Source organism: Eucyclogobius newberryi, unplaced genomic scaffold (genome assembly GCF_026437365.1).
Source record: "Eucyclogobius newberryi isolate DKJ021-1_F unplaced genomic scaffold, fEucNew1.0.hap1 SCAF_14, whole genome shotgun sequence".
NCBI lineage: Eukaryota > Metazoa > Chordata > Actinopteri > Gobiiformes > Gobiidae > Eucyclogobius > Eucyclogobius newberryi.
The window spans coordinates 37994809-38138987 of NW_027315768.1; the positions used below are offsets into that span (position 1 = coordinate 37994809).

The 144179-nt window shown below is 50.7% G+C and overlaps 3 protein-coding genes across 3 annotated transcripts; 1 reads left to right on the plus strand and 2 right to left on the minus strand.

The window, feature by feature from the left end:
• Nucleotides 1-10383: 10383 nt before the first annotated feature.
• On the minus strand, nucleotides 10384-70426 carry LOC140359127 (kinesin heavy chain-like). The gene is made up of 26 exons (XM_072443995.1): nucleotides 70294-70426; nucleotides 60922-61009; nucleotides 44095-44168; nucleotides 40110-40214; nucleotides 39098-39146; nucleotides 38583-38638; nucleotides 30788-30875; nucleotides 30238-30362; nucleotides 30005-30109; nucleotides 25857-26005; nucleotides 25626-25774; nucleotides 25236-25399; nucleotides 24700-24768; nucleotides 23662-23868; nucleotides 22622-22747; nucleotides 22298-22504; nucleotides 22111-22228; nucleotides 20742-20806; nucleotides 15418-15527; nucleotides 13982-14065; nucleotides 13547-13607; nucleotides 12492-12563; nucleotides 11885-11989; nucleotides 10751-10973; nucleotides 10471-10576; nucleotides 10384-10402 (listed from the first exon to the last, which is right to left on the minus strand). The coding sequence occupies exons 1-26, from the start codon at nucleotides 70420-70422 to the stop codon at nucleotides 10384-10386; spliced, it is 2853 nt and encodes a 950-aa protein (XP_072300096.1). The 5' UTR covers nucleotides 70423-70426.
• Nucleotides 70427-90742: 20316 nt separating this feature from the next.
• Nucleotides 90743-110795, plus strand: gtdc1 (glycosyltransferase-like domain containing 1). Its single transcript, XM_072445380.1, has 12 exons — nucleotides 90743-90796; nucleotides 93225-93409; nucleotides 93479-93646; nucleotides 95733-95906; nucleotides 95982-96326; nucleotides 96391-96501; nucleotides 103871-103980; nucleotides 104848-104992; nucleotides 107917-107987; nucleotides 108200-108291; nucleotides 108442-108495; nucleotides 108566-110795. The coding sequence occupies exons 1-12, from the start codon at nucleotides 90785-90787 to the stop codon at nucleotides 108662-108664; spliced, it is 1566 nt and encodes a 521-aa protein (XP_072301481.1). The 5' UTR covers nucleotides 90743-90784; the 3' UTR covers nucleotides 108665-110795.
• A 4070-nt stretch (nucleotides 110796-114865) lies between these two features.
• On the minus strand, nucleotides 114866-133881 carry LOC140359128 (uncharacterized). The gene is made up of 10 exons (XM_072443996.1): nucleotides 133755-133881; nucleotides 131630-131949; nucleotides 130995-131127; nucleotides 130483-130808; nucleotides 129213-129977; nucleotides 127783-127860; nucleotides 127617-127709; nucleotides 125623-125773; nucleotides 117498-117763; nucleotides 114866-114880 (listed from the first exon to the last, which is right to left on the minus strand). The coding sequence occupies exons 1-10, from the start codon at nucleotides 133879-133881 to the stop codon at nucleotides 114866-114868; spliced, it is 2274 nt and encodes a 757-aa protein (XP_072300097.1).
• Nucleotides 133882-144179: the final 10298 nt, after the last annotated feature.

Here is a 144179-nt window from a genome sequence, read left to right on the forward strand (position 1 = left end):
ATACACCCAGTATGTTATAGAACATTGGACTTGTTTTTTGCCAACACCAAAGAGGCTTATTCCTCTTCCCCCCTCCCTCCCCTGGGCAGCTCGGACCACAACCTTGTACATCTGAGGCCTGTGTATGAACCCATCGTGCGCAGGCAGCCTGTGGTGCCCCGTGAGGTGAGGATGTGGTCTGCTGAGAGCGAGGAGGCTCTGAGGGACTGCTTCAGCACCACTGTCTGGACTGAGCTTTATGACCCACATGGGGAGGACATCAACACCATCACAGAGTGCATCACGGACTACATCAACTTCTGTTTTGAGAACATTGTTCCCTCCCGGACGGTGCGGTGTTTTCCAAACAACAAGCCATGGATTAACCGTGAACTGAAGGCTCTGCTGAAGGAGAAGAAGAGAGCCTTCAGGTCAGGGAACAAGGAGGAGCTGAGGACTGTGCAGAAGGAGCTGAGGAGGAAGATCAGGCAGGCTGAAGCCGGCTACAAGAGGAGGATGGAGGAGCAGCTGCAGCAAAAGAACATTCAGGGAGTGTGGAGGAGCCTGAAAACCATCTCGGGCTTCAAAATCCCCCCTGCCCAGACAGAGGGGGATCTACAGTGGGTGAATGATTTAAATGCTCACTTCTTGAGATTTGATCGGTCACCTGCCCCTCCCCCTGCACAGCTGCATGCTCCCTCTTCCACAGCTGGACAATGCCCTGCATCTGTTCCTCTTCGCTTCTCTGCCCCGGACCATCAGCTCCCCACTTCGCCTGGACTCACCCATCCCCCCAGCACACAGTCCCCCTGGACTCACCCATCCCCCCAGCACACAGTCCCCCTGGACTCACCCGTCCCCCCCAGCACACAGTCCCCCTGCCAACCACTGACTGTCACAGCAGCACAGGTGAGGAGTGAGCTGAAGAGGATTAAAGTGAGGAAGGCAGCAGGACCTGACGGCATCAGCCCCAGGCTCCTTAAGTCCTGCGCAGATGAACTGTGTGGAGTTATGGAGCAAGTCTTCAACATGAGCCTGAAGCTGAGGGTGGTACCACAGGTCTGAAGACCTCCTGTCTGGTACCTGTGCCTAAGACACCACGCCCCAAAGACCTCGACAGCTTCAGGCCGGTGGCTCTCACGTCCCACCTGATGAAGACACTGGAGCTGGTCCTGGACCACCTCCGCTCCACCGTGAGCTCAGCCATGGACCCGCTGCAGTTTGCATATCGGTCTGGCATCGGAGTGGAGGACGCCGTCATCTCCTGCTGCACCGCTCTCTCTCTCACCTGGAGAAGCCTGGCAGCTCTGTTAGGATCCTGTTCTTCGATCTTTCCAGCGCCTTCAACACCATCCAGCCGCTGCTCCTGAGGGACAAGCTGGAGGCGGCTGGTGTGGACTATGACCTGGCAGAGTGGATCCTGGACTACCTCACGGACCGACCCCAGTTTGTGAGAGCCCGGAACTGTGTGTTTGACACTCGGACCTGCAGTGTGGGGGCGCCCCAGGGCACTGTCCTCGCGCCCTTTCTCTTCACCCTTTACACTGCAGACTTCAGACACGGGGCTTCAGACAAGAAGCCTGCGTGACCCTCCTGCGTCTCACGCCGTTTTTTCTCATGCAGCTTGGTTTTATTAGATATTCTGGAATAGGCGGGTCACATTCTCATTGTTCAGCTTCACATCAAGGCACTTATCTTTTACAACAGTTGGTCTTTCTTCCTTAGAGATAAAGCCTTGGGTAATGTTTACCCAACCCCCCCTGGGCTGTTGCACCCCCCCTGGGGCAACATTCTTTGCTCCATCTTTACGACCCCTTCACAAACAAATGCTGTCACACACCCGTTCTTCTCTTAGACTAATGATGCAGATAATATATCACTATTATGCAGATAAAATACATCACAGAAATATAATCATATATTCACATTTTATCACAGAACTGTAGGATCAAATCATAATTAGTAGCTCAAACACAGATGTAACTCGGACACAGATGTAACTCGGACACAGATGTAACTCGGACACAGATGTAACTCGGACACAGATGTAACTCGGACACAGATGTAACTCGGACACAGATGTAACTCGGACACAGATGTAGCTCGGACACAGATGTAGCTCGGACACAGATGTAACTCGGACACAGATGTAACTCGGACACAGATGTAGCTCGGACACAGATGTAACTCGGACACAGATGTAACTCGGACACAGATGTAACTCGGACACAGATGTAACTCGGACACAGATGTAGCTCGGACACAGATGTAGCTCGGACACAGATGTAACTCGGACACAGATGTAACTCGGACACAGATGTAACTCGGACACAGATGTAACTCGGACACAGATGTAACTCGGACACAGATGTAACACAGGGACTAAAGACACATGCTGCATGATGGACCTCCAGGAGTTTGGAAATACATTAGGGAATAATCGGATTTCACTCATTTGCTGCGTGTGATTCAACCAGTGCTTTCTCCAGAAAAGGAAAAGAGAGAGCAGTCAAATTGGTGACCAGCCAAGAGGATTTCTTACTTTCTCAAATGTTGAAGACTTCATGATCGGAGCCAATACATTTGTGACTCTGGAGAAGTTTGTCTGTGACTGTGTTAGTGATGTAAACAAAGCCCGATACAACAGGTTTCGCCTCAAACATCGTCCGAGCAGGATTTACCACCAACTCCAGATCCTCTCATGGAGCAGGCTAAAGGTTCTGCAGCCAATCACCAGCTCCAGTGCTGCAGCCAATCACCAGCTCCAGTGCTGCAGCCAATCACCAGCTCCGCCCCGATGGAACTGATCGGAAGGTAAAAGACAGTGAGCTAGAAATAATGTGGATGACGAAGGACTCTGGCCATAAATCTGTTCTCGAATGTCTTCACTGCTCTCGAATGTCTTCACTGCTCTCGAATGTCTTCACTGCTCTCGAATGTCTTCACTGCTCTCGAATGTCTTCACTGCTCTCGAATGTCTTCACTGCTCTCGAATGTCTTCACTGCTCTCGAATGTCTTCACTGCTCTCGAATGTCTTCACTGCTCTCGAATGTCTTCACTGCTCTCGAATGTCTTCACTGCTCTCGAATGTCTTCACTGCTCTTGTAAATCCAGTGTTGCACCAGTGGCCGGTGCAACACTGACACCTCAAAGGAAGAAGTGGTCATGATGAAGACAATGATGCAGAGGACAGTGACTTTGACCTGTCATGTGTTTGTCTCACTTCAACACTGAATGGTTTTAAATGTAGAATATTGTATTAGGCTCTTGTACATTTGAGTGTGAAACATGAATAAAACATTGATATGAAGAAACAGATGGACTGATGAGTTGTAAAAACATTGATTTAAAAGAAAAGTGATGAGTCTAAATCTAAGTGACTGAGCACGAGCAGATGGTCAATAAAGTTGTGCCAGAACTAGAATTTCAGAATTTTGAGCAAAAAGTGAAGATTAAGATGAATAAGTGAAACTTAGTGAATGTGAAGTGGGAGTGGGACTGATGTCTCCAGCAAAGAGGATTGTCCTCGCCTCAATGAATATGGAATGACGGGTTTGTAAAGAGTGATGAGTGTTTTTACTCCGTGTGTATTTGTAAGTCAATGAAGAGACTGGACTGGGACTTCAGGAATGTGGACAAAGTAGTAATGCAGACGACTTGGGGACAGGTCATTGTGGCATGTCTAATGGAGACAAGATGACGGGGCCAAAAAGTGCTATACACCTCAATATGTCCAAATTTAGAGGAAACTGTCAACTTTCAGATCCATTTCAAATACTTCAATGTTGTTCACGGAGAACTTTTTGTCAAAGATTCTTCATATATTTTGGCCCCAGAAAAACATTTCAAAAAGTCGTGCCAGAGGGAACGGAAGTGAAAGATACAGCTCTCTGACTGTGACGAAGCAGACCGCAGAGCACGCGGCGCGCAAACAAAGTATATATCTATTTATACATAAATATATGGATATATATTATTATTTTACACATTTACACTAATAAGAATATAAGATATTTCTGAATAAATTATGTTGTTTTTAGACACAAAAAAATGGACGTAGTTGGCAGGTTGACAGGGGGGCGGGGCCCCCGCGCCCTTAATGGACCAGCCTCTGCTGCTGCTTAGTCGATTTGACAATTTTACAAATGTTACAAAAACGAACAAAACGCACAAAAACAAGAACAACATAAAATCGAAACAAAAGAAAAGGTAAAAACACTTGGGGTGAAGTGAGGGCCCCCCGATGATCTCCTGCTCCTGGCACCAAAGAACTGGATACTCCGCCCCTAATCTAATCCAAATGAGACACGCCCACACCAGTGACCTTTGACCCAACAACAGGTTAAATCTTTATTCAGACGTTTTGCTGTTTAACATTTCATTTCAAACACAAACAAAGACAAACTCAGAGGAAATCTTCTTTGTGCTTTTCAAATCTGAGATTCTCAAAATCACTTTCACAAACGTCACAAAAAGAGACGATTTTCACAACATCACAATTTAAAGCAGTTCCACACATGTTAGAGCGCCCCCTAGAGCTGCCCCTAGAGCGCCCCCTAGAGCTGCCCCTAGAGCGCCCCCTAGAGCTGCCCCTAGAGCGCCCCCTAGAGCTGCCCCTAGAGCGCCCCCTAGAGCTGCCCCTAGAGCGCCCCCTAGAGCTGCCCCTAGAGCTGCCCCTAGAGCGCCCCCTAGAGCTGCCCCTAGAGCGCCCCCTAGAGCGCCCCCTAGAGCTGCCCCTAGAGCTGCCCCTAGAGCTGCCCCTAGAGCGCCCCCTAGAGCGCCCCCTAGAGCTGCCCCTAGAGCGCCCCCTAGAGCGCCCCCTAGAGCTGCCCCTAGAGCTGCCCCTAGAGCTGCCCCTAGAGCGCCCCCTAGAGCTGCCCCTAGAGCGCCCCCTAGAGCGCCCCCTAGAGCTGCCCCTAGAGCTGCCCCTAGAGCTGCCCCTAGAGCGCCCCCTAGAGCGCCCCCTAGAGCGCCCCCTAGAGCGCCCCCTAGAGCTGCCCCTAGAGCGCCCCCTAGAGCTGCCCCTAGAGCTGCCCCTAGAGCTGCCCCTAGAGCGCCCCCTTTACCACGTTTTATTCACCCAAACGTGATCGGTGTGAGAGAATCAGACGACCAGAGAACTTACCTTTATTTAAAGCGCTCTATGATATGATCCCCTTTAAAGCGCTCTATGATCCCCTTTAATGTGGCCCCTGAGGGCCCGGTTCACACTGACTCAGGCACCGCTCTAACGAGTGTGAAAACCACATTAAAGAAAGTCAAATACATTCAGTTTGTCAACACTGAAGGTTTAAGGTGGACTGTTTAAGGTGGACTGGAGGTTTAAGGTGGACTGTTTAAGGTGGACTGGAGGTTTAAGGTGGACTGTTTAAGGTGGACTGTTTAAGGTGGACTGGAGGTTTAAGGTGGACTGTTTAAGGTGGACTGTTTAAGGTGGACTGTTTAAGGTGGACTGCAGGTTTAAGGTGGACTGTTTAAGGTGGACTGGAGGTTTAAGGTGGACTGTTTAAGGTGGACTGTTTAAGGTGGACTGTTTAAGGTGGACTGTTTAAGGTGGACTGGAGGTTTAAGGTGGACTGGAGGTTTAAGGTGGACTGCAGGTTTAAGGTGGACTGTTTAAGGTGGACTGGAGGTTTAAGGTGGACTGGAGGTTTAAGGTGGACTGCAGGTTTAAGGTGGACTGTTTAAGGTGGACTGGAGGTTTAAGGTGGACTGTTTAAGGTGGACTGTTTAAGGTGGACTGTTTAAGGTGGACTGGAGGTTTAAGGTGGACTGGTAGTTTAACCTGTTTCCATCCGCCTCTTTGGTCCTGTGCACAAAGGTTGTCCCCACATGTCATTGCTTATTAAAAGAGGATGTTACGTTCCACATGTGAGTGTGATGCATCATGGGAAAGCTTAGGCCTTCTAGTTTCTGCACATGTGCACATGTCACACTGTCAGGGCTTCAGAACTTACACTACAGAGGCACAAAAATACAAAATACATCCTTTTTTTAGTCTCGCCTGAATATTGTCCATGTGTAAAGGTCCTGAGCAGGACAGACTTCATTGTGTTTATGCTGTTGTCATGACAACACCTGTGTAAATTTTCAGATCTCTAGGAACAGGCATTTTGGTGCTTTGACCTTTTTGTATCAAAAAGTATATTCAAGTGATCCAAATATGTGCCAAACTGTTTTATTACAGTTTTAGCTCCTCTATGACCATAAAACATACACTTTGATGTTTTGTAGAACCACTAATACTATTATAACTGCTAAAAACAATGCATGTGAAAATGTGTAAATATGAGTTTACCATGAATTTCCCCTGTAGAGGTGACATTTTGTATTTATTTTTATTGGTATAATAATATATATATCTAACAAAATGCGTGTCCAAAAGGCAAAAAAAATCTGAAAATGTGATGCGTAAAATCTAGTCGCCTCCTGCCCAAAAATCTAGGCTCTGACTCGTGCTAATGCACGAGAATACAGAGGATTCTGTGTGAATAAACCCTAAGTCCCGCCCACCATTCTAAAGCTATTCTTATTGGCTAGAATAATATGTAAATCAAAGTCTGCTACGTGACCGCATGTTAGCGTTATGTGGCTAAAAACAACATGGATGCTCGCGTCGGAAGCAGCACTTTTTTTCCCTCCGGAGGCTGTAGAGGACAAACCCGAGGACAGTGGATGGTCTCATTCTGTAGGAAACAGTCTGAAGAAAAGATCGATGCCAAACACCATCTTATAAGTCAAACAGGTCATTTGTTCTGGACGAGCCTTAATCCTGACCATCATCAGAGAAGAAAACTTTGTTTACTTGACAATATCTGGAAATGTGAAAACTTCAGTAAAAATACAAGTGTATATTGTTGTTCTTTATGGACAAACTGAGACAAGAATGAACAGAATTAAAGCCGTTTCCTCCGTCATAAACACAAACAGGACATGCGTTTGGTGGACTGTTTAAGGTGGACTGGAGGTTTAAGGTGGACTGGAGGTTTAAGGTGGTCTGTTTAAGGTGGTCTGTTTAAGGTGGTCTGTTTAAGGTGGTCTGTTTAAGGTGGACTGTTTAAGGTGGACTGGAGGTTTAAGGTGGACTGGAGGTTTAAGGTGGTCTGTTTAAGGTGGTCTGTTTAAGGTGGACTGTTTAAGGTGGACTGTTTAAGGTGGTCTGTTTAAGGTGGTCTGTTTAAGGTGGACTGTTTAAGGTGGACTGGAGGTTTAAGGTGGACTGGAGGTTTAAGGTGGTCTGTTTAAGGTGGTCTGTTTAAGGTGGACTGTTTAAGGTGGACTGTTTAAGGTGGTCTGTTTAAGGTGGACTGTTTAAGGTGGACTGTTTAAGGTGGACTGTTTAAGGTGGACTGTTTAAGGTGGTCTGTTTAAGGTGGTCTGTTTAAGGTGGTCTGTTTAAGGTGGACTGTTTAAGGTGGACTGGAGGTTTAAGGTGGACTGGAGGTTTAAGGTGGTCTGTTTAAGGTGGTCTGTTTAAGGTGGTCTGTTTAAGGTGGTCTGTTTAAGGTGGACTGTTTAAGGTGGACTGGAGGTTTAAGGTGGACTGGAGGTTTAAGGTGGTCTGTTTAAGGTGGTCTGTTTAAGGTGGACTGTTTAAGGTGGACTGTTTAAGGTGGTCTGTTTAAGGTGGTCTGTTTAAGGTGGACTGTTTAAGGTGGACTGGAGGTTTAAGGTGGACTGGAGGTTTAAGGTGGTCTGTTTAAGGTGGTCTGTTTAAGGTGGACTGTTTAAGGTGGACTGTTTAAGGTGGTCTGTTTAAGGTGGACTGTTTAAGGTGGACTGTTTAAGGTGGACTGTTTAAGGTGGACTGTTTAAGGTGGTCTGTTTAAGGTGGTCTGTTTAAGGTGGTCTGTTTAAGGTGGACTGTTTAAGGTGGACTGGAGGTTTAAGGTGGACTGGAGGTTTAAGGTGGTCTGTTTAAGGTGGTCTGTTTAAGGTGGACTGTTTAAGGTGGACTGTTTAAGGTGGACTGGAGGTTTAAGGTGGACTGGAGGTTTAAGGTGGACTGGAGGTTTAGGGTGGTCTGTTTAAGGTGGACTGGAAGTTTAAGGTGGTCTGTTTAAGGTGGTCTGTTTAAGGTGGACTGTTTAAGGTGGACTGTTTAAGGTGGACTGGAGGTTTAAGGTGGACTGGAGGTTTAAGGTGGACTGGAGGTTTAAGGTGGACTGGAGGTTTAAGGTGGACTGGAGGTTTAAGGTGGACTGGAGGTTTAGGGTGGACTGGAGGTTTAAGGTGGACTGTTTAAGGTGGACTGTTTAAGGTGGACTGTTTAAGGTGGACTGGAGGTTTAAGGTGGACTGTTTAAGGTGGTCTGGTGGTTTAAGGTGGACTGTTTAAGGTGGACTGTTTAAGGTGGACTGGAGGTTTAAGGTGGTCTGTTTAAGGTGGACTGGAGGTTTAAGGTGGTCTGTTTAAGGTGGTCTGTTTAAGGTGGACTGTTTAAGGTGGACTGTTTAAGGTGGTCTGTTTAAGGTGGACTGTTTAAGGTGGTCTGTTTAAGGTGGACTGGAGGTTTAAGGTGGACTGTTTAAGGTGGACTGTTTAAGGTGGACTGTTTAAGGTGGACTGTTTAAGGTGGACTGGAGGTTTAAGGTGGTCTGTTTAAGGTGGGCTGTTTAAGGTGGACTGTTTAAGGTGGACTGGAGGTTTAAGGTGGTCTGTTTAAGGTGGTCTGTTTAAGGTGGACTGGAGGTTTAAGGTGGTCTGTTTAAGGTGGTCTGTTTAAGGTGGACTGTTTAAGGTGGACTGTTTAAGGTGGACTGTTTAAGGTGGACTGGAGGTTTAAGGTGGTCTGTTTAAGGTGGACTGGAGGTTTAAGGTGGACTGTTTAAGGTGGACTGGAGGTTTAAGGTAGTCTGTTTAAGGTGGTCTGTTTAAGGTGGGCTGTTTAAGGTGGACTGTTTAAGGTGGACTGGAGGTTTAAGGTGGTCTGTTTAAGGTGGTCTGTTTAAGGTGGACTGTTTAAGGTGGACTGGAGGTTTAAGGTGGTCTGTTTAAGGTGGTCTGTTTAAGGTGGACTGTTTAAGGTGGACTGTTTAAGGTGGACTGTTTAAGGTGGACTGTTTAAGGTGGACTGTTTAAGGTGGACTGGAGGTTTAAGGTGGTCTGTTTAAGGTGGTCTGTTTAAGGTGGACTGGAGGTTTAAGGTGGACTGTTTAAGGTGGACTGGAGGTTTAAGGTGGTCTGTTTAAGGTGGACTGTTTAAGGTGGACTGTTTAAGGTGGACTGGAGGTTTAAGGTGGCCTGTTTAAGGTGGACTGGTGGTTTAAGGTGGACTGTTTAAGGTGGCCTGTTTAAGGTGGACTGTTTAAGGTGGACTGTTTAAGGTGGACTGTTTAAGGTGGACTGTTTAAGGTGGACTGTTTAAGGTGGACTGTTTAAGGTGGACTGGAGGTTTAAGGTGGACTGCAGGTTTAAGGTGGCCTGTTTAAGGTGGCCTGTTTAAGGTGGACTGTTTAAGGTGGACTGTTTAAGGTGGACTGGTGGTTTAAGGTGGACTGCAGGTTTAAGGTGGCCTGTTTAAGGTGGACTGTTTAAGGTGGACTGTTTAAGGTGGACTGTTTAAGGTGGACTGGTGGTTTAAGGTGGACTGCAGGTTTAAGGTGGACTGTTTAAGGTGGACTGTTTAAGGTGGACTGTTTAAGGTGGACTGGTGGTTTAAGGTGGACTGCAGGTTTAAGGTGGCCTGTTTAAGGTGGCCTGTTTAAGGTGGACTGTTTAAGGTGGACTGTTTAAGGTGGCCTGTTTAAGGTGGACTGTTTAAGGTGGACTGGTGGTTTAAGGTGGACTGCAGGTCTAAGGTGGCCTGTTTAAGGTGGCCTGTTTAAGGTGGACTGGTGGTTTAAGGTGGACTGCAGGTTTAAGGTGGACTGCAGGTTTAAGGTGGCCTGTTTAAGGTGGCCTGTTTAAGGTGGACTGTTTAAGGTGGACTGTTTAAGGTGGACTGTTTAAGGTGGCCTGTTTAAGGTGGACTGGTGGTTTAAGGTGGACTGCAGGTTTAAGGTGGACTGCAGGTTTAAGGTGGCCTGTTTAAGGTGGACTGTTTAAGGTGGCCTGTTTAAGGTGGACTGGTGGTTTAAGGTGGACTGCAGGTTTAAGGTGGACTGCAGGTTTAAGGTGGCCTGTTTAAGGTGGCCTGTTTAAGGTGGACTGTTTAAGGTGGACTGTTTAAGGTGGCCTGTTTAAGGTGGACTGTTTAAGGTGGACTGGTGGTTTAAGGTGGACTGCAGGTCTAAGGTGGCCTGTTTAAGGTGGCCTGTTTAAGGTGGCCTGTTTAAGGTGGACTGGTGGTTTAAGGTGGACTGGTGGTTTAAGGTGGACTGTTTAAGGTGGACTGTTTAAGGTGGACTGTTTAAGGTGGACTGTTTAAGGTGGACTGGTGGTTTAAGGTGGACTGATGAGTTTCAGAGAACGGCGTCAGTTCTGTGGAAACACAAATTTTGTAAATCAACACGTGACAGAACCACATCTACAGAGGAGGCGGGACCGACCGTACCGGGTGGGGTTTTCTGTAACGAGCACTGGCTCCGCCCCCTGACACACTGGCCACACCCCCTCTCACAGAAGTCTGCTGACGGCCCGCTCTGATTGGCTTAGCTTTAGGACATAATCAATAAGACATTAGGGTTAGATATGACGCATGCTAATCCGTCACTGATAAAAGGGTTAAGGGTTAAAGGTCAGAGGTTAAAGGTCAAAGGTCAGAGAGGCAGGTAAATGCAGATAAACCCTGGTGTAGGTTTATGACATTATTAAGGTTAAGTTTTGTACCGATCTGAGCGTAGTGGCATCTCTGCCTCATGACGTCTTTGATGCGCTCCACTTCCTGTCTGCAGCGCTCCACTTCCTGTCTGTAGCTCTTCTTGTCGCGGGCGGCGTTCATCTTGGCCTGGCTCAGCGCCTTCTGCAGCAGCTGCACGCGCTCAGAGGCCGCGCGCAGACGCTTCTCCAGCTTGGGCAGCTCACACCTCAGGTCTGCGTTGTCCCGGACCAACTGTCCACAACAAAGAGACATCATGAGCCCCGCCCACAACTCATCAGACACGCCCCTTCACTAATCAAGATGAGAGATGTGGTGGGACCTCAGTGAGCGGGTGGGACCTCAGTGAGCGGGTGGGACCTCGGTGAGCGGGTGGGACCTCAGTGAGCGGGTGGGACCTCGGTGAGCGGGTGGGACCTCAGTGAGCGGGTGGGACCTCGGTGAGCGGGTGGGACCTCGGTGAGCGGGTGGGACCTCGGTGAGCGGGTGGGACCTCGGTGAGCGGGTGGGACCTCGGTGAGCGGGTGGGACCTCGGTGAGCGGGTGGGACCTCAGTGAGCGGGTGGGACCTCGGTGAGCGGGTGGGACCTCGGTGAGCGGGTGGGACCTCAGTGAGCGGGTGGGACCTCAGTGAGCGGGTGGGACCTCAGTGAGCGGGTGGGACCTCGGTGAGCGGGTGGGACCTCGGTGAGCGGGCGGGACCTCGGTGAGCGGGTGGGACCTCGGTGAGCGGGCGGGACCTCGGTGAGCGGGCGGGACCTCGGTGAGCGGGCGGGACCTCGGTGAGCGGGCGGGACCTCGGTGAGCGGGCGGGACCTCGGTGAACGGGCGGGACCTCTGTGAGCGGGCGGGACCTCGGTGAGCGGGCGGGACCTCAGTGAGCGGGCGGGACCTCGGTGAGCGGGTGGGACCTCGGTGAGCGGGTGGGACCTCAGTGAGCGGGTGGGACCTCAGTGAGCGGGTGGGACCTCGGTGAGCGGGCGGGACCTCGGTGAGCGGGTGGGACCTCAGTGAGCGGGTGGGACCTCAGTGAGCGGGTGGGACCTCAGTGAGCGGGTGGGACCTCAGTGAGCGGGTGGGACCTCAGTGAGCGGGTGGGACCTCGGTGAACGGGCGGGACCTCGGTGAGTGGGCAGGACTTTTACCTGTTTGTGGACTTTGCTGAGCTGATCCAAGTTGTTCTCTAAAAATATGATTCTTTGTTTTTGAGCCAAACTTCCACCAGCTTCATCTGCGTCATTCTCCTGGACCTGAAACACAAATATCACCAGGTTTAGACCTGGTTTAGTCCAGGTTTAGTCCAGGTTTAGTCCAGGTTTAGTCCTGGTTTAGTCCTGGTTTAGTCCTGGTTTAGTCCAGGTTTAGTCCTGGTTTAGTCCAGGTTTAGTCCAGGTTTAGTCCTGGTTTAGTCCTGGTTTAGTCCTGGTTTAGTCCAGGTTTAGTCCTGGTTTAGTCCAGGTTTAGTCCTGGTTTAGACCTGGTTTAGACCTGGTTTAGACCTGGTTTAGACCCGGTTTAGTCCCGGTTTAGTCCCGGTTTAGTCCCGGTTTAGTCCCGGTTTAGTCCCGGTTTAGTCCAGGTTTAGTCCAGGTTTAGTCCTGGTTTAGACCTGGTTTAGACCTGGTTTAGACCCGGTTTAGTCCCGGTTTAGTCCCGGTTTAGTCCCGGTTTAGTCCCGGTTTAGTCCTGGTTTAGTCCTGGTTTAGTCCTGGTTTAGTCCTGGTTTAGTCCTGCTTTAGTCCTGGTTCTTACACTGTGGATCCTGGAGCTGAAATCGCTCACAAACTGTTTGCGGAGATTCATCAGAGTCTGAAGCTCTTTGGCCTGAAAAAGAAAGTGACAGGTTCAGAGCCGACTACAGCAGGGTTCAGGGTGCAGGAGGTCATTGTGCTGGAGGTCATTGTGCTGGAGGTCATTGTGCTGGAGGTCATTGTGCTGGAGGTCATTGTGCTGGAGGTCATTGTGCTGGAGGTCATTGTGCTGGAGGTCATTGTGCTGGAGGTCATTGTGCTGGAGGTCATTGTGCTGGAGGTCATTGTGCTGGAGGTCATTGTGCTGGAGGTCATTGTGCTGGAGGTCATTGTGCTGGAGCTCATTGTGCTGGAGGTCATTGTGCTGGAGGTCATTGTGCTGGAGGTCATTGTGCTGGAGGTCATTGTGCTGGAGGTCATTGTGCTGGAGCTCATTGTGCTGAAGGTCATTGTGCTGGAGGTCATTGTGCTGGAGGTCATTGTGCTGAAGGTCATTGTGCTGGAGGTCATTGTGCTGGAGGTCATTGTGCTGGTCCTAAACATGTACGAGACGCTTTATCTGAGCAGATAGTCTCAGTGAAGCCTCCAGTTCTACTGTAAGAAACCTCAGAGTCTGATTGGACCAGGAGCTCTCATTTAAAGCTCAGATAAATCAAGTCTGTAAAACAGACTCTTTTCATTTGCGCAACAAGAGCCAAAATCAGAAGAATCCGGCCTAAAAGTGAAGCTGAAACGTCTCCTGCATTTGTAACGTCTCAATTCTCCTGTAACTCCTGCTCACAGCAGGTCCTAAAAGATCCATAAAAAGCTTTAACTGGTTCAAAATGCAGCAGCAAGATTACTAACAGCAACTAAAAGAAGAGAGCACATTACACCGGTGCTGGAGTCTCTTCACTGCTGCTGTTATTTTGGGCGTTTCCGTGTTTACAGACATTTAAGAAATGTTTTTTTCTGGAGCACATGTAAACAGAGTGTCCCAGTGCGGCCTGAGGGGGGTGTGGCCTGAGGGGGGTGTGGCCTGAGGGGGGTGTGGCCTGAGGGGGGCAAGGTGCTCACCACAGTGTCCTCCAGCCCCTTTAGGTCCTCTTTGGCCTGGTCCGTCTTCTCCCTCTCCGTCCTGGAAGAGACCACATCTTAGTCCTGGTTTAGTAGTTACAGAGCAGGGGGTGTGGCCAGAGAGCAGGGGGCGGGGCTAGTGTCTTCCTACCAATCAGAACAATGGAGGAGGAACGAGCAGAGATGGATGAGGAAATAAATTATATAAAAGCCACAGGAATCTCAGGCGCCGCGTTCACCTGGAATTGACACTAAGCCACGCCCACTCAAGTTACGCCTCATTTGAATGGTTCAAGGATAAAACAGACTAAAGCTCTCTCTCTCTCTCTCTCCTCTCCTCTCCTCCTTCTCCCCCTCTCTCTCTCCCCCTCTCTCTCTCTAACGGAGCTACAGCGAAGCAGGGCCTGTTGCCATGGAGACCTCTGGGATACTCACTGCAGGTCGCGGAGCCTTTGGTCCTTGATCTGGTCCAGGTCTGAAGTGAGTCTATGGATCTCCACCTGCTGCTGCTCCGTGACACTGTCACACACACATCGTCATGACACCGTCACACTGTCACACACACATCGTCATGACACCCTCACACTGTCACACACACGTCGTCATGACACCCTCACACTGTCACACACACGTCGTCATGACACCGTCACACTGTCACACACACGTCGTCATGACACCCTCACACTGTCACACACACGTCGTCATGACACCCTCACACTGTCACACACACATCGTCATGACACCGTCACACTGTCACACACACATCGTCATGACACCGTCACACTGTCACACACACATCGTCATGACACCGTCACACTGTCACACACACATCGTCATGACACCCTCACACTGTCACACACACGTCGTCATGACACCCTCACACTGTCACACACACATCGTCATGACACCCTCACACTGTCACACACACATCGTCATGACACCTTCACACGTCGTCATGACACCCTCACACTGTCACACACACATCGTCATGACACCCTCACACTGTCACACACACATCGTCATGACACCCTCACACTGTCACACACACGTCGTCATGACACCCTCACACTGTCACACACACGTCGTCATGACACCCTCACACTGTCACACACACGTCGTCATGACACCCTCACACTGTCACACACACGTCGTCATGACACCGTCACACTGTCACACACACATCGTCATGACACCCTCACACTGTCACACACACATCGTCATGACACCGTCACACTGTCACACACACGTCGTCATGACACCCTCACACTGTCACACACACGTCGTCATGACACCGTCACACTGTCACACACACGTCGTCATGACACCCTCACACTGTCACACACACGTCGTCATGACACCCTCACACTGTCACACACACGTCGTCATGACACCCTCACACTGTCACACACACGTCGTCATGACACCGTCACACTGTCACACACACGTCGTCATGACACCCTCACACTGTCACACACACGTCGTCATGACACCCTCACACTGTCACACACACATCGTCATGACACCCTCACACTGTCACACACACATCGTCATGACACCCTCACACTGTCACACACACATCGTCATGACACCCTCACACTGTCACACACACATCGTCATGACACCTTCACACGTCGTCATGACACCCTCACACTGTCACACACACATCGTCATGACACCCTCACACTGTTTCCATCAGCAGAACGTAAAAAAACACTCAAACTGAAAGATTCAAAACTAAATCAAAAACATAAATGATAAATAAAATTGAAGAACGTACATTCAAACAGAACCAAGTCCATCTGAAACAAGACACAACAAATGGAGTCAAAAAGAACAGGAATAACACTCATAAAGCAGAGAAAAGAACTCACTCTCGGAGCAGGTCCAAGTCCCGGTTCTGGGCCTGGATCTGGTCTCTGAGTCTGGAGACCTGTCTCTGATGGACCTCTCTGTGGTTCTCCATCTGTTCCTCTAGGGTGCGCTACAGACCCCAAAGAGACCCCACAGAGACCCCACAGAGACCCCACAGAGACAAGGTTTAGACCTGGAGCCTGGGTTTAAGGGAGACGACTTTCAAAGAGTTAGAAAACGTAGAGATGATGACGGGGCTAACATGGCTAACAGAACCGAGGCTAACAGGCCCGAAGCTAACATGGCTAACAGGCCCAAGGCTAACAGGCCCGAGGCTAACATGGCTAACAGGCCCGAGGCTAACATGGCTAACAGGCCCGAGGCTAACATGGCTAACAGGCCCGAGGCTAACATGGCTAACAAGCCCGAGGCTAACATGGCTAACAGGCCCGAGGCTAACATGGCTAACAAGCCCGAGGCTAACATGGCTAACAAGCCCGAGGCTAACATGGCTAACAGTCCCGAGGCTAACATGGCTAACAGTCCCGAGGCTAACATGGCTAACAAACCCGTGGCTAACATGGCTAACAGGCCCGAGGCTAACATGGCTAACAGGCCCGAGGCTAACATGGCTAACAGGCCCAAAGCTAACATGGCTAACAGGCCCGAGGCTAACATGGCTAACAGGCCCAAAGCTAACATGGCTAACAGGCCCGAGGCTAACATGGCTAACAGGCCCAATGCTAACATGGCTAACAGGCCCGTGGCTAACATGGCTCACAGGCCCAAAGCTAACATGGCTAACAGGCCCAAGGCTAACATGGCTAACAGGCCCGATGCTAACATGGCTAACAAGCCCGTGGCTAACATGGCTCACAGGCCCAAAGCTAACATGGCTAACAGGCCCAAAGCTAACATGGCTAACAGGCCCAAAGCTAACATGGCTAACAGGCCTGAGGCTAACATGGCTAACAAGCCCGAGGCTAACATGGCTAACAGGCCCGAGGCTAACATGGCTAACAGGCCCGAGGCTAACATGGCTAACAGGCCCGAGGCTAACATGGCTAACAGGCCCGAGGCTAACATGGCTAACAGGCCCGAGGCTAACATGGCTAACAGGCCCGAGGCTAACATGGCTAACAGGCCCGAGGCTAACATGGCTAACAGGCCCGAGGCTAACATGGCTAACAAGCCCGAGGCTAACATGGCTAACAGGCCCGAGGCTAACATGGCTAACAAGCCCGAGGCTAACATGGCTAACAAGCCCGAGGCTAACATGGCTAACAGTCCCGAGGCTAACATGGCTAACAGTCCCGAGGCTAACATGGCTAACAAACCCGTGGCTAACATGGCTAACAGGCCCGAGGCTAACATGGCTAACAGGCCCGAGGCTAACATGGCTAACAGGCCCAAAGCTAACATGGCTAACAGGCCCGAGGCTAACATGGCTAACAGGCCCAAAGCTAACATGGCTAACAGGCCCGAGGCTAACATGGCTAACAGGCCCAATGCTAACATGGCTAACAGGCCCGTGGCTAACATGGCTCACAGGCCCAAAGCTAACATGGCTAACAGGCCCAAGGCTAACATGGCTAACAGGCCCGATGCTAACATGGCTAACAAGCCCGTGGCTAACAGGCCCAAAGCTAACATGGCTAACAGGCCCAAAGCTAACATGGCTAACAGGCCCAAAGCTAACATGGCTAACAGGCCCAAAGCTAACATGGCTAACAGGCCTGAGGCTAACATGGCTAACAAGCCCGAGGCTAACATGGCTAACAGGCCCGAGGCTAACATGGCTAACAAGCCCGAGGCTAACATGGCTAACAAGCCCGAGGCTAACATGGCTAACAGTCCCGAGGCTAACATGGCTAACAGTCCCGAGGCTAACATGGCTAACAAACCCGTGGCTAACATGGCTAACAGGCCCGAGGCTAACATGGCTAACAGGCCCGAGGCTAACATGGCTAACAGGCCCAAAGCTAACATGGCTAACAGGCCCAATGCTAACATGGCTAACAGGCCCGTGGCTAACATGGCTCACAGGCCCAAAGCTAACATGGCTAACAGGCCCAAGGCTAACATGGCTAACAGGCCCGATGCTAACATGGCTAACAAGCCCGTGGCTAACATGGCTCACAGGCCCAAAGCTAACATGGCTAACAGGCCCAAAGCTAACATGGCTAACAGGCCCAAAGCTAACATGGCTAACAGGCCCAAAGCTAACATGGCTAACAGGCCCAAAGCTAACATGGCTAACAGTCCCGAGGCTAACATGGCTAACAAACCCGTGGCTAACATGGCTAACAGGCCCGATGCTAACATGGCTAACAAGCCCGTGGCTAACATGGCTCACAGGCCCAAAGCTAACATGGCTAACAGGCCCAAAGCTAACATGGCTAACAGGCCCAAAGCTAACATGGCTAACAGGCCCAAAGCTAACATGGCTAACAGGCCCAAAGCTAACATGGCTAACAGGCCCAAAGCTAACATGGCTAACAGGCCCGAGGCTAACATGGCTAACAAGCCCGAGGCTAACATGGCTAACAGGCCCGAGGCTAACATGGCTAACAAGCCCGAGGCTAACATGGCTAACAAGCCCGAGGCTAACATGGCTAACAGTCCCGAGGCTAACATGGCTAACAGTCCCGAGGCTAACATGGCTAACAAACCCGTGGCTAACATGGCTAACAGGCCCGAGGCTAACATGGCTAACAGGCCCGAGGCTAACATGGCTAACAGGCCCAAAGCTAACATGGCTAACAGGCCCGAGGCTAACATGGCTAACAGGCCCAAAGCTAACATGGCTAACAGGCCCGAGGCTAACATGGCTAACAGGCCCAATGCTAACATGGCTAACAGGCCCGTGGCTAACATGGCTCACAGGCCCAAAGCTAACATGGCTAACAGGCCCAAGGCTAACATGGCTAACAGGCCCGATGCTAACATGGCTAACAAGCCCGTGGCTAACATGGCTCACAGGCCCAAAGCTAACATGGCTAACAGGCCCAAAGCTAACATGGCTAACAGGCCCAAAGCTAACATGGCTAACAGGCCCAAAGCTAACATGGCTAACAGGCCCAAAGCTAACATGGCTAACAGGCCTGAGGCTAACATGGCTAACAAGCCCGAGGCTAACATGGCTAACAGGCCCGAGGCTAACATGGCTAACAAGCCCGAGGCTAACATGGCTAACAAGCCCGAGGCTAACATGGCTAACAGTCCCGAGGCTAACATGGCTAACAGTCCCGAGGCTAACATGGCTAACAAACCCGTGGCTAACATGGCTAACAGGCCCGAGGCTAACATGGCTAACAGGCCCGAGGCTAACATGGCTAACAGGCCCAAAGCTAACATGGCTAACAGGCCCGAGGCTAACATGGCTAACAGGCCCAAAGCTAACATGGCTAACAGGCCCGAGGCTAACATGGCTAACAGGCCCAATGCTAACATGGCTAACAGGCCCGTGGCTAACATGGCTCACAGGCCCAAAGCTAACATGGCTAACAGGCCCAAGGCTAACATGGCTAACAGGCCCGATGCTAACATGGCTAACAAGCCCGTGGCTAACATGGCTCACAGGCCCAAAGCTAACATGGCTAACAGGCCCAAAGCTAACATGGCTAACAGGCCCAAAGCTAACATGGCTAACAGGCCCAAAGCTAACATGGCTAACAGTCCCGAGGCTAACATGGCTAACAAACCCGTGGCTAACATGGCTAACAGGCCCGATGCTAACATGGCTAACAAGCCCGTGGCTAACATGGCTCACAGGCCCAAAGCTAACATGGCTAACAGGCCCAAAGCTAACATGGCTAACAGGCCCAAAGCTAACATGGCTAACAGGCCCAAAGCTAACATGGCTAACAGGCCCAAAGCTAACATGGCTAACAGGCCCAAAGCTAACATGGCTAACAGGCCCAAAGCTAACATGGCTAACAGGCCCGAGGCTAACATGGCTAACAAGCCCGAGGCTAACATGGCTAACAGGCCCGAGGCTAACATGGCTAACAAGCCCGAGGCTAACATGGCTAACAAACCCGAGGCTAACATGGCTAACAGTCCCGAGGCTAACATGGCTAACAGTCCCGAGGCTAACATGGCTAACAAACCCGTGGCTAACATGGCTAACAGGCCCGAGGCTAACATGGCTAACAGGCCCGAGGCTAACATGGCTAACAGGCCCAAAGCTAACATGGCTAACAGGCCCGAGGCTAACATGGCTAACAGGCCCAAAGCTAACATGGCTAACAGGCCCGAGGCTAACATGGCTAACAGGCCCAATGCTAACATGGCTAACAGGCCCGTGGCTAACATGGCTCACAGGCCCAAAGCTAACATGGCTAACAGGCCCAAGGCTAACATGGCTAACAGGCCCGATGCTAACATGGCTAACAAGCCCGTGGCTAACATGGCTCACAGGCCCAAAGCTAACATGGCTAACAGGCCCAAAGCTAACATGGCTAACAAGCCCGTTTTTTGTTTTTCTTAAAAGTATTTATTTCAGAAGGAAACAGCGTTTACACTAGACAAACCAGATGCAAAGTTTGAAGTGTTAGAGCAAAATATGCTAATTTTCATAATCTGTCCACACGAGGACCACACAGTCCCCACTGGTGTTTGGAACCACAGTCCCCTCTGGTGTTTGGAACCACACAGTCCCCACTCACAGAGGCTCTGGTGTTTGGAACCACACAGTCCCCGCTCACAGAGGCTCTGGTGTTTGGAACCACACAGTCCCCGCTCACAGAGGCTCTGGTGTTTAGAACCACACAGTCCCCACTCACAGAGGCTCTGGTGTTTAGAACCACACAGTCCCCTCTCACAGAGGCTCTGGTGTTTAGAACCACACAGTCCCCTCTCACAGAGGCTCTGGTGTTTAGAACCACACAGTCCCCTCTCACAGAGGCTCTGGTGTTTAGAACCACACAGTCCCCTCTCACAGAGGCTCTGGTGTTTGGAACCACACAGTCCCCTCTCACAGAGGCTCTGGTGTTTAGAACCACACAGTCCCCTCTCACAGAGGCTCTGGTGTTTAGAACCACACAGTCCCCTCTCACAGAGGCTCTGGTGTTTGGAACCACACAGAGATGCATGTAAATACATGTACTTACATACAGGTGTGTGGAGCGGGTGTGGAGCGAGTGTGGAGCAGGTCAAGGTCATGACTCTGCAGACTATGAGGGCCCAGATGGAGGCGCCGCATGTCAAGGTCAAAACCCGGAGTTTCCCGATTTCAAGGTTATTAAAAACAGGGCCCAGGTTTAGACTAGAATGCTGAAACAGCCACACGTGGCAAAGTGGTTAGCCTTTCTCCTCTCAGTGAACAGGGTGTGGTTTGTACCTTCATGTCCACAGTGTCCTTCAGAACCTTCTCTTTGTCCATTGCCGAAAGCTCCACCAGGCGACCTTCAAACAGAGTTAGGCCCCATTTAGTTTTAACTTTAGTTCAGGCCTGGTTTAGGCCTGGTTTAGTCCTGGTTTAGTCCTGGTTTAGTCCTGGTTCAGGCCTGGTTTAGTCCTGGTTCAGGCCTGGTTTAGGCCTGGTTTAGGCCTGGTTTAGACCTGGTTTAGTCCTGGTTTAGACCTGGTTTAGTCCTGGTTTAGGCCTGGTTTAGGCCTGGTTTAGGCCTGGTTTAAACCTGGTTTAGTCCTGGTTTAGACTTGGTATAGTCCTGGTTTAGTCCTGGTTTAGTCCTGGTTTAGTCCTGGTTCAGGCCTGGTTTAGGCCTGGTTTAGGCCTGGTTTAGTCCTGGTTTAGTCCTGGTTTAGGCCTTGTTTAGTCCTGGTTTAGGCCTGGTTTAGGCCTGGTTTAGTCCTGGTTTAGTCCTGGTTTAGTCCTGGTTTAGGCCTGGTTTAGGCCTGGTTTAGACTTGGTTTAGACCTGGTTTAGGCCTGGTTTAGGCCTGGTTCAGGCCTGGTTTAGACCTGGTTTAGGCCTGGTTTAGTCCTGGTTCAGGCCTGGTTTAGGCCTGGTTTAGTCCTGGTTTAGTCCTGGTTTAGTCCTGGTTTAGGCCTTGTTTAGTCCTGGTTTAGGCCTGGTTTAGGCCTGGTTCAGGCCTGGTTTAGTCCTGGTTTAGGCCTGGTTTAGACTTGGTTTAGGCCTGGTTCAGGCCTGGTTTAGTCCTGGTTTAGACTTGGTATAGTCCTGGTTTAGTCCTGGTTTAGTCCTGGTTTAGTCCTGGTTTAGTCCTGGTTCAGGCCTGGTTTAGGCCTGGTTTAGGCCTGGTTTAGACTTGGTTTAGACCTGGTTTAGTTTAGTCCTGGTTTAGACCTGGTTTACTCCTGGTTTAGGCCTGGTTTAGACTTGGTTTAGACCTGGTTTAGGCCTGGTTTAGGCCTGGTTTAGGCCTGGTTTAGACTTGGTTTAGACCTGGTTTAGGCCTGGTTTAGTCCTGGTTCAGGCCTGGTTTAGGCCTGGTTTAGTCCTGGTTTAGTCCTGGTTTAGTCCTGGTTCAGGCCTGGTTTAGTCCTGGTTTAGACTTGGTATAGTCCTGGTTTAGTCCTGGTTTAGGCCTGGTTTAGACTTGGTTTAGACCTGGTTTAGGCCTGGTTTAGTCCTGGTTTAGACCTGGTTTAGGCCTGGTTTAGACCTGGTTTAGACCTGGTTTAGACCTGGTTTAGACTTGGTTTAGACTTGGTTTAGTCCTGGTTTAGTCCTGGTTTAGTCCTGGTTCAGGCCTGGTTCAGGCCTGGTTTAGTACCGGTCTCACCTTGAGCCTGGGCTCGGTGCAGTTCTTCTGTCAGAGAGTCCTGGTTTTCCTCCAGGGTTCGGTTCCTCTGGTCCAGTCTCTGAAGATCCTCCCCCTGGTTCCGGGTCTTGGTCTGGAGCTGGATCAGGATCAGAGTTAGACCAGGTTTAGTTTCGGACCTGACACAAGTTAAAAGGACAAGTTTTACCTGTTGGACCTGGGCCTGGCTCAGGACCAGGTCTCGCTCCAGGGTCTGGGTTTTGTTCTGCTGCTCCTGGAGGTTCTGGTCCAGGGTTTTGGTCCGGTTCAGGACGGACTTGACCTCAGACCTCATTTTACTGATGAAGAGTCGAGCCAACGTGAAGTCCTCCTCCAGACCAGAACCTGGACAACTAAGACCAGGTCCAGAGCAGGTCTAAGGCAAAAGACCAGAGTTAAAAAGCTAAAGTGTCTGGGGAGAGGGAGGACGTTTCTGAGGAGAGGGAGGAAGTGTCTGGGGAGAGGGAGGAAGTGTCTGGGGAGAGGGAAGTACCAGCACTGAGCCCATCTCTGTGAGGTCTCGGAGAAGCAGGTTCAGGACTTCGTTGGATCTTTTCTTCTGATGAGAACTCAAGTCCTGGACTGAAGACAGTTCCTTCTGTAGAGACTCGAGCAGAACCTGCAGAGATTCAGAGTTTAGACCTGTTTTAGTCCTGCTTTAGTCCTGCTTTAGTCCTGCTTTTGTCCTGTTTTAGTCCTGCTTTAGTCCTGCTTTAGACCTGCTTTAGTCCTGCTTTAGTCCTGCTTTAGACCTGCTTTAGACCTGCTTTAGTCCTGCTTTAGACCTGCTTTAGTCCTGCTTTTGTCCTGTTTTAGTCCTGCTTTAGTCCTGCTTTAGACCTGCTTTAGACCTGCTTTAGTCCTGCTTTAGTCCTGCTTTAGTCCTGCTTTAGTCCTGCTTTAGTCCTGCTTTAGACCTGCTTTAGACCTGCTTTAGTCCTGCTTTAGTCCTGCTTTAGTCCTGCTTTAGTCCTGCTTTAGTCCTGCTTTAGTCCTGCTTTAGACCTGCTTTAGTCCTGCTTTAGTCCTGCTTTAGACCTGCTTTAGTCCTGCTTTAGACCTGCTTTAGTCCTGCTTTAGTCCTGCTTTAGACCTGCTTTAGTCCTGCTTTAGTCCTGCTTTAGTCCTGCTTTAGTCCTGCTTTAGTCCTGCTTTAGACCTGCTTTAGTCCTGCTTTAGACCTGCTTTAGTCCTGTTTTAGTCCTGCTTTAGTCCTGCTTTAGTCCTGCTTTAGTCCTGCTTTAGTCCTGCTTTAGTCCTGCTTTAGTCCTGCTTTAGTCCTGCTTTAGTCCTGCTTTAGACCTGCTTTAGACCTGCTTTAGTCCTGCTTTAGTCCTGCTTTAGTCCTGCTTTAGTCCTGCTTTAGTCCTGCTTTAGTCCTGCTTTAGTCCTGCTTTAGACCTGCTTTAGTCCTGTTTTAGTCCTGCTTTAGTCCTGCTTTAGTCCTGCTTTAGACCTGCTTTAGACCTGCTTTAGTCCTGCTTTAGTCCTGCTTTAGTCCTGTTTTAGTCCTGGTTCAGTTCCTGTACTCACGCTCTTCTGCTGCAGTTCCTGGTGGACCTGGTGTAGTTCTCGGTTCTGGTTCTGGTTCTCTGTGGACTTCTGGTCGTAGTTCAGGGCCAGTTCCTCCAGCGCCTGTAGAACCTCCTTCACTTCTTCTTTGGCCTCGTCACACTGAGTCTGAGAGCGCGACAGCTCCACCTGCAGGCGCTCCAGCTCAGTGCGCAGGGACAGCACCATCTGCAGAGGAGGAACACCACCAGAGGGAAGTGAGGCTCCGCCCTGAGGGAGGGGTACCGCCCTTCAGCCCCGCCCTTCAGCACCGCCCCTTCAGCACCGCCCCTCAGCACCGCCCCTTCAGCACCGCCCCTCAGCACCGCCCCTCAGCACCGCCCCTTCAGCACCGCCCCTTCAGCACCGCCCTTCAGCACCGCCCCTTCAGCACCGCCCCTCAGCACCGCCCCTTCAGCACCGCCCTTCAGCACCGCCCCTTCAGCACCGCCCCTCAGCACCGCCCCTTCAGCACCGCCCTTCAGCACCGCCCCTTCAGCACCGCCCCTCAGCACCGCCCCTCAGCACCGCCCCTCAGCACCGCCCCTTCAGCACCGCCCCTCAGCACCGCCCTTCAGCACCGCCCCTTCAGCACCGCCCCTTCAGCACCGCCCCTTCAGCACCGCCCCTTCAGCACCGCCCTTCAGCACCGCCCCTTCAGCACCGCCCCTTCAGCACCGCCCTTCAGCACCGCCCCTTCAGCACCGCCCTTCAGCACCGCCCTTCAGCACCGCCCCTTCAGCACCGCCCCTCAGCACCGCCCCTTCAGCACCGCCCCTTCAGCACCGCCCTTCAGCACCGCCCCTTCAGCACCGCCCTTCAGCACCGCCCTTCAGCACCGCCCTTCAGCACCGCCCCTTCAGCACCGCCCTTCAGCACCGCCCCTTCAGCACCGCCCTTCAGCACCGCCCTTCAGCACCGCCCCTTCAGCACCGCCCTTCAGCACCGCCCTTCAGTTGGGATGAAATACAACAGCTAAATGAAAGTGCCACCTTCAGGTCAGTTTGAGTCATGACTGACCTGGTCCTGGTCCAGAACCTGCTGCTTCAGCTCCTCCTGCACCTGACTCTGCAGGTTCAGGTCATCGTCCTGGAACAAACACACCTGGTTCAGACCCGGTTCTGACCTGGTTCAGACCCGGTTCTGACCTGGTTCAGACCCGGTTCTGACCCGGTTCAGACCAGGTTCTGACCCGGTTCAGACCCGGTTCTGACCCGGTTCTGACCAGGTTCAGACCAGGTTCAGACCAGGTTCAGACCCGGTTCAGACCCGGTTCAGACCTGGTTCTGACCCGGTTCTGACCAGGTTCAGACCAGGTTCAGACCAGGTTCAGACCCGGTTCAGACCAGGTTCTGACCCGGTTCAGACCAGGTTCAGACCAGGTTCAGACCAGGTTCAGACCCGGTTCTGACCCGGTTCTGACCAGGTTCAGACCAGGTTCAGACCCGGTTCAGACCCGGTTCAGACCCGGTTCAGACCAGGTTCAGACCAGGTTCAGACCTGGTTCAGACCCGGTTCAGACCAGGTTCTGACCCGGTTCAGACCTGGTTCAGTACCTTGTCGTCCAGCTGCTTGTACAGGTCTGTGATGAGGCTCTCGTACTGAGCTCGCTCTTCATTGGTCACAGGCAAAGGGGGCGGAGTCTCAGTCACAACTGTGGGCCAATCAGATGCCAGTTTCTTGTCTCTGTGAGTCTGCTGCTCCAAAGGTACCGCCTCCCCTGTGGCACAAGGGTTAGACTCAGCACTTTGAACCAATATGGCCGACTTCCTGTCCGTCGTAGGGCGACGACGTAATGTTTGACCAAAACAACGTCTCATTTCTCAGTTCGGGTTTGCAGCTCTTACTGGCTCAGGCCAATGGTGTTAACCATGTTTTAGTGAAATGAGTGGAGCCTGTCAGAAGCACCTGCAGGTTTAGGGGTTAGACAGAGAGCACATATGCACCTTTCCTCCAGCGCTGCAGCTCCCCCTCCAGGCGGTGGTTGGACACCGTTAAACTCCTCGTCTTTTCTTTTTCTTTCTCGTATTTCCGCTTCCACTCGTCCGCTGTCAGCTCCACGTTCACACTCACCGTGTTCTTTATTGTTTTGGCCCTGAAAAAGGACCCAGTTTAGACTTGGGTTAGTCCTGGTTTGGTTCTGGTCTAGACCTGGTTTAGTCCTGGTCTCGACCCACCTCTGTCCGAACATCAGCGTGGACCTGGTCTCGGGTTCATTGTAGGACGAAGGCGAGCAGCAGACGATGATGGTGGTTCGACAGTTTCCTCCAAGAGAGTCCTGCAGGATCCGCGTCATTTTGCTGTCTCTGTACGGGACGTGAGTTTTCTGTGGAGGAGAACACAGCCGCTAGCATACACACATCAGCTAGCATACACACACACAGGATCTGTGTCACTAGCATACACACAGCCGCTAGCATACACACACGCAGGATCTATGTCACTAGCATACACACAGCCGCTAGCATACACACAGCCGCTAGCATACACACACGCAGGATCTGTGTCACTAGCATACACACAGCCGCTAGCATACACACAGCCGCTAGCATACACACACACAGGATCTGTGTCACTAGCATACACACAGCCACTAGCATACACACACGCAGGATCTGTGTCACTAGCATACACACAGCCGCTAGCATACACACAGCTGCTAGCATACACACACGCAGGATCTGTGTCGCTAGCATACACACACACAGGATCTGTGTCGCTAGCATATACACACGCAGGATCTGTGTCGTGAGCTTTCTGCGGAGGAAACACAGCCGCTAGCATACACACACCCGCTAGCATACGCACAGATGCTGGCATACGCACAGCCGCTGGCATACGCACAGCCGCTAGCATACGCACAGCCGCTGGCATACGCACAGCCGCTGGCATACGCACAGCCGCTGGCATACGCACAGCCGCTGGCATACGCACAGCCGCTGGCATACGCACAGTCGCTGGCATACGCACAGCCGCTAGCATACGCACAGCCGCTAGCATACGCACAGCCGCTAGCATACGCACAGCCGCTAGCATACGCACAGTCGCTAGCATACGCACAGCCGCTAGCATACGCACAGTCGCTAGCATACGCACAGCCGCTAGCATACGCACAGTCGCTAGCATACGCACAGCCGCTAGCATACGCACAGCCGCTAGCATACGCACAGCCGCTGGCATACGCACAGTCGCTGGCATACGCACAGCAGCTGGCATACGCACAGCAGCTAGCATACGCACAGCCGCTAGCATACGCACAGTCACAGCCGCTGGCATACGCACAGCAGCTAGCATACGCACAGTCGCTAGCATACGCACAGCCGCTGGCATACGCACAGTCGCTAGCATACGCACACACAGGATCTGTGTCACTAGCATACACACAGCCACTAGCATACACACACGCAGGATCTGTGTCACTAGCATACACACAGCCGCTAGCATACACACAGCTGCTAGCATACACACACGCAGGATCTGTGTCGCTAGCATATACACACGCAGGATCTGTGTCGTGAGCTTTCTGCGGAGGAAACACAGCCGCTAGCATACACACACCCGCTAGCATACGCACAGATGCTGGCATACGCACAGCCGCTGGCATACGCACAGCCGCTGGCATACGCACAGCCGCTGGCATACGCACAGCCGCTGGCATACGCACAGCCGCTGGCATACGCACAGCCGCTGGCATACGCACAGCCGCTGGCATACGCACAGCCGCTGGCATACGCACAGCCGCTGGCATACGCACAGCCGCTGGCATACGCAGAGTCGCTGGCATACGCACAGCCGCTGGCATACGCACAGCCGCTGGCATACGCACAGCCGCTGGCATACGCACAGCCGCTGGCATACGCACAGCCGCTAGCATACGCACAGCCGCTTGCATACGCACAGACGCTGGCATACGCACAGCAGCTAGCATACGCACAGCCGCTAGCATACGCACAGCCGCTAGCATACGCACAGTCGCTGGCATACGCACAGCAGCTAGCATACGCACAGCCGCTAGCATACGCACAGTCACTAGCATACGCACAGCCGCTGGCATACGCACAGCCGCTGGCATACGCACAGCCGCTGGCATACGCACAGTCGCTAGCATACGCACACACAGGATCTGTGTCACTAGCATACACACAGCCACTAGCATACACACAGCTGCTAGCATACACACACGCAGGATCTGTGTCGCTAGCATACACACACACAGGATCTGTGTCGCTAGCATATACACACGCAGGATCTGTGTCGTGAGCTTTCTGCGGAGGAAACACAGCCGCTAGCATACACACACCCGCTAGCATACGCACAGATGCTGGCATACGCACAGTCGCTGGCATACGCACAGCCGCTGGCATACGCACAGCCGCTGGCATACGCACAGCCGCTGGCATACGCACAGCCGCTGGCATACGCACACCCGCTAGCATACGCACAGTCGCTGGCATACGCACAGTCGCTGGCATACGCACAGCCGCTGGCATACGCACAGCCGCTGGCATACGCACAGCCGCTGGCATACGCACAGCCGCTGGCATACGCACACCCGCTAGCATACGCACAGATGCTGGCATACGCACAGTCGCTGGCATACGCACAGTCGCTGGCATACGCACAGCCGCTAGCATACGCACAGCCGCTAGCATACGCACAGTCGCTGGCATACGCACAGCAGCTAGCATACGCACAGCCGCTAGCATACGCACAGTCACTAGCATACGCACAGCCGCTGGCATACGCACAGCCGCTGGCATACGCACAGCCGCTAGCATACGCACACACAGGATCTGTGTCACTAGCATACACACAGCCACTAGCATACACACAGCTGCTAGCATACACACACGCAGGATCTGTGTCGCTAGCATACACACACACAGGATCTGTGTCGCTAGCATATACACACGCAGGATCTGTGTCGTGAGCTTTCTGCGGAGGAAACACAGCCGCTAGCATACACACACCCGCTAGCATACGCACAGATGCTGGCATACGCACAGTCGCTGGCATACGCACAGCCGCTAGCATACGCACAGCCGCTGGCATACGCATAGCCGCTGGCATACGCACAGCCGCTGGCATACGCACACCCGCTAGCATACGCACAGATGCTGGCATACGCACAGTCGCTGGCATACGCACAGTCGCTGGCATACGCACAGCCGCTGGCATACGCACAGCCGCTGGCATACGCACAGCCGCTGGCATACGCACAGCCGCTGGCATACGCACAGCCGCTGGCATACGCACACCCGCTAGCATACGCACAGATGCTGGCATACGCACAGTCGCTGGCATACGCACAGTCGCTGGCATACGCACAGCCGCTAGCATACGCACAGCCGCTAGCATACGCACAGTCGCTGGCATACGCACAGCAGCTAGCATACGCACAGCCGCTAGCATACGCACAGTCACTAGCATACGCACAGCCGCTGGCATACGCACAGCCGCTGGCATACGCACAGTCGCTAGCATACGCACACACAGGATCTGTGTCACTAGCATACACACAGCCACTAGCATACACACAGCTGCTAGCATACACACACGCAGGATCTGTGTCGCTAGCATACACACACACAGGATCTGTGTCGCTAGCATATACACACGCAGGATCTGTGTCGTGAGCTTTCTGCGGAGGAAACACAGCCGCTAGCATACACACACCCGCTAGCATACGCACAGATGCTGGCATACGCACAGTCGCTGGCATACGCACAGCCGCTAGCATACGCACAGCCGCTGGCATACGCACAGCCGCTGGCATACGCACAGCCGCTGGCATACGCACACCCGCTAGCATACGCACAGATGCTGGCATACGCACAGTCGCTGGCATACGCACAGCCGCTGGCATACGCACAGCCGCTGGCATACGCACAGATGCTGGCATACGCACAGTCGCTGGCATACGCACAGCCGCTGGCATACGCACAGCCGCTGGCATACGCACAGCCGCTGGCATACGCACAGCCGCTGGCATACGCACAGCCGCTGGCATACGCACAGCCGCTGGCATACGCACAGCCGCTGGCATACGCACAGCCGCTAGCATACGCACAGTCGCTGGCATACGCACAGCCGCTGGCATACGCACAGCAGCTGGCATACGCACAGCCGCTCGCGCTGAGCTTCCTGTGGAGGGAAAGTGTCTGTGCTTTTCTCTGAACTGGATTCAACTAAAGTTTCTTAATCATATATAACGTGTCAAAACATATTTAAATCATATTAAAAAGTTGTTTACAGATAAACAGTTGTTTACAGATAAACAGTTGTTTACAGATAAACAGTTGTTTACAGATAAACAGTTGTTTACCTTGCCCTCGGACAGGGCGGAGATCACGTTGCCCAGCGCAGACAGAGACTTGTTGATGTTTTTGGCTTCGTCCAAAACGGATCCTTCAGCTCCGGTTTTACTGACCTACAACACAAAAGAAAACCTGAACCTGGACTAGACCTGGACTAGACCTGGACTAGACCTGGACTAGGACCTGGACTAGGACCTGGACTAGGTCAGACCCGGTTTGGACTCGGTTTGGACCCGGTTACCTTCTCGCTTCCAGCCAGATCCACCAGGTAGAGTTTTCCAGAGACTTTAGTTTCTGTTTCTACATTTTCTTGTTTGATGTTGATGAGAAAAATACTGTGACTCCTGGAACTGTGTTCGTTCATGTCTGCAACAGAACAAGACCTGGTTAGTCCTGGTTTAGTCTTGGTTTAGTCCTGGTTTAGACCTGGTTAGTCCTGGTTTAGTCCTGGTTTAGACCTGGTTAGTCCTGGTTTAGTCTTGGTTTAGTCCTGGTTTAGTCCTGGTTTAGTCCTGGTTTAGACCTGGTTTAGTCCTGGTTTAGACCTGGTTTAGACCTGGTTTAGTCCTGGTTTAGTCCTGGTTTAGTCCTGGTTTAGACCTGGTTTAGTCCTGGTTTAGTCCTGGTTTAGTCCTGGTTTAGTCCTGGTTTAGTCCTGGTTTAGACCTGGTTTAGACCTGGTTTAGTCCTGGTTTAGTCCTGGTTTAGTCCTGGTTTAGACCTGGTTTAGTCCTGGTTTAGTCCTGGTTTAGTCCTGGTTTAGTCCTGGTTTAGTCCTGGTTTAGACTCACTGGTCACTGCCACGTGGCGATTGCTTTTTCCTTCATCGATGACGTCCATCACTTCCTCTGGACTCGTCACAAAGCGCTCGGTGCAGCCCTGAGGTCAAAGGTCACAGGATCAGAGGTCACAGGGTCAAGAGTTATTAACATTAGACATTTACATGAGCCGATCATGAGACTTTAATGATGCCTCAGGATACGATTGGCGGCTGTCAAAAGCATCTCATGCGTCTCACTTACATAAGGACATATGAGTTTTACACATGAGGGCGGAGCTAGTGGGACTGTACAGGATGAGGGCGGAGCCAGTGGGACTCTACAGCATGAGGGCGGAGCTAGTGGGACTGTACAGGATGAGGGCGGAGCCAGTGGGACTCTACAGCATGAGGGCGGAGCTAGTGGGACTGTAGAGGATGAGGGCGGAGCCAGTGGGACTCTAGAGCATGAGGGCGGAGCTAGTGGGACTGTACAGGATGAGGGCGGAGCTAGTGGGACTGTAGAGGATGAGGACGGAGCCAGTGGGACTCTACAGCATGAGGGCGGAGCCAGTGGGACTGTATAGCATGAGGGCGGAGCCAGTGGGACTGTATAGCATGAGGGCGGAGCTAGTGGGACTGTAGAGGATGAGGACGGAGCCAGTGGGACTCTACAGCATGAGGGCGGAGCCAGTGGGACTGTATAGCATGAGGGCGGAGCCAGTGGGACTGTATAGCATGAGGGCGGAGCCAGTGGGACTGTACAGGATGAGGGCGGAGCCAGTGGGACTCTACACTATGAGGGCGGAGCCAGTGGGACTGTACAGGATAAGGGCGGAGTTAGTGGGACTGTACAGGATGAGGGCGGAGCTAGTGGGACAGTACAGCATGAGGGCGGAGCTAGTGGGACTGTACAGGATGAGGGCGGAGCTAGTGGGACTATATAGCATGAGGGCGGAGCTAGTGGGACTGCATAGCATGAGGGCGGAGCCAGTGGGACTGTACAGCATGAGGGCGGAGCTAGTGGGACTGTACAGCATGAGGGCGGAGCTAGTGGGACTGTATAGCATGAGGGCGGAGCTAGTGGGACTGCATAGCATGAGGGCGGAGCCAGTGGGACTGTACAGCATGAGGGCGGAGCTAGTGGGACTGTACAGGATGAGGGCGGAGCTAGTGGGACTGTATAGCATGAGGGCGGAGCCAGTGGGACTGTATAGCATGAGGGCGGAGCTAGTGGGACTGTACAGGATGAGCTAGTGGGACTGTACAGCATAAGGGCGGAGCTAGTGGGACTGTACAGGATTAGGGCGGAGCTAGTGGGACTGTACAGCATGAGGGCGGAGCTAGTGGGACTGTATAGCATGAGGGCGGAGCCAGTGGGACTGTACAGCATGAGGGCGGAGCTAGTGGGACTGTACAGGATGAGGGCGGAGCTAGTGGGACTGTATAGCATGAGGGCGGAGCTAGTGGGACTGTACAGGATGAGGGCGGAGCTAGTGAGACTGTACAGCATGAGGGCGGAGCCAGTGGGACTGTATAGCATGAGGGCGGAGCTAGTGGGACTGTAGAGGATGAGGACGGAGCCAGTGGGACTGTACAGCATGAGGGCGGAGCCAGTGGGACTGTATAGCATGAGGGCGGAGCTAGTGGGACTGTACAGGATGAGGGCGGAGCCAGTGGGACTGTACAGCATGAGGGCGGAGCTAGTGGGACTGTACAGGATAAGGGCGGAGCCAGTGGGACTCTACACTATGAGGGCGGAGCCAGTGGGACAGTACAGGATGAGGGCGGAGCTAGTGGGACAGTACAGCATGAGGGCGGAGCTAGTGGGACTGTACAGGATGAGGGCGGAGCTAGTGGGACTATATAGCATGAGGGCGGAGCTAGTGGGACTGCATAGCATGAGGGCGGAGCTAGTGGGACTGTACAGGATGAGGGCGGAGCTAGTGGGACTGTACAGCATGAGGGCGGAGCTAGTGGGACTGTATAGCATGAGGGCGGAGCTAGTGGGACTGCATAGCATGAGGGCGGAGCCAGTGGGACTGTACAGCATGAGGGCGGAGCTAGTGGGACTGTACAGGATGAGGGCGGAGCTAGTGGGACTGTATAGCATGAGGGCGGAGCTAGTGGGACTGTATAGCATGAGGGCGGAGCTAGTGGGACTGTACAGGATGAGCTAGTGGGACTGTACAGCATAAGGGCGGAGCTAGTGGGACTGTACAGGATTAGGGCGGAGCTAGTGGGACTGTACAGCATGAGGGCGGAGCTAGTGGGACTGTATAGCATGAGGGCGGAGCCAGTGGGACTGTACAGCATGAGGGCGGAGCTAGTGGGACTGTACAGCATGAGGGCGGAGCTAGTGGGACTGTATAGCATGAGGGCGGAGCTAGTGGGACTGTACAGGATGAGGGCGGAGCTAGTGAGACTATAGCATGAGGGCGGAGCTAGTGGGACTGTATAGCATGAGAGCGGAGCTAGTGGGACTGTATAGCATGAGGGCGGAGCTAGTGGGACTGTATAGCATGAGGGCGGAGCTAGTGGGACTGTATAGCATGAGGGCGGAGCCAGTGGGACTGTATAGCATGAGGGCGGAGCTAGTGGGACTGTAGAGGATGAGGACGGAGCCAGTGGGACTCTACAGCATGAGGGCGGAGCCAGTGGGACTGTATAGCATGAGGGCGGAGCTAGTGGGACTGTACAGGATGAGGGCGGAGCCAGTGGGACTGTACAGCATGAGGGCGGAGCTAGTGGGACTGTACAGGATGAGGGCGGAGCTAGTGGGACAGTACAGCATGAGGGCGGAGCTAGTGGGACTGTACAGGATGAGGGCGGAGCTAGTGGGACTATATAGCATGAGGGCGGAGCTAGTGGGACTGCATAGCATGAGGGCGGAGCCAGTGGGACTGTACAGCATGAGGGCGGAGCTAGTGGGACTGTACAGGATGAGGGCGGAGCTAGTGGGACTGTATAGCATGAGGGCGGAGCTAGTGGGACTGTACAGGATGAGCTAGTGGGACTGTACAGCATAAGGGCGGAGCTAGTGGGACTGTACAGGATTAGGGCGGAGCTAGTGGGACTGTACAGCATGAGGGCGGAGCTAGTGGGACTGTATAGCATGAGGGCGGAGCTAGTGGGACTGCATAGCATGAGGGCGGAGCTAGTGGGACTGTATAGCATGAGGGCGGAGCTAGTGGGACTGTACAGGATGAGCTAGTGGGACTGTACAGCATAAGGGCGGAGCTAGTGGGACTGTACAGCATGAGGGCGGAGCCAGTGGGACTGTATAGCATGAGGGCGGAGCTAGTGGGACTGTATAGCATGAGGGCGGAGCTAGTGGGACTGTATAGCATGAGGGCGGAGCTAGTGGGACTGTATAGCATGAGGGCGGAGCCAGTGGAACTGTACAGAATGAGGGCGGAGCCAGTGGGACTGTACAGGATGAGGGCGGAGCCAGTGGGACTGTACAGGGTGAGGGCGGAGCTAGTGGGACTGTACAGCATGAGGGCGGAGCCAGTGGGACTCTACAGCATGAGGGCGGAGCTAGTGGGACTGTACAGCATGAGGGCGGAGCCAGTGGGACTGTACAGGATGAGGGCGGAGCCAGTGGGACTGTACAGGATGAGGGCGGAGCCAGTGGGACTGTACAGGATGAGGGCGGAGTTAGTGGGACTGTAGAGGATGAGGACGGAGCCAGTGGGACTCTACAGCATGAGGGCGGAGCCAGTGGGACTGTATAGCATGAGGGCGGAGCCAGTGGGACTGTATAGCATGAGGGCGGAGCCAGTGGGACTGTAGAGGATGAGGACGGAGCCAGTGGGACTCTACAGCATGAGGGCGGAGCCAGTGGGACTGTATAGCATGAGGGCGGAGCCAGTGGGACTGTATAGCATGAGGGCGGAGCCAGTGGGACTGTACAGGATGAGGGCGGAGCCAGTGGGACTCTACACTATGAGGGCGGAGCCAGTGGGACTGTACAGGATAAGGGCGGAGTTAGTGGGACTGTACAGGATGAGGGCGGAGCTAGTGGGACAGTACAGCATGAGGGCGGAGCTAGTGGGACTGTACAGGATGAGGGCGGAGCTAGTGGGACTGCATAGCATGAGGGCGGAGCCAGTGGGACTGTACAGCATGAGGGCGGAGCTAGTGGGACTGTACAGGATTAGGGCGGAGCTAGTGGGACTGTACAGCATGAGGGCGGAGCTAGTGGGACTGTATAGCATGAGGGCGGAGCTAGTGGGACTGCATAGCATGAGGGCGGAGCCAGTGGGACTGTACAGCATGAGGGCGGAGCTAGTGGGACTGTACAGGATGAGGGCGGAGCTAGTGGGACTGTATAGCATGAGGGCGGAGCTAGTGGGACTGTACAGGATGAGCTAGTGGGACTGTACAGCATAAGGGCGGAGCTAGTGGGACTGTACAGGATTAGGGCGGAGCTAGTGGGACTGTACAGCATGAGGGCGGAGCTAGTGGGACTGTATAGCATGAGGGCGGAGCCAGTGGGACTGTACAGCATGAGGGCGGAGCTAGTGGGACTGTACAGGATGAGGGCGGAGCTAGTGGGACTGTATAGCATGAGGGCGGAGCTAGTGGGACTGTACAGGATGAGGGCGGAGCTAGTGAGACTGTACAGCATGAGGGCGGAGCCAGTGGGACTGTATAACATGAGGGCGGAGCTAGTGGGACTGTATAGCATGAGGGCGGAGCCAGTGGGACTGTATAGCATGAGGGCGGAGCTAGTGGGACTGTACAGGATGAGGGCGGAGCCAGTGGGACTGTACAGCATGAGGGCGGAGCTAGTGGGACTGTACAGGATGAGGGCGGAGCCAGTGGGACTCTACACTATGAGGGCGGAGCCAGTGGGACAGTACAGCATGAGGGCGGAGTTAGTGGGACTGTACAGGATGAGGGCGGAGCTAGTGGGACAGTACAGCATGAGGGCGGAGCTAGTGGGACTGTACAGGATGAGGGCGGAGCTAGTGGGACTATATAGCATGAGGGCGGAGCTAGTGGGACTGCATAGCATGAGGGCGGAGCCAGTGGGACTGTACAGCATGAGGGCGGAGCTAGTGGGACTGTACAGGATGAGGGCGGAGCTAGTGGGACTGTACAGGATGAGCTAGTGGGACTGTACAGCATAAGGGCGGAGCTAGTGGGACTGTACAGCATGAGGGCGGAGCTAGTGGGACTGTATAGCATGAGGGCGGAGCTAGTGGGACTGCATAGCATGAGGGCGGAGCCAGTGGGACTGTACAGCATGAGGGCGGAGCTAGTGGGACTGTACAGGATGAGGGCGGAGCTAGTGGGACTGTATAGCATGAGGGCGGAGCTAGTGGGACTGTACAGGATGAGCTAGTGGGACTGTACAGCATAAGGGCGGAGCTAGTGGGACTGTACAGGATTAGGGCGGAGCTAGTGGGACTGTACAGCATGAGGGCGGAGCTAGTGGGACTGTATAGCATGAGGGCGGAGCCAGTGGGACTGTACAGCATGAGGGCGGAGCTAGTGGGACTGTACAGGATGAGGGCGGAGCTAGTGGGACTGTATAGCATGAGGGCGGAGCTAGTGGGACTGTACAGGATGAGGGCGGAGCTAGTGAGACTGTACAGCATGAGGGCGGAGCCAGTGGGACTGTATAGCATGAGGGCGGAGCCAGTGGGACTGTATAGCATGAGAGCGGAGCTAGTGGGACTGTATAGCATGAGGGCGGAGCTAGTGGGACTGTAGAGGATGAGGACGGAGCCAGTGGGACTCTACAGCATGAGGGCGGAGCCAGTGGGACTGTATAGCATGAGGGCGGAGCTAGTGGGACTGTACAGGATGAGGGCGGAGCCAGTGGGACTGTACAGCATGAGGGCGGAGCTAGTGGGACTGTACAGGATAAGGGCGGAGTTAGTGGGACTGTACAGGATGAGGGCGGAGCTAGTGGGACAGTACAGCATGAGGGCGGAGCTAGTGGGACTGTACAGGATGAGGGCGGAGCTAGTGGGACTATATAGCATGAGGGCGGAGCTAGTGGGACTGCATAGCATGAGGGCGGAGCCAGTGGGACTGTACAGGATTAGGGCGGAGCTAGTGGGACTGTACAGCATGAGGGCGGAGCTAGTGGGACTGTATAGCATGAGGGCGGAGCTAGTGGGACTGCATAGCATGAGGGCGGAGCCAGTGGGACTGTACAGCATGAGGGCGGAGCTAGTGGGACTGTACAGGATGAGGGCGGAGCTAGTGGGACTGTATAGCATGAGGGCGGAGCTAGTGGGACTGTACAGGATGAGCTAGTGGGACTGTACAGCATAAGGGCGGAGCTAGTGGGACTGTACAGGATTAGGGCGGAGCTAGTGGGACTGTACAGCATGAGGGCGGAGCTAGTGGGACTGTATAGCATGAGGGCGGAGCCAGTGGGACTGTACAGCATGAGGGCGGAGCTAGTGGGACTGTACAGGATGAGGGCGGAGCTAGTGGGACTGTATAGCATGAGGGCGGAGCTAGTGGGACTGTACAGGATGAGGGCGGAGCTAGTGAGACTGTACAGCATGAGGGCGGAGCCAGTGGGACTGTATAGCATGAGGGCGGAGCTAGTGGGACTGTATAGCATGAGGGCGGAGCTAGTGGGACTGTTTGGCATGAGGGCGGAGCCAGTGGGACTGTACAGAATGAGGGCGGAGCCAGTGGGACTGTACAGGATGAGGGCGGAGCCAGTGGGACTGTACAGGGTGAGGGCGGAGCTAGTGGGACTCTACAGCATGAGGGCGGAGCTAGTGGGACTGTACAGCATGAGGGCGGAGCCAGTGGGACTGTACAGGATGAGGGCGGAGCCAGTGGGACTGTACAGGATGAGGGCGGAGTTAGTGGGACTGTACAGGATGAGGGCGGAGCTAGTGGGACTATATAGCATGAGGGCGGAGCCAGTGGGACTGTACAGCATGAGGGCGGAGCTAGTGGGACTGTACAGGATGAGGGCGGAGCTAGTGGGACTGTACAGGATTAGGGCGGAGCTAGTGGGACTGTACAGGATTAGGGCGGAGCTAGTGGTACTGTATAGCATGAGGGCGGAGCTAGTGGGACCTGGTCCAGACTGTTCCTCAGGACTCTAAGTTCCTCCAGTCACAATACGAGCCACATCTGTGGAGAGGAGGTCCTGATGAGTCAGAGACTTTTAAAACTGAAGGAGCGTCACATGGTTTTCATGGACGAGTAAAGATAAGACCATAAACTTTCATTTATTTTGGATTGAAGTAGAACCTTTTGACCTTAAACTAAATGTGTCACATGTGCACTTCAGACTGAGGTTTGTACCTTGATGAAGGGCACTCGGTTCTGTGATCAAATGTGAATATATGATTATATTTCTGTGATGTATTTTATCTGCATAATAGTGATATTTTATCTGCATCATTAGTCTAAGAGAAGAACGGGTGTGTGACAAACTGCATTTGTGAAGGGGTCGTAAAGATGGGCCAAAGGATGTTTACCCCAGGGGGGGTGACAGCCCAGAGGAGTCTGGGTAATGTTTACCCAAGGCTTGATCTCTACGGAAAAATACCAAGTGCCTTGATGTGAAGCTGACCAATGAGAAATGTGACCCGCCTATTCCAGAATATCTAATAAAACCAACCAGCATGGGACAAAACGGTGTGAGACACAGGAGGATCACGCAGGCTGCTTACAACAGCCTGCGTGATCAGTCCCGGCGTTTTCTCCCATGCATGCCACACAAACGTCTGATATTTCTGTGTCGTTTCATATTCTAAGTTGAATTGTGTTCTCGGTGTGTTAAGGAATAACATCGGTGTTTGTCTGATTCCATGACAGGTTCAGACTGAGGCTTGTACCTTGACGAAGGGAACTCGGTTCTTGTCTTCGTGCACAGACAGGTTTGTCTTGGTCACTGAGGAACAGAATCAAAGACTTTTACACATTTAAACATTTCTGAGGTCATGTGAGGTCACAGGTCATGTGAGGTCACAGGTCATGTGAGGTCATAGGTCATGTGAGGTCATGTGAGGTTACAGGTCATGTGAGGTCATGTGAGTTTGCAGGTCATGTAAGGTCATGTGAGGTCATGTGAGGTCACAGGTTATGTGAGGTCATAGGTCATGTGAGGTCATGTGAGGTTACAGGTCATGTGAGGTCATGTGAGTTTGCAGGTCATGTAAGGTCATGTGAGGTCACAGGTCATGTGAGGTTACAGGTCATGTGAGGTCATAGGTCATGTGAGGTCATGTGAGGTCAAAGGAGGTCACAGGTCATGTGAGGTCAAAGGAGGTCACAGGTTATGTGAGGTCAGAGGTCATGTGAGGTCACAGGTCATATGAGGTCATGTGAGGTCAGAGGTCATGGGACGTACCATCTAACAGGTCTCGGATCTTGTCCAGGTAAATCTCAAAGTACGACACCTGCAGCAGCAGCAAAGTCACATGTGAATGTGAGAAACTAAATCAAGGCTAAATCAGACTGGAATAAAATCTTCTCATTTAAACAGTTTCATTTGTAAAAAAGTTTCATTTGTGAAAAAGTTTCTTTCAGATGGAGAAGTTTTGTTCTTGTCATAAACATTTAGTCTGTTGTTAATATTGAATAAAACACAAGACAATGAACTCAATCTTTATCCAATATTGAGATAGCAACTTTAGACCTATATTATGTTACACTTTAGGGTCAGGGTCAGGGTTAGGGTCAGGTCAGGGTCAGGGTTAGGGTCAGGTCAGGGTTAGGGTCAGGGTCAGGGTCAGGGTCAGGGTTAGGGTCAGGGTTAGGGTCAGGTCAGGGTTAGGGTTAGGGTCAGGGTCAGGGTCAGGGTCAGGGTTAGGGTCAGGGTCAGGGTCAGGGTCAGGGTTAGGGTCAGGGTCAGGTCAGTGTCAGGTCAGGGTCAGGGTCAGGGTCAGGGTCAGGGTCAGTGTCAGGGTTAGGGTCAGGGTTAGGGTTAGGGTTAGGGTCAGGGTCAGGGTTAGGGTCAGGTCAGGGTTAGGGTCAGGGTTAGGGTCAGGTCAGGGTTAGGGTCAGGGTTAGGGTTAGGGTTAGGGTCAGGGTCAGGGTCAGGGTCAGGGTTAGGGTCAGGGTTAGGGTCAGGGTCAGGGTCAGGGTTAGGGTCAGTGTCAGGTCAGTGTCAGGTCAGTGTCAGGGTTAGGGTCAGGGTCAGGGTTAGGGTCAGGTCAGTGTCAGGTCAGTGTCAGGGTCAGGGTCAGGGTCAGGGTCAGGGTCAGGTCAGGGTCAGGTCAGGGTCAGGTCAGGGTCAGGTCAGGGTTAGGGTTAGGGTTAGGGTTAGGGCGTTCAGGGCGTTCAAGACGTTCAGGGCGTTCAGGGCGTTCAGAAGCTGCTCAGAAGCTGCTCAGAAGCTGCTCAGGACCAGCACGTCTCACCTTGATGTGGAACTCCAGGTTCTGGTCCATGGAGTAAATGTGGCTGAAGATGTCGGAGGCGATTCTGGGGATAACGCCCATGTTCTCCTCGTCATGAAGGACGCCCTGGAAACACAGAGAAGACTCTTCTACAAGCTGTTCAGTGTCAGGACCTGAGCAGGATCTGAGCAGGATCTGAGCAGGATCTGAGCAGGATCTGAGCAGGATTAGAGCAGCTTTAGAGCAGGATTAGAGCAGGATTAGAGCAGCTTTAGAGCAGCTTTAATAATAATATAATATAATAACTTTTATTTATATAGCGCTTTTCAGTGAAAGTCCAGGTTGAGTTGGCGTAGGATGTGACCAAGGGGGAAGATGTAGCAGATGAAGAGGAGGGGGCCGAGGACTGAGCCCTGGGGGACCCCTGCGTTACTGGGGAGAGGGTGCATGAGTGACCGGAGAGGGAAATGAACTCTTGCCTGTTGGTGAGGTAGGATGTGAGCCAGTCAAGTGCAGAGCCCTCAACACCCAGTTGGCGCAGCCTTTGTAGGAGGATGGAATGGTTTATAGTGTCAAAGGCTGCGCTGAGGTCTAGTAGTAACAGGATGTTGAGGGCCCCGGAGTCTGCAGAGGTGAGGAGATCGTTGAGGGCCCCGGAGTCTGCAGAGGTGAGGAGATCGTTGAGTACTTTGACCAGGGCTGTTTCAGTGCTGTGAAGTGGGCGGAGCCAGATTGGAGGGGTTCATAGAGGTTGTTTGACTGGAGGTGGGTGTGAAGTTGGGCGGCGACGATGCGTTCCAGCGTTTTTGAGAGGAACGGCAGGTTGGAGATGGGGCGGTAGTTGGAGAGGTTGGCGGAGTCTAGGGTGGGTTTTTTGAGGATGGGGGTGATGGAGGCCAGTTTGTAGATGGAAGGAACATGGCCGAGGGATAAAGACTGGTTGAAGAGGGTGGTGAGATGGGGGATGAGAGCAGGGAGGCAAGCCTGGGTTAGAGTCGTTGGGAGCAAGATTAGAGCAGGTTTAGAGCAGCTTTAGAGCAGCTTTAGAGCAGGATTAGAGCAGGATTAGAGCAGGATTAGAGCAGGATTAGAGCAGCTTTAGAGCAGGTTTAGAGCATCTTTAGAGCAGGATTAGAGCAGGTTTAGAGCAGCTTTAGAGCAGCTTTAGAGCAGGATTAGAGCAGGATTAGAGCAGGATTAGAGCAGGATTAGAGCAGGATTAGAGCAGCTTTAGAGCAGGTTTAGAGCATCTTTAGAGCAGGATTAGAGCAGGTTTAGAGCAGGATTAGAGCAGGATTAGAGCATCTTTAGAGCAGGATTAGAGCAGTTTTAGAGCAGCTTTAGAGCAGCTTTAGAGCAGGATTAGAGCAGGATTATAGCAGGATTAGAGCAGGTTTAGAGCAGGATTAGAGCAGCTTTAGAGCAGGTTTAGAACAGGTTTAGAGCAGGTTTAGAGCAGTTTTAGAGCAGGATTAGAGCAGGATTATAGCAGGATTATAGCAGCTTTAGAGCAGGATTAGAGCAGCTTTAGAGCAGCTTTAGAGCAGCTTTAGAGCACGTTTAGAGCAGGTTTAGAGCAGGATTAGAGCATCTTTAGAGCATCTTTAGAGCAGGATTAGAGCATCTTTAGAGCAGGTTTAGAGCAGGTTTAGAGCAGGATTAGAGCAGCTTTAGAGCAGCTTTAGAGCAGGTTTAGAGCAGGATTATAGCAGGATTATAGCAGGTTTAGAGCAGGTTTAGAGCAGGATTAGAGCAGCTTTAGAGCAGCTTTAGAGCAGCTTTAGAGCAGCTTTAGAGCAGCTTTAGATCAGGTTTAGAGCAGGATTAGAGCAGGATTAGAGCATCTTTAGAGCAGCTTTAGAGCAGGATTAGAGCAGGATTAGAGCAGGATTAGAGCAGGATTAGAGCAGCTTTAGAGCAGGATTAGAGCAGGTTTAGAGCAGGATTAGAGCATCTTTAGAGCATCTTTAGAGCAGCTTTAGAGCAGGTTTAGAGCAGCTTTAGAGCATATTTAGAGCAGGATTAGAGCATCTTTAGAGCAGGATTAGAGCAGGATTAGAGCAGCTTTAGAGCAGGATTAGAGCAGCTTTAGAGCAGCTTTAGAGCAGGTTTAGAGCAGCTTTAGAGCAGCTTTAGAGCAGGTTTAGAGCAGGTTTAGAGCAGGTTTAGAGCAGGATTAGAGCAGGATTAGAGCAGGATTAGAGCAGGATTAGAGCAGGATTAGAGCAGCTTTAGAGCAGGTTTAGAGCATCTTTAGAGCAGGATTAGAGCAGGTTTAGAGCAGGATTAGAGCAGTTTTAGAGCAGCTTTAGAGCAGCTTTAGAGCAGGATTAGAGCAGGATTATAGCAGGATTAGAGCAGGTTTAGAGCAGGATTAGAGCAGCTTTAGAGCAGGTTTAGAACAGGTTTAGAGCAGGTTTAGAGCAGCTTTAGAGCAGGATTAGAGCAGGATTATAGCAGGATTATAGCAGCTTTAGAGCAGGATTAGAGCAGCTTTAGAGCAGCTTTAGAGCAGCTTTAGAGCACGTTTAGAGCAGGTTTAGAGCAGGATTAGAGCATCTTTAGAGCATCTTTAGAGCAGGATTAGAACATCTTTAGAGCAGGTTTAGAGCAGGTTTAGAGCAGGATTAGAGCAGCTTTAGAGCAGGTTTAGAGCAGGTTTAGAGCAGGATTATAGCAGGATTATAGCAGGATTAGAGCAGCTTTAGAGCAGCTTTAGAGCAGCTTTAGAGCAGCTTTAGAGCAGCTTTAGAGCAGCTTTAGATCAGGTTTAGAGCAGGATTAGAGCAGGATTAGAGCATCTTTAGAGCAGCTTTAGAGCAGGATTAGAGCAGGATTAGAGCAGGATTAGAGCAGCTTTAGAGCAGCTTTAGAGCAGGATTAGAGCAGCTTTAGAGCAGGTTTAGAGCAGGATTAGAGCATCTTTAGAGCAGCTTTAGAGCAGGTTTAGAGCAGCTTTAGAGCATATTTAGAGCAGGATTAGAGCATCTTTAGAGCAGGATTAGAGCAGCTTTAGAGCAGCTTTAGAGCAGGATTAGAGCAGCTTTAGAGCAGCTTTAGAGCAGGTTTAGAGCAGCTTTAGAGCAGCTTTAGAGCAGGATTAGAGCAGCTTTAGAGCAGCTTTAGAGCAGCTTTAGAGCAGGTTTAGAGCAGGATTAGAGCAGCTTTAGAGCAGCTTTAGAGCAGCTTTAGAGCAGGTTTAGAGCAGGTTTAGAGCAGGTTTAGAGCAGGTTTAGAGCAGGATTAGAGCAGGATTAGAGCAGGATTAGAGCAGTTTTAGAGAAGCTTTAGAGCAGGATTAGAGCATGTTTAGAGCAGGATTAGAGCAGGATTAGAGCATCTTTAGAGCAGGATTAGAGCAGTTTTAGAGCAGGTTTAGAGCAGGATTAGAACAGGATTATAGCAGGATTAGAGCATCTTTAGAGCAGGATTAGAGCAGGTTTAGAGCATGATTAGAGTAGGATTAGAGCATCTTTAGAGCAGGTTTAGAGCAGCTTTAGAGCAGCTTTAGAGCAGGATTAGAGCAGGATTAGAGCAGTTTTAGAGCAGCTTTAGAGCAGCTTTAGAGCAGGATTAGAGCAGGATTAGAGCAGTTTTAGAGCAGCTTTAGAGCAGGATTAGAGCAGCTTTAGAGCAGGATTAGAGCATCTTTAGAGCAGGTTTAGAGCAGGATTAGAGCAGGATTAGAGCATCTTTAGAGCAGGATTAGAGCAGGTTTAGAGCAGGATTAGAGCAGGATTAGAGCATCTTTAGAGCAGGATTAGAGCAGTTTTAGAACAGGTTTAGAACAGGTTTAGAGCAGGATTAGAGCAGGATTATAGCAGGATTAGAGCAGGATTAGAGCAGGTTTAGAGCAGCTTTAGAGCAGCTTTAGAGCAGCTTTAGAGCAGCTTTAGAGCAGTTTTAGAGCAGCTTTAGAGCAGCTTTAGAGCAGCTTTAGAGCAGGTTTAGAGCAGCTTTAGAGCAGTTTTAGAGCAGCTTTAGAGCAGCTTTAGAGCAGGTTTACCTCCATGGTGTGGGTCTTTCCTGAAGACGTCTGTCCATATGCAAAGATGGTCCCGTTATATCCACCAAGGACATCTGGACCAGAGACAAAGAGAAACACAGTTATTGATCAGAGCGTTCTTCACTTCTCGTGTTCATTCATTTCCAGAAAAGGGTCAATGTCACGGTTACGTTCACACAAACCTTCAGATTAAAAGGCAAAATAATGTTTCATGAAATAATTAAATTAGATATTTGATTATAGAATTGTTAAATGCCTAATAAAGGCTGGTGCCCCAAATGCAGCGTGTCATGTTGGACCTCAGCAGTATATACTATTACTACAGTACCCTGTATATTACTACAGTACACTGTATAGTACTACAGTACACGGTATAGTACTACAGTACACGGTATAGTACTACAGTACACGGTATAGTACTACAGTACACTGTATATTACTACAGTACACTGTATATTACTACAGTACACTTTATATTACTACAGTACCCTGTATATTACTACAGTACCCTGTATATTACTACAGTACACTGTATATTACTCCAGTACACTGTATATTACTACAGTACCCTGTATATTACTACAGTACACTGTATATTACTCCAGTACACTGTATAGTACTACAGTACACTGTATTTTACTACAGTACACTGTATATTACTACAGTACCCTATATAGTACTACAGTACACTGTATATTACTACAGTACACTGTATATTACTACAGTACCCTGTATAGTACTACAGTACACTGTATGTTACTACAGTACCCTGTATATTACTACAGTACCCTGTATATTACTACATTACCCTGTATAGTACTACAGTACACTGTATAGTACTACAGTACACTATATATTACTACAGTACACCGTGTAGTACTACAGTACACTGTATATTACTACAGTACACTGTATATTACTACAGTACACTGTATAGTACTACAGTACACTGCATATTACTACAGTACACTGCGTAGTACTACAGTACACTGCATATTACTACAGTACACTGTATAGTACTACAGTACACTGTATATTACTACAGTACACTGTATAGTACTACAGTACACTGTATTTTACTACAGTACCCTGTATATTACTACAGTACCCTGTATATTACTACAGTACACTGTATATTACTACAGTTCAGTTTATTACTACAGTACACTGTATAGTACTACAGTACACTGTATAGTACTACAGTACACTGTAGTACTATACAGTATTACACTGTATAGTACTACAGTACACTAGTAAAATACAGTGTACTGTAGTACTATACAGTGTACTGTAGTAAAATACAGTGTACTGTAGTAATATACAGTGTACTGTAGTACTATACACAGTACACTGTATATTACTACAGTACACTGTATATTACTACAGTACACTGTATAGTACTACAGTACCCTGTATATTACTACAGTTTAGTTTATTACTACAGTACACTGTATTTTACTACAGTACACTGTATTTTACTACAGTACACTGTATAGTACTACAGTACACTGTATAGTACTACAGTACACTGTATTTTACTACAGTACACTGTATATTACTACAGTACACTGTATTTTACTACAGTACACTGTATATTACTACAGTACACGGTATATTACTACAGTACCCTGTATATTACTACAGTACACTGTATATTACTCCAGTACACTGTATATTACTACAGTACCCTGTATATTACTACAGTACACTGTATATTACTCCAGTACACTGTATAGTACTACAGTACACTGTATTTTACTACAGTACACTGTATATTACTACAGTACCCTATATAGTACTACAGTACACTGTATATTACTACAGTACACTGTATATTACTACAGTACCCTGTATAGTACTACAGTACACTGTATGTTACTACAGTACCCTGTATATTACTACAGTACCCTGTATATTACTACATTACCCTGTATAGTACTACAGTACACTGTATAGTACTACAGTACACTATATATTACTACAGTACACCGTGTAGTACTACAGTACACTGTATATTACTACAGTACACTGTATATTACTACAGTACACTGTATAGTACTACAGTACACTGCATATTACTACAGTACACTGCGTAGTACTACAGTACACTGCATATTACTACAGTACACTGTATAGTACTACAGTACACTGTATATTACTACAGTACACTGTATAGTACTACAGTACACTGTATTTTACTACAGTACCCTGTATATTACTACAGTACCCTGTATATTACTACAGTACACTGTATATTACTACAGTTCAGTTTATTACTACAGTACACTGTATAGTACTACAGTACACTGTATAGTACTACAGTACACTGTAGTACTATACAGTATTACACTGTATAGTACTACAGTACACTAGTAAAATACAGTGTACTGTAGTACTATACAGTGTACTGTAGTAAAATACAGTGTACTGTAGTAATATACAGTGTACTGTAGTACTATACACAGTACACTGTATATTACTACAGTACACTGTATATTACTACAGTACACTGTATAGTACTACAGTACCCTGTATATTACTACAGTTTAGTTTATTACTACAGTACACTGTATTTTACTACAGTACACTGTATTTTACTACAGTACACTGTATAGTACTACAGTACACTGTATAGTACTACAGTACACTGTATTTTACTACAGTACACTGTATATTACTACAGTACACTGTATTTTACTACAGTACACTGTATATTACTACAGTACACGGTATATTACTACAGTACACTGTATAGTACTACAGTACCCTGCATATTACTACAGTTCAGTTTATTACTACAGTACACTGTATAGTACTAAAGTACACTGTATAGTACTACAGTACACTGTATAGTACTACAGTACCCTGCATATTACTACAGTTCAGTTTATTACTACAGTACACTGTATTTTACTACAGTACACTGTATAGTACTACAGTACACTGTATATTACTACAGTACACTGTATAGTACTACAGTACCCTGTATATTACTACAGTTCAGTTTATTACTACAGTACACTGTATAGTACTACAGTACACTGTATATTACTACAGTACACTGTATAGTACTACAGTACACTGTATATTACTACAGTACACTGTATATTACTACAGTACACTGTATATTACTACAGTACACTGTATAGTACTAGAGTACCCTGCATAGTACTACAGTACACTGTATATTACTACAGTACACTGTATAGTACTACAGTACCCTGTATATTACTACAGTTCAGTTTATTACTACAGTACACTGTATAGTACTACAGTACACTGTATATTACTACAGTACACTGTATAGTACTACAGTACACTGTATATTACTACAGTACACTGTATATTACTACAGTACACTGTATAGTACTACAGTACCCTGCATAGTACTACAGTACACTGTATATTACTACAGTACACTGTATAGTATTACAGTACACTGTATTTTACTACAGTACACTGTATAGTACTACAGTACACTGTATATTACTACAGTACACTGTATAGTACTACAGTACACTGTATAGTACTACAGTACACTGTATATTACTACAGTACACTGCATATTACTACAGTACACTGCATATTACTACAGTACACTGTATAGTACTACAGTACCCTGCATATTACTACAGTACACTGTATATTACTACAGTACCCTGCATATTACTACAGTACACTGTATAGTACTACAGTACACTGTATATTACTACAGTACACTGTATAGTACTACAGTACCCTGCATATTACTACAGTACCCTGCATACTACTACAGTACACTGTATAGTACTACAGTACACTGTATATTACTACAGTACACTGTATAGTACTACAGTACACTGTATATTACTACAGTACCCTGCATATTACTACAGTACACTGTATATTACTACAGTGCCCTGCATATTACTACAGTACACTGTATATTACTACAGTACCCTGCATATTACTACAGTACACTGTATAGTACTACAGTACACTGTATATTACTACAGTACACTGTATAGTACTACAGTACACTGTATAGTACTACAGTACACTGTATAGTACTACAGGACCCTGCATATTACTACAGTACACTGCATATTACTACAGTACACTGTATAGTACTACAGTACCCTGCATATTACTACAGTACACTGTATATTACTACAGTACACTGTATAGTACTACAGTACACTGTATAGTACTACAGTACCCTGTATATTACTACAGTACACTGTATTTTACTACAGTACACTGCATATTACTACAGTACACTGTATAGTACTACAGTACACTGTATAGTACTACAGTACCCTGCATATTACTACAGTACCCTGCATATTACTACAGTACACTGTATAGTACTACAGTACACTGTATATTACTACAGTACCCTGCATATTACTACAGTACACTGTATATTACTACAGTACCCTGTATAGTACTACAGTACACTGTATTTTACTACAGTACCCTGTATATTACTACAGTACACTGTATAGTACTACAGTACACTGTATATTACTACAGTACCTTGTATATTACTACAGTACACTGTATAGTACTACAGTACACTGTATAGTACTACAGTACACTGTATATTACTACAGTACACTGTATAGTACTACAGTACCCTGTATAGTACTACAGTACACTGTATTTTACTACAGTACCCTGTATATTACTACAGTACACTGTATAGTACTACAGTACACTGTATAGTACTACAGTACACTGTATATTACTACAGTACCTTGTATATCACTACAGTACACTGTATAGTACTACAGTACCCTGTATAGTACTACAGTACACTGTATTTTACTACAGTACACTGTATATTACTACAGTACACTGTATAGTACAACAGTACACTGTATAGTACTACAGTACACTGTATATTACGACAGTACACTGTATTTTACTACAGTACACTGTATAGTACTACAGTACACTGTATTTTACTACAGTACACTGTATATTACTACAGTACACTGTATTTTACTACAGTACACTGTATATTACTACAGTACACGGTATATTACTACAGTACACTGTATAGTACTACAGTACCCTGCATATTACTACAGTTCAGTTTATTACTACAGTACACTGTATAGTACTACAGTACACTGTATAGTACTACAGTACACTGTATATTACTACAGTACACTGTATAGTACTACAGTACCCTGCATATTACTACAGTTCAGTTTATTACTACAGTACACTGTATAGTACTACAGTACACTGTATAGTACTACAGTACACTGTATATTACTACAGTACACTGTATAGTACTACAGTACCCTGCATATTACTACAGTTCAGTTTATTACTACAGTACACTGTATTTTACTACAGTACACTGTATAGTACTACAGTACCCTGTATATTACTACAGTTCAGTTTATTACTACAGTACACTGTATAGTACTACAGTACACTGTATATTACTACAGTACCCTGTATAGTACTACAGTACACTGTATAGTACTACAGTACACTGTATATTAGTACAGTACACTGTATAGTATTACAGTACACTGTATTTTACTACAGTACACTGTATATTACTACAGTACACTGTATAGTACTACAGTACCCTGCATAGTACTACAGTACACTGTATATTACTACAGTACACTGTATAGTACTACAGTACACTGTATAGTACTACAGTACACTGTATAGTATTACAGTACACTGTATTTTACTACAGTACACTGTATAGTACTACAGTACACTGTATAGTATTACAGTACACTGTATATTACTACAGTACACTGTATAGTACTACAGTACACTGTATATTACTACAGTACCCTGTATAGTACTACAGTACACTGTATTTTACTACAGTACCCTGTATATTACTACAGTACACTGTATAGTACTACAGTACACTGTATAGTACTACAGTACACTGTATATTACTACAGTACCTTGTATATTACTACAGTACACTGTATAGTACTACAGTACACTGTATAGTACTACAGTACACTGTATATTACTACAGTACACTGTATAGTACTACAGTACACTGTATTTTACTACAGTACCCTGTATATTACTACAGTACACTGTATAGTACTACAGTACACTGTATATTACTACAGTACCTTGTATATCACTACAGTACACTGTATAGTACTACAGTACCCTGTATAGTACTACAGTACACTGTATTTTACTACAGTACACTGTATATTACTACAGTACACTGTATAGTACAACAGTACACTGTATAGTACTACAGTACACTGTATATTACGACAGTACACTGTATTTTACTACAGTACACTGTATAGTACTACAGTACACTGTATAGTACTACAGTACACTGTATTTTACTACAGTACACTGTATATTACTACAGTACACTGTATTTTACTACAGTACACTGTATATTACTACAGTACACGGTATATTACTACAGTACACTGTATAGTACTACAGTACCCTGCATAGTACTACAGTACACTGTATATTACTACAGTACACTGTATAGTACTACAGTACCCTGCATATTACTACAGTTCAGTTTATTACTACAGTACACTGTATAGTACTACAGTACACTGTATAGTACTACAGTACACTGTATAGTACTACAGTACCCTGCATATTACTACAGTTCAGTTTATTACTACAGTACACTGTATAGTACTACAGTACACTGTATAGTACTACAGTACACTGTATATTACTACAGTACACTGTATAGTACTACAGTACCCTGCATATTACTACAGTACCCTGCATACTACTACAGTACACTGTATAGTACTACAGTACACTGTATATTACTACAGTACACTGTATAGTACTACAGTACACTGTATATTACTACAGTACCCTGCATATTACTACAGTACACTGTATATTACTACAGTGCCCTGCATATTACTACAGTACACTGTATATTACTACAGTACCCTGCATATTACTACAGTACACTGTATAGTACTACAGTACACTGTATATTACTACAGTACACTGTATAGTACTACAGTACACTGTATAGTACTACAGTACCCTGCATATTACTACAGTACACTGCATATTACTACAGTACACTGTATAGTACTACAGTACCCTGCATATTACTACAGTACACTGTATATTACTACAGTACACTGTATAGTACTACAGTACACTGTATAGTACTACAGTACCCTGTATATTACTACAGTACACTGTATTTTCCTACAGTACACTGCATATTACTACAGTACACTGTATAGTACTACAGTACACTGTATAGTACTACAGTACCCTGCATATTACTACAGTACCCTGCATATTACTACAGTACACTGTATAGTACTACAGTACACTGTATATTACTACAGTACCCTGCATATTACTACAGTACACTGTATATTACTACAGTACCCTGTATAGTACTACAGTACACTGTATTTTACTACAGTACCCTGTATATTACTACAGTACACTGTATAGTACTACAGTACACTGTATAGTACTACAGTACACTGTATAGTACTACAGTACACTGTATATTACTACAGTACCTTGTATATTACTACAGTACACTGTATAGTACTACAGTACACTGTATAGTACTACAGTACACTGTATATTACTACAGTACACTGTATAGTACTACAGTACCCTGTATAGTACTACAGTACACTGTATTTTACTACAGTACCCTGTATATTACTACAGTACACTGTATAGTACTACAGTACACTGTATATTACTACAGTACCTTGTATATCACTACAGTACACTGTATAGTACTACAGTACCCTGTATAGTACTACAGTACACTGTATTTTACTACAGTACACTGTATATTACTACAGTACACTGTATAGTACAACAGTACACTGTATAGTACTACAGTACACTGTATATTACGACAGTACACTGTATTTTACTACAGTACACTGTATAGTACTACAGTACACTGTATTTTACTACAGTACACTGTATATTACTACAGTACACTGTATTTTACTACAGTACACTGTATATTACTACAGTACACGGTATATTACTACAGTACACTGTATAGTACTACAGTACCCTGCATATTACTACAGTTCAGTTTATTACTACAGTACACTGTATAGTACTACAGTACACTGTATAGTACTACAGTACACTGTATATTACTACAGTACACTGTATAGTACTACAGTACCCTGCATATTACTACAGTTCAGTTTATTACTACAGTACACTGTATAGTACTACAGTACACTGTATAGTACTACAGTACACTGTATATTACTACAGTACACTGTATAGTACTACAGTACCCTGCATATTACTACAGTTCAGTTTATTACTACAGTACACTGTATTTTACTACAGTACACTGTATAGTACTACAGTACACTGTATATTACTACAGTACACTGTATAGTACTACAGTACCCTGTATATTACTACAGTTCAGTTTATTACTACAGTACACTGTATAGTACTACAGTACACTGTATATTACTACAGTACCCTGTATAGTACTACAGTACACTGTATAGTACTACAGTACACTGTATATTAGTACAGTACACTGTATAGTATTACAGTACACTGTATTTTACTACAGTACACTGTATATTACTACAGTACACTGTATAGTACTACAGTACCCTGCATAGTACTACAGTACACTGTATATTACTACAGTACACTGTATAGTACTACAGTACACTGTATAGTACTACAGTACACTGTATTTTACTACAGTACACTGTATAGTACTACAGTACACTGTATAGTATTACAGTACACTGTATATTACTACAGTACACTGTATAGTACTACAGTACACTGTATATTACTACAGTACACTGTATATTACTACAGTACCCTGTATAGTACTACAGTACACTGTATTTTACTACAGTACCCTGTATATTACTACAGTACACTGTATAGTACTACAGTACACTGTATAGTACTACAGTACACTGTATATTACTACAGTACCTTGTATATTACTACAGTACACTGTATAGTACTACAGTACACTGTATAGTACTACAGTACACTGTATATTACTACAGTACACTGTATAGTACTACAGTACACTGTATATTACTACAGTACCTTGTATATCACTACAGTACACTGTATAGTACTACAGTACCCTGTATAGTACTACAGTACACTGTATTTTACTACAGTACACTGTATATTACTACAGTACACTGTATAGTACAACAGTACACTGTATAGTACTACAGTACACTGTATATTACGACAGTACACTGTATTTTACTACAGTACACTGTATAGTACTACAGTACACTGTATTTTACTACAGTACACTGTATATTACTACAGTACACTGTATTTTACTACAGTACACTGTATATTACTACAGTACACGGTATATTACTACAGTACACTGTATAGTACTACAGTACCCTGCATATTACTACAGTTCAGTTTATTACTACAGTACACTGTATAGTACTACAGTACACTGTATATTACTACAGTACACTGTATAGTACTACAGTACCCTGCATATTACTACAGTTCAGTTTATTACTACAGTACACTGTATAGTACTACAGTACACTGTATAGTACTACAGTACACTGTATATTACTACAGTACACTGTATAGTACTACAGTACCCTGCATATTACTACAGTTCAGTTTATTACTACAGTACACTGTATTTTACTACAGTACACTGTATAGTACTACAGTACACTGTATATTACTACAGTACACTGTATAGTACTACAGTACCCTGTATATTACTACAGTTCAGTTTATTACTACAGTACACTGTATAGTACTACAGTACACTGTATATTACTACAGTACCCTGTATAGTACTACAGTACACTGTATAGTACTACAGTACACTGTATATTAGTACAGTACACTGTATAGTATTACAGTACACTGTATTTTACTACAGTACACTGTATATTACTACAGTACACTGTATAGTACTACAGTACCCTGCATAGTACTACAGTACACTGTATATTACTACAGTACACTGTATAGTACTACAGTACACTGTATAGTACTACAGTACACTGTATAGTATTACAGTACACTGTATTTTACTACAGTACACTGTATAGTACTACAGTACACTGTATAGTATTACAGTACACTGTATATTACTACAGTACACTGTATAGTACTACAGTACACTGTATATTACTACAGTACCCTGTATAGTACTACAGTACACTGTATTTTACTACAGTACCCTGTATATTACTACAGTACACTGTATAGTACTACAGTACACTGTATAGTACTACAGTACACTGTATATTACTACAGTACCTTGTATATTACTACAGTACACTGTATAGTACTACAGTACACTGTATAGTACTACAGTACACTGTATATTACTACAGTACACTGTATAGTACTACAGTTCACTGTATTTTACTACAGTACCCTGTATATTACTACAGTACACTGTATAGTACTACAGTACACTGTATATTACTACAGTACCTTGTATAGTACTACAGTACACTGTATAGTACTACAGTACCCTGTATAGTACTACAGTACACTGTATTTTACTACAGTACACTGTATATTACTACAGTACACTGTATAGTACAACAGTACACTGTATAGTACTACAGTACACTGTATATTACGACAGTACACTGTATTTTACTACAGTACACTGTATAGTACTACAGTACACTGTATAGTACTACAGTACACTGTATTTTACTACAGTACACTGTATATTACTACAGTACACTGTATTTTACTACAGTACACTGTATATTACTACAGTACACGGTATATTACTACAGTACACTGTATAGTACTACAGTACCCTGCATAGTACTACAGTACACTGTATATTACTACAGTACACTGTATAGTACTACAGTACCCTGCATATTACTACAGTTCAGTTTATTACTACAGTACACTGTATAGTACTACAGTACACTGTATAGTACTACAGTACCCTGCATATTACTACAGTTCAGTTTATAGTACTACAGTACACTGTATAGTACTACAGTACACTGTATATTACTACAGTACACTGTATAGTACTACAGTACCCTGCATATTACTACAGTACCCTGCATACTACTACAGTACACTGTATAGTACTACAGTACACTGTATATTACTACAGTACACTGTATAGTACTACAGTACACTGTATAGTACTACAGTACACTGTATATTACTACAGTACCCTGCATATTACTACAGTACACTGTATATTACTACAGTGCCCTGCATATTACTACAGTACACTGTATATTACTACAGTACCCTGCATATTACTACAGTACACTGTATAGTACTACAGTACACTGTATATTACTACAGTACACTGTATAGTACTACAGTACACTGTATAGTACTACAGTACCCTGCATATTACTACAGTACACTGCATATTACTACAGTACACTGTATAGTACTACAGTACCCTGCATATTACTACAGTACACTGTATATTACTACAGTACACTGTATAGTACTACAGTACACTGTATAGTACTACAGTACCCTGTATATTACTACAGTACACTGTATTTTACTACAGTACACTGCATATTACTACAGTACACTGTATAGTACTACAGTACACTGTATAGTACTACAGTACCCTGCATATTACTACAGTACCCTGCATATTACTACAGTACACTGTATAGTACTACAGTACACTGTATATTACTACAGTACCCTGCATATTACTACAGTACACTGTATATTACTACAGTACCCTGTATAGTACTACAGTACACTGTATTTTACTACAGTACCCTGTATATTACTACAGTACACTGTATAGTACTACAGTACACTGTATAGTACTACAGTACACTGTATATTACTACAGTACCTTGTATATTACTACAGTACACTGTATAGTACTACAGTACACTGTATAGTACTACAGTACACTGTATATTACTACAGTACACTGTATAGTACTACAGTACCCTGTATAGTACTACAGTACACTGTATTTTACTACAGTACCCTGTATATTACTACAGTACACTGTATAGTACTACAGTACACTGTATATTACTACAGTACACTGTATAGTACTACAGTACCCTGTATAGTACTACAGTACACTGTATTTTACTACAGTACCCTGTATATTACTACAGTACACTGTATAGTACTACAGTACACTGTATAGTACTACAGTACACTGTATATTACTACAGTACCTTGTATATCACTACAGTACACTGTATAGTACTACAGTACACTGTATAGTACTACAGTACACTGTATATTACTACAGTACCTTGTATATCACTACAGTACACTGTATAGTACTACAGTACACTGTATAGTACTACAGTACACTGTATTTTACTACAGTACACTGTATATTACTACAGTACACTGTATAGTACAACAGTACACTGTATAGTACTACAGTACACTGTATATTACGACAGTACACTGTATTTTACTACAGTACACTGTATAGTACTACAGTACACTGTATTTTACTACAGTACACTGTATATTACTACAGTACACTGTATTTTACTACAGTACACTGTATATTACTACAGTACACGGTATATTACTACAGTACACGGTATATTACTACAGTACACTGCATAGTACTACAGTTCAGTTTATTACTACAGTACACTGTATAGTACTACAGTACACTGTATAGTACTACAGTACACTGTATATTACTACAGTACACTGTATAGTACTACAGTACCCTGCATATTACTACAGTTCAGTTTATTACTACAGTACACTGTATAGTACTACAGTACACTGTATAGTACTACAGTACACTGTATATTACTACAGTACACTGTATAGTACTACAGTACCCTGCATATTACTACAGTTCAGTTTATTACTACAGTACACTGTATTTTACTACAGTACACTGTATAGTACTACAGTACACTGTATATTACTACAGTACACTGTATAGTACTACAGTACCCTGTATATTACTACAGTTCAGTTTATTACTACAGTACACTGTATAGTACTACAGTACACTGTATATTACTACAGTACCCTGTATAGTACTACAGTACACTGTATAGTACTACAGTACACTGTATATTAGTACAGTACACTGTATAGTATTACAGTACACTGTATTTTACTACAGTACACAGTATATTACTACAGTACACTGTATAGTACTACAGTACCCTGCATAGTACTACAGTACACTGTATATTACTACAGTACACTGTATAGTACTACAGTACACTGTATAGTACTACAGTACACTGTATAGTATTACAGTACACTGTATTTTACTACAGTACACTGTATAGTACTACAGTACACTGTATAGTATTACAGTACACTGTATATTACTACAGTACACTGTATATTACTACAGTACCCTGTATAGTACTACAGTACACTGTATTTTACTACAGTACCCTGTATATTACTACAGTACACTGTATAGTACTACAGTACACTGTATAGTACTACAGTACACTGTATATTACTACAGTACCTTGTATATTACTACAGTACACTGTATAGTACTACAGTACACTGTATAGTACTACAGTACACTGTATATTACTACAGTACACTGTATAGTACTACAGTACACTGTATTTTACTACAGTACCCTGTATATTACTACAGTACACTGTATAGTACTACAGTACACTGTATATTACTACAGTACCTTGTATATCACTACAGTACACTGTATAGTACTACAGTACCCTGTATAGTACTACAGTACACTGTATTTTACTACAGTACACTGTATATTACTACAGTACACTGTATAGTACAACAGTACACTGTATAGTACTACAGTACACTGTATATTACGACAGTACACTGTATTTTACTACAGTACACTGTATAGTACTACAGTACACTGTATTTTACTACAGTACACTGTATATTACTACAGTACACGGTATATTACTACAGTACACTGTATAGTACTACAGTACCCTGCATAGTACTACAGTACACTGTATATTACTACAGTACACTGTATAGTACTACAGTACCCTGCATATTACTACAGTTCAGTTTATTACTACAGTACACTGTATAGTACTACAGTACACTGTATAGTACTACAGTACCCTGCATATTACTACAGTTCAGTTTATTACTACAGTACACTGTATAGTACTACAGTACACTGTATAGTACTACAGTACACTGTATATTACTACAGTACACTGTATAGTACTACAGTACCCTGCATATTACTACAGTTCAGTTTATTACTACAGTACACTGTATTTTACTACAGTACACTGTATAGTACTACAGTACACTGTATATTACTACAGTACACTGTATAGTACTACAGTACCCTGTATATTACTACAGTTCAGTTTATTACTACAGTACACTGTATAGTACTACAGTACACTGTATTTTACTACAGTACACTGTATATTACTACAGTACACTGTATATTACTACAGTACACTGTATAGTACTACAGTACCCTGCATAGTACTACAGTACACTGTATATTACTACAGTACACTGTATAGTACTACAGTACACTGTATAGTATTACAGTACACTGTATTTTACTACAGTACACTGTATAGTACTACAGTACACTGTATAGTATTACAGTACACTGTATATTACTACAGTACACTGTATAGTACTACAGTACACTGTATATTACTACAGTACCCTGTATATTACTACAGTACCCTGCATATTACTACAGTACACTGTATAGTACTACAGTACACTGTATATTACTACAGTACCCTGCATATTACTACAGTACACTGTATAGTACTACAGTACCCTGCATATTACTACAGTACACTGTATATTACTACAGTACCCTGCATATTACTACAGTACACTGTATAGTACTACAGTACACTGTATATTACTACAGTACACTGTATAGTATTACAGTACACTGTATAGTACTACAGTACACTGTATATTACTACAGTACCCTGCATATTACTACAGTACACTGTATATTACTACAGTACCCTGCATATTACTACAGTACACTGTATATTACTACAGTACACTGTATAGTACTACAGTACACTGTATAGTACTACAGTACCCTGCATATTACTACAGTACACTGTATATTACTACAGTACACTGTATAGTACTACAGTACACTGTATAGTACTACAGTACCCTGTATATTACTACAGTACACTGTATTTTACTACAGTACACTGCATATTACTACAGTACACTGTATAGTACTACAGTACACTGTATATTACTACAGTACACTGTATAGTACTACAGTACACTGTATATTACTACAGTACACTGTATAGTACTACAGTACCCTGCATATTACTACAGTACCCTGCATATTACTACAGTACACTGTATAGTACTACAGTACACTGTATATTACTACAGTACCCTGTATATTACTACAGTACACTGTATAGTACTACAGTACCCTGCATATTACTACAGTACCCTGCATACTACTACAGTACACTGTATAGTACTACAGTACACTGTATATTACTACAGTACACTGTATAGTATTACAGTACACTGTATAGTACTACAGTACACTGTATATTACTACAGTACCCTGCATATTACTACAGTACACTGTATATTACTACAGTACCCTGCATATTACTACAGTACACTGTATATTACTACAGTACACTGTATAGTACTACAGTACACTGTATAGTACTACAGTACCCTGTATATTACTACAGTACACTGTATTTTACTACAGTACACTGCATATTACTACAGTACACTGTATAGTACTACAGTACCCTGCATATTACTACAGTACACTGTATATTACTACAGTACACTGTATAGTACTACAGTACCCTGTATATTACTACAGTACACTGTATTTTACTACAGTACACTGCATATTACTACAGTACACTGTATAGTACTACAGTACACTGTATATTACTACAGTACACTGTATAGTACTACAGTACCCTGCATATTACTACAGTACCCTGCATATTACTACAGTACACTGTATAGTACTACAGTACACTGTATATTACTACAGTACCCTGCATAGTACTACAGTACACTGTATAGTACTACAGTACCCTGCATATTACTACAGTACCCTGTATATTACTACAGTACACTGTATAGTACTACAGTACCCTGTATATTACTACAGTACACTGTATTTTACTACAGTACACTGTATAGTACTACAGTACCCTGTATATTACTACAGTACTTATACGGTCAAATCACCTACACAAGCCGATACGGCCCATGGCGTTGATTATATTTTTGTCTTATCTTGTAATACATTTGTTGTACACTGGGGGGTGTGGTCAATGCGGTGCCACGCCCTCAATGCGGTGCCACGCCCTCAATGCGGTGCCACGCCCTCAATCACACTTTACTTTGCTCGCTTTATGAAACTAATGTTGGTGCCAAGTATTTTTCTGCCATAATCACATCATCTGCATTTATCACATCCAATAAGAATCAAAATGTTTAAATGACACAATAAGTTCAGGTCCAGACCCGGTCCAGACCCGGTCCAGGCCCGGTCCAGACCCGGTTCAGACCCGGTCCAGACCCGGTCCAGGCCCGGTCCAGACCCGGTTCAGACCCGGTTCAGACCCGGTCCAGACCCGGTCCAGGCCCGGTCCAGACCCGGTTCAGACCCGGTCCAGGCCCGGTCCAGACCCGGTCCAGGCCCGGTCCAGACCCGGTCCAGGCCCGGTCCAGGCCCGGTCCAGACCCGGTTCAGACCCGGTCCAGGCCCGGTCCAGGCCCGGTCCAGACCCGGTCCAGGCCCGGTCCAGACCCGGTCCAGACCCGGTCCAGACCCGGTCCAGACCCGGTCCAGGCTGGACTCACCTTTGACAATGTGTTTGGCGCACGTGTCATAAACCTGGACCTGTTCTGAGTCCGGAGGCAGAACTCGGTCAAAGACGTACGGTTTCCCCTGAAACACAAAGAGAGAGGATCTGACCCGGGTTCACTCAGATATTCACATATTCAGATATTCACATATTCAGATATTCACATATTCACATATTCACATATTCACATATTCACATATTCACATATTCACATATTCACATATTCAGATATTCAGATATTCACATATTCAGATATTCACATATTCGGGGGTGGAGGCTCGGGGGTGGGCGCCTGGTGGCCGGGTCTCTGTCGTTATGGACAAACTGTGCACAGAAGCCCAAGAACAGAACGCCGTGGCACGAGGACACACGAGGCTACACGAGGACACACGAGGACACACGAGGACACACGAGGCTACACGAGGACACACGAGGACACACGAGGACACACGAGGACACACGAGGACACACGAGGCTACACGAGGACACACGAGGACACACGAGGACACACGAGGCTACACGAGGACACACGAGGACACACGAGGACACACGAGGACACACGAGGACACACGAGGACACACGAGGACACACGAGGCTACACGAGGACACACGAGGACACACGAGGACACACGAGGACACACGAGGCTACACGAGGACACACGAGGACACACGAGGACACACGAGGACACACAAGGCTACACGAGGCTACACGAGGACACACGAGGACACACGAGGCTACACGAGGACACACGAGGACACACGAGGACACACGAGGACACACAAGGCTACACGAGGCCGGAGGTGGATGAGGTTGAAAGCTTCATCAACGCCTTTTCCAACCGGAAACTGAAGCAGACTGAGGAGGACGTTCACAGCCGTCACCTCATGACCTCATGACCTCATGACCTCATGACCTCATGACCTCATGATCTCATGACCTCATGACCTCATCCTTTAATATTTGACCCCGAAGTTTTGGGAAGTTTTGCAAAATTTATCTCAAAACAAACAGTTTTGAAACAAAGACAAGGACGGCAGATATGTCTCTGCTCCACCAGGGGGCGATGTCACTGTCTCTGCTGATGGAGCTGACCCTGAACCACTCTGAGGGAACCCTGACCCCTGACCCTGAACCACTCTGAGGGAACCCTGACCCCTGACCCTGAACCGCTCTGAGGAACCCTGATCTGTGGAGGAGAGTGGAACCTTCACATTCAGCTACATTAGACGTGTGGAGCTCCAGAGGCTCTGGAGGAACATGAGACTCCGCCTCCTCTGGATGCTTCTAAAACAGTTTCGAGAGGACAAATGTACAAAGGGAGAAAAAGTGAAATGATCTGTAAGAAAATCTAAACTTCCATCCATCCATTTTCTACCGCTTTATCCGGGGCCGGGTCGCGGGGGCAGCAGTCTAACCAGGGACTCCAGACTTCCCTCTCCCCAGACACTTCCCCCAACATACCCATGTGCAATACTGTCAAATAATGTCAATCGTCCTGGTGCAATTTCTTTCTGTCCATATAACTAGAGATGCACCGATCAATCGGCCGCCGATTTAAAAAGCCGGTTTTATGTCGAATTGGCCAAAATCGGTGACCGGCCGGTCACTGTCGTAATTGCCGGTTTTCGGCCGATCAAACTGACCGGCATGCGCGGTGCGTAGCAGCTCGACGCGCCCAGAGCAAAACGGCTAAAAACTAGCAAGACTCGGGAAGAAAACATGTCGCTGATTTGGACTTATTTCACTTTGTGCCCAGAGGACCCAAAACACGCTGTTTGTGATGCTTGCACGTCAAAAGTAAGTCGTGGAGGGTCAACGCCTAAGACATTTGGAACAACAAACTTAATACGCCACTTGGAAAAGAAGCACCCAAGTTTGTTTAGCAAATATAAGGACACTGCCGCTAAGAGGAGCGATTTGCCGCAACCACAACAACCCTCCACCGTGACTGCTATGTTTGACATCAACACTGAAAAGTCCAACGCCACCACCAGGAAAATAATGGAGTTCATGGCTCTGGACGACCAGCCGTTTAGCGTAGTACAAGATAAAGGCTTCGTAAACCTGATGAAACACCGGAGTCCACGGTACAAATTACCAAGTAGGCGGTACTTTTCTGACACAGCGCTGCCAGAGTTGTTTGAGAGAGTTTCAAGCCAGATACACAAACTGCTGGACGGCACTAAATCCCCGGTCAGTTTCACAAGGGACATTTGGACTTCCAACGTGAGCTTAATGTCAATGTTGAGCCTGACTGCTCAGTGGCTGGATGATGAATTTGAGCTACATCAAGTCCTTCTACACTGTGAGGAATGCCCCGGGTCCCACACCGCCGAATGTCTAAGAGTCAAATTTGACAAAATGTTGGCGGAGTGGAAAATCGACAAGAAGAGGGTTCATGTCGTGTTGCGTGACAACGCTCGGAATATGGCCAAAGCACTGGATGATGGCAACCTCCCCAGTCTCCCGTGTATGGCACATACACTACAGTTAGCGGTGAATGAGGGACTGCATTCTCAACGCACTGTCACTGATGCTGTGGCAACAGGAGAATAGTTACGCACTTCAAACACTCATCGTTAGCCTAGTCAAAACTCCACGCTATCCAGGAGGAGTTGGGTCAACCCATGAAGCGCTTGCAACAGGATGTCCCCACGAGGTGGAACAGCACATTTGACATGTTGCAGTCGCTGTTGGAACAGAAACGTGCCCTGGGCTTGTACGCAACAGAACACGAGCTCCCGGCCGTACTCACCACAAATCAGATTAATTGAGAATGTGTTGAGCATCCTTGAACCATTTGAGGAACTCACTAAGACAATTAGCTCCTCGTCAGCCACCGCCGCAGTCGTCATCCCTGAAATCACAGCACTGAAGCGCCTTTTGGGGAGAGCAGCAGACACAGAGCGTGGTGTGGGCCAGTCCAGAGAAGGTTTAAAGACATCCAGAAGAATCCACTGTACGCTGTGCTATGGATCCCAGGCAAGTTATAACTTACTGCTAATAATGTTAATTAGCCCAGTACTATTCTTAAATGAAAAAGCATTTGCTACTAAGCTATAGGCTAATGTGTTTGCATGGGTTTATCAAAACATAACATTTATTAAAACAAAAAAAGGTATTTTTTGTCGGCCTTTTAGTGCCTGCTTGTGTTTGTTCAGAGTGCATAACATTTATGTATTGCCTGGCTAATGTGGCTATATAATAAAAATGAAATTCCTTTTGTCTGTGGATACAGATACAAAACCTGCTACTTCTCAGCAGAAGTAAAGGATGAGGTGAAAAGGGTGCTTCTGAACCTGCTGGACACAGTGGACACCAGTGCCAGCAAACCCACACCTGATCAGCCTTCTGAGGAACCTGCAGCCAAAAGGCCAAGTCCACTGCATGTGGTGCATGCTGAGATACTGAAGGAGAGTGCTAGCAATGAGGACGAGCGACTGCTGGGCAGCTCTTCATCTGTGCAGTTACATCGTTACCTGTCCGAGTTGAAACTGTAAATGATGTACTGAAATACTGGCAAGAAAACAACACACAGTACCCTGCACTTGCCCCGCTGGCCCAAGCCTACCTCTCTGCTCCATGTACAAGCGTCGATAGCGAGCGCTTGTTTAGCTTGGCCAGTAATGTCATAGATGAGAAAAGAAACAGGCTTTCTGGTGAGGAGGCAGAGATGCTTCTGTTTGTGAAGAAGAACCTGCCATTGATGGTTAAGAGGTTGCATTGGGACTGGGATGAAGTACTTTGTTCACAACCTAAAGCGACCTGTTTGTACTGATGCTTTTTATCCCATATTATGATGCACCTTTTTATTTAGACATGTCAAGAGGTCAAAGGCTAAAATGTGATGCAATTTACTTTGAGAACCAGTTTTCATTTTCAGTACATAAAGTGCACTTTATATTTTGTTTGTATTCATATTTTATATTACAATATATGCTGCACCTTTTATTTTTAAATATTAAAAGAGGTGGTGCAATTTACTTTGATTATTAGCTTTAATTTTCAAGAACAAAGATTTCATTGCACTTTGTTTTTTTAGATGGACTTAGTTTCCTTCTGTCTTATAACTGCTGCTTGTGTTGAGGTGTTGTTGAAAGCCTCAAATGGGGGTACGAGTCCCCCGAGTGGTCCCCAGAGGTACTGCAGTCCTATAAATGACATTGTACCAGATACTGCTGGCATGTTTTGGAAGGTTCTTGTTTGATTGTAAGTTAGTTATTGACCAGTAAACTGGACTGAATGTTATGGTCAGTGTTGAAAATAAATCTGCTCTGGAGGCACTGTTGAAACTCTATTTCTTATTTGTGATGTTTTATTCTTGAAAAGGGGAGTTATGATTATGATAGCATATAACCTACCACTAGTTGTGGTTTTAATTGCAATTATATAAGCAAAATGTCTGGGAGAAGGGTACTCAGCCAAACAAATATGGTGTCTATTATATGATTATAATTATTTCTTAGATAGAAAATCGGTATCGGAAAAAACGGTTTTGGCAGGTCCAACCTCCTTAAAAACCGGAAATCGGTATCGGCCAAGAATTTTGGAATCGGTGCATCTCTACATATAACAGCTGTAAATAAGAGTGTTATTATTTTTTATTAAGAATTGTGTTTTTTTAATGATTCACTTCAGTACCTAATCTGTGTTGCAACACTGGCATTTCCCCATTGTGGGAGGTTATATATTGGGTGTAATGCCTCATTCGTCCATTAGGGGTCCTTTGTCGTTTCATATGAACTCATCCAAGAGTCATTCTCAATCTGAGAATCAAGACCGGGAACTCTGAGTAGGCCCCGCCCACCGCGCTCGAGCCCCGCGAGGGGGACATGACTGTAGCGTGGGGGACATGACTGTAGCGCGGGGGACATGACTGTAGTGCGTGAGACATGACTGTAGCGCGTGGGGGACATGACTGTAGCGTGGGGGACATGACTGTAGTGCGTGGGGGACATGACTGTAGCGCGTGGGGGACATGACTGTAGCGTGGGGGACATGACTGTAGCGCGGGGGACATGACTGTAGTGCGTGGGGGACATGACTGTAGCGCGTGGGGGACATGACTGTAGCGTGGGGGACATGACTGTAGCATGGGGGACATGACTGTAGCGCGTGGGGGACATGACTGTAGCGTGGGGGACATGACTGTAGCGTGGGGGACATGACTGTAGCGCGTGGGGGACATGACTGTAGCGTGGGGGACATGACTGTAGCGTGGGGGACATGACTGTAGCGCGTGGGGGACATGACTGTAGCGTGGGGGACATGACTGTAGCGTGGGGGACATGACTGTAGCGCGTGGGGGACATGACTGTAGCGCGTGGGGGACATGACTGTAGCGCGTGGGGGACATGACTGTAGCGCGTTGGGGACATGACTGTAGCGCGTTGGGGACATGACTGTAGCGTGGGGGACATGACTGTAGCGTGGGGGACATGACTGTAGCGTGGGGGACATGACTGTAGCGTGGGGGACATGACTGTAGCGCGGGGGACATGACTGTAGTGCGGGGGACATGACTGTAGTGCGGGGGACATGACTGTAGCGCGGGGGACATGACTGTAGTGCGTGGGACATGACTGTAGCGCGTGGGGGACATGACTGTAGCGTGGGGGACATGACTGTAGCGTGGGGGACATGACTGTAGCGTGGGGGACATGACTGTAGCGTGGGGGACATGACTGTAGCGCGTGGGGGACATGACTGTAGCGTGGGGGACATGACTGTAGCGTGGGGGACATGACTGTAGCGTGGGGGACATGACTGTAGCGCGGGACATGACTGTAGCGCGTGGGGGACATGACTGTAGCGCGTGGGGGACATGACTGTAGCGTGGGGGACATGACTGTAGCGTGGGGGACATGACTGTAGCGTGGGGGACATGACTGTAGCGCGTGGGGGACATGACTGTAGCGCGTGGGGGACATGACTGTAGCGCGTGGGGGACATGACTGTAGCGCGTGGGGGACATGACTGTAGCGTGGGACATGACTGTAGCGCGTGGGGGACATGACTGTAGCGCGTGGGGGACATGACTGTAGCGTGGGGGACATGACTGTAGCGTGGGGGACATGACTGTAGCGCGGGGGACATGACTGTAGCGTGGGGGACATGACTGTAGCGCGTGGGGGACATGACTGTAGCGTGGGGGACATGACTGTAGCGCGGGGGACATGACTGTAGTGCGTGGGACATGACTGTAGCGTGGGGGACATGACTGTAGCGCGTGGGGGACATGACTGTAGCGTGGGGGACATGACTGTAGCGTGGGGGACATGACTGTAGCGTGGGGGACATGACTGTAGCGTGGGGGACATGACTGTAGCGCGTGGGGGACATGACTGTAGCGCGTGGGGGACATGACTGTAGCGTGGGGGACATGACTGTAGCGCGTGGGGGACATGACTGTAGCGTGGGGGACATGACTGTAGTGCGTGGGACATGACTGTAGCGCGTGGGGGACATGACTGTAGCGTGGGGGACATGACTGTAGCGTGGGGGACATGACTGTAGCGCGTGGGGGACATGACTGTAGCGCGTGGGGGACATGACTGTAGCGCGGGGGACATGACTGTAGCGCGGGGGACATGACTGTAGCGTGGGGGACATGACTGTAGCGCGGAGGACATGATTGTAGCGTGGGGGACATGACTGTAGCGTGGGGGACATGACTGTAGCGTGGGGGACATGACTGTAGCGTGGGGGACATGACTGTAGCGCGTGGGGGACATGACTGTAGCGTGGGGGACATGACTGTAGCGCGGGGGACATGACTGTAGCGCGGGGGACATGACTGTAGCGTGGGGGACATGACTGTAGCGCGTGGGGGACATGACTGTAGCGTGGGGGACATGACTGTAGCGTGGGGGACATGACTGTAGCGCGTGGGGGACATGACTGTAGCGCGTGGGGGACATGACTGTAGCGTGGGGGACATGACTGTAGCGCGTGGGACATGACTGTAGCGTGGGGGACATGACTGTAGCGCGGGGGACATGACTGTAGCGTGGGGGACATGACTGTAGCGTGGGGGACATGACTGTAGCGCGGGGGACATGACTGTAGCGCGTGGGGGACATGACTGTAGCGCGTGGGGGACATGACTGTAGCGCGCGGGGGACATGACTGTAGCGCGGGGGACATGACTGTAGCGTGGGGGACATGACTGTAGCGCGTGGGGGACATGACTGTAGCGCGTGGGGGACATGACTGTAGCGCGGGGGACATGACTGTAGCGTGGGGGACATGACTGTAGCGCGTGGGGGACATGACTGTAGCGCGTGGGGGACATGACTGTAGCGCGTGGGGGACATGACTGTAGCGTGGGGGACATGACTGTAGCGCGTGGGGGACATGACTGTAGCGCGTGGGGGACATGACTGTAGCGCGTGGGGGACATGACTGTAGCGTGGGGGACATGACTGTAGCGCGTGGGGGACATGACTGTAGCGCGTGGGGGACATGACTGTAGCGCGTGGGGGACATGACTGTAGCGTGGGGGACATGACTGTAGCGCGTGGGGGACATGACTGTAGCGTGGGGGACATGACTGTAGCGTGGGGGACATGACTGTAGCGTGGGGGACATGACTGTAGCGCGTGGGGGACATGACTGTAGCGCGGGGGACATGACTGTAGCGCGGGGGACATGACTGTAGCGTGGGGGACATGACTGTAGCGCGGAGGACATGATTGTAGCGTGGGGGACATGACTGTAGCGTGGGGGACATGACTGTAGCGTGGGGGACATGACTGTAGCGTGGGGGACATGACTGTAGCGCGTGGGGGACATGACTGTAGCGTGGGGGACATGACTGTAGCGCGTGGGGGACATGACTGTAGCGTGGGGGACATGACTGTAGCGTGGGGGACATGACTGTAGCGCGGGGGACATGACTGTAGCGCGGGGGACATGACTGTAGCGCGGGGGACATGACTGTAGCGTGGGGGACATGACTGTAGCGCGTGGGGGACATGACTGTAGCGCGTGGGGGACATGACTGTAGCGCGGGGGACATGACTGTAGCGCGTGGGGGACATGACTGTAGCGTGGGGGACATGACTGTAGCGTGGGGGACATGACTGTAGCGCGTGGGGGACATGACTGTAGCGCGTGGGGGACATGACTGTAGCGTGGGGGACATGACTGTAGCGCGTGGGGGACATGACTGTAGCGTGGGGGACATGACTGTAGCGCGTGGGGGACATGACTGTAGCGTGGGGGACATGACTGTAGCGTGGGGGACATGACTGTAGCGCGTGGGGGACATGACTGTAGCGCGTGGGGGACATGACTGTAGCGCGTGGGGGACATGACTGTAGCGCGGGGGAAATGACTGTAGCGTGGGGGACATGACTGTAGCGTGGGGGACATGACTGTAGCGTGGGGGACATGACTGTAGCGCGTGGGGGACATGACTGTAGCGTGGGGGACATGACTGTAGCGTGGGGGACATGACTGTAGCGTGGGGGACATGACTGTAGCGCGTGGGGGACATGACTGTAGCGCGTGGGGGACATGACTGTAGCGCGGGGGACATGACTGTAGCGTGGGGGACATGACTGTAGCGCGTGGGGGACATGACTGTAGCGTGGGGGACATGACTGTAGCGTGGGGGACATGACTGTAGCGTGGGGGACATGACTGTAGCGCGTGGGGGACATGACTGTAGCGCGTGGGGGACATGACTGTAGCGTGGGGGACATGACTGTAGCGTGGGGGACATGACTGTAGCGCGTGGGGGACATGACTGTAGCGCGTGGGGGACATGACTGTAGCGCGTGGGGGACATGACTGTAGCGCGTGGGGGACATGACTGTAGCGTGGGGGACATGACTGTAGCGTGGGGGACATGACTGTAGCGCGTGGGGGACATGACTGTAGCGTGGGGGACATGACTGTAGCGCGTGGGGGACATGACTGTAGCGCGTGGGGGACATGACTGTAGCGCGTGGGGGACATGACTGTAGCGTGGGGGACATGACTGTAGCGCGTGGGGGACATGACTGTAGCGCGTGGGGGACATGACTGTAGCGTGGGGGACATGACTGTAGCGCGTGGGACATGACTGTAGCGCGTGGGGGACATGACTGTAGCGCGTGGGGGACATGACTGTAGCGTGGGGGACATGACTGTAGCGCGTGGGGGACATGACTGTAGCGCGTGGGGGACATGACTGTAGCGCGTGGGGGACATGACTGTAGCGTGGGGGACATGACTGTAGCGCGTGGGGGACATGACTGTAGCGCGTGGGGGACATGACTGTAGCGTGGGGGACATGACTGTAGCGCGTGGGGGACATGACTGTAGCATGGGGGACATGACTGTAGCGCGTGGGGGACATGACTGTAGCGCGTGTCTTACCGTCACGACCACCGTCTCTTCTCCGCTAAACTTTGGCACAAATCGGTCTCCGCGGCCGCGCTCCGCGTCGCTCAGAGGCCTGAACCTGCACATCACCTTCACCCCGCACTCCGCCGCGGCGTCCCCCATCCTGTCCCCCATCCTGTCCCCCATCCTGTCCCCCGTCCTGAGACCGGAGGACCGAGACAACCGGTAAACGGCGCCGCCCTCGAGCGCACCGTGAGCCAGACGCACGGCAGCGGCGGGGCCGGTGTTGTGTCCGTGTAAACAAAGCGCTGTTGCCCCGGGGGAGGAGCTCCGGTACCGGGACAAACAAAGAGCCACAGCCCGGAGAGGAGGCGGGGACGCGGCGGGGACACGGCGGGGACACGGCGGGGACACGGCGGGGACACGGCGGGGACGGGAAGCTCCCAAGTTACAGCGACACGAGGAGAAGCTCTGAACCGAGGAGGAGCGCTCACAGGCGGCTGCACACACGGACACGGCCCCGGTAACGGAGGATGCTACAGGACACGCCCCTAACGCGCACCGAGGACACTGCGAGGCATTCTGGGATCTGAAGTCCAGACATGAGTCATGATGGTTCCCTGGTTTAGACCTGGTGTAGACCTGGTGTAGACCTGGTTTAGTCCTGGTTTAGTCCTGGTGTAGTCCTGGTGTAGTCCTGGTGTAGACCTGGTGTAGACCTGGTTTAGTCCTGGTTTAGACCTGGTGTAGACCTGGTTTAGACCTGGTTTAGTCCTAGTTTGGACCTGGTTTAGTCCTGGTTTAGTCCTGGTTTAGTCCTGGTGTAGTCCTGGTGTAGTCCTGGTGTAGACCTGGTTTAGACCTGGTTTAGACCTGGTTTAGTCCTAGTTTGGACCTGGTTTAGTCCTGGTGTAGTCCTGGTTTAGTCCTGGTGTAGTCCTGGTGTAGACCTGGTGTAGACCTGGTTTAGTCCTGGTTTAGTCCTGGTTTAGTCCTGGTGTAGTCCTGGTGTAGTCCTGGTGTAGACCTGGTTTAGACCTGGTTTAGACCTGGTTTAGTCCTGGTTTAGTCCTGGTGTAGTCCTGGTGTAGACCTGGTTTAGTCCTGGTTTAGTCCTGGTTTAGTCCTGGTGTAGTCCTGGTGTAGACCTGGTTTAGACCTGGTTTAGACCTGGTTTAGACCTGGTTTAGTCCTAGTTTGGACCTGGTTTAGTCCTGGTTTAGTCCTGGTTTAGACTTGGTTTGGACCTGGTTTAGTCCTGGTTTAGACCTGGTTTAGTCCTGGTTTAGTCCTGGTTTAGTCCTAGTTCAGTCCTGGTTTAGTCCTGGTTTAGACCTGGTTTAGACCTGGTTTAGTCCTGGTTTAGTCCTGGTTTAGATCTGGTTTAGTCCTGGTTTAGTCCTGGTTTAGTCCTAGTTCAGTCCTGGTTTAGTCCTGGTTTAGACCTGGTTTAGACCTGGTTTAGACCTGGTTTAGTCCTGGTTTAGTCCTGGTTTAGTCCTAGTTTAGTCCTGGTTTAGATCTGGTTTAGTCCTGGTTTAGACCTGGTTTAGACCTGGTTTAGTCCTGGTTTAGTCCTGGTTGAGACCTGGTTTAGATCTGGTTTAGTCCTGGTTTAGACCTGGTTTAGTCCTAGTTTAGTCCTAGTTTAGACCTGGTTTAGACCTGGTTTAGTCCTGGTTTAGAACTGGTTTAGTCCTGGTTTAGTCCTAGTTTGGACCTGGTTTAGTCCTGGTGTAGTCCTGGTGTAGACCTGGTTTAGACCTGGTTTAGTCCTGGTTTAGTCCTAGTTTGGACCTGGTTTAGTCCTGGTTTAGTCCTGGTTTAGACTTGGTTTGGACCTGGTTTAGTCCTGGTTTAGACCTGGTTTAGTCCTGGTTTAGTCCTGGTTTAGTCCTGGTTTAGTCCTAGTTTAGTCCTGGTTTAGACCTGGTTTAGACCTGGTTCAGTCCTGGTTTAGTCCTGGTTTAGACCTGGTTTAGACCTGGTTTAGTCCTGGTTTAGTCCTGGTTTAGTCCTGGTTTAGTCCTGGTTTAGATCTGGTTTAGTCCTGGTTTAGACCTGGTTTAGTCCTGGTTTAGTCCTGGTTTAGACCTGGTTGAGACCTGGTTTAGACCTGGTTTAGACCTGGTTGAGACCTGGTTTAGATCTGGTTTAATCCTAGTTTAGACCTGGTTTAGACCTGGTTTAGTCCTGGTTTAGACCTGGTTTAGTCCTGGTGTAGACCTGGTGTAGACCTGGTTTAGTCCTGGTTTAGTCCTGGTGTAGTCCTGGTGTAGACCTGGTTTAGACCTGGTTTAGACCTGGTTTAGTCCTAGTTTGGACCTGGTTTAGTCCTGGTTTAGTCCTGGTTTAGACTTGGTTTGGACCTGGTTTAGTCCTGGTTTAGACCTGGTTTAGTCCTGGTTTAGTCCTGGTTTAGTCCTGGTTTAGTCCTGGTTTAGTCCTAGTTTAGTCCTGGTTTAGACCTGGTTTAGACCTGGTTCAGTCCTGGTTTAGTCCTGGTTTAGACCTGGTTTAGACCTGGTTTAGTCCTGGTTTAGTCCTGGTTTAGTCCTGGTTTAGTCCTGGTTTAGATCTGGTTTAGTCCTGGTTTAGACCTGGTTTAGTCCTGGTTTAGTCCTGGTTTAGACCTGGTTGAGACCTGGTTTAGTCCTGGTTTAGACCTGGTTTAGTCCTAGTTTAGTCCTAGTTTAGACCTGGTTTAGACCTGGTTTAGTCCTGGTTTAGAACTGGTTTAGTCCTAGTTTAGACCTGGTTTAGACCTGGTTTAGTCCTGGTTTAGAACTGGTTTAGACCTGGTTTAGACCTGGTTTAGACCTGGTTTAGTCCTGGTTTAGACCTGGTTTAGACCTGGTTTAGACCTGGTTTAGACCTGGTTTAGTCCTGGTTTAGACCTGGTTTAGTCCTGGTTTAGACCTGGTTTAGTCCTGGTTTAGTCCTGGTTTAGACCTGGTTGAGACCTGGTTTAGTCCTGGTTTAGACCTGGTTTAGTCCTAGTTTAGTCCTAGTTTAGACCTGGTTTAGACCTGGTTTAGTCCTGGTTTAGAACTGGTTTAGTCCTAGTTTAGACCTGGTTTAGACCTGGTTTAGTCCTGGTTTAGAACTGGTTTAGACCTGGTTTAGACCTGGTTTAGACCTGGTTTAGACCTGGTTTAGTCCTAGTTTAGACCTGGTTTAGTCCTGGTTTAGTCCTAGTTTAGACCTGGTTTAGACCTGGTTTAGTCCTGGTTTAGTCCTGGTTTAGACCTGGTTTAGACCTGGTTTAGACCTGGTTTAGACCTGGTTTAGTCCTGGTTTAGACCTGGAGCTGCAGTGGGCGTGGCCTCAGTCAAATCCTCAGCACAAAGACTTGACCTTTGACCTTCCCAATCGGCCAAATGTTTTGAACCAATCGAAGCACAGGACAGAGCAGTGCATTCTGGGATGTGAGAAATACTCAATAAGATAAGATGAGAGAACCACAATGGGGAAATTCCAGCGTTGCAACACAATTAGATAAATCCATTTGATAAAAGAAACTTTTATAAAAGAAACTCAGACTTTTTATACAAATAAAAAATAACACTTTTATTTAAAGAATTAATGGAAGTGCACATGCCACTCCCCCGTGCTCATGCCACTCCCCCGTGCTCATGCCACTCCCCCGTGCTCATGCCACTCCCCCATCACATGCCACTCCCCCGTGCACATGCCACTCCCCCGTGCTCATGCCACTCCCCCGTGCTCATGCCACTCCCCCGTGCACATGCCACTCCCCCATCACATGCCACTCCCCCGTGCTCATGCCACTCCCCCGTGCACATGCCACTCCCCCGTGCTCAAGCCACTCCCCCGTGCTCATGCCACTCCCCCGAGCACATGCCACTCCCCCGTGCACATGCCACTCCCCCGTGCTCATGCCACTCCCCCGTGCACATGCCACTCCCCCGTGCACATGCCACTCCCCCGTGCTCAAGCCACTCCCCCGTGCTAATGCCACTCCCCCGTGCACATGCCACTCCCCCGTGCTCATGCCACTCCCCCGTGCACATGCCACTCCCCCGTGCTCATGCCACTCCCCCGTGCTCAAGCCACTCCCCCGTGCTCATGCCACTCCCCCGTGCTCAAGCCACTCCCCCGTGCTCATGCCACTCCCCCGAGCACATGCCACTCCCCCGTGCTCATGCCACTCCCCCGTGCACATGCCACTCCCCCGTGCTCAAGCCACTCCCCCGTGCTCAAGCCACTCCCCCGTGCTCAAGCCACTCCCCCGTGCTCATGCCACTCCCCCGTGCTCAAGCCACTCCCCCGTGCTCAAGCCACTCCCCCGTGCTCATGCCACTCCCCCGTGCTCAAGCCACTCCCCCGTGCTCATGCCACTCCCCCGTGCTCAAGCCACTCCCCCGTGCTCATGCCACTCCCCCGTGCTCAAGCCACTCCCCCGTGCACATGCCACTCCCCCGTGCTCATGCCACTCCCCCGTGCTCAAGCCACTCCCCCGTGCTCATGCCACTCCCCCGAGCACATGCCACTCCCCCGTGCACATGCCACTCCCCCGTGCTCATGCCACTCCCCCGTGCTCAAGCCACTCCCCCGTGCACATGCCACTCCCCCGTGCACATGCCACTCCCCCGTGCTCAAGCCACTCCCCCGTGCTCATGCCACTCCCCCGTGCTCATGCCACTCCCCCGTGCTCATGCCACTCCCCCGTGCACATGCCACTCCCCCGTGCTCAAGCCACTGCCCCGTGCTCATGCCACTCCCCCGTGCACATGCCACTCCCCCGTGCTCAAGCCACTCCCCCGTGCTCATGCCACTCCCCCGAGCACATGCCACTCCCCCGTGCACATGCCACTCCCCCGTGCTCATGCCACTCCCCCGTGCTCAAGCCACTCCCCCGTGCACATGCCACTCCCCCGTGCACATGCCACTCCCCCGTGCTCAAGCCACTCCCCCGTGCTCATGCCACTCCCCCGTGCACATGCCACTCCCCCGTGCTCATGCCACTCCCCCGTGCTCATGCCACTCCCCCGTGCACATGCCACTCCCCCATCACATGCCACTCCCCCGTGCACATGCCACTCCCCCGTGCTCAAGCCACTCCCCCGTGCACATGCCACTCCCCCGTGCTCATGCCACACCCCCGTGCTCATGCCACTCCCCCGTGCACATGCCACTCCCCCGTGCTCAAGCCACTCCCCCGTGCACATGCCACTCCCCCGTGCACATGCCACTCCCCCATCACATGCCACTCCCCCGTGCACATGCCACTCCCCCGTGCTCAAGCCACTCCCCCGTGCTCATGCCACTCCCCCGAGCACATGCCACTCCCCCGTGCACATGCCACTCCCCCGTGCTCATGCCACTCCCCCGTGCACATGCCAGTCCCCCGTGCTCAAGCCACTCCCCCGTGCACATACCACTCCCCCGTGCACATGCCACTCCCCCGTGCACATGCCACTCCCCCGTGCACATGCCACTCCCCCGTGCACATGCCACTCCCCCGTGCTCATGCCACTCCCCCGTGCACATGCCATTCCCCCGTGCTCAAGCCACTCCCCCGTGCATATGCCACTCCCCCGTGCACATGCCACTCCCCCATCACATGCCACTCCCCCGTGCACATGCCACTCCCCCGTGCACATGCCACTCCCCCGTGCACATGCCACTCCCCCGTGCTCAAGCCACTCCCCCGTGCTCATGCCACTCCCCCGTGCTCATGCCACTCCCCCGTGCACATGCCACTCCCCCGTGCACATGCCACTCCCCCCGTGCTCAAGCCACTCCCCCGTGCTCATGCCACTCCCCCGTGCACATGCCAGTCCCCCGTGCTCAAGCCACTCCCCCGTGCTCAAGCCACTCCCCCGTGCTCATGCCACTCCCCCGTGCACATACCACTCCCCCGTGCACATGCCACTCCCCCGTGCACATGCCACTCCCCCGTGCTCAAGCCACTCCCCCGTGCTCATGCCACTCCCCCGTGCACATGCCAGTCCCCCGTGCTCAAGCCACTCCCCCGTGCACATACCACTCCCCCGTGCACATGCCACTCCCCCGTGCTCAAGCCACTCCCCCGTGCTCATGCCACTCCCCCGAGCACATGCCACTCCCCCGTGCTCATGCCACTCCCCCGTGCTCAAGCCACTCCCCCGTGCACATGCCACTCCCCCGTGCACATGCCACTCCCCCGTGCTCAAGCCACTCCCCCGTGCTCATGCCACTCCCCCGTGCACATGCCACTCCCCCGTGCTCATGCCACTCCCCCGTGCTCACGCCACTCCCCCGTGCTCATGCCACTCCCCCGTGCACATACCACTCCCCCATCACATGCCACTCCCCCGAGCACATGCCACTCCCCCGTGCACATGCCACTCCCCCGTGCTCATGCCACTCCCCCGTGCACATGCCAGTCCCCCGTGCTCAAGCCACTCCCCCGTGCACATGCCACTCCCCCGTGCACATGCCACTCCCCCGTGCACATGCCACTCCCCCGTGCACATGCCACTCCCCCGTGCTCATGCCACTCCCCCGTGCACATGCCACTCCCCCATCACATGCCACTCCCCCGTGCACATGCCACTCCCCCGTGCTCAAGCCACTCCCCCGTGCTCATGCCACTCCCCCGAGCACATGCCACTCCCCCGTGCACATGCCACTCCCCCGTGCTCATGCCACTCCCCCGTGCTCATGCCACTCCCCCGTGCACATGCCACTCCCCCGTGCTCATGCCACTCCCCCGTGCACATGCCACTCTCCCGAGCACATGCCACTCCCCCGTGCACATGCCACTCCCCCGTGTACATGCCACTCCCCCATCACATGCCACTCCCCCGTGCTCAAGCCATTCCCCCGTGCTCATGCCACTCCCCCGAGCACATGCCACTCCCCCGTGCACATGCCACTCCCCCGTGCTCATGCCACTCCCCCGTGCACATGCCAGTCCCCCGTGCTCAAGCCACTCCCCCGTGCACATACCACTCCCCCGTGCACATGCCACTCCCCCGTGCACATGCCACTCCCCCGTGCTCAAGCCACTCCCCCGTGCTCAAGCCACTACATGCCACTCCCCCGTGCACATGCCACTCCCCCGTGCTCATGCCACTCCCCCGTGCACATGCCATTCCCCCGTGCTCAAGCCACTCCCTAGTGCACATGCCACTCCCCCGTGCACATGCCACTCCCCCGTGCTCAAGCCACTCCCCCGTGCTCATGCCACTGCCCCGTGCACATGCCACTCCCCCGTGCTCATGCCACTCCCCCGTGCTCATGCCACTCCCCCGTGCTCATGCCACTCCCCCGTGCACATGCCACTCCCCCATCACATGCCACTCCCCCGTGCACATGCCACTCCCCCGTGCTCAAGCCACTCCCCCGTGCTCATGCCACTCCCCCGTGCACATGCCAGTCCCCCGTGCTCAAGCCACTCCCCCGTGCTCATGCCACTCCCCCGAGCACATGCCACTCCCCCGTGCACATGCCACTCCCCCGTGCTCATGCCACTCCCCCGTGCTCAAGCCACTCCCCCGTGCACATGCCACTCCCCCGTGCACATGCCACTCCCCCGTGCTCAAGCCACTCCCCCGTGCTCATGCCACTCCCCCGTGCACATGCCACTCCCCCGTGCTCATGCCACTCCCCCGTGCTCATGCCACTCCCCCGTGCTCATGCCACTCCCCCGTGCACATGCCACTCCCCCATCACATGCCACTCCCCCGAGCACATGCCACTCCCCCGTGCACATGCCACTCCCCCGTGCTCATGCCACTCCCCCGTGCACATGCCAGTCCCCCGTGCTCAAGCCACTCCCCCGTGCACATACCACTCCCCCGTGCACATGCCACTCCCCCGTGCACATGCCACTCCCCCGTGCACATGCCACTCCCCCGTGCACATGCCACTCCCCCGTGCTCATGCCACTCCCCCGTGCACATGCCACTCCCCCATCACATGCCACTCCCCCGTGCACATGCCACTCCCCCGTGCTCAAGCCACTCCCCCGTGCTCATGCCACTCCCCCGAGCACATGCCACTCCCCCGTGCACATGCCACTCCCCCGTGCTCATGCCACTCCCCCGTGCTCATGCCACTCCCCCGTGCACATGCCACTCCCCCGTGCTCATGCCACTCCCCCGTGCACATGCCACTCTCCCGAGCACATGCCACTCCCCCGTGCACATGCCACTCCCCCGTGCACATGCCACTCCCCCATCACATGCCACTCCCCCGTGCACATGCCACTCCCCCGTGCTCAAGCCACTCCCCCGTGCTCATGCCACTCCCCCGTGCACATGCCACTCCCCCGTGCTCAAGCCACTCCCTAGTGCACATGCCACTCCCCCGTGCACATGCCACTCCCCCGTGCTCAAGCCACTCCCCCGTGCTCATGCCACTCCCCCGTGCACATGCCACTCCCCCGTGCTCATGCCACTCCCCCTGCTCATGCCACTCCCCCGTGCTCATGCCACTCCCCCGTGCTCATGCCACTCCCCCGTGCACATGCCACTCCCCCATCACATGCCACTCCCCCGTGCACATGCCACTCCCCCGTGCTCAAGCCACTCCCCCGTGCTCATGCCACTCCCCCGTGCACATGCCAGTCCCCCGTGCTCAAGCCACTCCCCCGTGCACATACCACTCCCCCGTGCACATGCCACTCCCCCGTGCTCAAGCCACTCCCCCGTGCTCATGCCACTCCCCCGAGCACATGCCACTCCCCCGTGCACATGCCACTCCCCCGTGCTCATGCCACTCCCCCGTGCTCAAGCCACTCCCCCGTGCACATGCCACTCCCCCGTGCACATGCCACTCCCCCGTGCTCAAGCCACTCCCCCGTGCTCATGCCACTCCCCCGTGCACATGCCACTCCCCCATCACATGCCACTCCCCCGTGCTCATGCCACTCCCCCGTGCTCATGCCACTCCCCCGTGTGGACTGATACAACACACACGTGTGTTTGTTTATTAGCGCAACAGATCGCATCACATCGCTCGTCTCCCGTAGATTTCTGTCCACTTCTGCGTCAGCTCCAACTGTCTTTCTCCGTCTTCATTTTGTCCAGTCCAGGTCCAGTCCAGGTCCAGTCCAGGTCCAGGTCCAGGTCCAGGTCCAGACCAGGTCCGGACCAGGTCCAGACCAGGTCCAGTCCAGGTCCAGTCCAGGTCCAGTCCAGGTCCAGACCAGGTCCGGACCAGGTCCAGACCAGGTCCAGTCCAGGTCCAGACCAGGTCTGGACCAGGTCCAGACCAGGTCCAGTCCAGGTCCAGGTCCAGTCCAGGTCCAGTCCAGGTCCAGGTCCAGGTCCAGGTCCAGACCAGGTCCAGTCCAGGTCCAGACCAGATCCAGACCAGGTCCAGTCCAGGTCCAGTCCAGGTCCAGTCCAGGTCCAGGTCCAGGTCCAGGTCCAGACCAGGTCCGGACCAGGTCCGGACCAGGTCCAGACCAGGTCCAGTCCAGGTCCAGGTCCAGGTCCAGGTCCAGACCAGGTCCAGTCCAGGTCCAGACCAGATCCAGACCAGGTCCAGTCCAGGTCCAGTCCAGGTCCAGTCCAGGTCCAGGTCCAGGTCCAGACCAGGTCCAGTCCAGGTCCAGTCCAGGTCCAGTCCAGGTCCAGGTCCAGGTCCAGGTCCAGACCAGGTCCGGACCAGGTCCAGACCAGGTCCAGTCCAGGTCCAGTCCAGGTCCAGGTCCAGACCAGGTCCAGTCCAGACCAGGTCCAGACCAGGTCCAGACCAGGTCCAGACCAGGTCCAGTCCAGATCCAGACCAGGTCCAGGTCCAGGTCCAGACCAGGTCCAGTCCAGATCCAGACCAGGTCCAGGTCCAGTCCAGGTCCAGACCAGATCCAGACCAGGTCCAGTCCAGATCCAGACCAGGTCCAGGTCCAGGTCCAGGTCCAGACCAGGTCCAGGTCCAGGTCCAGACCAGGTCCAGGTCCAGACCAGGTCCAGTCCAGACCAGGTCCAGACCAGGTCCAGTCCAGGTCCAGACCAGATCCAGACCAGGTCCAGGTCCAGGTCCAGGTCCAGGTCCAGGTCCAGTCCAGACCAGGTCCAGTCCAGACCAGGTCCAGACCAGGTCCAGTCCAGGTCCAGGTCCAGGTCCAGGTCCAGGTCCAGGTCCAGGTCCAGGTCCAGGTCCAGGTCCAGGTCCAGGTCCAGGTCCAGGTCCAGGTCCAGGTCCAGGTCCAGGTCCAGGTCCAGGTCCAGGTCATCAATAATAAAAGATAAATATTTCATTATTACAGAATTTTTTTTTTTTTATCAGAAACATTTTTAAACTCCATTAAAGTCTGAGATAACCTTTGACCTTTGAACAAAACCTGAAACTAGGGGGAGGGGAGGAGGGGGGGGGAGGAGGGGGAGGAGGAGGGGGAGGAGGAGGAGGAGGAGGGGGGGAGGAGGAGGGGGAGGAGGAGGGGGGGAGGAGGGGGAGGAGGAGGAGGAGGAGGAGGAGGAGGGGGGGGGAGGGGAGGAGGGGGGGGGAGGAGGGGGAGGAGGAGGGGGAGGGGGGAGGAGGAGGGGGAGGAGGAGGAGAAACGTCTTAAATGAAGAGACCGTGTCGCCTCTTTCCCATGGACAGGAGCTTTACCTCCTCCTGTACTTTTAGAGACTCTTGGCACCACCAGAAGGTCAGCATTTAGAGAGTGAAGAGCTCTGATTGGATGAGATGGTTCTAGAGCAGCTTTGAGGTGGGAGGGGCCATGTCATTTATGGCTTTGTCTGAGCAGCAGGACAGTCCCAGAACACGTGACAGTGGTTCACCTCCTGGTGGCGCTGTTTCTACAACAGTTGCATTTCCCTGTGAAGAATGAGACCTTTGACCTTTGACCTGGAGTCATGAAGAAACATGACACACTTTTACAACAGAATTCACTTCAAACATGTGACTTTGAGCTCCTCCCACTCTTCATCTGTCAAAACAAGATGAACTTCTTATAAAGATATTATTCCTCTTGAAAGTTCTGCTTCATAAGACTTGATAAACATCTCAGAGGTTCTAAAGGTCATGACCTTAATGTCTTCATCGTCATAATAACTCTTTATTTGTAAAAAGTCTGTTTCTCTTTCAACTCATCAAATCTTTTCATGTCATTCTCTTTTACATCTGGTGAAAAACCTTTAGACCTTTTGTCCTCAGACCTTAAGTCTCAGCTCAGTTCTCAGTTCACATCTGTGTTTAGTTTGTTCTGATCAGCTCCTTCCATGTCGTAAGAACTGATTTGAGCCATGGATTCTTCACTTCCTCCTCATGACCCAAGCGTCTGTCATCTGCAGTAAGAACTGTACAGGAACCTCAGGCACCACATGACTCTCAGTATAAGACCTGTACAGGAACCTCAGGCACCACATGACTCTCAGTATAAGAACTGTACAGGAACCCCCGGCACCACATGACTCTCAGTATAAGAACTGCCACTCCCCCGTGCTCATGCCACTCCCCCGTGCTCATGCCACTCCCCCGTGCTCATGCCACTCCCCTTTGCTCCTCAAGCCACTCCCCCGTGCTCATGCCACTCCCCCGTGCACATGCCACTCCCCCGTGCTCCTCATACCACTCCCCCGTGCACATGCCACTCCCCCGTGCTCATGCCACTCCCCCGTGCTCAAGCCACTCCCCCGTGCTCATGCCACTCCCCCGTGCTCATGGCACTCGCCCGTGCTCATGCCACTCCCCCGTGCTCCTCATGCCACTCCCCCGTGCTCAAGCCACGCCCCCGTGCTCATGCCACTCCCCCGTGCTCATGCCACTCCCCCGTGCTCCTCAAGCCACTCCCCCGTGCTCATGCCACTCCCCCGTGCTCATGCCACTCCCCCGTGCTCATGCCACTCCCCCGTGCTCATGCCACTCCCCCGTGCTCAAGCCACTCCCCCGTGCTCATGCCACTCCCCCGTGCTCATGCCACTCCCCCGTGCTCCTCATGCCACTCCCCCGTGCTCATGCCACTCCCCCGTGCTCCTCATGCCACTCCCCCGTGCTCATGCCACTCCCCCGTGCTCATGCCACTCCCCCGTGCTCCTCAAGCCACTCCCCCGTGCTCATGCCACTCCCCCGTGCTCATGCCACTCCCCCGTGCTCATGCCACTCCCCCGTGCTCATGCCACTCCCCCGTGCTCATGCCACTCCCCCGTGCTCCTCATGCCACTCCCCCGTGCTCAAGCCACTCCCCCGTGCTCATGCCACTCCCCCGTGCTCATGCCACTCCCCCGTGCTCCTCATGCCACTCCCCCGTGCACAAGCCACTCCCCCGTGCTCCTCATGCCACTCCCCCGTGCTCAAGCCACTCCCCCGTGCACATGCCACTCCCCCTTGCTCATGCCACTCCCCCGTGCACATGCCACTCCCCCGTGCTCATGCCACTCCCCCGTGCTCAAGCCACTCCCCCGTGCTCATGCCACTCCCCCGTGCTCATGCCACTCCCCCGTGCTCATGCCACTCCCCCGTGCTCATGCCACTCCCCCGTGCTCATGCCACTCCCCCGTGCTCCTCAAGCCACTCCCCCGTGCTCATGTCACTCCCCCGTGCTCATGCCACTCCCCCGTGCTCATGCCACTCCCCCGTGCTCCTCAAGCCACTCCCCCGTGCTCATGTCACTCCCCCGTGCTCATGCCACTCCCCCATGCTCATGCCACTCCCTTGTGCTCCTCATGCCACTCCCCCGTGCTCATGCCACTCCCCCGTGCTCCTCATGCCACTCCCCCGTGCTCATGCCACTCCCCCGTGCTCCTCAAGCCACTCCCCCGTGCTCATGTCACTCCCCCGTGCTCATGCCACTCCCCCATGCTCATGCCACTCCCTTGTGCTCCTCATGCCACTCCCCCGTGCTCATGCCACTCCCCCGTGCTCCTCATGCCACTCCCCTGTGCTCATGCCACTCCCCCGTGCTCATGCCACTCCCCCGTGCTCCTCATGCCACTCCCCCGTGCTCAAGCCACTCCCCCGTGCTCATGCCACTCCCCCGTGCTCATGCCACTCCCCCGTGCTCCTCATGCCACTCCCCCGTGCTCAAGCCACTCCCCCGTGCTCATGCCACTCCCCCGTGCTCCTCATGCCACTCCCCCGTGCTCATGCCACTCCCCCGTGCTCCTCATGCCACTCCCCTGTGCTCATGCCACTCCCCCGTGCTCATGCCACTCCCCCGTGCTCCTCAAGCCACTCCCCCGTGCTCATGCCACTCCCCCGTGCTCATGCCACTCCCCCGTGCTCATGCCACTCCCCCGTGCACATGCCACTCCCCCGTGCTCATGCCACTCCCCCGTGCTCATGCCACTCCCCCGTGCTCATGCCACTCCCCCGTGCTCCTCATAACACTCCCCCGTGCTCAAGCCACTCCCCCGTGCACATGCCACTCCCCCGTGCTCATGCCACTCCCCCGTGCTCATGCCACTCCCCCGTGCTCCTCATGCCACTCCCCCGTGCTCATGCCACTCCCCCGTGCTCATGCCACTCCCCCGTGCTCCTCATACCACTCCCCCGTGCTCATGCCACTCCCCCGTGCTCATGCCACTCCCCCGTGCTCATGCCACTCCCCCGTGCTCATGCCACTCCCCCGTGCTCATGCCACTCCCCCGTGCTCCTCATAACACTCCCCCGTGCTCATGCCACTCCCCCGTGCTCCTCATGCCACTCCCCCGTGCTCATGCCACTCCCCCGTGCTCATGCCACTCCCCCGTGCTCCTCATGCCACTCCCCCGTGCTCATGCCACTCCCCCGTGCTCCTCAAGCCACTCCCCCGTGCTCATGTCACTCCCCCGTGCTCATGCCACTCCCCCATGCTCATGCCACTCCCTTGTGCTCCTCATGCCACTCCCCCGTGCTCATGCCACTCCCCCGTGCTCCTCATGCCACTCCCCTGTGCTCATGCCACTCCCCCGTGCTCCTCATGCCACTCCCCCGTGCTCAAGCCACTCCCCCGTGCTCATGCCACTCCCCCGTGCTCATGCCACTCCCCCGTGCTCATGCCACTCCCCCGTGCTCAAGCCACGCCCCCGTGCTCATGCCACTCCCCCGTGCTCATGCCACTCCCCCGTGCTCATGCCACTCCCCCGTGCATCACCTCACCTGGTTTAGTCCAGGTTTAGTCCAGGTTTAGACCAGGTTTAGACCAGGTTTAGTCCAGGTTTAGTCCAGGTTTAGTCCAGGTTTAGTCCAGGTTTAGTCCAGGTTTAGACCAGGTTTAGTCCAGGTTTAGTCCAGGTTTAGTCCAGGTTTAGTCCAGGTTTAGTCCAGGTTTAGTCCAGGTTTAGTCCAGGTTTAAACCAGGTTTAGTCCAGGTTTAGTCCAGGTTTAGTCCAGGTTTAGACCAGGTTTAGTCCAGGTTTAGTCCAGGTTTAGACCAGGTTTAGTCCAGGTTTAGACCAGGTTTAGACCAGGTTTAGTCCAGGTTTGGACCAGGTTTGGACCAGGTTTGGACCAGGTTTAGTCAAGGTTTAGTCCAGGTCTAGACCAGGTCTAGACCAGGTCTAGACCAGGTCTGGACCAGGTCTGGACCAGGTTTGGTCCAGGTTTGGACCAGGTTTAGACCAGGTTTAGACCAGGTTTAGTCCAGGTTTAGACCAGGTTTAGACCAGGTTTAGACCAGGTTTAGACCAGGTTTAGTCCAGGTTTAGTCCAGGTTTAGACCAGGTTTAGTCCAGGTTTAGACCAGGTTTAGACCAGGTTTAGTCCAGGTTTAGTCCAGGTTTAGACCAGGTTTAGTCCAGGTTTAGTCCAGGTTTAGTCCAGGTCTAGACCAGGTCTAGACCAGGTCTAGTCCAGGTCTAGTCCAGGTCTGGACCAGGTTTGGTCCAGGTTTGGACGAGGTTTAGACCAGGTTTAGACCAGGTTTAGTCCAGGTTTAGTCCAGGTTTAGTCCAGGTTTAGACCAGGTTTAGACCAGGTTTAGACCAGGTTTAGTCCAGGTTTAGTCCAGGTTTAGACCAGGTTTAGTCCAGGTTTAGTCCAGGTTTAGAGCAGGTTTAGACCAGGTTTAGTCCAGGTTTAGTCCAGGTTTAGACCAGGTTTAGACCAGGTTTAGTCCAGGTTTAGACCAGGTTTAGTCCAGGTTTAGTCCAGGTTTAGACCAGGTTTAGACCAGGTTTAGACCAGGTTTAGTCCAGGTTTAGTCCAGGTTTAGTCCAGGTTTAGTCCAGGTTTTGTCCAGGTTTAGACCAGGTTTAGTCCAGGTTTAGACCAGGTTTAGACCAGGTTTAGTCCAGGTTTAGTCCAGGTTTAGTCCAGGTTTAGACCAGGTTTAGACCAGGTTTAGACCAGGTTTAGTCCAGGTTTAGTCCAGGTTTAGACCAGGTTTAGTCCAGGTTTAGTCCAGGTTTAGAGCAGGTTTAGACCAGGTTTAGTCCAGGTTTAGTCCAGGTTTAGACCAGGTTTAGACCAGGTTTAGTCCAGGTTTAGACCAGGTTTAGTCCAGGTTTAGTCCAGGTTTAGACCAGGTTTAGACCAGGTTTAGACCAGGTTTAGTCCAGGTTTAGTCCAGGTTTAGTCCAGGTTTAGTCCAGGTTTAGACCAGGTTTAGTCCAGGTTTAGACCAGGTTTAGTCCAGGTTTAGTCCAGGTTTAGTCCAGGTTTAGACCAGGTTTAGTCCAGGTTTGGACCAGGTTTAGACCTGGTTTAGACCAGGTTTAGACCAGGTTTAGACCAGGTTTAGTCCAGGTTTAGTCCAGGTTTAGTCCAGGTTTAGACCAGGTTTAGTCCAGGTTTAGTCCAGGTTTAGTCCAGGTTTAGTCCAGGTTTAGACTGTGTCTGTGGCCGGCCCCTCAGTCCAAGTCCGAGACCTCGTTAAACAGGTCCTAATCCTGATGAGGACCAGGTCTAATCCAGGTCTTAACGAAGACAGATGTTTAATCTGACTTTAATTAAAACTCTTCCTCGAAGGCCACAAGCAACACGGATCTGACCAAGGACTAAAACAGCACTAAAACAGGACTAAAGCAGGACTAAAGCAGGTCTAAAGCAGGACTAAAGCAGGACTAAAGCAGGACTAAAACAGGTCTAAAACAGGACTAAAGCGGGTCTAAAGCAGGACTAAAGCAGGTCTAAAGCAGGACTAAAGCAGGACTAAAGCAGGACTAAAACAGGTCTAAAGCAGGACCAAAGCTCCTGCGGGTGCTCCTCCTGGGGGTGCTCCTCCTGGGGGTGCTCCTCCTGTGGTGCTCCTCCTGCGGGTGCTCCTCCTGGGGGTGCTCCTCCTGCGGGTGCTCCTCCTGGGGGTGCTCCTCCTGGGGGTGCTCCTCCTGCGGGTGCTCCTCCTGGGGGTGCTCCTCCTGGGGGTGCTCCTCTTGCGGGTGCTCCTCCTGCGGGTGCTCCTCCTGCGGGTGGTCCTCCTGCGGGTGCTCCTCCTGGGGGTGCTCCTCTTGCGGGTGCTCCTCCTGCGGGTGCTCCTCCTGGGGGTGCTCCTCCTGCGGGTGCTCCTCCTGCGGGTGCTCCTCCTGGGGGTGGTCCTCCTGGGGGTGCTCCTCCTGCGGGTGCTCCTCCTGCGGGTGCTCCTCCTGCGGGTGCTCCTCCTGGGGGTGCTCCTCCTGCGGGTGCTCCTCCTGCGGGTGCTCCTCCTGCGGGTGCTCCTCCTGCGGGTGCTCCTCCTGCGGGTGCTCCTCCTGGGGGTGCTCCTCCTGCGGGTGCTCCTCCTGCGGGTGCTCCTCCTGCGGGTGCTCCTCTTGCGGGTGCTCCTCCTGGGGGTGCTCCTCCTGGGGTGCTCCTCCTGCGGGTGCTCCTCCTGGGGTGCTCCTCCTGGGGGTGGTCCTCCTGCGGGTGCTCCTCCTGGGGGTGCTCCTCCTGCGGGTGCTCCTCTTGCGGGTGCTCCTCCTGCGGGTGCTCCTCCTGCGGGTGCTCCTCCTGGGGGTGCTCCTCCTGCGGGTGCTCCTCCTGCGGGTGCTCCTCTTGCGGGTGCTCCTCCTGCGGGTGCTCCTCCTGCGGGTGCTCCTCCTGGGGGTGCTCCTCCTGCGGGTGCTCCTCCTGCGGGTGCTCCTCCTGGGGGTGCTCCTCCTGCGGGTGCTCCTCCTGCGGGTGGTCCTCTTGCGGGTGCTCCTCCTGCGGGTGCTCCTCCTGGGGGTGGTCCTCCTGGGGGTGCTCCTCCTGCGGGTGCTCCTCCTGCGGGTGCTCCTCCTGCGGGTGCTCCTCCTGGGGGTGCTCCTCCTGCGGGTGCTCCTCCTGCGGGTGCTCCTCCTGCGGGTGCTCCTCTTGCGGGTGCTCCTCCTGCGGGTGCTCCTCCTGCGGGTGCTCCTCCTGGGGGTGCTCCTCCTGCGGGTGCTCCTCCTGCGGGTGCTCCTCCTGGGGGTGCTCCTCCTGCGGGTGCTCCTCCTGGGGGTGCTCCTCCTGCGGGTGATCCTCCTGGGGGTGCTCCTCTTGCGGGTGCTCCTCCTGCGGGTGCTCCTCCTGGGGTGCTCCTCCTGGGGGTGCTCCTCCTGGGGGTGCTCCTCCTGCGGGTGCTCCTCCTGGGGGTGCTCCTCTTGCGGGTGCTCCTCCTGCGGGTGCTCCTCCTGGGGGTGCTCCTCCTGCGGGTGCTCCTCCTGGGGGTGCTCCTCCTGCGGGTGCTCCTCCTGCGGGTGCTCCTCCTGCGGGTGCTCCTCCTGGGGGTGCTCCTCCTGGGGGTGCTCCTCTTGCGGGTGCTCCTCCTGCGGGTGCTCCTCCTGGGGTGCTCCTCCTGGGGGTGCTCCTCCTGTGGTGCTCCTCCTGCGGGTGCTCCTCCTGGGGGTGCTCCTCCTGCGGGTGCTCCTCCTGGGGGTGCTCCTCCTGGGGGTGCTCCTCTTGCGGGTGCTCCTCCTGCGGGTGCTCCTCCTGCGGGTGGTCCTCCTGCGGGTGCTCCTCCTGGGGGTGCTCCTCCTGGGGGTGCTCCTCCTGCGGGTGCTCCTCCTGGGGGTGCTCCTCCTGCGGGTGCTCCTCCTGCGGGTGCTCCTCCTGCGGGTGCTCCTCCTGGGGGTGCTCCTCCTGGGGGTGCTCCTCTTGCGGGTGCTCCTCCTGCGGGTGCTCCTCCTGCGGGTGCTCCTCCTGGGGGTGCTCCTCCTGCGGGTGCTCCTCCTGCGGGTGCTCCTCCTGCGGGTGCTCCTCCTGGGGGTGCTCCTCCTGCGGGTGCTCCTCCTGGGGGTGCTCCTCCTGCGGGTGCTCCTCCTGCGGGTGCTCCTCCTGGGGGTGCTCCTCCTGCGGGTGCTCCTCCTGGGGTGCTCCTCCTGGGGGTGCTCCTCTTGCGGGTGCTCCTCCTGCGGGTGCTCCTCCTGCGGGTGCTCCTCCTGCGGGTGCTCCTCCTGGGGGTGCTCCTCCTGCGGGTGCTCCTCCTGGGGGTGCTCCTCTTGCGGGTGCTCCTCCTGCGGGTGCTCCTCCTGGGGTGCTCCTCCTGGGGGTGCTCCTCTTGCGGGTGCTCCTCCTGCGGGTGCTCCTCCTGGGGTGCTCCTCCTGCGGGTGCTCCTCCTGCGGGTGCTCCTCCTGCGGGTGCTCCTCCTGGGGTGCTCCTCCTGGGGTGCTCCTCCTGCGGGTGCTCCTCCTGGGGGTGCTCCTCCTGCGGGTGCTCCTCCTGGGGGTGCTCCTCCTGCGGGTGCTCCTCCTGGGGGTGCTCCTCCTGCGGGTGCTCCTCCTGGGGTGCTCCTCCTGGGGGTGCTCCTCCTGGGGTGCTCCTCCTGCGGGTGCTCCTCCTGCGGGTGCTCCTCCTGGGGGTGCTACTCCTGGGGGTGCTCCTCCTGGGGGTGCTCCTCCTGCGGGTGCTCCTCCTGCGGGTGCTCCTCCTGCGGGTGCTCCTCCTGCGGGTGCTCCTCCTGCGGGTGCTCCTCCTGGGGGTGCTCCTCCTGCGGGTGCTCCTCCTGCGGGTGCTCCTCCTGCGGGTGCTCCTCCTGGGGGTGCTCCTCCTGCGGGTGCTCCTCCTGCGGGTGCTCCTCCTGGGGGGGCTGAAATGCAGATTGTGCAGATGTTTGGGTGAGAAGTGGATTAGAAAAGTGTGAGATCAAACGTCTTGTGGGATTAAAACAGAATTAGTCTTTAATCTGTGTCAATCCTGTTTTTTTACTCCAGACTGAAGCCACAAGCCGAGTGCAGCTGTGTCTTCATTCTTTATGAGGTGTAGGCCGGTGTAGGCCGGTGTAGGCCCGGTGTAGGCCTGGTGTAGGCCAGTGTAGCCTGGTGTAGGCCAGTGTAGGCCGGTGTAGGCCAGTGTAGGCCGGTGTAGGCCCGGTGTAGGCCTGGTGTAGGCCTGGTGTAGGCCAGTGTAGCCCGGTGTAGGCCAGTGTAGGCCGGTGTAGGCCGGTGTAGGCCGGTGTAGGCCTGGTGTAGGCCAGTGTAGGCCGGTGTAGGCCGGTGTAGGCCGGTGTAGGCCCGGTGTAGGCCAGTGTAGGCCTGGTGTAGGCCAGTGTAGGCCGGTGTAGGCCGGTGTAGCCTGGTGTAGGCCGGTTTAGGCCCGGTGTAGGCCAGTGTAGGCCAGTGTAGGCCGGTGTAGGCCCGGTGTAGGCCTGGTGTAGGCCAGTGTAGGCCGGTGTAGGCCAGTGTAGGCCGGTGTAGGCCCGGTGTAGGCCTGGTGTAGGCCTGGTGTAGGCCAGTGTAGCCCGGTGTAGGCCAGTGTAGGCCGGTGTAGGCCGGTGTAGGCCGGTGTAGGCCTGGTGTAGGCCAGTGTAGGCCGGTGTAGGCCGGTGTAGCCTGGTGTAGGCCGGTTTAGGCCCGGTGTAGGCCAGTGTAGGCCTGGTGTAGGCCAGTGTAGGCCGGTGTAGGCCGGTGTAGCCTGGTGTAGGCCGGTTTAGGCCCGGTGTAGGCCAGTGTAGGCCTGGTGTAGGCCAGTGTAGGCCGGTGTAGGCCGGTGTAGCCTGGTGTAGGCCGGTTTAGGCCCGGTGTAGGCCAGTGTAGGCCAGTGTAGGCCGGTGTAGGCCGGTGTAGGCCGGTGTAGGCCGGTGTAGGCCCGGTTTCCGCAGTGACTGGAGCGGCTGCAGAGATGATCTCTGGAACCACAGAACAGAGTTTCTGCCTGAAACACTTTTATGAAAAGGTTGTTGCTGCTGATCAGGACAAGACATGATTGATGGCATTTTATAAATGACATTTATAATAAATGACATTTATTATAAATGACATTTATAATAAATGACATTTATTATGAATCACATTTATTATAAATGACATTTATAATAAATGACATTTATTATAAATGACATTTATTATAAATGACATTTATAATAAATGACATTTATTATAAATGACATTTATTATAAATCACACTCAGAAGGGAATTCTAATAGATGTTCTGCCCTTTGTGTTTGACAATGTCCAGATACTGAGGGGCTCCTGAGGGACAGAGGCTCCTGAGGGACAGAGGCTCCTGAGGGACAGAGGCTCCTGAGGGACAGAGGCTCCTGAGGGACAGAGGGGCTCCTGGAGGGACAGAGGGGCTCCTGAGGGACAGAGGGGCTCCTGGAGGGACAGAGGGGCTCCTGGAGGGACAGAGGGGCTCCTGAGGGACAGAGGGGCTCCTGGAGGGACAGAGGGGCTCCTGAGGGACAGAGGGGCTCCTGAGGGACAGAGGGGCTCTGTGGAGTGGCTGTCTCTTTAAGTAGCGTGATGACGTCACCACAAGAACGCACTGATGCAGGAAGTGGTAAGTTCACGTGCTGCTGTTTGGAACTGTTTTTTTTATCGTGTTTAAAATCATTCACCGGAGAAAAGTGCGAACGGCCCCGTTTACCGGCAAGAACGGCCCCGTTTACCGGCAAGAACGGCCCCGTTTACCGGCAAGAACGGCCCCGTTTACCGGCAAGAACGGCCCCGTTTACCGGCAAGAACGGCCCCGTTTACCGGCAAGAACGGCCCCGTTTACCGGCAAAAACGGCCCCGTTTACCGGCAAGAACGGCCCCGTTTACCGGCAAAAACGGCCCCGTTTACCGGCAAGAACGGCCCCGTTTACCGGCAAGAACGGCCCCGTTTACCGGCAAGAACAGCGAGTTTAGCGTGTGTTTACAGGCTTAACACGTTTAGTCTCCATTGCAGACGGTCATACGGGTACTTTTGGACTAGCGCTGCGGCCACGCCCCCTTTTACAACTGCGTTGACAAAGGGGCGGGGCTACAAATGGTTAAAATGTGAACGTTTTGCTTCAAAATATTGAAACTGGCGAGAAGTGACCCCTCACTGACCGGTGCTTCAGCTGGTTTAGGCCTACATGGTAAATGACCCCTCACTGACCGGTGCTTCAGCTGGTTTAGGCCTACATGGTAAGTGACCCCTCACTGACCGGTGCTTCAGCTGGTTTAGGCCTACATGGTAAATGACCCCTCACTGACCGGTGCTTCAGCTGGTTTAGGCCTACATGGTAAGTGACCCCTCACTGACCGGTGCTTCAGCTGGTTTAGGCCTACATGGTAAGTGACCCCTCACTGACCGGTGCTTCAGCTGGTTTAGGCCTACATGGTAAGTGACCCCTCACTGACCGGTGCTTCAGCTGGTTTAGGCCTACATGGTAAGTGACCCCTCACTGACCGGTGCTTCAGCTGGTTTAGGCCTACATGGTAAATGACCCCTCACTGACCGGTGCTTCAGCTGGTTTAGGCCTACATGGTAAGTGACCCCTCACTGACCGGTGCTTCAGCTGGTTTAGGCCTACATGGTAAATGACCCCTCACTGACCGGTGCTTCAGCTGGTTTAGGCCTACATGGTAAGTGACCCCTCACTGACCGGTGCTTCAGCTGGTTTAGGCCTACATGGTAAGTGACCCCTCACTGACCGGTGCTTCAGCTGGTTTAGGCCTACATGGTAAGTGACCCCTCACTGACCGGTGCTTCAGCTGGTTTAGGCCTACATGGTAAGTGACCCCTCACTGACCGGTGCTTCAGCTGGTTTAGGCCTACATGGTAAGTGACCCCTCACTGACCGGTGCTTCAGCTGGTTTAGGCCTACATGGTAAGTGACCCCTCACTGACCGGTGCTTCAGCTGGTTTAGGCCTACATGGTAAATGACCCCTCACTGACCGGTGCTTCAGCTGGTTTAGGCCTACATGGTAAGTGACCCCTCACTGACCGGTGCTTCAGCTGGTTTAGGCCTACATGGTAAGTGACCCCTCACTGACCGGTGCTTCAGCTGGTTTAGGCCTACATGGTAAGTGACCCCTCACTGACCGGTGCTTCAGCTGGTTTAGGCCTACATGGTAAATGACCCCTCACTGACCGGTGCTTCAGCTGGTTTAGGCCTACATGGTAAGTGACCCCTCACTGACCGGTGCTTCAGCTGGTTTAGGCCTACATGGTAAGTGACCCCTCACTGACCGGTGCTTCAGCTGGTTTAGGCCTACATGGTAAGTGACCCCTCACTGACCGGTGCTTCAGCTGGTTTAGGCCTACATGGTAAGTGACCCCTCACTGACCGGTGCTTCAGCTGGTTTAGGCCTACATGGTAAGTGACCCCTCACTGACCGGTGCTTCAGCTGGTTTAGGCCTACATGGTAAGTGACCCCTCACTGACCGCTGCTCAGGGGCCTCTCCTTTAGCGTGTTGTAGAGGACGTTCTTATCAGCTCATTATGATGGAGCTGCAGCGCCTTTGTTCCTCTTTATCTCCTTCATTTCAAACTTTATTTGAACATTTGTCACATCAGGAACTTTAATGAGTTCAACAAACGGTCTCAGTCTGGTCCTGGTCCTGGTCCTGGTCCTGGTCTAACCTCGGTCTCTTCTCAGGCTGATTCTGGTCCTGGTCCTGGTCCTGGTCCTGGTCCTGGTCCTGGTCCTGGTCCTGGTCCTGGTCCTGGTCCTGGTCCTGGTCTAACCTCGGTCTCTTCTCAGGCTGGTCCTGGTCCTGGTCCTGGTCCTGGTCCTGGTCCTGGTCCTGGTCCTGGTCCTGGTGCTGGTCCTGGTCCTGGTCCTGGTCCTGGTCCTGGTCTCTTCTCAGGCTGGTCCTGGTCCTGGTCCTGGTCCTGGTCTAACCTCGGTCTCTTCTCAGGCTGGTTCTGGTCCTGGTCCTGGTCCTGGTCCTGGTCCTGGTGCTGGTCCTGGTCCTGGTCCTGGTCCTGGTCTAACCTCGGTCTCTTCTCAGGCTGGTTCTGGTCCGGTTCTGCTCCTGGAGCCGTTCTATGGCGGGTCTCACAAACAGCTCATGGATCTTCTGGTCCAGGACTCGAACTGGACTCTCTGGACTTTGCCCAGTAAGAAGTGGCACTGGAGAGCCAGGACCTCGGCCTTGGTCTACAGCCAGAACCTGCCCCGGATCCATCAGTACAGGTACTGGACCAGGACCGGACCAGGACCGGACCAGGACCGGACCAGGACTGACCCAGACCTGTTTTGCAGAGTCCTGTTCTGCTCTTCGGTCCTGAACCTCTGTGAACTCGTGGCTCTGAGGCCGGACTTGGCCGGACTCAAGAAAGTCCTGTATTTCCACGAGAACCAACTGGTTTATCCTCGCCAGAAGAACCAGGAGCGGGACTTTCAGTACGGCTACAACCAGATCCTGTCCTGGTGAGTCCAGACTTGTTCTAGACCCTGTTCCAGACCTGTCCCAGACCTGTTCTAGACCCTGCTTCAGACCTGTTCCAGACCTGTTCCAGACCTTGTTCAAGACCTGTTCAAGACCTGTTCCAGACCCTGTTCTAGACCATGTTCTAGACCCTGTTCCAGACCCTGTTCTAGACCCTGTTCTAGACCCTGTTCCAGACCCTGTCCCAGACCTGTCCCAGACCTGTTCTAGACCCTGCTTCAGACCTGTTCCAGACCTGTTCCAGACCTTGTTCAAGACCTGTTCCAGACCCTGTTCTAGACCCTGTTCCAGACCCTGTTCCAGACCCTGTTTCAGACCCTGTTTCAGACCCTGTTCTAGACCCTGTTTCAGACCCTGTTTCAGTCCTGTTTCAGAACCTGTTCTAGACCCTGTTTCAGTCCTGTTTCAGACCCTGTTCTAGACCCTGTTTGAGACCCTGTTTCAGTCCCTGTTTCAGTCCTGTTCCAAACCTGTTCTAGACCCTGTTTCAGACCTGTTCTAGACCTGTTCTAGACCTGTTCCAGACCTGTTCCAGACCTGTTCCAGACCCTGTTCTAGACCTGTTCTAGACCCTGTTCCAGACCCTGTTCTAGACCCTGTTCCAGACCCTGTTCTAGACCCTGTTTCAGTCCTGTTTCAGACCCTGTTTCAGACCTGTTTCAGACCCTGTTCTAGACCCTGTTTAAGACCCTGTTTCAGTCCTGTTTCAGACCCTGTTCTAGACCCTGTTTCAGTCCTGTTTCAGTCCTGTTTCAGTCCTGTTTCAGACCCTGTTCTAGACCCTGTTTCAGTCCTGTTTCAGACCCTGTTCTAGACCCTGTTCTAGACCCTGTTTCAGACCCTGTTTCAGTCCCTGTTTCAGTCCTGTTCCAAACCTGTTCTAGACCCTGTTTCAGACCTGTTCTAGACCTGTTCTAGACCTGTTCCAGACCCTGTTCCAGACCCTGTTCTAGACCTGTTCTAGACCCTGTTTCAGACCCTGTTCTAGACCCTGTTTCAGACCCTGTTTCAGACCTGTTTCAGACCTGTTTCAGACCCTGTTTCAGACCCTGTTTCAATCCTGTTTCAGACCCTGTTCTAGACCCTGTTCTAGACCCTGTTCTAGACCCTGTTTCAGACCCTGTTTCAGTCCTGTTTCAGACCCTGTTCTAGACCCTGTTTCAGTCCTGTTTCAGTCCTGTTTCAGACCCTGTTCTAGACCCTGTTTCAGTCCTGTTTCAGACCCTGTTCTAGACCCTGTTTCAGACCCTGTTTCAGTCCTGTTTCAGAACCTGTTCTAGACCCTGTTTCAGTCATGTTTCAGACCCTGTTCTAGACCCTGTTTCAGACCCTGTTTCAGTCCCTGTTTCAGTCCCTGTTTCAGTCCTGTTCCAAACCTGTTCTAGACCCTGCTTCAGACCTGTTCTAGACCCTGTTTCAGACCCTGTTTCAGACCCTGTTCCAGACCTGTTCCAGACCTGTTCCAGACCCTGTTCCAGACCTGTTCTAGACCCTGTTTCAGACCCTGTTTCAGTCCTGTTTCAGACCCTGTTCTAGACCCTGTTTCAGACCCTGTTTCAGTCCTGTTTCAGTCTTGTTTCAGACCCTGTTCTAGACCCTGTTTCAGACCTGTTCTAGACCCTGTTTCAGACCCTGTTCCAGACCCTGTTCCAGACCCTGTTCCAGACCCTGTTTCAGTCCTGTTCCAGACCCTGTTCCAGACCCTGTTCCAGACCCTGTTTCAGTCCTGTTTCAGACCCTGTTCTAGACCCTGTTTCAGACCCTGTTTCAGACCCTGTTTCAGACCCTGTTTCAGACCTGTTTCAGACCCTGTTTCAGTCCTGTTTCAGACCCTGTTCTAGACCCTGTTCTAGACCCTGTTTCAGACCTGTTTCAGACCCTGTTTCAGTCCTGTTCCAGACCCTGTTCCAGACCCTGTTCCAGACCCTGTTTCAGACCCTGTTTCAGACCTTGTTCCAGACCCTGTTTCAGACCCTGTTTCAGACCGTTTCAGACCCTGTTCTAGACCCTGTTTCAGACCGTTTCAGACCCTGTTCTAGACCTTGTTTCAGACCCCGTTTCTCTCAGTCTCGTTGCAGATCACGTGGTTTTTAACTCCAGGTTTAACTTGGACTCGTTCGTTGGTTCTCTGAAGTCTTTCCTCAAGCAGATCCCGGACCACAGACCTCGAGACCTAGAATCCCAGATCAGATCCAAGTCCCGAGTCCTGTTCTTCCCTCTGGACCTGCCCCACGTCCAGTCGTGAGTCTCTGGACTTCATCTGAGCCAGAAACACCAAAACAGAAGCAACGTAATCATGTGTTTGTCCTGTTTCAGTTTTCTTCCTGAACACAAACGTCAGAGACGACCTGGAGTCCAGGACCAGGTCCAGGACCAGGTCCAGGACCAGGACCAGGACCAGGACCAGGTCCAGGTCCAGGTCCAGGTCCAGGTCCAGGACCAGGACCAGGACCAGGACCAGGACCAGAACCAGAACCAGAACCAGGACCAGGTCCAGGACCAGGACCAGGTCCAGGTCCAGGTCCAGGTCCAGGTCCAGGACCAGGACCAGGACCAGGACCAGGACCAGAACCAGAACCAGAACCAGAACCAGAACCAGGACCAGAACCAGGACCAGGACCAGGACCAGGTCCAGGACCAGAGCCACCGACATGAGCCATGGTACCAGGACCTGGACCTGGACCCAATATTTTTTCAAATTTACATTTCATATATTTTTTTCCAGCTCTGAAGCCGCTTCAGTGCCAGGTCTAGAGCCAAGAGTGGCTCAAGGTCCGGGCCTGGACCGAGGCCCAGAGCAGGTCCGGCCCCTGCACATCGTGTGGCCCCACAGATGGTGAGACTCCAGACACTTACAATCAATCATTTCAAAACAACATGATTGACTAGGACAGGGCCAGACTTCGCCCCATTCTGACCTCGACAGGAGATGACCGCGGCACGTTCTGCCTCTCCTTGAACCGACACCTTAACGTGGTGGAGGGGTTTGAGCGCCCGAATGATCCCAGGAGCCATGTTGTCGGGGGCTTCAAGCCCCTGGTCGGATCTCCCAAGGCAAACAGGTCCTAAGTGACAGGTCAGACAAAGATCGGTTCAGAAGCCTCTTATGATGACAACAAAAACAAGGCCGTTTACGTCGCCCGGATCGGCGTCACCGGGGCCCCATCCTGGAGCCAGGCCTGGGATGGGTGCTCGATGGCGAGCGCCTGGTGGCCGGGTCTTACCCCACGGGGCCCGGCCTGGCACAGCCCGAAAGAGCGACGTGGGGCCGCCCTCCCGTGGGCCCACCACCCACAGGAGGATCCATAAGGGGCCGGTGCAGAGAGATCTGGGCGGCTGTCGACGGCAGGGGCCTCGGCAACCAGATCTCCAGACACAGAGACTAACTCTGGGGACATGGAATGTCACCTCGCTGGGGGGAGGAGCCTGAGCTTGTGCGGGAGGTTGAGCGATATCGACTAGATATAGTCGGCCTCACCTCCACGCACAGTTTGGGCTCTGGAACCATCTCCTCGAGACGGGCTGGACGCTCCACTTCTCTGGTGTTGCCCGCGGGGAGAGGCGGGGCTGGTGTGGATTTATAGCCCCTCAGCTCAGCCGCCACGTGTTGGAGTTCACCCCAGTGAACGAGAGGGTCGCGTCCCTCCGCCTTCGGGTGGGGGACAGGTCTCTCACTGTTGTGGCGGCCTACGGGCCGAACAGCAGTGCAGAGTACCCGGCCTTCTTGGAGTCCTTGGGAGGGGTACTGGACAGTGCACCGACCGGGGACTCCGTTGTTCTACTGGGGGACTTCAACGCCCACGTGGGCAATGACAGTGACACCTGGAGAGGGGTGATCGGGAAGAACGGCGTCCCCGATCTGAACCCGAGCGGTGTTCAGTTATTGGACTTTTGTGCCACAGATTGTCAATAACGAACACCATGTTCAAGCACAAGTGTTCATCAGTGCACATGGCACCAGGACACAGGCTGGAGGTCAATGATCGACTTTGTTGTCGTGTCATCAGACCTCCGGCCGCGTGTCTTGGACACTCGGGTGAAGAGAGGGGCGGAGCTGTCAACCGATCACCACCTGGTGGTGAGTTGGATCCGCTGGCGAAGGAGGAAGCCGGACAGACTTGGCAGGCCCAAGTGCATTGTGGGGGTCTGTTGGGAACGTCTAGTGGAGCCCTCTGTCAGTAGGGTATTCAATTCGCACCTCCGGGAGAGCTTCTCCCATGTCCCGGGGGAGGTTGGGGACATTGAGTCCGAGTGGACCATGTTCTCCGCCTCCATTGTTGATGCGGCTGCTCGAAGCTGTGGTCGCAAGGTCTCCGGTGGCTGCTGTGGCGGCAACCCCCGAACCCGGTGGTGGACACCGGAGTAAGGGATGTCGTCAGACTGAAGAAGGAGGCCTATCAGGCCACTCTGGCTTGTAGGTCTCCTGAGGTCATCGACAGGTATCGGCAGGCCAGGCGAGCCGCAGCTCGTGCTGTCGCAGAGGCAAAAACCCGGGCCTGGGAGGAGTTCGGGGAGGCCATGGAGGAGGACTATCGGTCGGCACCAAAGAAATTCTGGCAAACCGTCCGGCGCCTCAGGAAGGGGAAGCAGTGCCTCTCCAACACCGTTTACGGTGCGAGTGGAGGCCTGCTGACCTCGACTGGGGATGTCGTCGGACGGTGGAAGGAATACTTTGAGGATCTCCTTAATCCCTGAGTCACGTCTTCTGAAGAGGAAGTAGAGACCGGGGACTCAGAGGCTGGCTCATCCATCACCCAAGCTGAAGTCACTGAGGTTGTTAAACTCTTCAGTGGCTCCGGGGGTGGATGAGATCCTGAGGACCTAAAGTATCTGGATGTTGTAGGACTGTCTTGGTTGACACGTCTCTGCAACAGGGCGTGGCGGTCGGGGACCGTGCCTCTGGACTGGCAGACCGGGGTGGTGGTCCCTCTGTTCAAGAAGGGGGACCGGAGGGTGTGTTCCAACTACAGAGGGATCACACTCCTCAGCCTCCCATAAGGTCTATTCCAGGTACTGGAGAATCTCAGAACCTCAGATTCAGGAGGAGCAGGTTTAGGTCCTGGTGGTGGAACACTGGACCAGCTCTAGACCCTCCATCGGGTGCTCGAGGGTTCATGGGAGTTTGCCCAACCAGTCCACATGTGCTTTGTGGATCTGGAGAAGGCTTTCGACCGTGTCCCTTGGGGTGTCCTTTGGGGGTGCTCCGGGAGTACGGGGTCCGGGGCCCTTTGCTCAGGGCTGTCCGGTCCCTGTATGACCGGAGCAGGAGCTGTGTTCGCATTGCCGGCAGTAAGTCAGACCTGTTCCCAGTGCATGTTGGACTCCTCAGGGCTGCGCTTTGTCACCGGTTCTGTTCATAATTTTTATGGACAGAATTTCTGGCGCAGTCAGGGGTCGGAGGGTGTGGTCAGAAGGTGAGGTCAGGGGTTGGAGGGTGTGGTCAGGGGTCGGAGGGTGTGGTCAGGGGTCAGAGGGTGTGGTCAGGGGTCGGAGGGTTTGGGGACCACAGGATCTCATCTCTGCTGTTTGCAGACGATGTTGTCCTGATGGCTCCATCAAACCCGGACCTGCAGCTGCACTGGGACGAGAGGGAAGCGTCTGGGATGAGAATCATCTCCAAATCCGAGGCCATGGTTCTCAACCGGAAAAAGGTGTCTTGCCGTCTCCAGGTGGGTGGGGGGTCCTTGTCCTCTCCAGGTGGGTGGGGAGTCCTTGTCCTCTCCAGGTGGGTGGGGAGTCCTTGTCCTCTCCAGGTGGGTGGGGGGTCCTTGTCCTCTCCAGGTGGGTGGGGCGTCCTTGTCCTCCCCAAGTAGAGGAGTTCATGTATCTCGGGGTCTTGTTCAGAGTGAGTGAAGGATGGAGCGTGTGATTGACAGTTGGATCGCTGCAGTCGCTGCATCGACTGTTGTGGTGAAGAAACCAAACCAGGTCTAAACCAGGTCTAAACCAGGACTAAACCAGGTCTAAACCAGGTCTAAACCAGGTCTAAACCAGGTCTAAACCAGGTCTAAACCAGGACTAAACCAGGTCTAAACCAGGTCTAAACCAGGTCTAAACCAGGTCTAAACCAGGTCTAAACCAGGTCCAAACCAGGTCTAAACCAGGACTAAACCAGGTCTAAACCAGGACTAAACCAGGTCTAAACCAGGTCTAAACCAGGTCTAAACCAGGTCTAAACCAGGTCTAAACCAGGTCTAAACCAGGACTAAACCAGGTCTAAACCAGGTCCAAACCAGGTCTAAACCAGGACTAAACCAGGTCTAAACCAGGTCTAAACCAGGTCTAAACCAGGTCTAAACCAGGTCTAAACCAGGACTAAACCAGGTCTAAACCAGGTCTAAACCAGGTCTAAACCAGGTCTAAACCAGGTCTAAACCAGGACTAAACCAGGTCTAAACCAGGTCTAAACCAGGTCTAAACCAGGTCTAAACCAGGTCTAAACCAGGTCTAAACCAGGACTAAACCAGGTCTAAACCAGGTCCAAACCAGGTCTAAACCAGGACTAAACCAGGTCTAAACCAGGACTAAACCAGGTCTAAACCAGGTCTAAACCAGGTCTAAACCAGGTCTAAACCAGGTCTAAACCAGGTCTAAACCAGGACTAAACCAGGTCTAAACCAGGTCTAAACCAGGTCTAAACCAGGACTAAACCAGGTCTAAACCAGGTCTAAACCAGGTCTAAACCAGGTCTAAACCAGGTCTAAACCAGGACTAAACCAGGTCTAAACCAGGTCCAAACCAGGTCTAAACCAGGACTAAACCAGGTCTAAACCAGGACTAAACCAGGTCTAAACCAGGTCTAAACCAGGTCTAAACCAGGTCTAAACCAGGTCTAAACCAGGTCTAAACCAGGACTAAACCAGGTCTAAACCAGGTCTAAACCAGGTCTAAACCAGGACTAAACCAGGTCTAAACCAGGTCTAAACCAGGTCTAAACCAGGTCTAAACCAGGTCTAAACCAGGACTAAACCAGGTCTAAACCAGGTCCAAACCAGGTCTAAACCAGGACTAAACCAGGTCTAAACCAGGTCTAAACCAGGTCTAAACCAGGACTAAACCAGGTCTAAACCAGGTCCAAACCAGGTCTAAACCAGGACTAAACCAGGTCTAAACCAGGTCCAAACCAGGACTAAACCAGGTCTAAACCAGGACTAAACCAGGACTAAACCAGGTCTAAACCAGGACTAAACCAGGTCTAAACCAGGTCCAAACCAGGACTAAACCAGGTCTAAACCAGGTCTAAACCAGGACTAAACCAGGTCTAAACCAGGTCTAAACCAGGACTAAACCAGGTCTAAACCAGGACTAAACCAGGTCTAAACCAGGTCTAAAGCAGGACTAAACCAGGTCTAAACCAGGACTAAACCAGGTCTAAACCAGGTCCAAACCAGGACTAAACCAGGTCTAAACCAGGACTAAACCAGGTCTAAACCAGGACTAAACCAGGTCTAAACCAGGTCTAAACCAGGTCTAAACCAGGTCCAAACCAGGTCTAAACCAGGACTAAACCAGGTCTAAACCAGGTCCAAACCAGGTCTAAACCAGGTCCAAACCAGGTCTAAACCAGGTCTAAAGCAGGACTAAACCAGGTCTAAACCAGGACTAAACCAGGTCTAAACCAGGACTAAACCAGGTCTAAACCAGGTCTAAACCAGGTCTAAACCAGGACTAAACCAGGTCTAAACCAGGTCTAAACCAGGTCTAAACCAGGTCTAAACCAGGTCTAAACCAGGTCTAAACCAGGTCTAAACCAGGTCCAAACCAGGTCCAAACCAGGTCCAAACCAGGTCTAAAGCAGGACTAAACCAGGACTAAACCAGGACTAAACCAGGTCTAAACCAGGTTTAAACCAGGTCTAAACCAGGTCTAAACCAGGTCTAAACCAGGACTAAACCAGGTCTAAAGCAGGACTAAAGCAGGACTAAACCAGGTCTAAACCAGGTCTAAACCAGGACTAAAGCAGGACTAAACCAGGTCTAAACCAGGTCTAAACCAGGTCTAAACCAGGACTAAACCAGGTCTAAACCAGGTCCAAACCAGGTCTAAACCAGGACTAAACCAGGTCCAAACCAGGTCCAAACCAGGTCCAAACCAGGTCTAAACCAGGTCTAAACCAGGTCTAAACCAGGTCTAAACCAGGTCTAAACCAGGTCTAAACCAGGTCTAAACCAGGACTAAACCAGGTCTAAACCAGGTCCAAACCAGGTCTAAACCAGGACTAAACCAGGTCTAAACCAGGTCTAAACCAGGTCTAAACCAGGTCTAAACCAGGTCTAAACCAGGACTAAACCAGGTCTAAACCAGGTCCAAACCAGGTCTAAACCAGGACTAAACCAGGTCTAAACCAGGTCCAAACCAGGACTAAACCAGGTCTAAACCAGGTCTAAACCAGGTCTAAACCAGGTCTAAACCAGGTCTAAACCAGGACTAAACCAGGTCTAAACCAGGTCCAAACCAGGACTAAACCAGGTCTAAACCAGGTCTAAACCAGGACTAAACCAGGACTAAACCAGGTCTAAACCAGGACTAAACCAGGTCTAAACCAGGACTAAACCAGGTCTAAACCAGGACTAAACCAGGTCTAAACCAGGACTAAACCAGGTCTAAAGCAGGACTAAACCAGGTCTAAACCAGGACTAAACCAGGTCTAAACCAGGTCCAAACCAGGACTAAACCAGGTCTAAACCAGGTCTAAACCAGGTCTAAACCAGGACTAAACCAGGTCTAAACCAGGACTAAACCAGGTCTAAACCAGGACTAAACCAGGTCTAAACCAGGTCCAAACCAGGTCTAAACCAGGACTAAACCAGGTCTAAACCAGGTCCAAACCAGGTCTAAACCAGGTCTAAACCAGGTCTAAACCAGGTCTAAACCAGGTCTAAAGCAGGACTAAACCAGGTCTAAACCAGGACTAAACCAGGTCTAAACCAGGTCTAAACCAGGTCTAAAGCAGGTCTAAACCAGGACTAAACCAGGTCTAAACCAGGTCTAAACCAGGTCCAAACCAGGTCCAAACCAGGTCCAAAGCAGGTCTAAAGCAGGACTAAAGCAGGACTAAACCAGGTCTAAACCAGGTCTAAACCAGGTTTAAACCAGGTCTAAACCAGGTCTAAACCAGGTCTAAACCAGGACTAAACCAGGTCTAAACCAGGACTAAAGCAGGACTAAACCAGGACTAAACCAGGTCTAAACCAGGTCTAAACCAGGACTAAAGCAGGACTAAACCAGGTCTAAACCAGGTCTAAACCAGGTCTAAACCAGGTCTAAACCAGGTCTAAACCAGGACTAAACCAGGTCTAAACCAGGTCCAAACCAGGTCTAAACCAGGACTAAACCAGGTCTAAACCAGGTCTAAACCAGGTCTAAACCAGGTCTAAACCAGGACTAAACCAGGTCTAAACCAGGTCTAAACCAGGTCCAAACCAGGACTAAACCAGGTCTAAACCAGGTCTAAACCAGGACTAAACCAGGACTAAACCAGGACTAAACCAGGTCTAAACCAGGTCCAAACCAGGACTAAACCAGGTCTAAACCAGGTCTAAACCAGGTCCAAACCAGGTCTAAACCAGGTCTAAACCAGGTCTAAACCAGGTCTAAACCAGGACTAAACCAGGTCCAAACCAGGTCTAAACCAGGTCTAAACCAGGTCTAAAGCAGGACTAAAGCAGGACTAAACCAGGTCTAAACCAGGTCTAAACCAGGTCTAAACCAGGTCTAAACCAGGTCTAAACCAGGACTAAACCAGGTCTAAAGCAGGACTAAAGCAGGACTAAAGCAGGACTAAACCAGGTCTAAACCAGGTCTAAACCAGGACTAAACCAGGACTAAACCAGGTCTAAACCAGGTCTAAACCAGGTCTAAACCAGGTCTAAACCAGGACTAAACCAGGTCTAAACCAGGTCTAAACCAGGTCTAAACCAGGTCTAAACCAGGTCTAAACCAGGACTAAACCAGGACTAAACCAGGACTAAACCAGGACTAAACCAGGTCTAAAGCAGGACTAAACCAGGACTAAACCAGGACTAAACCAGGTCTAAACCAGGTCTAAACCAGGTCTAAACCAGGACTAAACCAGGACTAAACCAGGACTAAACCAGGACTAAACCAGGTCTAAAGCAGGACTAAACCAGGACTAAACCAGGACTAAACCAGGTCTAAACCAGGTCTAAACCAGGTCTAAACCAGGACTAAACTCTGTATTTCAGGGAACACGACAAAGACCCGGCTCTGTTCTTCTGGGTCCTGCTCCGACTCAAAGACCGAGGTCTGGACTTCAGAGTCTCTGTGCTCGGGGAGAGGTTCTCCGAGGAGCCAGGTGAGGTACTCTGTGTGAGGTACTCTGTGTGAGGTACTCTGTGTGTGAGGTACTCTGTGTGTGAGGTACTCTGTGTGAGGTACTCTGTGTGTGAGGTACTCTGTGTGAGGTACTCTGTGTGTGAGGTACTCTGTGTGAGGTATTCTGTGTGTGAGGTATTCTGTGTGTGAGGTACTGTGTGTGAGGTACTCTGTGTGAGGTACTCTGTGTGAGGTACTCTGTGTGTGAGGTACTCTGTGTGAGGTACTCTGTGTGAGGTACTCTGTGTGAGGTACTCTGTGTGTGAGGTACTCTGTGTGAGGTACTCTGTGTGAGGTACTCTGTGTGTGAGGTACTCTGTGTGAGGTATTCTGTGTGTGAGGTACTCTGTGTGAGGTACTCTGTGTGTGAGGTACTCTGTGTGAGGTACTCTGTGTGTGAGGTTCTGTGTGTGAGGTACTCTGTGTGAGGTACTCTGTGTGAGGTACTCTGTGTGAGGTACTCTGTGTGAGCATGTGACCAAGCATTTCTTTGTTTATGTCTCGGTTACTTCAAAATTGAATACTTTCGTCCTCAGAGTGAAAGACACTTTCGTCCTCCAGGTCCAGTCTGGAAATAAAAGACTTGAACTCGTAACGCCCGAGATTTAGTGAAACAGCCCCTGTGTGTCCGGGCCCCGTGTGTCCGGGCCCCGTGTGTCCGGGCCCCGTGTGTCCGGGCCCCGTGTGTCCGGGCCCCGTGTGTCCGGGCCCCGTGTGTCCGGGCCCCGTGTGTCCGGGCCCCTGTGTGTCCGGGCCCCGTGTGTCCGGGCCCCGTGTGTTCGGCCCCCGGGCCCCGTGTGTCCGGCCCTTAGACCTGGTTTAGATCCTGACCCTGTGTCTGTCGCAGAGGTCTTCGCTGAGTCCCGAGACCTTCTTCAGGAGAACATTCTTCACTGGGACTTCCTCCAGAACAAAGACGACTTCTATAGAGTCCTGAGTGAGTCCGACCTGGTCCTGTCCACGGCCAAGCACGAGTTCTACGGCGTCTCCATGTAAGAGTCCTGCTTTAGTCCTGCTTTAGTCCTGCTTTAGACCTGCTTTAGACCTGCTTTAGTCCTGCTTTAGTCCTGCTTTAGTCCTGCTTTAGTCCTGCTTTAGTCCTGCTTTAGTCCTGCTTTAGTCCTGCTTTAGACCTGCTTTAGTCCTGCTTTAGTCCTGCTTTAGTCCTGCTTTAGTCCTGCTTTAGACCTGCTTTAGTCCTGCTTTAGTCCTGCTTTAGTCCTGCTTTAGACCTGCTTTAGTCCTGCTTTAGTCCTGCTTTAGTCCTGCTTTAGTCCTGCTTTAGACCTGCTTTAGTCCTGCTTTAGTCCTGCTTTAGACCTGCTTTAGTCCTGCTTTAGACCTGCTTTAGTCCTGCTTTAGTCCTGCTTTAGACCTGCTTTAGTCCTGCTTTAGTCCTGCTTTTGACCTGCTTTAGTCCTGCTTTAGTCCTGCTTTAGTCCTGCTTTAGACCTGCTTTAGTCCTGCTTTAGTCTTGCTTTAGTACTGCTTTAGACCTGCTTTAGTCCTGCTTTAGTCCTGCTTTAGTCCTGCTTTAGACCTGCTTTAGTCCTGCTTTAGTCTTGCTTTAGTACTGCTTTAGTCCTGCTTTTGTCCTGTTTTAGTCCTGCTTTAGTCCTGCTTTAGTCCTGCTTTAGTCCTGCTTTAGACCTGCTTTAGACCTGCTTTAGTCCTGCTTTAGTCCTGCTTTAGTCCTGCTTTAGTCCTGCTTTAGACCTGCTTTAGTCCTGCTTTAGACCTGCTTTAGTCCTGCTTTAGTCCTGCTTTAGTCCTGCTTTAGTCCTGCTTTAGTCCTGTTTTAGTCCTGTTTTAGTCCTGCTTTAGTCCTGCTTTAGTCCTGCTTTAGACCTGCTTTAGTCCTGCTTTAGTCCTGCTTTAGTCCTGCTTTAGACCTGCTTTTGACCTGCTTTAGTCCTGCTTTAGTCCTGCTTTAGTCCTGCTTTAGTCCTGCTTTAGTCTTGCTTTAGTCCTGCTTTAGTCCTGCTTTAGTCCTGCTTTAGTCCTGCTTTTGACCTGCTTTAGTCCTGCTTTTGACCTGCTTTAGTCTTGCTTTAGTCCTGCTTTAGTCCTGCTTTAGTCCTGCTTTAGACCTGCTTTAGTCCTGCTTTAGACCTGCTTTAGTCCTGCTTTAGACCTGCTTTAGTCCTGCTTTAGTCCTGCTTTAGTCCTGCTTTAGACCTGTTTTAGTCCTGCTTTAGTCCTGTTTTAGTCCTGGTTTAGTCCTGCTTTAGTCCTGCTTTAGTCCTGCTTTAGTCCTGCTTTAAACCTGCTTTAGTCCTGCTTTAGTCTTGCTTTAGTCCTGCTTTAGTCCTGCTTTAGACCTGCTTTAGTCCTGCTTTAGACCTGCTTTAGTCCTGCTTTTGACCTGCTTTAGTCCTGCTTTAGTCCTGCTTTAGTCTTGCTTTAGTCTTGCTTTAGTCCTGCTTTAGTCCTGCTTTAGTCCTGCTTTAGTCCTGCTTTAGTCCTGCTTTTGACCTGCTTTAGTCCTGCTTTAGTCCTGCTTTAGTCTTGCTTTAGTCCTGCTTTAGTCCTGCTTTAGTCCTGCTTTAGACCTGCTTTAGTCCTGCTTTAGTCCTGCTTTAGTCCTGCTTTAGACCTGCTTTAGTCCTGCTCTTGACCTGCTTTAGTCCTGCTTTAGTCCTGCTTTAGTCTTGCTTTAGTCCTACTTTAGTCCTGCTTTAGTCCTGCTTTTGACCTGCTTTAGTCCTGCTTTAGTCCTGCTTTAGTCCTGCTTTAGACCTGCTTTAGTCCTGCTTTAGTCTTGCTTTAGTCCTGCTTTAGACCTGCTTTAGTCCTGCTCTTGACCTGCTTTAGTCCTGCTTTAGTCCTGCTTTAGTCTTGCTTTAGTCCTACTTTAGTCCTGCTTTAGTCCTGCTTTTGACCTGCTTTAGTCCTGCTTTAGTCCTGCTTTAGTCCTGCTTTAGTCCTGCTTTAGACCTGCTTTAGTCCTGCTTTTGACCTGCTTTAGTCCTGCTTTAGTCCTGCTTTAGTCCTGCTTTAGTCCTGCTTTAGACCTGCTTTAGTCCTGCTTTAGTCCTGCTTTAGTCCTGCTTTAGACCTGCTTTAGTGCTGCTTTAGTCCTGCTTTAGACCTGCTTTAGTCCTGCTTTAGTCCTGCTTTAGTCCTGCTTTTGACCTGCTTTAGTCCTGCTTTAGTCCTGCTTAGTCCTGCTTTAGTCTTGCTTTAGTCCTGCTTTAGTCCTGCTTTAGTCCTGCTTTAGTCCTGCTTTAGTCCTGCTTTAGACCTGCTTTAGACCTGCTTTAGACCTGCTTTAGACCTGCTTTAGTCCTGCTTTAGACCTGCTTTAGTCCTGCTTTAGTCCTGCTTTAGACCTGCTTTAGACCTGCTTTAGTCCTGCTTTAGTCCTGCTTTAGTCCTGCTTTAGTCCTGCTTTAGTCCTGCTTTACTCCTGCTTTCAGGATAGAGGCTAACACAGTGACCTTTGACCTTTCAGGATAGAGGCTAACACAGTGACCTTTGACCTTTCAGGACAGAGGCGGTTCACAGTGACCTTTGACCTTTCAGGATAGAGGCGGTTCACAGTGACCTTTGACCTTTCAGGATAGAGGCGGTTCACTGTGACCTTTGACCTTTCAGGATAGAGGCTAACACAGTGACCTTTGACCTTTCAGGATAGAGGCGGTTCACTGTGGCCTTTGACCTTTCAGGATAGAGGCGGTTCACAGTGACCTTTGACCTTTCAGGATAGAGGCTAACACAGTGACCTTTGACCTTTCAGGATAGAGGCGGTTCACAGTGACCTTTGACCTTTCAGGATAGAGGCTAACACAGTGACCTTTGACCTTTCAGGATAGAGGCTAACACAGTGACCTTTGACCTTTCAGGATAGAGGCGGTTCACAGTGACCTTTGACCTTTCAGGATAGAGGCTAACACAGTGACCTTTGACCTTTCAGGATAGAGGCGGTTCACTGTGGCTGTTTCCCTCTCGTTCCTGATGCTCTGGTTTATCCAGAATTATTCCCAGGTAAAGTCAAGTTTAGCACTAAAGCCTTGTTTATAGTCTGCACCTGCCGCACCTGCCGCACCTGCCGCACCTGCCACTTTTAATACTTATAATTCTGAGAAAGAGGGAACATTCCGTGTGTTGACCTGTAATATTCCACTGACCCTCTTTACCCGAGCTCACATTGTCCCTGTCTGCACCTGTCGCTGCGCCTGTCGTTGCACCTTCCTCAGATCAGTACAGATACAGAAGTCCAGATCAGCTCTGCAACAAACTGACACGATTCTGCAAAAGACCAGAACTCGTCCGGACTCACACTGTCCAGGTACTGCACCTGTCTGCACCTGTCTGCACCTGTCTGCTCCTGTCACCTTTTGCTCAAAAATTGTCTGTTGTTTCAATTCCAATTTCTTGTAATATTTTCTAAATTATCCCAGACTTTTTCTCCAATAATTTGAACTCTTTTCTGCTTCAGGTCGACACGTCTCAGTTTTCATGGGCGACTCTGAAGCCTCAGTTTATGGAGCTACTGTCTGCACCTGACTGCACCTGACTGCACCTGACTGCACCTGACTGCACCTGTCTGCACCTGACTGCACCTGTCTGCACCTGTCTGCACCTGTCTGCACCTGACTGGTGCTGTTTCTCACACGGCAGCAGAAACGGCCCTATCTCGCAGCACCACAGACACAGACTGAACACAGACTGAACACGGACACAGACACAGACTGAACACGGACACGGACTGAACACGGACACAGACACAGACTGAACACAGACACAGACTGAACACAGACACAGACTGAACACAGACACAGACACAGACAGAACACGGACACAGACACAGACTGAACACGGACACGGACTGAACACGGACACAGACACAGACTGAACACAGACACAGACTGAACACAGACACAGACTGAACACAGACACAGACACAGACAGAACACGGACACAGACACAGACAGAACACGGACACAGACACAGACTGAACACGGACACAGACACAGACTGAACACAGACTGAACACGGACACAGACTGAACACGGACAGACACGGACTGAACACGGACACAGAAACAGACTGAACAGACACGGACTGAACACGGACACAGACACAGACTGAACACAGACACAGACTGAACACAGACACAGACTGAACACAGACACAGACAGAACACAGACACAGACAGAACACAGACACAGACAGAACACAGACACAGACAGAACACAGACACAGACAGAACACAGACACAGACAGAACACAGACACAGACAGAACACAGACACAGACTGAACACAGACACAGACACAGAACACGGACACAGACACAGACTGAACACGGACACAGACTGAACACGGACACAGACTGAACACGGACACAGACTGAACACGGACACAGACTGAACACGGACACAGACTGAACACAGACACAGACTGAACACAGACACAGACTGAACACAGACACAGAACATGGACACAGACACAGAACACGGACACAGACTGAACACGGACACAGACTGAACACGGACACAGACTGAACACGGACACAGACTGAACACGGACACAGACTGAACACGGACACAGACTGAACACAGACACAGACAGACACAGACTGAACATAGACACAGACACAGACTGAACATAGACACAGACACAGAACACGGACACAGACTGAACACGGACACAGACAAAGACTGAACACGGACACAGACTGAACACGGACACAGACTGAACACGGACACAGACTGAACACGGACACAGACTGAACACGGACACAGACTGAACACAGACACAGACAGACACAGACTGAACATAGACACAGACACAGACTGAACATAGACACAGACACAGAACACGGACACAGACTGAACACGGACACAGACACAGACTGAACACGGACACAGACTGAACACGGACACAGACTGAACACGGACACAGACTGAACACAGACACAGACTGAACACAGACACAGACTGAACACAGACACAGACAGACACAGACACAGACTGAACATAGACACAGACACAGACTGAACATAGACACAGACACAGACTGAACACATGTTGAAAACAGAAGAAACATTTTTTAGGTTAATATTTTAATAAAGTGAGTTTAAGGTTCATTTTTATAACACTTTTTACAGAATTACACAGGAAACAAAAGGTGAAAGACCGTCACAAGTTTAAGGAGAAACTGCAGCACAAAGCGGCCATTTTGTGTCAAACATAAGTGAAAAACACATTTGTATTTAAGGAAACATGTGGGTGTAATGCCTCATCCGTCCAGTAGGAGAACATATATCATCTGGACTCGTGGCCCCCTGTGGGAGGGGCATATGTCAAAAGATGGCTCCGCCCACAGGGGGCCACACATGTCACAAGATGGCTCCGCCCACAGGGGGCCACACATGTCACAAGATGGCTGCTGTGTTGCCGTGGCAGCAGGTGAAATGTTCCACGTCACTGCGACTGCAGAGGAGGTTCCCCAAAGCCGAGGCGCCTGGGCGTGGCAGGACATCCAGGTTCATGTTCTACATGTGTTAGCATGTAGCATGTAGCCTTCACTGCCTTGAACAGGTGGATTTACCCATAATGCACCATGATCATTTTAGAATGTAAAAAATAAGGATCTGTATTTCTTTTGAATTAGCTTAAGTTTAAAACTCAATAAACATATAAAGGCTATACATTAAATATGTCACTCACCCTTAATGTGTAACCCCATGTGACCCCTGAATGTGTGACCCCTGAATGTGTGACCCCATGTGACCCCTGAATGTGTGACCCCTGAATGTGTGACCCCATGTGACCCCTGAATGTGTGACCCCTGAATGTGTGACCCCTGAATGTGTGACCCCATGTGACCCCTGAATGTGTGACCCCTGAATGTGTGACCCCATGTGACCCCTGAATGTGTGACCCCTGAATGTGTGACCCCTGAATGTGTGACCCCATGTGACCCCTGAATGTGTGACCCCTGAATGTGTGACCCCTGAATGTGTGACCCCTGAATGTGTGACCCCATGTGACCCCTGAATGTGTGACCCCTGAATGTGTGACCCCATGTGACCCTCTGAAAATGTCCCAGTCGCTGTCTCTTTGGACTAAGGCGGGACTCTTGCCTTGGCTTTGGGAAACGCACAGTGGTCAGAGGTCAACAGAGGTCAAAGTGGGAGGGGCAGTCACATGACCAATCACATGGTGCAAATACTGTCAAAATAAAAGTAAACATGACGACAACTCCGACTGTCACATGAGCGCAATTTACACCGATGAAAGACTCAGTCCAGGTTTAGTCCGGGTTATCTTAGGTTTAGACCTGGTTTAGTTCATGTTGAGACCTGGTTTAGTTCATGTTGAGACCTGGTTTAGACCTGGTTTAGACCTGGTTTAGTTCATGTTGAGACCTGGTTTAGTTCATGTTGAGACCTGGTTTAGACCTGGTTTAGTTCATGTTGAGACCTGGTTTAGTCCTGGTTTAGTTCATGTTGAGACCTGGTTTAGTCCTGGTTTAGTTCATGTTGAGACCTGGTTTAGACCTGGTTTAGTTCATGTTGAGACCTGGTTTAGTTCATGTTGAGACCTGGTTTAGTCCTGATTTAGTTCATGTTGAGACCTGGTTTAGTTCATGTTGAGACCTGGTTTAGTCCTGATTTAGTTCATGTTGAGACCTGGTTTAGTTCATGTTGAGACCTGGTTTAGTCCTGATTTAGTTCATGTTGAGACCTGGTTTAGTCCTGGTTTAGTTCATGTTGAGACCTGGTTGAGACCTGGTTTAGTTCATGTTGAGACCTGGTTTAGACCTGGTTTAGTTCATGTTGAGACCTGGTTTAGTTCATGTTGAGACCTGGTTTAGTTCATGTTGAGACCTGGTTTAGTTCATGTTGAGACCTGGTTTAGTCCTGATTTAGTTCATGTTGAGACCTGGTTTAGACCTGGTTTAGTTCATGTTGAGACCTGGTTTAGTCCTGATTTAGTTCATGTTGAGACCTGGTTTAGTCCTGATTTAGTTCATGTTGAGACCTGGTTTAGACCTGGTTTAGTTCATGTTGAGACCTGGTTTAGTCCTGATTTAGTTCATGTTGAGATCTGGTTTAGTCCTGGTTTAGTTCATGTTGAGACCTGGTTGAGACCTGGTTTAGTTCATGTTGAGACCTGGTTTAGACCTGGTTTAGTTCATGTTGAGACCTGGTTTAGTTCATGTTGAGACCTGGTTTAGTCCTGGTTTAGTTCATGTTGAGACCTGGTTTAGTCCTGGTTTAGTTCATGTTGAGACCTGGTTTAGACCTGGTTTAGTTCATGTTGAGACCTGGTTTAGACCTGGTTTAGTTCATGTTGAGACCTGGTTTAGTTCATGTTGAGACCTGGTTTAGACCTGGTTTAGTTCATGTTGAGACCTGGTTTAGTCCTGGTTTAGTTCATGTTGAGACCTGGTTTAGTCCTGATTTAGTTCATGTTGAGACCTGGTTTAGTTCATGTTGAGACCTGGTTTATTTAATGTTGAGACCTGGTTTAGTCCTGATTTAGTTCATGTTGAGACCTGGTTTAGTCCTGGTTTAGTTCATGTTGAGACCTGGTTGAGACCTGGTTTAGTTCATGTTGAGACCTGGTTTAGACCTGGTTTAGTTCATGTTGAGACCTGGTTTAGTTCATGTTGAGACCTGGTTGAGACCTGGTTTAGTTCATGTTGAGACCTGGTTTAGTCCTGGTTTAGTTCATGTTGAGACCTGGTTTAGTCCTGGTTTAGTTCATGTTGAGACCTGGTTTAGACCTGGTTTAGTTCATGTTGAGACCTGGTTTAGACCTGGTTTAGTTCATGTTGAGACCTGGTTTAGTTCATGTTGAGACCTGGTTTAGTCCTGGTTTAGTTCATGTTGAGACCTGGTTTAGTCCTGATTTAGTTCATGTTGAGACCTGGTTTAGTTCATGTTGAGACCTGGTTTATTTAATGTTGAGACCTGGTTTAGTCCTGATTTAGTTCATGTTGAGACCTGGTTTAGTCCTGGTTTAGTTCATGTTGAGACCTGGTTGAGACCTGGTTTAGTTCATGTTGAGACCTGGTTTAGACCTGGTTTAGTTCATGTTGAGACCTGGTTTAGTTCATGTTGAGACCTGGTTGAGACCTGGTTTAGTTCATGTTGAGACCTGGTTGAGACCTGGTTTAGTTCATGTTGAGACCTGGTTTAGTCCTGGTTTAGTTCATGTTGAGTCCTGGTTTAGTTCATGTTTAGTCCCGGAGGAGCTGGAGGAAATGTCTGGGGTGAGGGAAGTCTGGGAGTTTAGACCGCTGCCTCGTGCTGCCGCCCTGGAGAAGAATATGTCTTCTAGATTCTGGTCTAGTCTTGGTTTAGTCCAGCTTTAGTCTGGGTTTGATCCGGGTTTAATCGTGGTTTAGGTTATTCTTCATTCATCTTCTCCCTTTCTCTTCATCTCTTCTTCCGTTGACTTCCACTTTGTTGATCTGTAAATAAAGATCACATGATGAGATCCTGTGGCTCAGAACCACGCCCACTTCTAACACCCGACCACTCATGCACGCCCCTAAACGAGCTCATAAAGACCCCTGTCCCGCCCACAATCAGTCAGACTCCGCCCACTGCCATGGACGAGGCCAAAGAGCGGTCAGAAGACCCCAGAGACTGAAGTGTAGACCTCCACAAGGCTGGAAAGAGCTACGGGCAGTTGGCAAGAAGCTTTGGAAGAAAGATCAACTGTTGGAGCGATTGTAAGAAAATAGAAGTGGCTAAAGATAATGTCACTCTCCCTCAGACTGGAGCTCCATGTGGATCTGACCTCAGACTGGAGCTCCATGAAGATCTGACCTCAGACTGGAGCTCCATGAAGATCTGACCTCAGACTGGAGCTCCATGAAGATCTGACCTCAGACTGGAGCTCCATGAGGATCTGACCTCAGACTGGAGCTCCATGAAGATCTGACCTCAGACTGGAGCTCCATGAAGATCTGACCTCAGACTGGAGCTCCATGAAGATCTGACCTCAGACTGGAGCTCCATGAAGATCTGACCTCAGACTGGAGCTCCATGAAGATCTGACCTCAGACTGGAGCTCCATGAAGATCTGACCTCAGACTGGAGCTCCATGAAGATCTGACCTCAGACTGGAGCTCCATGAAGATCTGACCTCAGACTGGAGCTCCATGAGGATCTGACCTCAGACTGGAGCTCCATGAAGATCTGACCTCAGACTGGAGCTCCATGAAGATCTGACCTCAGACTGGAGCTCCATGAAGATCTGACCTCAGACTGGAGCTCCATGAAGATCTGACCTCAGACTGGAGCTCCATGAAGATCTGACCTCAGACTGGAGCTCCATGAAGATCTGACCTCAGACTGGAGCTCCATGAGGATCTGACCTCAGACTGGAGCTCCATGAAGATCTGACCTCAGACTGGAGCTCCATGAAGATCTGACCTCAGACTGGAGCTCCATGAAGATCTGACCTCAGACTGGAGCTCCATGAGGATCTGACCTCAGACTGGAGCTCCATGAGGATCTGACCTCAGACTGGAGCTCCATGAGGATCTGACCTCAGACTGGAGCTCCATGAAGATCTGACCTCAGACTGGAGCTCCATGAAGATCTGACCTCAGACTGGAGCTCCATGAAGATCTGACCTCAGACTGGAGCTCCATGAGGATCTGACCTCAGACTGGAGCTCCATGAAGATCTGACCTCAGACTGGAGCTCCATGAAGATCTGACCTCAGACTGGAGCTCCATGAAGATCTGACCTCAGACTGGAGCTCCATGAAGATCTGACCTCAGACTGGAGCTCCATGAGGATCTGACCTCAGACTGGAGCTCCATGAAGATCTGACCTCAGACTGGAGCTCCATGAGGATCTGACTTCGTGGGGTTCAATGATGATAAGAAACGTCTAGAGACGCTTGACCTGAGCAGATAGTCACACTGGACAATGTCAGCGTTGAACCATGAACATTGTTTCATCTGTTTTTGACTGTCGCCCCCAAGGCAACTGGGGGGGCGTGGCTGAAGATGGGGCGTGGCTGAAGATGGGGCGTGGCTGAAGACGGGGCGTGGCTGAAGACGGGGCGTGGCTGAAGATGGGGCGTGGCTGAAGATGGGGCGTGGCTGAAGATGGGGCGTGGCCGAAGATGGGGCGTGGCTGAAGATGGGCGTGGCTGAAGACGGGCGTGGCTGAAGACGGGCGTGGCTGGATCTTCTATCATGACAATGACCTGAAGCACACGTCCAGGAGAACCAACACACACAAGAACCATAGGAACACAGAGCAACTGAAAGGGTAAAAAAGAAAACAAAAGGGTTCATGGAGGGAAGTCCAATCCTAATGAAAGAACGCCCCAAAAAAGTCCCCAAAAAAGTCCCCAGGAGCTCCTGACACAATCGCCAGAAACAACTGGACATATAACCTTATTAACTGGCCACACCCCCTCATTCTGCAAGTGTCCAACCTATGTCCTAAAGCAGACACCCACAGTTTATGTCCTAAAGCAGACACCCACAGTTTATGTCCTAAAGCAGACACCCACAGTTTATGTCCTAAAGCAGACACCCACAGTTTATGTCCTAAAGCAGACACCCACAGTTTATGTCCTAAAGCAGACACCCACAGTTTATGTCCTAAAGCAGACACCCACAGTTTATGTCCTAAAGCAGACACCCACAATTTATGTCCTAAAGCAGACACCCACAGTTTATGTCCTAAAGCAGACACCCACAATTTATGTCCTAAAGCAGACACCCACAGTTTATGTCCTAAAGCAGACACCCACAATTTATGTCCTAAAGCAGACACCCACAGTTTATGTCCTAAAGCAGACACCCACAGTTTATGTCCTAAAGCAGACACCCACAATTTATGTCCTAAAGCAGACACCCACAGTTTATGTCCTCAGGGGTTGGAGGGTGCGGTCAGGGGTCAGAGGGTGTGGTCAGGGGTCAGAGAGTGTGGTCAGGGGTCGCAGGGTTTGGGGACCACAGGATCTCATCTCTGCTGTTTGCAGACGATGTTGTCCTGATGGCTCCATCAAACCCGGACCTGCAGCTGCACTGGGACGAGAGGGAAGCGTCTGGGATGAGAATCATCTCCAAATCCGAGGCCATGGTTCTCAACCGGAAAAAGGTGTCTTGTCCTCTCCAGGTGGGTGGGGGGTCCTTGTCCTCTCCAGGTGGGTGGGGGGTCCTTGTCCTCTCCAGGTTGGTGGGGAGTCCTTGTCCTCTCCAGGTGGGTGGGGGGTCCTTGTCCTCTCCAGGTGGGTGGGGGGTCCTTGTCCTCTCCAGGTGGGTGGGGGGTCCTTGTCCTCTCCAGGTGGGTGGGGGGTCCTTGTCCTCTCCAGGTGGGTGGGGGGTCCTTGTCCTCTCCAGGTGGGTGGGGGGTCCTTGTCCTCTCCAGGTGGGTGGGGGGTCCTTGTCCTCTCCAGGTGGGTGGGGGGTCCTTGTCCTCTCCAGGTTGGTGGGAGCGTGTGATTGACAGTTGGATCGCTGCAGTCGCTGCATCGACTGTTGTGGTGAAGAAGGAGCTGAAGACAAAGACAAAGCTCTGGATTTTGGTCGACGTTCTGCCCTCACCTCTGGTCATGAGCTTTAATGACCCAAAGGACAAGATTGCAGATACAAGTGGTCGAAATGAGTTTCCTCATTTCAGCTCAGTCACACGGGAGGAGTTCAGAGTAGAGCCGCTGCTCCTCCTGGGCGCCTCCCTGGGGAGGTGTTTCGGGCACCCGTGGAAGACCCAGGACACGCTGGAGGGTCTATGTCTGGCCCACGACCCGGCCCCAGATAAGCAGAAGAAGATGGATGATATCACCATGGTGACCACAACCTGAACTCACACGCCCCTCGCTGGAGGCTCCATCTCTCGTACTCTTCAGTTCTCTGTGTTTTGTACCTTCCTGAGGAGCACCTCTGCTCCTTTAACTCTGGAGGTCTCCTTTAACCCTGGAGCGGGAGGTGCAGCAGGAGGTGCAGCAGGAGGTGCAGCAGGAGGTGCAGTGGAAGTCATAGCCCAGAAGTTCAAGGATCATTTTTCCAACAAAAAATAATAAATGGTCCTTTCAGCGCCTGCACAACAAGTGCATTAGAAGGCGTGTGCAGGAGCCACTCCCTCACCTTACTCAGGTTCTCCTCAGGCTCGTGTGGCTCGTGTGGCTCTGATCCTGATCTGGCTCCTCTTTGCACTCAGGGTTTGTTCGGGAGCGGCGCTGCTTCTCCTCCCTCTGGATCTGCTCCTGGATCTTCTCTGCCGGCTGTAGACCCTGGTCCTGGTCCCGTCTCAGACCCTGGTCCCGTCTCAGACCCTGGTCCTGGTCCCGTCTCAGACCCTGGTCCTGGTCCCGTCTCAGACCCTGGTCCTGGTCCCGTCTCAGACCCTGGTCCTGGTCCCGTCTCAGACCCTGGTCCTGGTCCCGTCTCAGACCCTGGTCCTGGTCCCGTCTCAGACCCTGGTCCTGGTCCCGTCTCATCTGGTTTAGGCCAAAAACATGTAAGAATTCACAAAGAGAACAGGCAGTGAACATTATTACACAGACCTGGTTCTGTTCAGTCTGTCCCTGGTCCGCGCCCCGGCTCGGGCCCCGGCTCGGGCTCTGGTCCCGGTGGAGGCCCGCGCCCTCCCGTCGGCAGTAGGCGTAGCGGTGGTTCATGTGCTGCGAGTAGGAGCCGGAGTGAGAGAAGCGTTTCCCGCAGCGATCGCAGACGTACGGTTTCTCCCCCGAGTGAAGCCGCGAGTGCTCCAGGAGGTGATGCTTGTGTTTGAAGGCCTTCTGACACACGGAGCACTGATGAGGACGCCTCCCTGTGGACATGAGACACACACCTGAGGACATGAGACACACTGCACCTGAGCACACGAGACACACCTGTAGGACATGCGTGAGGACAGACCCTTCCCCTGTAGGACATGCGTGAGGACAGACTCTTCCCCTGTAGGACATGCGTGAGGACAGACTCTTCCCCTGTAGGACATGCGTGAGGACAGACTCTTCCCCTGTAGGACATGCGTATGAGGACAGACGCTTCCCCTGTAGGACATGCGTGTGAGGACAGACTCTTCCCCTGTAGGACATGCGTGAGGACAGACTCTTTCCCTGTAGGACATGCGTGTGAGGACAGACTCTTCCCCTGTAGGACATGCGTGAGGACAGACTCTTCCCCTGTAGGACATGCGTGAGGACAGACTCTTCCCCTGTAGGACATGCGTATGAGGACAGACTCTTCCCCTGTAGGACATGCGTGTGAGGACAGACTCTTCCCCTGTAGGACATGCGTGAGGACAGACTCTTCCCCTGTAGGACATGCGTGAGGACAGACTCTTCCCCTGTAGGACATGCGTGAGGACAGACTCTTCCCCTGTAGGACATGCGTATGAGGACAGACTCTTCCCCTGTAGGACATGCGTGAGGACAGACTCTTCCCTGTAGGACATGCGTGAGGACAGACTCTTCCCCTGTAGGACATGCGTGTGAGGACAGACTCTTCCCCTGTAGGACATGTGTGAGGACAGACTCTTCCCCTGTAGGACATGCGTATGAGGACAGACTCTTCCCCTGTAGGACATGCGTGTGAGGACAGACTCTTCCCTGTAGGACATGCGTGAGGACAGACTCTTCCCCTGTAGGACATGCGTGTGAGGACAGACTCTTCCCCTGTAGGACATGCGTGAGGACAGACCCTTCCCCTGTAGGACATGCGTGTGAGGACAGACTCTTCCCCTGTAGGACATGCGTGAGGACAGACTCTTTCCCTGTAGGACATGCGTGTGAGGACAGACTCTTCCCCTGTAGGACATGCGTGAGGACAGACTCTTCCCCTGTAGGACATGCGTGAGGACAGACTCTTCCCCTGTAGGACATGCGTATGAGGACAGACTCTTCCCCTGTAGGACATGCGTGTGAGGACAGACTCTTCCCCTGTAGGACATGCGTGAGGACAGACTCTTCCCCTGTAGGACATGCGTGAGGACAGACTCTTCCCCTGTAGGACATGCGTATGAGGACAGACTCTTCCCCTGTAGGACATGCGTGAGGACAGACTCTTCCCTGTAGGACATGCGTGAGGACAGACTCTTCCCCTGTAGGACATGCGTGTGAGGACAGACTCTTCCCCTGTAGGACATGTGTGAGGACAGACTCTTCCCCTGTAGGACATGCGTATGAGGACAGACTCTTCCCCTGTAGGACATGCGTGTGAGGACAGACTCTTCCCTGTAGGACATGCGTGAGGACAGACTCTTCCCCTGTAGGACATGCGTGTGAGGACAGGCTCTTCCCCTGTAGGACATGCGTGTGAGGACAGACTCTTCCCCTGTAGGACATGCGTGAGGACAGACTCTTCCCCTGTAGGACATGCGTGAGGACACACTCTTCCCCTGTAGGACATGCGTGAGGACAGACTCTTCCCTGTAGGACATGCGTGAGGACAGACTCTTCCCCTGTAGGACATGCGTGAGGACAGACTCTTCCCTGTAGGACATGCGTGAGGACAGACTCTTCCCCTGTAGGACATGCGTGTGAGGACAGACTCTTTCCCTGTAGGACATGCGTGTGAGGACAGACTCTTCCCCTGTAGGACATGCGTGAGGACAGACTCTTCCCCTGTAGGACATGCGTGAGGACAGACTCTTCCCCTGTAGGACATGCGTATGAGGACAGACTCTTCCCCTGTAGGACATGCGTGTGAGGACAGACTCTTCCCCTGTAGGACATGTGTGAGGACAGACTCTTCCCCTGTAGGACATGCGTATGAGGACAGACTCTTCCCCTGTAGGACATGCGTGTGAGGACAGACTCTTCCCTGTAGGACATGCGTGAGGACAGACTCTTCCCCTGTAGGACATGCGTGTGAGGACAGACTCTTCCCTGTAGGACATGCGTGTGAGGACAGACTCTTCCCCTGTAGGACATGCGTGAGGACAGACTCTTCCCCTGTAGGACATGCGTGAGGACACACTCTTCCCCTGTAGGACATGCGTGAGGACAGACTCTTCCCTGTAGGACATGCGTGAGGACAGACTCTTCCCCTGTAGGACATGCGTGAGGACAGACTCTTCCCTGTAGGACATGCGTGAGGACAGACTCTTCCCTGTAGGACATGCGTATGAGGACAGACTCTTCCCCTGTAGGACATGCGTGAGGACAGACTCTTCCCCTGTAGGGCATGCGTGTGAGGACAGACTCTTCCCCTGTAGGACATGCGAATGAGGACAGACTCTTCCCCTGTAGGACATGCGTGTGAGGACAGGCTCTTCCCCTGTAGGACATGCGTGAGGACAGACTCTTCCCCTGTAGGACATGCGTGTGAGGACAGACTCTTCCCTGTAGGACATGCGTGAGGACAGACTCTTCCCCTGTAGGACATGCGTGTGAGGACAGACTCTTCCCCTGTAGGACATGCGTGAGGACAGACTCTTCCCCTGTAGGACATGCGTGTGAGGACAGACTCTTCCCCTGTAGGACATGCGTGTGAGGACAGGCTCTTCCCCTGTAGGACATGCGAATGAGGACAGACTCTTCCCCTGTAGGACATGCGTATGAGGACAGACTCTTCCCCTGTAGGACATGCGTGTGAGGACAGACTCTTCCCCTGTAGGACATGCGAATGAGGACAGGCTCTTCCCCTGTAGGACATGCGTGTGAGGACATTTGGAGACATGTTTCTGATGAAATCTGGTGAAACTTGGATGTCTGGCTCAGACGCCTCTTCATGTTTATCTCACATTTGTTCTGCTTCTGCATCTTCAGCTCCTCCAGGATTTAGACCTGTTTTACTCTGGCGTAAGAGCAAATTTAGAGCGCGTTTAGAGCGCGTCAGAGCGCGTCAGAGCGCGTTTAGAGCGCGTCAGAGCGCGTTTAGAGCACGCTAGAGCGCGTTTAGAGCACGCTAGAGCGCGTTTAGAGCGCGTTAGAGCGCGTTTAGACAGTGTTTAGAACGCGTTTATAGCGCGTTTAGAGCGCGTTTAAAGCGCGTTAGAACGCGTGAGAGTGCGTTTAGAGCGCGCTAAGAGCATGTTTAGAGCGCGTTAGAGCGTGTTTAGAGCGCGTTAGAGCGCGTTAAGAGCGAGTTAGAGCGCGTTGAGAGCGCGTTAGAGCTCGTTTAGACAGTGTTTAAAACGCGTTTAGAGCGTGTTTAGAGCGCGTTTAGAGCGCGTCAGAGCGCGTTTAGAGCGCGTCAGAGCGCGTTTAGAGCACGCTAGAGCGCGTTTAGAGCACGCTAGAGCGCGTTTAGAGCGCGTTAGAGCGCGTTTAGACAGTGTTTAGAACGCGTTTATAGCGCGTTTAGAGCGCGTTTAAAGCGCGTTAGAACGCGTGAGAGTGCGTTTAGAGCGCGCTAAGAGCATGTTTAGAGCGCGTTAGAGCGTGTTTAGAGCGCGTTAGAGCGCGTTAAGAGCGAGTTAGAGCGCGTTGAGAGCGCGTTAGAGCTCGTTTAGACAGTGTTTAAAACGCGTTTAGAGCGTGTTTAGAGCGCGTTTAGAGCGCGTCAGAGCGCGTTTAGAGCACGCTAGAGCGCGTTTAGAGCACGCTAGAGCGCGTTTAGAGCGCGTTAGAGCGCGTTTAGACAGTGTTTAGAACGCGTTTATAGCGCGTTTAGAGCGCGTTTAAAGCGCGTTAGAGCGCGTGAGAGTGCGTTTAGAGCGCGTTTAGAGCGCGCTAAGAGCATGTTTAGAGCGCGTTAGAGCGCGTTAAGAGCGAGTTAGAGCGCGTTGAGAGCGCGTTAGAGCTCGTTTAGACAGTGTTTAAAACGCGTTTAGAGCGCGTTTAGAGCGCGTTTAGAGCGCGTTTAGAGCGCGTCAGAGCGCGTTTAGAGCGCGTTAGAGCGCGTTTAGAGCACGCTAGAGCGCGTTTAAAGCACGCTAGAGCGCGTTTAGAGCGCGTTAGAGCGCGTTTAGACAGTGTTTAGAACGCGTTTATAGCGCGTTTAGAGCGCGTTTAAAGCGCGTTAGAACGCGTGAGAGTGCGTTTAGAGCGCGTTTAGAGCGCGCTAAGAGCATGTTTAGAGCGCGTTAGAGCGTGTTTAGAGCGCGTTAGAGCGCGTTAAGAGCGAGTTAGAGCGCGTTGAGAGCGCGTTAGAGCTCGTTTAGACAGTGTTTAAAACGCGTTTAGAGCGCGTTTAGAGCGTGTTTAGAGCGCGTTTAGAGCGCGTTTAGAGCGCGTCAGAGCGCGTTTAGAGCGCGTTAGAGCGCGTTTAGAGCACGCTAGAGCGCGTTTAGAGCACGCTAGAGCGCGTTTAGAGCGCGTTTAGACAGTGTTTAGAACGCGTTTATAGCGCGTTTATAGCGCGTTTAGAGCGCGTTTAAAGCGCGTTAGAACGCGTGAGAGTGCGTTTAGAGCGCGTTTAGAGCGCGCTAAGATCATGTTTAGAGCGCGTTAGAGCGTGTTTAGAGCGCGTTAGAGCGCGTTAAGAGCGAGTTAGAGCGCGTTAGAGCTCGTTTAGACAGTGTTTAAAACGCGTTTAGAGCGCGTTTAGAGCGTGTTTAGAGCGCGTTTAGAGCGCGTCAGAGCGCGTTTAGAGCGCGTTAGAGCGCGTTTAAAGCGCGTTTAGAGTATGTTTAGAGCGCGTTTAGAGCGCATTTAGAGCGCGCTAGAGCGCATTTAGAGCGCGTTAGAGCGCGTTTAGAGCGAGTTAGAGCGCGTTAGAGCACGTTAGAGCGCATTTAGAGTGCGTTTAGAGCGCGTTAGAGCGCTTTAGAGCGCGTTTAGAGCGCGTTTAGAGCACACTAGAGCGCGTTTAGAGCACACTAGAGCGCGTTTAGAGCGCGTTAGAGCGCATTTAGAGCGCGTTAGAGCGTGTTTAGAGCGCGTTAGAGCGCGTTTAGAGCGAGTTAGAGCGCGTTAGAGCACGTTAGAGCGCATTTAGAGTGTTTAGAGCGCGTTAGAGCGCGTTTAGAGCGCGTTTAGAGCACGCTAGAGCGCGTTTAGAGCGCGTTAGAGCGCGTTTAGACAATGTTCAAAACGCGTTTATAGCGCGTTTAGAGCGCGTTAGAGCGCGTTTAAAGCGCGTTAGAACGCGTTTAGAGCGTGTTTAGAGCGCGTTTAGAGCGCGTCAGAGCACGTTTAGAGCGCGTTAGAGCGCGTTTAGACAGTGTTTAGAACGTGTTTAGAGCACGTTTAGAGCACGTTAGAGCGCGTTTAGAGCGCGTTAGAGCGCGTTTAGAGCGCGTTAGAGCGCGTTTAGAGCGCATTTAGAGCACGCTAGAGCGCGTTTAGAGCGTGTTTAGATCGCGTTTAGAATGTGTTTAGAGCACGTGTAGAGCGCGTTAGAGCACGTTTAGAGCGCGTTTAGACAGTGTTTAGAACGTGTTTAGAGCATGTTTAGAGCGCGTTAGAGCGTGTTAGAGCGTGTTAGAGCGCGTTAGAGCGTGTTAGAGCGCGTTTAGAGCGCGTTTAGAGCGTGTTTAGAGCGTGTTTAGCCATATTTAGAGCGTGTTTGGAGCGCGTTTAGAGCGTGTTTAGAGCGAGTTTAGAGCGTGTTTAGAGCGAGTTTAGAGCGTGTTTAGAGCGTGTTTAGAGCGAGTTTAGAGCGAGTTTAGAGCGTGTTTAGACAGTTTTTAGAGCGCGTTTGGAGCGCGTAGGTTAAGACGTCTGGTCCACCTTTACACTGCTGTTTAGAGCGCGTTTAGTTGCCGGTTTGAGTGCTTCTTGTTCAGTCTTGGGTCACATGTCTGATCGGGGTGCCAGAGTCAGGACTAAACATGGAGCGCCCTCCTGCTGGTGCCAGAGTCAGGACTAAACATGGAGCGCCCTCCTGCTGGTGCCAGAGTCAGGACTAAACATGGAGCGGCCTCCTGCTGGTGCCAGAGTCAGGACTAAACATGGAGCGCCCTCCTGCTGGTGCCAGAGTCAGGACTAAACATGGAGCGCCCTCCTGCTGGTGCCAGAGTCAGGACTAAACATGGAGCGGCCTCCTGCTGGTGCCAGAGTCAGGACTAAACATGGAGCGCCCTCCTGCTGGTGCCAGAGTCAGGACTAAACATGGAGCGGCCTCCTGCTGGTGCCAGAGTCAGGACTAAACATGGAGCGCCCTCCTGCTGGTGCCAGAGTCAGGACTAAACATGGAGCGCCCTCCTGCTGGTGCCAGAGTCAGGACTAAACATGGAGCGGCCTCCTGCTGGTGCCAGAGTCAGGACTAAACATGGAGCGCCCTCCTGCTGGTGCCAGAGTCAGGACTAAACATGGAGCGCCCTCCTGCTGGTGCCAGAGTCAGGACTAAACATGGAGCGCCCTCCTGCTGGTGCCAGAGTCAGGACTAAACATGGAGCGGCCTCCTGCTGGTGCCAGAGTCAGGACTAAACATGGAGCGCCCTCCTGCTGGTGCCAGAGTCAGGACTAAACATGGAGCGGCCTCCTGCTGGTGCCCAGAGTCAGGACTAAACATGGAGCGGCCTCCTGCTGGTGCCAGAGTCAGGACTAAACATGGAGCGGCCTCCTGCTGGTGCCAGAGCCAGGACATGTGACTGAAATGTATTTCTTTGCTCTCTTTGTGATTTTAATGCATTTTCTTCCTGTTGTGAATTGTGCTCTACAAATAAACTGGCCTCATACAGTTAGCTTTAGCGTATTAGCATTGGCATGTTCCATGGGCGGCTGCCCACGAGTCTGAAGCTGTCTCCGTGCAGCGGGCTGTCCTCGCCTCCCTTTGCCTCACACTCTGCTTTTTGGACTTTTCTGGTGTTGATGCACTTTTTATGATTAAACTCACCTATTTTCCAGAACCGACTTGTTTCTGTGCATAACCTGAACTCCTTATCTTATTATTAATGAATGAATTAACTCAAATAGTCCAGCAGTTTGGACCGCACTCCCGTCTTGGCCAGCTGAATTTCCTTTTTGACTCCCAATCCTACGGTGATCGGATCAGGCGTATTTCTTATGATCAAATGAGGGAATAAAGCGGAGGATTCTGATGTTCCCTTGTTATTTTCACATACACAGTACAACATGAGCCTACTGCAGCAGCTGGAGCACTAAACGTGACGAGCCCCAGTGTCTTCTGCTTCGTGCGTGTTTTACAGAGCGACCACATCCCGATGCCGTCTGCACTTCACTTTAGCCCATGAGGAACCTTCGGACCAGTGAACCTTTAAAACCTTCAGACTAGTGAACCTTCGGTCTCGTGGGGGGTAACCGTTACATGTGTGCTCTTGCAGTTAGCTTTGGGGTGTTAGCATCGGCATGTTACCTGTGTGCTCTTGCAGTTAGCTTTGGGGTGTTAGCATCGGCATGTTACCTGTGTGCTCTTGCAGTTAGCTTTGGGGTGTTAGCATCGGCATGTTACCTGTGTGCTCTTGCAGTTAGCTTTGGGGTGTTAGCATCGGCATGTTACCTGTGTGCTCTTGCAGTTAGCTTTGGGGTGTTAGCATCGGCATGTTACCTGTGTGCTCTTGCAGTTAGCTTTGGGGTGTTAGCATCGGCATGTTACCTGTGTGCTCTTGCAGTTAGCTTTGGGGTGTTAGCATCAGCATGTTACCTGTGTGCTCTTGCAGTTAGCTTTGGGGTGTTAGCATCAGCATGTTACCTGTGTGCTCTTGCAGTTAGCTTTGGTGTGTTAGCATCAGCATGTTACCTGTGTGCTCTTGCAGTTAGCTTTGGGGTGTTAGCATCAGCATGTTACCTGTGTGCTCTTGCAGTTAGCTTTAGCGTGTTAGCATTAGCATGTTACCTGTGTGCTCGTAGCGGTGCCGCAGTAAAGAGCTGGTTTTTTGAAACGTTTTGTGGCACAAGTCGCAGCGATAAGTCCCGCCCTCCCTCCTGCGAACGGCCTCGTCTGATTGGTCAATAAGGAGGTCAGCTGACATGTCCATGTTGTCTCCCTGAAAGATAAATTGTGTAAAGTTAAACTGGGTTATCTTAGGGTCTGGATGAGTCACAGTAGAACGCCTCCCTGAACCAGCTCACTCTCTTTGAGGGAAGCATCCCATACATCCCATCAGGCACTAAAAAGACCCTAAGAGAAAAACCCTCAGAGCATCTGGGATCATTCTCTGGGCGGTTTGACGAGCATCTTTCTCACTAAATACAAGAGGAAATTAGGAAAACACATTATTAATTATTATAAAACACTGTCGACTCCACTGAAGAGGACAGGACTGATTCAGGGACAAATAAATCTGCAAGTGTCCAGGACAAGCTTCAGTAAGTGTCCAGGACAAGCTTCTGTAAGTGTCCAGGACAAGCTTCTGTAAGTGTCCAGGACAAGCTTCAGTAAGTGTCCAGGACAAGCTTCAGTAAGTGTCCAGGACAAGCTTCAGTAAGTGTCCAGGACAAGCTTCAGTAAGTGTCCAGGACAAGCTTCAGTAAGTGTCCAGGACATGCTTCAGTAAGTGTCCAGGACAAGCTTCAGTAAGTGTCCAGGACAAGCTTCAGTAAGTGTCCAGGACAAGCTTCAGTAAGTGTCCAGGACAAGCTTCTGTAAGTGTCCAGGACAAGCTTCAGTAAGTGTCCAGGACAAGCTTCAGTAAGTGTCCAGGACAAGCTTCTGTAAGTGTCCAGGACAAGCTTCAGTAAGTGTCAAGGACATGCTTCAGTAAGTGTCCAGGACAAGCTTCTGTAAGTGTCAAGGACATGCTTCAGTAAGTGTCAAGGACATGCTTCAGTAAGTGTCCAGGACATGCTTCAGTAAGTGTCCAGGACAAGCTTCAGTAAGTGTCCAGGACATGCTTCAGTAAGTGTCCAGGACAAGCTTCAGTAAGTGTCCAGGACAAGCTTCAGTAAGTGTCCAGGACAAGCTTCAGTAAGTGTCCAGGACAAGCTTCTGTAAGTGTCCAGGACAAGCTTCTGTAAGTGTCCAGGACAAGCTTCTGTAAGTGTCCAGGACAAGCTTCAGTAAGTGTCCAGGACAAGCTTCTGTAAGTGTCCAGGACAAGCTTCAGTAAGTGTCAAGGACATGCTTCAGTAAGTGTCCAGGACATGCTTCAGTAAGTGTCCAGGACATGCTTCAGTAAGGGTCCAGGACATGCTTCTGTAAGTGTCCAGGACAAGCTTCAGTAAGTGTCCAGGACAAGCTTCTGTAAGTGTCCAGGACAAGCTTCAGTAAGTGTCCAGGACAAGCTTCAGTAAGTGTCCAGGACAAGCTTCAGTAAGTGTCCAGGACATGCTTCAGTAAGTGTCCAGGACAAGCTTCAGTAAGTGTCCAGGACAAGCTTCAGTAAGTGTCCAGGACATGCTTCAATAAGTGTCCAGGACAAGCTTCAGTAAGTGTCCAGGACAAGCTTCAGTAAGTGTCCAGGACAAGCTTCAGTAAGTGTCCAGGACATGCTTCAGTAAGTGTCCAGGACAAGCTTCAGTAAGTGTCCAGGACAAGCTTCTGTAAGTGTCCAGGACATGCTTCAGTAAGTGTCCAGGACAAGCTTCAGTAAGTGTCCAGGACATGCTTCAGTAAGTGTCCAGGACATGCTTCAGTAAGTGTCCAGGACAAGCTTCAGTAAGTGTCCAGGACATGCTTCAGTAAGTGTCCAGGACAAGCTTCAGTAAGTGTCCAGGACATGCTTCAGTAAGTGTCCAGGACAGGACGTGCATCCTAAAACAGACACTGATGGACGTTGGATTGTGGCAGTTTTGAATTGTTTTGGATTCACAAATAAAGTCATTTTTCAGACAAGGTAAATGTTGGTTATTTTTGTAAATCACACAAATCCTCGTCTGGTCCACCTTTACCTGCCCCCCACACTGCCCCCCACACTGCCCCCCACACTGCCCCCTGCAGGTTAAGACATCTGGTCCACCTTTGCTCCGCCGGCGCCCGCCATGCTGAAAAGATACCGCCAGGTATTAAGATAACCGTGCGCGTGCCACGGGCATTTTAGGGTGCTGCTGCGCTCACTTGCGCGTTCGGGTGCCGCGGGCGGCTGAACGGGAACCGAGCGGCCGAGTGGGCACCGAGCGCCACGATACGCCGCTCCTAAGCGGCGGAGTGTGATCATATTGGCTTTCCATATCGAAGGAAATTTTTGGTGTCCCACCACCATCGTCAAACCTCAGCCCAGCGAGAACACTGCTGTCCACAGTCTGTGAAAGTGGATCTCTCCTTCACTTTGGTTCTGCTCGAGGATTCTACTGTAACCCAAGGGTCTAAGGACAGAAGGAGGGTCTAAGGACAGAAGGAGGGTCTAAGGACAGAAAGAGGGTCTAAGGACAGAAGGAGGGTCTAAGGACAGAAGGAGGGTCTAAGGACAGAAGGAGGGTCTAAGGACAGAAGGAGGGTCTAAGGACAGAAGGAGGGTCTAAGGACAGAAGGAGGGTCTAAGGACAGAAGGAGGGTCTAAGGACAGAAAGAGGGTCTAAGGACAGAAGGAGGGTCTAAGGACAGAAGGAGGGTCTAAGGACAGAAAGAGGGTCTAAGGACAGAAGGAGGGTCTAAGGACAGAAGGAGGGTCTAAGGACAGAAAGAGGGTCTAAGGACAGAAGGAGGGTCTAAGGACAGAAGGAGGGTCTAAAGCTACGTACAGACCGCTGCTGCCTAAACGCGCCCGACGCAGAATTTGAGCGCGTGTACATTTGAAAGGTTTACGCACCAGATGCGCGCTCTCGACGCCCCGGCCACTGTACACAGGCGTGCGTACGGCGCGCTCGAGCTCTCTGCGCACATGCGCAGTAGAGGTGTTGTCGCATGAGCAGTGGAGTTGTTGTCATGGCCTTTCATTGTGTAAAATTGCAGATATCGAGAGTGTTGTTGTTTTTGGTTTGTTTGTGTCTCTGTTCCACCTTCTTGGGGAATTCCACGGGGAATACCGGAAATGCGAGGGGAAATACGTACGTACATACGTCACTGGAGCGTCAGCTCTGATTGGCTGCTGCGGCGGCTGCGGCGCATCTGCTGCAGAGACCTCAACATATCTGAGCACGTCGCGTAAGCCGCATCGGCTCAAAGCATCGAGAGTGTAAGAAAACGCAACAATCGCGCCGCGGATAACGCACTACGTGCTCGACACGCGTTTACTATAGACTTTGAATGTAAACTGGACGCTTTGGCCGCGGCGGAGTGGAAGCCACTTAAGGACAGAAGGAGGGTCTAAGGACAGAAGGAGGGTCTAAGGACAGAAGGAGGGTCTAAGGAGAGAAGGAGGGTCTAAGGACAGAAGGAGGGTCTAAGGACAGAAGGAGGGTCTAAGGAGAGAAGGAGGGTCTAAGGACAGGGGATGCTGGGACATTTATCCACTTGCTAGTTTCCTCTGTTTCACTGTTGTCTTTGAGGAAACTGCTGTTGTTGTTCTTTGTTACAAAAAAGACATAGAATTGAGGAAGTGCACTGACCTGAGTTCTCAGGTGGTCCTGGAGGCCCTGGAGGCCCTGCTGTATTGTCCTGCTCTGCTGCAGGTCTCTGAACATCTCCAGCTTGTGGAAGCTCCTGGAGCCTAGAAAACCCAGACCTGGACCAGGGTAAGACCTCAGAAAGCCCGGGAAGACGGCAGGAGTCTGACCAAAGCCCTCCAGCTCCAGAGCAGACACGCCCAGGCCCAGTCCACCACCAAAACCATGTCCATAGCCCGGTTTGAACCCGGGGCTTGCGGCCGGTCCCGGGGCCTTGCGCAGAGACAGGTCCAGTGGGGCATTTGGATCTCTGCCAGTTCTGATCAGACGGCAGAGGTCCAGAGGAGACTCCGGTGAGGCCAGGTCTGGTCGAGGCCCCTCAGGTAGACTCGATCTCCGGCTCCAGAGTCTCTTCCGGTCCGGTCCGGTCTGAAGCCCGGTTTGAAGCCAGTCTTGCAACATTGCTGGGGAAAGTCCCAGGACCACGGACAGTCTCAGGAGGTCCTCAGATCCTGGGTCCAGGCCCAGGTCCAGGAGGGAAAACTGGTCGGTTCTGGGGTCCTCTCTGAGGTGCTCTGAGGGGCCAAGTGCCCAGCGGATGGCCTCGTTCCTGGGGCAGAGGTAACGCTCGTGTTGATGCAGAGGAATCAGGCCAAAAAACGCCTCTTTACAGAAACGACACGAAACCGACTTAAACACCTGGTCTGGGACCAGGACCTGGTTTGATCTGAGGTTTGGATCCGACCCCTCCTTCTCCTGGAACCGGCCCTGGAACAGAGCAGATATTTCTGCAGTGAAATATCTGTGTCCTTCAGGTTCCACAGTAGCAGAAAATACGGATCGTCTGGACAAACGTTGATGTGATGGATGTGACTTGTATTTGCTGTTTGCAGCTGATGCTGGACAGAGTTGAACCTGTGTTTCCTTCAAATGAAGTTAAACTGCTCTTTAGTTTCCCTCATACACTCAGTGATGAGGGAGCTACATGCAGGATGACTTCCATTTGGCTGTGGTTTCAGGTGAAACTCACCTTTTTAACAAAAACAGAACAGGCTATTATTAGGAGGCTCCGCCCGGTGGGCAGGGCTTACTCAAAATAGGATATATATCCTCTAGATCCACAGATTGAGAATAACTCTTGGATGAGAGTCGAAACATCTTGTTTTTCTAAAAGAGTCCAGATGATAAGACTGAAGCTTTGTCTGCTGTGGAACCCTCCGGAACCCTCCTGGACCAATGAGGAGGATGAGCTATTCATGCACTTTGTATTTACCTGGTTCTCCTCTTGGCCCTGTTCCCTCTCGAGCTGGTCAGTGTTGGACCTGAGTTCTGCCTGATCCAGCCCCAGGTTTGAGTCCAGGTCCGGTCTGGACTGAGGTCCCTGGGTGGGGCCTCTAGGGCATGCAGAGTGGTCAGCGTTGGCGGAGTGGTCAGCGCTGGTGGAGTGGTCAGCGCTGGCGGAGTGGTCAGCGCTGGCGGAGTGGTCAGCGCTGGCGGAGTGGTCAGCGCTGGTGCACTTGCGGCTGCTGGTGTGAGAGCTGTAGGAGCCGGAGTGAGAAAACCTCTTTTTGCAGGTGGAACATTCGTACGGTTTTTCTCCTGAAAAACATGTCAATCATAATAAATGTAGCTGCAAGTGGCTCTGATTGGCTCTCGCCCTGCGCAACGCAAGAGGGGGCGGTATCACAGTGGACACAGTGCCCCCTGCTGTCTCACAGTGGACACTGCTGTCTCACAGGGGACACTGCTGTCTCACAGGGGACACAGCGCCCCCTGCTGTCTCACCTGAGTGGATTCGCAGATGTTCCTTCAGGTGATGTTTGTATTTAAATGCTTTTCCACATTCGCTGCATTTAAACTTTCTGTTTATGTCAGCCGGACACTTCCTGCTTCCTATGATGTCAGAGAGGGGCGGAGTCTGTGGAAACAAGACCAGGATCAGAACCAGGGTCAGAACAAGGGTCAGAACCAGGATCAGAACCAGGGTCAGAACCAGGGTCAGAACCAGGGTCAGAACCAGGGTCAGAACCAGGTCAGAACCAGGGTCAGAACCAGGGTCAGAACCAGGTCAGAACCAGGTCAGAACCAGGGTCAGAACCCAGTTCTGATCCTGGACTGGCTGGCTGGACTGGGAAAAAAAGAATGGGCCCTAAACCACGGCCCTGTGTCCTTCATAGCTCTGACAGCTTTGACATGGGCCGGTCCGGGTGACAATGGGCTGGGCCGTGTCTGTGGGCCTGAGAGTGTGAAGTCAGGACTCGCCGTGGGCCAACCCAGATCAAGAGTTTGCCCCTGTCCAGGGTGTACCCTGCCTAAGGCCCAAAGTCACTGGGATAGGCTCCAGAAGAACTTGCTCTGTACAAGAACTTTCCCTAAATATAAAATCTGTTTGCACAGAAGAAGCTCTAGACAATCCTGACCTGGTCCTGGTCCTTGTCCTGACGCGAGCACCACTCTGAGCCCGTCTGGTTCTGATCCGGGTCCACTCCATTCTCTGAGCCCAGGCTTTGGTCTGGGGTCTTTCTGAGTCTGAGGTCCAGGTGAAGTCTAAAGCCCTGGGGCCGGTGGTCCTGGTGGTCGTGGGGCCGGTGGTCCTGGTGGTCGTGGGGCCGGTGGTCCTGGTGGTCGTGGGGCCGGTGGTCCTGGTGGTCGTGGGGCCGGTGGTCCTGGTGGTCGTGGGGCCGGTGGTGCTCCTTCAGCTGCCTCAGAGTCCTGAAGCCAAACAGAACCTGCTCCAAGTCTGAAAACACAGCAGACCTGCTTAAAACGTTTTTTGGTCCGTCTCTGGTCCTGGTTTGGTCTGTCTCTGGTCCTGGTTTGGTCTGTCTCTGGTCCTGGTTTGGTCTGTCTCTGGTCCTGGTTTGGTCTGTCTCTGGTCCTGGTTTGGTCTGTCTCTGGTCCTGGTTTGGTCCGTCTCTGGTCCTGGTTTGGTCTGTCTCTGGTCCTGGTTTGGTCCGTCTCTGGTCCTGGTTTGGTCTGTCTCTGGTCCTGGTTTGGTCCGTCTCTGGTCCTGGTTTGGTCTGTCTCTGGTCCTGGTTTGGTCCGTCTCTGGTCCTGGTTTGGTCTGTCTCTGGTCCTGGTTTGGTCCGTCTCTGGTCCTGGTTTGGTCTGTCTCTGGTCCTGGTTTGGTCTGTCTCTGGTCCTGGTTTGGTCTGTCTCTGGTCCTGGTTTGGTCCGTCTCTGGTCCTGGTTTGGTCTGTCTCTGGTCCTGGTTTGGTCCGTCTCTGGTCCTGGTTTGGTCCGTCTCTGGTCCTGGTTTGGTCTGTCTCTGGTCCTGGTTTGGTCTGTCTCTGGTCCTGGTTTGGTCTGTCTCTGGTCCTGGTTTGGTCTGTCTCTGGTCCTGGTTTGGTCCGTCTCTGGTCCTGGTTTGGTCTGTCTCTGGTCCTGGTTTGGTCCGTCTCTGGTCCTGGTTTGGTCTGTCTCTGGTCCTGGTTTGGTCTGTCTCTGGTCCTGGTTTGGTCTGTCTCTGGTCCTGGTTTGGTCTGTCTCTGGTCCTGGTTTGGTCTGTCTCTGGTCCTGGTTTGGTCTGTCTCTGGTCCTGGTTTGGTCCGTCTCTGGTCCTGGTTTGGTCTGTCTCTGGTCCTGGTTTGGTCCGTCTCTGGTCCTGGTTTGGTCTGTCTCTGGTCCTGGTTTGGTCTGTCTCTGGTCCTGGTTTGGTCTGTCTCTGGTCCTGGTTTGGTCTGTCTCTGGTCCTGGTTTGGTCTGTCTCTGGTCCTGGTTTGGTCTGTCTCTGGTCCTGGTTTGGTCCGTCTCTGGTCCTGGTTTGGTCTGTCTCTGGTCCTGGTTTGGTCCGTCTCTGGTCCTGGTTTGGTCCGTCTCTGGTCCTGGTTTGGTCTGTCTCTGGTCCTGGTTTGGTCCGTCTCTGGTCCTGGTTTGGTCTGTCTCTGGTCCTGGTTTGGTCTGTCTCTGGTCCTGGTTTGGTCTGTCTCTGGTCCTGGTTTGGTCTGTCTCTGGTCCTGGTTTGGTCTGTCTCTGGTCCTGGTTTGGTCTGTCTCTGGTCCTGGTTTGGTCCGTCTCTGGTCCTGGTTTGGTCTGTCTCTGGTCCTGGTTTGGTCCGTCTCTGGTCCTGGTTTGGTCTGTCTCTGGTCCTGGTTTGGTCCGTCTCTGGTCCTGGTTTGGTCTGTCTCTGGTCCTGGTTTGGTCCGTCTCTGGTCCTGGTTTGGTCTGTCTCTGGTCCTGGTTTGGTCTGTCTCTGGTCCTGGTTTGGTCTGTCTCTGGTCCTGGTTTGGTCTGTCTCTGGTCCTGGTTTGGTCTGTCTCTGGTCCTGGTTTGGTCTGTCTCTGGTCCTGGTTTGGTCTGTCTCTGGTCCTGGTTTGGTCTGTCTCTGGTCCTGGTTTGGTCCGTCTCTGGTCCTGGTTTGGTCTGTCTCTGGTCCTGGTTTGGTCCGTCTCTGGTCCTGGTTTGGTCTGTCTCTGGTCCTGGTTTGGTCTGTCTCTGGTCCTGGTTTGGTCTGTCTCACTCAAACATGACCCATGTTTTCTTCATAAATCAAATCTTAATCCTCTTGATTAATACTTTTAAACCTGGTTTATTCCTGGTTCTGACCTGGTTTCTCTGGGGACTCTGGGTAGATCAAAGCGGTGTCCTTCCTGTTGAAAACCTCATCCGGTCTAAAGATCGGGTCCAGACCGGGCTCCAGAATCCAGCTCACTCCTGAAACAGAACCAGACATTTTCGAATAATAATCAGAATAGCAGTTACTGGATGACCGTTGTCTGGACCGTTGTCTGGACCGTTGTCTGGACCGTTGTCTGGGTCAGACAGACTTCTTTGGGCTGCAGTTGGATTTGTCTGTATTATGAGTTCTACACGTCTAATGAGCCGATAATGAGCTTGTACAAGTATTTATTGAAAATACCAAAGAAATCGGAACAAGAACGCCACATCACGGAGAGCCAGGCAAGCACAACAAGCTAACAAGTTAACAAGCTAACAAGCTAACAATCCCTGCTGTGCTCAGACCCCGGCTCCAGCTCTGGCTCTGGAGCCGGCCCCGCTCCAGAGGACCAAGAGCCAGTGATGTTGCAGCTCTGCAGGAGAATCGCTGATAACATGACAAAAGACAAATGCCAAGTTAAATGTGAAGAGAACAAACCCGGCAATGACCCGGGACAGAAGCGTGTGTGAATGCGATCAGAGCGTTCTGGATGTCTGTACATGGCAATTTACTGGAAAATGTGTGTGAATGAGGCTTTGGAGAACTGTAAATGCAGAAGCAATCTGCAAATTGTCGGTCTTCCAGAGGAAACTGAAAGGAAAGTTGTGGTCATAAGTTCCTTAAATTCAGAGATGAACAGTGTGTCCTTGGATTAAAATGAGCTCCACGTCTCTTTACGACTCTGGAGAGTACTCAAGAAACACGTCTCTTTACGACTCTGCGAGAGTACTCAAGAAACACGTCTCTTTACGACTCTGGAGAGTACTCAAGAAACACGTCTCTTTACGACTCTGCGAGAGTACTCAAGAAACACATCTCTTTACGACTCTGCGAGAGTACTCAAGAAACACGTCTCTTTACGACTCTGCGAGAGTACTCAAGAAACACGTCTCTCTGCGACTCTGGAGAGTACTCAAGAAACACGACTCTTTACGACTCTGGAGAGTACTCAAGAAACACGTCTCTTTACGACTCTGCGAGAGTACTCAAGAAACACGACTCTTTACGACTCTGGAGAGTACTCAAGAAACACGACTCTTTACGACTCTGCGAGAGTACTCAAGAAACATGACTCTTTACGACTCTGCGAGAGTACTCAAGAAACACGTCTCTTTACGAGTCTGCGAGAGTACTCAAGAAACACGACTCTTTACGACTCTGCGAGAGTACTCAAGAAACACCTCTCTTTACGACTCTGGAAAGTACTCAAGAAACACGACTCTTTACAACTCTGGAGAGTACTCAAGAAACACGTCTCTTTACGACTCTGGAGAGTACTCAAGAAACACCTCTCTTTACGAGTCTGCGAGAGTACTCAAGAAACACGTCTCTTTACGACTCTGCGAGAGTACTCAAGAAACACAACTCTTTACGACTCTGGAGAGTACTCAAGAAACACGTCTCTTTACGACTCTGGAGAGTACTCAAGAAACACGTCTCTTTACGACTCTGCGAGAGTACTCAAGAAACACATCTCTTTACGACTCTGGAGAGTACTCAAGAAACACGACTCTTTACGACTCTGGAGAGTACTCAAGAAACACGTCTCTCTACGACTCTGGAGAGTACTCAAGAAACACGTCTCTCTACGACTCTGCGAGAGTACTCAAGAAACACGTCTCTTTACGACTCTGGAGAGTACTCAAGAAACACCTCTCTTTACGACTCTGGAGAGTACTCAAGAAACACGTCTCTTTACGACTCTGGAGAGTACTCAAGAAACACGTCTCTTTACGACTCTGTGAGAGTACTCAAGAAACACGTCTCTTTACGACTCTGCGAGAGTACTCAAGAAACACGTCTCTTTACGACTCTGCGCGAGTACTCAAGAAACACGTCTCTTTACGACTCTGCGAGAGTACTCAAGAAACACGTCTCTTTACGACTCTGGAGAGTACTCAAGAAACACGTCTCTTTACGACTCTGCGAGAGTACTCAAGAAACACGTCTCTTTACGACTCTGCGAGAGTACTCAAGAAACACGTCTCTTTACGACTCTGGAGAGTACTCAAGAAACACGTCTCTTTACGACTCTGCGAGAGTACTCAAGAAACACGTCTCTTTACGACTCTGCGAGAGTACTCAAGAAACACGTCTCTTTACGACTCTGCGAGAGTACTCAAGAAACACGACTCTTTACGACTCTGGAGAGTACTCAAGAAACACGTCTCTTTACGACTCTGCGAGAGTACTCAAGAAACACGACTCTTTACGACTCTGGAGAGTACTCAAGAAACACGACTCTTTACGACTCTGGAGAGTACTCAAAAACACGACTCTTTACAACTCTGCGAGAGTACTCGAGAAACACGACTCTTTACGACTCTGGAGAGTACTCAAGAAACACGTCTCTTTACGACTCTGGAGAGTACTCAAGAAACACGACTCTTTACGACTCTGCGAGAGTACTCAAGAAACACGTCTCTTTACGACTCTGGAGAGTACTCAAGAAACACGACTCTTTACGACTCTGCGAGAGTACTCAAGAAACACCTCTCTTTACGACTCTGCGAGAGTACTCAAGAAACACCTCTCTTTACGACTCTGGAAAGTACTCAAGAAACACGACTCTTTACGACTCTGGAGAGTACTCAAGAAACACGTCTCTTTACGACTCTGGAGAGTACTCAAGAAACACCTCTCTTTACGAGTCTGCGAGAGTACTCAAGAAACACGACTCTTTACGACTCTGCGAGAGTACTCAAGAAACACGTCTCTTTACGACTCTGGAGAGTACTCAAGAAACACGACTCTTTACGACTCTGGAGAGTACTCAAGAAACACGACTCTTTACGACTCTGCGAGAGTACTCAAGAAACACGACTCTTTACGACTCTGGAGAGTACTCAAGAAACACGTCTCTTTACGACTCTGCGAGAGTACTCAAGAAACACGACTCTTTACGACTCTGGAGAGTACTCAAGAAACACGACTCTTTACGACTCTGGAGAGTACTCAAGAAACACGTCTCTTTACGACTCTGCGAGAGTACTCAAGAAACACGACTCTTTACGACTCTGGAGAGTACTCAAGAAACACGACTCTTTACGACTCTGCGAGAGTACTCAAGAAACACGACTCTTTACGACTCTGGAGAGTACTCAAGAAACACGACTCTTTACGACTCTGGAGAGTACTCAAGAAACATGACTCTTTACGACTCTGCGAGAGTACTCAAGAAACACGTCTCTTTACGAGTCTGCGAGAGTACTCAAGAAACACGACTCTTTACGACTCTGCGAGAGTACTCAAGAAACACCTCTCTTTACGACTCTGGAAAGTACTCAAGAAACACGACTCTTTACAACTCTGGAGAGTACTCAAGAAACACGTCTCTTTACGACTCTGGAGAGTACTCAAGAAACACCTCTCTTTACGAGTCTGCGAGAGTACTCAAGAAACACGTCTCTTTACGACTCTGCGAGAGTACTCAAGAAACACAACTCTTTACGACTCTGGAGAGTACTCAAGAAACACGTCTCTTTACGACTCTGCGAGAGTACTCAAGAAACACATCTCTTTACGACTCTGGAGAGTACTCAAGAAACACGACTCTTTACGACTCTGGAGAGTACTCAAGAAACACGTCTCTCTACGACTCTGGAGAGTACTCAAGAAACACGTCTCTCTACGACTCTGCGAGAGTACTCAAGAAACACGTCTCTTTACGACTCTGGAGAGTACTCAAGAAACACCTCTCTTTACGACTCTGGAGAGTACTCAAGAAACACGTCTCTTTACGACTCTGGAGAGTACTCAAGAAACACGTCTCTTTACGACTCTGTGAGAGTACTCAAGAAACACGTCTCTTTACGACTCTGCGAGAGTACTCAAGAAACACGTCTCTTTACGACTCTGCGAGAGTACTCAAGAAACACGTCTCTTTACGACTCTGGAGAGTACTCAAGAAACACGTCTCTTTACGACTCTGCGCGAGTACTCAAGAAACACGTCTCTTTACGACTCTGCGAGAGTACTCAAGAAACACGTCTCTTTACGACTCTGGAGAGTACTCAAGAAACACGTCTCTTTACGACTCTGCGAGAGTACTCAAGAAACACGTCTCTTTACGACTCTGCGAGAGTACTCAAGAAACACGTCTCTTTACGACTCTGGAGAGTACTCAAGAAACACGTCTCTTTACGACTCTGCGAGAGTACTCAAGAAACACGTCTCTTTACGACTCTGCGAGAGTACTCAAGAAACACGTCTCTTTACGACTCTGCGAGAGTACTCAAGAAACACGACTCTTTACGACTCTGGAGAGTACTCAAGAAACACGTCTCTTTACGACTCTGCGAGAGTACTCAAGAAACACGACTCTTTACGACTCTGGAGAGTACTCAAGAAACACGACTCTTTACGACTCTGGAGAGTACTCAAGAAACACGACTCTTTACAACTCTGCGAGAGTACTCGAGAAACACGACTCTTTACGACTCTGGAGAGTACTCAAGAAACACGTCTCTTTACGACTCTGGAGAGTACTCAAGAAACACGACTCTTTACGACTCTGCGAGAGTACTCAAGAAACACGTCTCTTTACGACTCTGGAGAGTACTCAAGAAACACGACTCTTTACGACTCTGCGAGAGTACTCAAGAAACACGTCTCTTTACGACTGTGCGAGAGTACTCAAGAAACACGTCTCTTTACGACTCTGGAGAGTACTCAAGAAACACGACTCTTTACGACTCTGCGAGAGTACTAAAGAAACACCTCTCTTTACGACTCTGCGAGAGTACTCAAGAAACACCTCTCTTTACGACTCTTGAAAGTACTCAAGAAACACGACTCTTTACGACTCTGGAGAGTACTCAAGAAACACGTCTCTTTACGACTCTGGAGAGTACTCAAGAAACACCTCTCTTTACGAGTCTGCGAGAGTACTCAAGAAACACGACTCTTTACGACTCTGCGAGAGTACTCAAGAAACACGTCTCTTTACGACTCTGGAGAGTACTCAAGAAACACGACTCTTTACGACTCTGGAGAGTACTCAAGAAACACGACTCTTTACGACTCTGCGAGAGTACTCAAGAAACACGACTCTTTACGACTCTGCGAGAGTATTCAAGAAACACGTCTCTTTACGACTCTGGAGAGAACTCAAGAAACACGACTCTTTACGACTCTGGAGAGTACTCAAGAAACACGACTCTTTACGACTCTGGAGAGTACTCAAGAAAGACGACTCTTTACGACTCTGGAGAGTACTCAAGAAAGACGACTCTTTACGACTCTGGAGAGTACTCAAGAAACACGTCTCTTTACGACTCTGCGAGAGTACTCAAGAAACACGTCTCTTTACGACTCTGGAGAGTACTCAAGAAACACGTCTCTTTACGACTCTGGAGAGTACTCAAGAAACACGACTCTTTACGACTCTGCGAGAGTACTCAAGAAACACGTCTCTTTACGACTCTGGAGAGTACTCAAGAAACACGACTCTTTACGACTCTGCGAGAGTACTCAAGAAACACCTCTCTTTACGACTCTGCGAGAGTACTCAAGAAACACCTCTCTTTACGACTCTGGAAAGTACTCAAGAAACACGACTCTTTACGACTCTGGAGAGTACTCAAGAAACACGTCTCTTTACGACTCTGGAGAGTACTCAAGAAACACCTCTCTTTACGAGTCTGCGAGAGTACTCAAGAAACACGACTCTTTACGACTCTGCGAGAGTACTCAAGAAACACGTCTCTTTACGACTCTGGAGAGTACTCAAGAAACACGACTCTTTACGACTCTGGAGAGTACTCAAGAAACACGACTCTTTACGACTCTGCGAGAGTACTCAAGAAACACGACTCTTTACGACTCTGCGAGAGTATTCAAGAAACACGTCTCTTTACGACTCTGGAGAGAACTCAAGAAACACGACTCTTTACGACTCTGGAGAGTACTCAAGAAACACGACTCTTTACGACTCTGGAGAGTACTCAAGAAAGACGACTCTTTACGACTCTGGAGAGTACTCAAGAAAGACGACTCTTTACGACTCTGGAGAGTACTCAAGAAACACGTCTCTTTACGACTCTGCGAGAGTACTCAAGAAACACGTCTCTTTACGACTCTGGAGAGTACTCAAGAAACACCTCTCTTTACGACTCTGCGAGAGTACTCAAGAAACACGTCTCGTTACGACTCTGCGAGAGTACTCAAGAAACACGCCTCTTTACGACTCTGCGAGAGTACTCAAGAAACACGTCTCTTTACGACTCTGGAGAGTACTCAAGTAACATGTCTCTTTATGTCTCTGGAGAGTATTCAAGTAACAGGTCTCTCAACGACTCTGGAGAGTACTCAAGAAACACGACTCTTTACGACTCTGGAGAGTACTCAAAAAACACGTCTCTTTACGACTCTGGAGAGTACTCAAGAAACACGTCTCTTTACGACTCTGGACTGTACTCAAGAAACACGTCTCTTTACGACTCTGCGAGAGTACTCAAGAAACACGACTCTTTACGACTCTGGAGAGTACTCAAGAAACAAGTCTCTTTACGACTCTGCGAGAGTACTCAAGAAACACGTCTCTCTACGACTCTGGAGAGTACTCAAGAAACACGTCTCTTTACGACTGCGAGAGTACTCGAGAAACACGTCTCTCTACGACTCTGGAGAGTACTCAAGAAACACGTCTCTTTACGACTCTGGAGAGTACTCAAGAAACACGTCTCTTTACGACTCTGCGAGAGTACTCAAAAAACACGTCTCTTTACGACTCTGGAGAGTACTCAAGAAACACGACTCTTTACGACTCTGGAGAGTACTCAAGAAACAAGTCTCTTTACGACTCTGCAAGAGTACTCAAGAAACACGTCTCTCTACGACTCTGGAGAGTACTCAAGAAACACGTCTCTTTACGACTGCGAGAGTACTCGAGAAACACGTCTCTCTACGACTCTGGAGAGTACTCAAGAAACACGTCTCTTTACGACTCTGGAGAGTACTCAAGAAACACGTCTCTTTACGACTCTGGAGAGTACTCAAGAAACACGTCTCTTTACGACTCTGCGAGAGTACTCAAGTAACACGTCTCTTTACGACTCTGCGAGAGTACTCAAGAAACACGTCTCTCTGCGACTCTGGAGAGTACTCAAGAAACACGTCTCTTTACGACTCTGCGAGAGTACTCAAGAAACACCTCTCTTTACGACTCTGGAGAGTACTCAAGAAACACGTCTCTTTACGACTCTGCGAGAGTACTCAAGAAACACGTCTCTTTACGACTCTGGAGAGTACTCAAGAAACACCTCTCTTTACGACTCTGCGAGAGTACTCAAGAAACACGTCTCGTTACGACTCTGCGAGAGTACTCAAGAAACACGTCTCTTTACGACTCTGGAGAGTACTCAAGTAACATGTCTCTTTATGTCTCTGGAGAGTATTCAAGTAACAGGTCTCTCAACGACTCTGCGAGAGTACTCAAGAAACACGACTCTTTACGACTCTGGAGAGTACTCAAGAAACACGTCTCTTTACGACTCTGGAGAGTACTCAAGAAACACCTCTCTTTACGACTCTGGAGAGTACTCAAGTAACATGTCTCTTTACGACTCTGGAGAGTACTCAAGAAACACGTCTCTTTACGACTCTGCGAGAGTACTCAAGAAACACGTCTCTTTACGACTCTGGAGAGTACTCAAGAAACACCTCTCTTTACGACTCTGCGAGAGTACTCAAGAAACACGTCTCGTTACGACTCTGCGAGAGTACTCAAGAAACACGCCTCTTTACGACTCTGCGAGAGTACTCAAGAAACACGTCTCTTTACGACTCTGGAGAGTACTCAAGTAACATGTCTCTTTATGTCTCTGGAGAGTATTCAAGTAACAGGTCTCTCAACGACTCTGCGAGAGTACTCAAGAAACACGACTCTTTACGACTCTGGAGAGTACTCAAGAAACACGTCTCTTTACGACTCTGGAGAGTACTCAAGAAACACCTCTCTTTACGACTCTGGAGAGTACTCAAGTAACATGTCTCTTTACGACTGTGCGAGAGTACTCAAGAAACACAACTCTTTACGACTCTGGAGAGTACTCAAGAGTACTCAAGAAACACCTCTCGTTACGACTCTGGAGAGTACTCAAGAAACACCTCTCTTTACGACTCTGGAGAGTACTCAAGAAACACGTCTCTTTACGACTCTGGAGAGTACTCAAGAAACACGTCTCTTTACGACTCTGCGAGAGTACTCAAGAAACACGTCTCTTTACGACTCTGCGAGAGTACTCAAGAAACACGACTCTTTACGACTCTGCGAGAGTACTCAAGAAACACGACTCTTTACGACTCTGGAGAGTACTTAAGAAACACGACTCTTTACGACTCTGCGAGAGTACTCAAGAAACACGACTCTTTACGACTCTGGAGAGTACTCAAGAAACACGTCTCTTTACGACTCTGGAGAGTACTCAAGAAACACGTCTCTTTACGACTCTGGAGAGTACTCAAGAAACACGACTCTTTACGACTCTGGAGAGTACTCAAGAAACACGTCTCTTTACGACTCTGGAGAAAACTCAAGAAACACGACTCTTTACGACTCTGGAGAGTACTCAAGAAACACGACTCTTTACGACTCTGGAGAGTACTCAAGAAACACGTCTCTTTACGACTGTGCGAGAGTACTCAAGAAACACAACTCTTTACGACTCTGCGAGAGTACTCAAGAAACACGTCTCTCTACGACTCTGGAGAGTACTCAAGAAACACGACTCTTTACGACTCTGGAGAGTACTCAAGAAACACGTCTCTTTACGACTCTGCGAGAGTACTCAAGAAACACGTCTCTCTACGACTCTGGAGAGTACTCAAGAAACACGACTCTTTACGACTCTGGAGAGTACTCAAGAAACACGACTCTTTACGACTCTGCGAGAGTACTCAAGAAACACGTCTCTTTACGACTCTGGAGAGTACTCAAGAAACAAGTCTCTTTACGACTCTGCGAGAGTACTCAAGAAACACGTCTCTCTACGACTCTGGAGAGTACTCAAGGAACACCTCTCTTTACGACTCTGCGAGAGTACTCGAGAAACACGTCTCTCTACGACTCTGGAGAGTACTCAAGAAACACGTCTCTTTACGACTCTGGAGAGTACTCAAGAAACACGTCTCTTTACGACTCTGGAGAGTACTCAAGAAACACATCTCTTTACGACTCTGCGAGAGTACTCAAGAAACACGCCTCTTTACGACTCTGGAGAGTACTCAAGAAACACCTCTCTTTACGACTCTGCGAGAGTACTCAAGAAACACGTCTCATTACGACTCTGCGAGAGTACTCAAGAAACACGCCTCTTTACGACTCTGCGAGAGTACTCAAGAAACACGTCTCTTTACGACTCTGGAGAGTACTCAAGTAACATGTCTCTTTACGACTGTGCGAGAGTACTCAAGAAACACAACTCTTTACGACTCTGGAGAGTACTCAAGAGTACTCAAGAAACACCTCTCGTTACGACTCTGGAGAGTACTCAAGAAACACCTCTCTTTACGACTCTGGAGAGTACTCAAGAAACACGTCTCTTTACGACTCTGGAGAGTACTCAAGAAACACGTCTCTTTACGACTCTGCGAGAGTACTCAAGAAACACGTCTCTTTACGACTCTGCGAGAGTACTCAAGAAACACGTCTCTTTACGACTCTGGAGAGTACTCAAGAAACACGACTCTTTACGACTCTGGAGAGTACTCAAGAAACACGACTCTTTACGACTCTGGAGAGTACTTAAGAAACACGACTCTTTACGACTCTGCGAGAGTACTCAAGAAACACGACTCTTTACGACTCTGGAGAGTACTCAAGAAACACGTCTCTTTACGACTCTGGAGAGTACTCAAGAAACACGTCTCTTTACGACTCTGGAGAGTACTCAAGAAACATGACTCTTTACGACTCTGGAGAGTACTCAAGAAACACGTCTCTTTACGACTCTGGAGAAAACTCAAGAAACACGACTCTTTACGACTCTGGAGAGTACTCAAGAAACACGACTCTTTACGACTCTGGAGAGTACTCAAGAAACACGTCTCTTTACGACTGTGCGAGAGTACTCAAGAAACACGTCTCTTTAAGACTCTGCGAGAGTACTCAAGAAACACGACTCTTTACGACTCTGGAGAGTACTCAAGAAACACGTCTCTTTACGACTGTGCGAGAGTACTCAAGAAACACGACTCTTTACGACTCTGCGAGAGTACTCAAGAAACACGACTCTTTACGACTCTGGAGAGTACTCAAGAAACACGTCTCTTTACGACTGTGCGAGAGTACTCAAGAAACACGTCTCTTTAAG

Bases quoted from the DNA above. Each gene is read 5' to 3' on its own strand.
- LOC140359127 (XM_072443995.1), bottom strand. From the start codon at position 70,422: ATGGGGGACGCCGCGGCGGAGTGCGGGGTGAAGGTGATGTGCAGGTTC. The intron at 30,876-38,582 runs GTACAAGCCTCA...CTTTGACCTCAG, and splicing joins ACCGAGTTCCCTTCGTCAAG to GGCTGCACCGAGCGCTTTGT. The intron at 22,505-22,621 runs GTACTTCCCTCT...CTTTTGCCTTAG, and splicing joins CAGAGATGGGCTCAGTGCTG to ACCTGCTCTGGACCTGGTCT.
- gtdc1 (XM_072445380.1), top strand. The intron at 93,410-93,478 runs GTACTGGACCAG...CCTGTTTTGCAG, and splicing joins CCCCGGATCCATCAGTACAG to AGTCCTGTTCTGCTCTTCGG. The intron at 108,496-108,565 runs CTGTCTGCACCT...ACCTGACTGCAC, and splicing joins AGCCTCAGTTTATGGAGCTA to CTGTCTGCACCTGTCTGCAC.
- LOC140359128 (XM_072443996.1), bottom strand. From the start codon at position 133,881: ATGTCTGGTTCTGTTTCAGGAGTGAGCTGGATTCTGGAGCCCGGTCTG. The intron at 130,809-130,994 runs GTGAGACAGCAG...CATGTTTTTCAG, and splicing joins ACATCTGCGAATCCACTCAG to GAGAAAAACCGTACGAATGT. The intron at 127,710-127,782 runs GTGAGCGCAGCA...GTATCTTTTCAG, and splicing joins CGCGGCACCCGAACGCGCAA to CATGGCGGGCGCCGGCGGAG.